At 34.7% G+C, this 142,222-nt stretch overlaps 15 protein-coding genes and 1 long non-coding RNA gene across 24 annotated transcripts in view; 5 read left to right on the top strand and 11 right to left on the bottom strand.

The window, feature by feature from the left end:
- The window catches only part of LOC132057222 (glutathione S-transferase L3-like), an 8,892-nt gene extending 679 nt beyond the window's left edge, over window positions 1–8,213 (bottom strand). Inside the window, exons 1-8 of one of the 2 annotated variants that reach the window (XM_059449713.1) lie at window positions 8,022–8,213; window positions 6,868–6,939; window positions 6,683–6,743; window positions 1,402–1,488; window positions 965–1,063; window positions 776–878; window positions 607–686; window positions 367–474 (exon numbers count right to left, since the gene is read on the bottom strand). In XM_059449713.1, the coding sequence (XP_059305696.1) occupies window positions 367–474; window positions 607–686; window positions 776–878; window positions 965–1,063; window positions 1,402–1,488; window positions 6,683–6,743; window positions 6,868–6,939; window positions 8,022–8,032 (621 nt within the window). In that variant the 5' untranslated portion in view covers window positions 8,033–8,213. Of the gene's footprint in view, window positions 1–366; window positions 475–606; window positions 687–775; window positions 879–964; window positions 1,064–1,401; window positions 1,489–6,682; window positions 6,744–6,867; window positions 6,943–8,021 lie in introns of both variants that reach the window. The other variant, XM_059449712.1, reaches the window with a different exon arrangement.
- A 7,247-nt stretch (window positions 8,214–15,460) lies between these two features.
- Window positions 15,461–18,649, top strand: LOC132057221 (protein MODIFIER OF SNC1 11-like). Its single transcript, XM_059449711.1, has 5 exons — window positions 15,461–15,807; window positions 17,083–17,163; window positions 17,248–17,373; window positions 17,482–17,542; window positions 17,751–18,649. The coding sequence occupies exons 1-5, from the start codon at window positions 15,524–15,526 to the stop codon at window positions 17,787–17,789; spliced, it is 591 nt and encodes a 196-aa protein (XP_059305694.1). The 5' UTR covers window positions 15,461–15,523; the 3' UTR covers window positions 17,790–18,649.
- Window positions 18,650–27,594: 8,945 nt separating this feature from the next.
- LOC132057220 (probable protein phosphatase 2C 38) lies at window positions 27,595–33,050 on the bottom strand. The gene is made up of 5 exons (XM_059449710.1): window positions 32,754–33,050; window positions 32,060–32,635; window positions 29,676–30,043; window positions 28,813–29,049; window positions 27,595–28,130 (listed from the first exon to the last, which is right to left on the bottom strand). Exons 2-5 carry the CDS (start codon window positions 32,364–32,366, stop codon window positions 27,897–27,899), a joined length of 1,146 nt encoding a protein of 381 aa, XP_059305693.1. The 5' UTR covers window positions 32,367–32,635; window positions 32,754–33,050; the 3' UTR covers window positions 27,595–27,896.
- Window positions 33,051–44,780: 11,730 nt separating this feature from the next.
- On the bottom strand, window positions 44,781–46,945 carry LOC132058512 (uncharacterized). The gene is made up of 4 exons (XM_059450991.1): window positions 46,807–46,945; window positions 46,428–46,548; window positions 45,566–45,963; window positions 44,781–45,064 (listed from the first exon to the last, which is right to left on the bottom strand). Exons 1-4 carry the CDS (start codon window positions 46,839–46,841, stop codon window positions 44,851–44,853), a joined length of 768 nt encoding a protein of 255 aa, XP_059306974.1. The 5' UTR covers window positions 46,842–46,945; the 3' UTR covers window positions 44,781–44,850.
- A 14,353-nt stretch (window positions 46,946–61,298) lies between these two features.
- Window positions 61,299–63,567, bottom strand: LOC132057219 (E3 ubiquitin-protein ligase SGR9, amyloplastic-like). Its single transcript, XM_059449709.1, has 3 exons — window positions 63,111–63,567; window positions 62,306–62,448; window positions 61,299–61,756 (listed from the first exon to the last, which is right to left on the bottom strand). The coding sequence occupies exons 1-3, from the start codon at window positions 63,509–63,511 to the stop codon at window positions 61,428–61,430; spliced, it is 873 nt and encodes a 290-aa protein (XP_059305692.1). The 5' UTR covers window positions 63,512–63,567; the 3' UTR covers window positions 61,299–61,427.
- A 2,221-nt stretch (window positions 63,568–65,788) lies between these two features.
- Window positions 65,789–69,176, bottom strand: LOC132057218 (pentatricopeptide repeat-containing protein At2g37310). Of its 2 annotated transcripts, none has more exons than XM_059449707.1 (2): window positions 66,794–69,176; window positions 65,789–66,243 (listed from the first exon to the last, which is right to left on the bottom strand). In XM_059449707.1, exon 1 carries the CDS (start codon window positions 69,149–69,151, stop codon window positions 67,199–67,201), a length of 1,953 nt encoding a protein of 650 aa, XP_059305690.1. In that variant the 5' UTR covers window positions 69,152–69,176; the 3' UTR covers window positions 65,789–66,243; window positions 66,794–67,198. The 2 variants fall into 2 exon arrangements, with proteins under 2 accessions (XP_059305690.1, XP_059305691.1); XM_059449708.1 differs by having other exon boundaries at window positions 66,802–69,176.
- A 1,385-nt stretch (window positions 69,177–70,561) lies between these two features.
- On the top strand, window positions 70,562–73,709 carry LOC132057216 (pentatricopeptide repeat-containing protein At3g53360, mitochondrial). The gene is made up of 2 exons (XM_059449706.1): window positions 70,562–70,606; window positions 71,079–73,709. Exon 2 carries the CDS (start codon window positions 71,197–71,199, stop codon window positions 73,450–73,452), a length of 2,256 nt encoding a protein of 751 aa, XP_059305689.1. The 5' UTR covers window positions 70,562–70,606; window positions 71,079–71,196; the 3' UTR covers window positions 73,453–73,709.
- Window positions 73,710–74,788: 1,079 nt separating this feature from the next.
- Window positions 74,789–81,569, bottom strand: LOC132057215 (kinesin-like protein KIN-5D). Of its 5 annotated transcripts, none has more exons than XM_059449702.1 (23): window positions 81,430–81,569; window positions 81,072–81,267; window positions 80,534–80,663; window positions 80,262–80,420; window positions 79,497–79,973; window positions 79,122–79,219; window positions 78,876–79,032; window positions 78,727–78,796; window positions 78,571–78,647; window positions 78,434–78,487; window positions 78,266–78,346; window positions 78,054–78,165; window positions 77,812–77,898; window positions 77,552–77,727; window positions 77,307–77,468; window positions 77,118–77,225; window positions 76,877–77,035; window positions 76,710–76,793; window positions 76,288–76,493; window positions 76,092–76,193; window positions 75,892–76,001; window positions 75,612–75,787; window positions 74,789–75,198 (listed from the first exon to the last, which is right to left on the bottom strand). In XM_059449702.1, the coding sequence occupies exons 2-23, from the start codon at window positions 81,221–81,223 to the stop codon at window positions 75,058–75,060; spliced, it is 3,078 nt and encodes a 1,025-aa protein (XP_059305685.1). In that variant the 5' UTR covers window positions 81,224–81,267; window positions 81,430–81,569; the 3' UTR covers window positions 74,789–75,057. The 5 variants fall into 5 exon arrangements, 4 of the variants coding, with proteins under 4 accessions (XP_059305685.1, XP_059305686.1, XP_059305687.1 ...); XM_059449703.1 differs by having other exon boundaries at window positions 81,072–81,263; window positions 81,430–81,568; XM_059449704.1 differs by lacking the exon at window positions 81,430–81,569 and having other exon boundaries at window positions 75,636–75,787; window positions 81,072–81,223.
- Window positions 78,291–81,901, top strand: LOC132057217 (uncharacterized). The gene is made up of 3 exons (XR_009415091.1): window positions 78,291–78,422; window positions 78,531–78,594; window positions 81,145–81,901. It is a non-coding gene; the product is annotated as an uncharacterized LOC132057217 (long non-coding RNA).
- Window positions 81,902–94,511: 12,610 nt separating this feature from the next.
- On the bottom strand, window positions 94,512–97,113 carry LOC132058511 (G-type lectin S-receptor-like serine/threonine-protein kinase B120). Its single transcript, XM_059450990.1, has 7 exons — window positions 96,755–97,113; window positions 96,347–96,451; window positions 96,059–96,249; window positions 95,732–95,942; window positions 95,415–95,658; window positions 95,186–95,339; window positions 94,512–94,919 (listed from the first exon to the last, which is right to left on the bottom strand). The coding sequence occupies exons 1-7, from the start codon at window positions 96,906–96,908 to the stop codon at window positions 94,623–94,625; spliced, it is 1,356 nt and encodes a 451-aa protein (XP_059306973.1). The 5' UTR covers window positions 96,909–97,113; the 3' UTR covers window positions 94,512–94,622.
- A 99-nt stretch (window positions 97,114–97,212) lies between these two features.
- LOC132057986 (putative G-type lectin S-receptor-like serine/threonine-protein kinase At1g61610) lies at window positions 97,213–98,291 on the bottom strand. Its single transcript, XM_059450560.1, has one exon. The coding sequence runs from the start codon at window positions 98,077–98,079 to the stop codon at window positions 97,213–97,215; it is 867 nt and encodes a 288-aa protein (XP_059306543.1). The 5' UTR covers window positions 98,080–98,291.
- Window positions 98,292–106,688: 8,397 nt separating this feature from the next.
- On the bottom strand, window positions 106,689–107,359 carry LOC132057224 (pathogenesis-related leaf protein 4-like). Its single transcript, XM_059449714.1, has one exon. The coding sequence runs from the start codon at window positions 107,305–107,307 to the stop codon at window positions 106,828–106,830; it is 480 nt and encodes a 159-aa protein (XP_059305697.1). The 5' UTR covers window positions 107,308–107,359; the 3' UTR covers window positions 106,689–106,827.
- A 3,992-nt stretch (window positions 107,360–111,351) lies between these two features.
- Window positions 111,352–113,742, top strand: LOC132057214 (pentatricopeptide repeat-containing protein At2g37320). Its single transcript, XM_059449701.1, has one exon. The coding sequence runs from the start codon at window positions 111,500–111,502 to the stop codon at window positions 113,006–113,008; it is 1,509 nt and encodes a 502-aa protein (XP_059305684.1). The 5' UTR covers window positions 111,352–111,499; the 3' UTR covers window positions 113,009–113,742.
- Window positions 113,743–116,083: 2,341 nt separating this feature from the next.
- On the bottom strand, window positions 116,084–118,887 carry LOC132057212 (uncharacterized). 2 transcript variants are annotated; one of them, XM_059449698.1, is made up of 5 exons: window positions 118,505–118,887; window positions 117,542–117,620; window positions 117,349–117,436; window positions 117,121–117,229; window positions 116,084–116,347 (listed from the first exon to the last, which is right to left on the bottom strand). In XM_059449698.1, exons 1-4 carry the CDS (start codon window positions 118,787–118,789, stop codon window positions 117,142–117,144), a joined length of 540 nt encoding a protein of 179 aa, XP_059305681.1. In that variant the 5' UTR covers window positions 118,790–118,887; the 3' UTR covers window positions 116,084–116,347; window positions 117,121–117,141. The 2 variants fall into 2 exon arrangements, with proteins under 2 accessions (XP_059305681.1, XP_059305682.1); XM_059449699.1 differs by lacking the exon at window positions 116,084–116,347 and adding an exon at window positions 116,923–117,030.
- Window positions 118,888–122,096: 3,209 nt separating this feature from the next.
- On the bottom strand, window positions 122,097–128,052 carry LOC132057211 (serine/arginine-rich splicing factor RS2Z33-like). Of its 2 annotated transcripts, none has more exons than XM_059449696.1 (7): window positions 127,908–128,052; window positions 124,925–125,058; window positions 123,889–123,928; window positions 123,682–123,777; window positions 123,216–123,412; window positions 123,036–123,122; window positions 122,097–122,699 (listed from the first exon to the last, which is right to left on the bottom strand). In XM_059449696.1, exons 2-7 carry the CDS (start codon window positions 125,032–125,034, stop codon window positions 122,279–122,281), a joined length of 951 nt encoding a protein of 316 aa, XP_059305679.1. In that variant the 5' UTR covers window positions 125,035–125,058; window positions 127,908–128,052; the 3' UTR covers window positions 122,097–122,278. The 2 variants fall into 2 exon arrangements, with proteins under 2 accessions (XP_059305679.1, XP_059305680.1); XM_059449697.1 differs by having other exon boundaries at window positions 123,036–123,119.
- Window positions 128,053–130,715: 2,663 nt separating this feature from the next.
- Window positions 130,716–138,610, top strand: LOC132057985 (histone deacetylase HDT1-like). The gene is made up of 8 exons (XM_059450559.1): window positions 130,716–130,728; window positions 131,795–131,865; window positions 131,948–132,170; window positions 132,300–132,314; window positions 132,395–132,570; window positions 133,252–133,312; window positions 138,229–138,306; window positions 138,558–138,610. Exons 1-8 carry the CDS (start codon window positions 130,716–130,718, stop codon window positions 138,608–138,610), a joined length of 690 nt encoding a protein of 229 aa, XP_059306542.1.
- Window positions 138,611–142,222: the final 3,612 nt, after the last annotated feature.

Genomic DNA, 142,222 nt, shown 5'->3' with positions numbered 1-142,222 from the left:
ATAATTCTATTTATCTAAGGCACCAATCAGCTAGCCTTGAAGTTTAACCTATTACCAAAAGAACAAAAGGTAGCTTTTCTTAACACTTCATCACAGATATTGGGAGTTTTAGTTACATCTTTACACTTGATTATAATATTATCTATCTAATGCACCTACCACTTGTAGCCTTGTAGTTTAACCTATCACCAAAAGAAAGAAAAGCCATTCTTTCTTAACAATTTCTAGCATTTGCCTCTACGCTTTACAAATGAACATTCCATGATACAACTTTTCATACAAGTAAAATTTTGTTTAAGATTAAAACTCTGTACAACACCAACGACATACACAGTATGAAGATTAATACTCTGTATATAATCATACCTCGATCCATTTGGCTAGTTTTGGCCTCCCAGATGTGATGTCGTAGTTAAACACCTCTTTCAAGAAAATTTGGAACCTTTCGATGAACGGAACATATGCTATGTCAACCTAGCGCAATGGAGTTTCCATTTCAGCACACTAATATGAAATTTCAAATTTGGGAAAAGAAAATGCATCCACACTGCTCTGTACTCGTTCTCGAGTATGTTTTTTGGCAAACAAAACAAAAAAAGTAATGACCTGACTGAATTCATGACCAAGGAAGAAAGGACCATCATCAAATTTGTGGAGAGCCTTTTCTAGGTAATCAAATTGTGCTCCTGGTACAAGTGTGAATACCGTTTACATGAGAAATATTTAAAAAAAAAAAACATAATGGAGTTTCAAAGAAGAAAAGCTCAAAACTCACCAGCCAGTGTCTGTGCATCTCTTTTGAATGATCCGTATACTTCTGGGACAAACGTATCACTATAAGCTATCAATTCTTCAGTAAATTTCCGTTTTTCAGGATCCTGCAGCAATTTGCAATAATTTTTATCAATTTACAACTTATGATTTTCCTAGACAGACAGGCAAAGAATGAACTTTTGCAGCTTACATCCGGTAAAAGTGATGGTCCTTCAAAGTTACTATCAATATATTTAATCAGATCCAAACTCTCTCCGATCACTTTGTTGTCGTGCTCTAACGAGGGAACCTGCAAGGGGTAGAATAAATAAATTGCAAGAAGCAAAAGAAAATGCTCTCATGAAAATTTAAACTTTCATTTGCGTCAAAGTCCTACTATAAATGCTTATGTGCCAATTGGAGGATAGATAAAACTAGAGCAATTATGCACTGGCTCAGTCAATAATCACTGAATTCGAAAAGGAACAGCGAACCTTTCCCAAAAATTCATGTACTTTTTCTTCAATAGTTTTCATACAGTTTAACGAGGCCAAATGCTTATGTCAAAATCTTAGCTCAAGATTTCGCTTGGTGTGCTTAAGTGAATTGGGCGAGTGAAAATGAATGTTGTTTGTGTGGAAGAACTACCTTATTTGGGGCGTAAACTTTTTCCTTGTACCAAGCAGGCCTGTTCTGAAGATCAATTGGAACTAACTTGATCTTGTCTTGCAAACCCTGTAAGTCAAAATGTTTGAGAATTTATCTAGGTATCAGGTCAATTGCCATGTATAAGAACACATCAACTGAAATTTTTCAAGATGGATATATATTAGTTCCAATTTGGAATAATAAAAGGCATCAATCAGATCAACATTTCCAAAGAGCACTCCTTTTTTAACCCCATAATTTTTACACCAAACATGGATATGTATGTGAAAATAATTAAAGTTTTAACACGTATTAATATCTAAACCCATAATTTTAAGAGTATAATAAGTTCAATGCTAAGAACCTTAAATGCTGAACCTATCAATTTACCCTTGGATCAAGGAGTCGGGAAAACATAATTTCAATGTAATAGCATGAAGAGTGAGTCTTGACACAAGAGTAAAGTTGTTTCTTTGGTGACCTTTAGGTCACCGGTTTAAATGCGTCCAAGTGCAAGATGCATAAAATATTTGCCATTTTACCCCAAGCCCGGCACTAGCTGGATAACACTTATACTCTGTTTGGAACATTGTTACCCATTGTATTGTATTGTATTGTTACCACAAAAACAATGTTTGTTTTGATTGTTATTTAAAATGTATTGTATCGTATTGTTAAATTCTCGTCGTTACGTAACAATGAAAAGCCCCCATTTTATGTAACAACCGATTTGGTGTTATCCCATTGTTACCTAATTTCTTTTTCTAATTATGTCCTTACTTAATATTTCATAATCCTATTTACCCTTTACCTTATATTATTTAACTCCACCCAAAAATCCTATACCCTACTACTTCTACGTAACTCGTCTCCTTCTAGGTTTGGCTCCCTACGTCTTCTTCCTTCTGTTTATCTGCTCCCTATACGTCTTCTTCCTTCTTTTATCTCCTTCTACTTTTTTTCTTTATTGTGTCCTGCTCCCTGTTTCTTCTTCCTTCTTTTAATTTTATATGTTTGCTTTTTGCTCAGGACTCTGTGCCATAGTTTCAAAGTTACAGGTAAGCTAATTCCATTCTACTTATTCCATTCTGCCATATGTTTGCTTTTTGCTCAGGACTCTGCCATAATTTCATTAATTTGCTTGCTTTCTTGTTTTATTTTTTTGCATAGAATATTTTGTTTATTTGCTGTTCTTTCCCATGCTTCTGTTAAACCATGACTCTAGAATTGTGTAATACACCTATATGTGAATCTTTGGTTTACTTTGTGGAAATTTCTCATATTATTCATGTTGAATTAAATGCCAATCTGAAATTTTACTTGTTGATGCGCTTGTTCATTGTTCATCTATGTGAACAATGTGTTTCTTTTTAAAAACCGAAAAAAATCGAAAAACCCAAATAACTGAAAAAACTGATAAAAACCAAAACGATAAGCTAGAGTACATGATTTCTATGAACATGTTGTTGCCTCCTCGAATAAAGGCATTTTCTGTAACACATGTTTATATTCATATTTATTTTAGCATCTTACGTAGTTTAATTAGTTGATGCATCTCACTTAATTTTATTATAGATGGCTGATCAGAATAATCAAGATAATAGGCAAATATTGGGACAAGTGAGCTCTTTAGCATCATATGCTGCTCTCTTAGCATTTATTTGGTTTTGGAATTATGCACGTGAAATTGAAAATGATCGACATACGATCACACATGCCATACGCCTTGAAAGAGAGCAAGTTAGAGATGAACTATTGAGTCATCTATTTTCTTCAGAACTTTGTCGTAATATTTTAAGAATGACCCCAAGCTTTTACCGGTCTCTGTGAGATGTTAGTTAGAGATGGAGGTCTTAGACCAACACTTCGAGCTACGTTGAAGAACAAAGTTGCGAAAAACACTTTACCTATTAGCACATAATGTGACAAATCGCAAACTATCTTTCATCTTTCGACGATCAGGGAAGTCGGTCAGTCGTCATTTTCATGTTGTCCTACGAGCTATATTGGGGCTATATGAAATATTTATTAAACAACCTGATGGATCCCAAGTTCCTTCTGAAATTGCCAGCAACCAAAGATTCTACCCATATTTTAAGGTGAACAGAGTTATAATTTTACTCAAACTTTAGCAATGTCAAGATTGTTTGCATGTTCATTGATTATTATAATATCAGGATTGTATTGGTGCAATTGATGGAACACACGTACGTGTTAAAGTTTCACAAAGTGAAGCACCAAAATACCGTGGGAGGAAAGATTATCCAACACAGAATGTATTAGTCGTATGCTCATTTGATTTAAAGTTCACATATGTGTGTTTGGGTGGAAGGTACAAGATCGATTCAAGAATTATGAAAGAAGCACTAAATAGACAAGACCCATTAAAAATTCCAGAAGGTAAACGTTATATAAATTTGTCTAGACATAGATATACGTGATGAACAAATAATTGAATCTTTTATTTATTTATGTTTAGGAAAATACTACCTTGTTGATATTGGACTCATGTTAAGAAGTGGGCTTATTACACCTTATCGGGGGAGCGATATCACTTGAAAGAGTATTCAAGAAATCCACCTCGAAATGCTCGTGAATTATTTAATTTGCGACACGCTTCTTTGCGTAATGCTATCGAACGAGCATTTGGAGTTCTTAAAAAGAGATTTCCTATAATTTCTAGTTCAACGGAGTCCTCATATGGTATTGACACCCAAAAGCTTATTATCTTTGCATGTTGTATTTTGCACAACTACTTAAGAGGTGTAGATCCAAATGATGAGTTACTTGCTCAAGTTGATGCAGAGCTTATGAATGATAATGATGTGCATGAAGAACTTCCAAATCATCCTAGGGAGAGCATCGAGGAATATAGAAGAGGGGAATTGATTTGAGATAACATAGCACTGCTATGTGGATTAATTACCAAGATTAATTTTATTAGATAAAAATTCAAATGAACTTTTGTGTCACTATTATTCATTTGATATCATTTGAATGTAATTTTGTGATGCTATTATTTGATTTATAAACATTTTGTGTCGTGCATTTTACTTTATCTTATAACACTTATCAATAACTATGTGTGATGATGTTTTCTTTAATTATGTCTTATGAAAATTTATCTTAATTCCGTAGTTGTCAACATGTCGAAAAAGTCAAAGGCATCCACCTCAAGCGATACAAATGTTTCGAGATAACTCTTTATGTGTTTGGTCAAATGCTATGGATGACACATTAATTGATGCATTCTGTAACGAGCAAACACGTGGGAATAGAATTGGTGGAACTTTCACTACACACGCACTAGACAACATATTGAAGGAGCTACGATCAAAATTTCCTGATAAATTTATTAACAAGGAGAAAATTCACAACCGAATGAGAGTAATTAAAACTAAATTTGCCAAATGCTATGACACATTTCAAATGGGGATGAGCGGGTTTTCATGGGATCCCATAACAAATATGTGGGATGTCGAACCTGAAGTATGGGACAGTTAATTGTGTAAATTCATGCATTACTAGTTTATTAGTTTTGTTCTTATTTTCATATGATAATGTTCATATCATTTTCTTCAGTTGTATTCTATTTTTTATATATAGGCTAAGCCGGCAGCTGCTGAGCTGAGGACCATGTCAATTAGAAATTATGATAAGCTAATAATACTGCATGGAAAGGATCGAGCTACTGGAAAGCATGCTGAGACTGGACCAGATATGTTAAAAAGAGGTGCTCGTAAAAATTTGAAAAGATCAAGTACTAGTTCGTTGACTATTGATGAGGTAGATGAGATGATTTCAGTGAATGCTGCCTCGTTGGAAAACACCGAGGAACATGGGCAGGATAAGCAGAATCAACCAACTAATGGTGAACCTACATCGAATAGCTATCTAGAGACACCGACTCCTACCAGAAATAAAAAGTCTAAACATGATCATCTTGACGGAATGGCTGACATGTTGAGAGGTGGGATGGACAATTTGGCTCATGCAATTAACCGACTTTCAACTATGCCTCCTATTCCTGCGAACGAGATATGGCAAATGGTAAAGGAGATGAATTTGGAACGTCACATGAGCAATAAGGCTTATATAGTTCTTTGTAAAAACGCAGATATGTGTCGCACACTGATGGGATGTCCACAGGAAGACCGCAAGATTCTTTTATTGACCATGATGTCACCCGAAGATTAAGTTTAGAATAATTTTATTTAAATTTTAAGTATTTATGATTTTGTGGACCGCATGAATACTTCGTTATTGACAATTATTTCGTTATGCATTTTAAGCTATGGATTATATGAAAAATATAGGCATCGTGAGAAAATCGTTTGTGGGGTGTCTTCAAACTTTCTATACCAGTGAAATTTTAAAGATTTTGAGTGGTTAATGACGTTTCTTAACTATTTAGGATTGAATTTGAAATCTGAATTTGTTTGTGTCTAAGATTCATGCTTTTAATCATTATTGGTGTTTGATAATCTTCTCCATTGGATCCCCCTGCTGCTTTTGTTGCCTCACCAACAATATTTAAGATCTACCAGTTTGGATATGTCCTAATACCCTGAATTATTAAACTTTGGAAAATGGAATTGAGGTTCTGTTGGTTCAACAATTATAATGGTGAGTTCGTGTCTTCTTCAATTTTAAGTGTTTGTTAATGGTCTGATATTATCCTATTGCACAATTTACATGCACTTAACTTATAGTTTAGGGTATTTTAGTAAACTTACCAATTAAAATACAGTACGATACATTCAATCCAAACAAAAAATATGTTATTACACAAAGAAGAACGATACAGTCTATCCAAACATTGTATCTACAAAACGAAGACAAGATAATACAATACAGTACAATACAAGACATTATGAAACAATGGGTAACAACGTTCCAAACAGAGTGTTAAGCACAGGTCCAATATTAATACTAGACAATATTCATATTAGACAGAATGAAGCAGTACATAGGGAGTTGTTTGGTTTAGAGACAAGTTATGTAGGGATTCTTATGTTAACTTCTATCCCCCCGATAAAATTAGGAATAGATTCTTGCATAACTTATGCATGTATTAGTCAAGCAGGCAACGAAAATGCTTAACTAAACAATATATTATACAACGCTGAAGGTAACCGAGCATTATATTACAAATGTGGAGTTTGGTGCATGTATATAACATCTTAATAGTGCAACCAAATGAGCACTAAATTTAGAAAGGGCAAAATCGAACATAAACCAATACTTAGCCGGATTAAGAACCAGTAGTAAAAAGGCGAACCTTAGCATTCCTGGTAATCCAGGCACGCTGAGCAAAGGGGCACTGATAATTGATGTACAACCTTCAGAGAAGACAATAAACTCAGATCACAATCTTCACCTCAGATAAATAACAACGTAACATCGACAAAGAATACATTTTTCTTAAGCCAGACAATAAAGAAATTAAAAGAAAGGTAATAAAACCTGGTAGTTCCATCGAAGAGAGACGGGGGTTGGGAAGTAGAATCAAGAGCTGCTGGTAGAACTTCTTGTACACTTCTGTAAAATAAAAGAATAACCCCATCAACATCCATATCAATAGCAAGCTGAAAAAATCTAACTCACATACAACATACATATACAACCATCACTGAATCCAAAATATTTGTGCTGTGGGAGATAGTAGATACTCCATGAAACTAATAACATTAGTTAGCTCGGACACGGATTATTGAAAAAAGATAATACTAATGATTAACGAAGGAGATTAAACTGAACCCTTCAGTTGAACTTAGCACCACCTCTAACTAGGCAAAACCTTTACCCCCTCTTTGGATGATTGTTTCCCGTGGTTCATTATTGTATTAGTTTCGTTGTTCTTAAATTATATTATATTTTATGGTGTTGTAAATCTGTTATAATTTCGTGATTATATAATAAAAAAAGTTTAATTTTTATATTCACGAATTTGGTGATTTTGGCGTGATTACTAATTTCATTTAGTAACATTAAACCACAACAAATGATATCTATCCAAATATTGTATTCTTTTTTTTTTTTTAATGACATGGGAACCCGCAGTCTCTATTCTTCGCGGGCGCACAGGATAAACCCAGCTCCTGTGCAATAGCTTGCAAACCACAGAGGAGAGGTAACCACACTAGGCAAGCCTCGTGCGACGAGCTCAACCCAGAAGGTAAATCTCCTGCTGTCGTAGATAAGGGGTTTCGAATTTGAGACATCTATTATGAAAGCCCATGCTCAACCAACTGAGCCACCCTTGCAGGTCTTCCAAATATTATATTCATTAATACATTATAATACAATACGATAAGATATTGTAAGGACCATCCTAACATAGGGTTAGGTAATGTATCGCCAATTACTTTTTGTGACAACTTTTTTTAATCACTACTTAATATATAAATATAAGTCCTTTTAAAACCTTAAGCGTAACTCCCTTAAATCACTCATGCCCTGGGTGGACATCTAAAACGTGATCAATTTAATATTAGGCAATATTTCAAAAAAAAAAAGAACCTTGGACCTAACTCTCCTGATTGTTTTTAATTAACTATTTGGAACAAATTAATTAAACACAGGTGATGATAAAATATAGGAAGGTAATTACGACTTACGTGGCAGCCATTGATGCTAATTTTTCTGCTATGAACGAAATATACTGGAAGTGTAATGTAAATTGATGAGTATTAGAAATTGAGAATTGGAATTTGAGAGCTTTATATAGGATACGAGAATTTGTGGAAAAGAACAATATAGGATATGAGAATACTGTGTGAGCAGAGCAGTGACGAAACAACTTACGAGAATATGGAGGAGTTTTAATGTGTCTAAAGGTCTATGATAAGAGAAATGAGGATGAGCTTCATTGGCGACTGATACGTATGAAGGTTTCTGGTAATTGGAAATGAACGGTGAGGATGAGTGCAACGAAGAGGATCTTTGAGAGTTATCGAATAGGCTTATGTCATTACTCGCGTAACAATGATGACAATTTTTTTGTAGAAACAAGGTACTATTTCTTACTAATTAATATCCCGCTCTTAATTTGTTTGACACTTTTTATTTTTTGAAAGTCAAATGAGTTGTTCTTTGACAGTAATTTTTTTATATGTCTTTTAAATATTTTAAATTATTAATTATGATAATTTATAGCTCTTTTTAAGTAATTACTAAATATGTAAAATTAATTTTAAATTTTTGAAAGATTTTATATTTAAACACACGATTAAAATTAAGAAGTTTGATTTTAAAAACAAAAAGTGTTAAATAAATTAGGACGGACGGAGTATTTGTTAAGAGTTTAAGATTGTGATCACTTTACCATTTAGATTGTCAAATTCTTTGACCATTTGGGATTTATTTACTTGCTACTTTCTCCATTTCAAAATAAATGAATTTTTGAGTTACACACATTTGAAGAAGATTAATTAAAGATATTAATTAAAGAATAATTTTATCAATATTACCCTTTTGCTTCTTCCTAACCTTTTCTTAAAATAAGAGAAAGTCAATGTTGTGATTTTTGAAAGGAAAAAAGTTAATTAATACATTTTTGGTCTTTGAAAAATTCATTCATTTTGAATTATAGAAAAAAAATGTAAGAAATTCATTTATATTGGAGTGGAGAGAGTATTTGATTGAACAATACGTCTAAGTAGGCGTTTATACTCTTACAAACGAACTTTTAGTATTTTTCTCCGTATTTCAAATGTTTGAAGCCAATATTTTGTAAATGTTGATGGCCAAACGAGATTGCAAATAGCCAAATCATTACTAGAAACAGAGATTTTTCCTATCAACATTCAGTAGGAAATTTGTCTTTATAAAATACTGTATGATTTTTTTTCACCTTATTTCTACCGCAAAATTTCCATTTGCTTCAAGATAGGAAACAGATTTCAATTGAACACCATGAAACTTCCTAATATTTCTGTATGAAAACACTATTATTTAAATTCTTTCTACTGATATTCAGTGTGAAATTCCCACTGAACATTTCTTAGTGGTACATTCAACAGGAAAATAGTGTTTTTTAATAGTGAATACTAATAAAATGAGTATATTTTAGAAAGATCATGTGTCTGGCAACCACTGGAACTCTCTTGATCGGTTTGTACTTTGAGCGTTATCTTTTGATAAAAAATGATACAAAATTTATTCGCATCAATTTTTATATCAAATTAATAGATGCATGAAATGTGTTTATATATAGATAATTACTAGTAATTAATCATGGTTAATTAATTTATTTTTTCAATTTATCAAATCTCTCGACCACGATAAATTGTCTTCCCTTTGTCTCAATTTATGTGGTGCTTTTATTTTTTCGAGATTCAAACTATATAAATTTTGGCCAATATTTTGAAATGTATTTTTTCATCACATTGACATAAAAAGAATTACAACTTATAGTATCTGTCATATAATTTTAAAATATTGAGTTAATCTACTCCAATTTAACTTCAAAAATTAGTTAAATTGAGTCTCGGAAAATGAAAAAATACCACATATATTAGAACGAAGGAAGTGCTAATTAATTAGTATAAACAATCGATACCAATAATCTTTACCCTCCTAAACTATGTGAAGGACCTCCTTGTAACTTTGAAGAAAGGGATGTATTCTACTTTTTTTTTAAAAAAAATTCTTTATCTGAGAAATAGTCTTTATATTACTAATTCAAACAGATAAACTAACTGCTGTATTTGACTAAACAAATTAGATTGCGAGTTGGACATGTTTTCTGAATGTTGTCCACGTTTTGGATTCTGAGGAGTCACACGCTTTGAAACAATTATTTATTTCTCACCGCTCTCTCATTTGTATGGTCTTTTAGTCTTCTATCGTAGAGTAGTCAAAAATACATCTGAATGTCACTATTTCTCGACTTTCGCACCCAACTATGAGTTATTTTCTTTTTCTATTTGAACTATCATTATTTATGTATTAAAACACATCTCAATTATTATCAATTATCCCTTTTCAGACATGATAGGGCTTAGGATTTTTAAGTAGAAAAAGGGGAACAACTTATAGTTGATGTGTGCTTTAATACATGAATGGTGATAGTTCAGTTAGGAAAAGAGAACAACTTATCGTTGGAATATGAAACTTGCGAAAAGGCGACAGTTCAGACATATTTTTTACCATTATCTCATTATTGTTCGTATTTCATTTACGTACTCAAAAATTAAGTATTTAGATCCTACCAAATTATAATTACAAAATGTATCAAGTTTTTTATCTAAAGGGGAGCCTTGACGTAACTGGTAAAGTTATTGTCGTGTGACCAAGAGGTCATGTGTTCGAGCTATGAAAACAGCCTCTTGCATAAATGCATGATAAGGTATAGCGAGAGCTTGGTGCATTGGGCTGTCTTTTTATCAAGTTTGATCCGACCAAATCGTAATTTTGAGAAATTTCAAAGGCATGATTCATGAATGTATATGGACGCTTTGTGATTACAATACCTACATTCACAATGTTGTCGTTGGGTGGAGGTTGGGGAGGTGGGACACCTGCCCTCATTATGAAGGTGGCTTCGTTTGACTGTGCAATGAAGTTGTGTATTTGTTGATATGTAGTTCATATATATGGTCAAATAAAAAATTAAAAAAAATAGTAAATCTCGACTTGTGATGAACTTATGGCATCAAATTTAGCAAAATTCATAATTTTAAGCTTCTTGAATATTCTAACTGTGATTAGGCCGCACCAAATGATGATACTCCCTCCGTCTCATATTACTAATCCACTTTTTTTACACGCCTTTTAAAGAATTTATAAATAAAAGTGTATTTTTACTATATTACCCTTATCTCTCTCCAATTAATTGCACCTTAATCAATATTGGTTACTTTAAAAAATAATTAATGTTAAGAGCAAAGTAAAAAAAAATTAATTAACTTTATCTTGATTTTGTAAATGAACATGTATTTTGGGACGGATATTTATAGTAATGTGGACAACGAATATGGGACGGAGGGAGTGTGAACAGTGCTCCCATATTAGTTTTCCACATTACTAAAAATATTCGTACCAAAATACTTGTCCATTACAAAATCAAGATAGAATTAACTACAATTTTTCTATTTTATCCTAGACATTCATTGCTTTTTGAAGTAATCAATATTAATTAGAGTGCATTTAATTGGAGAGAGATAAGTTAATGTATTAAGAATACACTTTTATTTATGATTTTTTAAGGGACATATAAATTGAAAAATGGATAAATAATATGGGACAGAGGGAGCACTTACAATTGTTGTTTCAATTATTCCTATTTTGCAGGTGTGTTAGTAGATGTTTCGCAATTCTATTTTGTGTATTTCTGGTTTCTTGCTCCGTAAGTATCATAGAGAAGAAGATTGTATTTAATCCGGAAATTGAAGTTCAACAAATACAAGTTTTCTAGCTCAAATTTTCTTGCTTCGGCCAATTAAAACAACAATAATAGAGATATCCCACGGGCAATGGGTCTAGGGGTAAGAACAAAGCTCATGATGTGTGGCTTAAGTGTACGTCATGAAGTTTTAATCTTATTAAAAAAAAAACTATTAGTATTTAAGAGGAAAAAAGCAAACTATTATCCACTCATACTTAGGAATATAGTACCTTCTATTTAACTTAAAAGTGACTTTAACTAGAGACGGATCTATATTTTGTAATTTATGGGTTTACGTGACGATCTTAAATTAATACACATTAATAACTGAATTTACAATCAAATATTTAGTATATTTCTTATTACATATATAGAGTCCACAGCTTACAGGATTCCTATAAACTCATAGCTTATACTTTAGATCCGCCATGCTTAGAAATCTATGCTCCAATCACCCAACTTTTCTAATCACCTATTGCTGACAAATTGAACTAGCTGGTCAATTGGAAAAATAAGAAAAAGAGGAAGCTAAAAAACATACAGCGTAATCATTGATTCTAATTTTTCTGCTAAAGCTAAAGATTGATGGAGCATTGGAATGAGAATTGGGGAGTTTTTTTTATAGGAATAGACAAGAAATTGGAGGGAATTTTTTAATGTGAATGCAGATTCACGTGAACCAAAAGAAATCATTGCCCACTCATATGCACTTTTCTTTTTTTATAAGGAGAACATAACTGACAATAATATGATGACAAAAAATTATTTCACGGGAAATAGTTTTTCTCACGTTAGAATTCTTTTTTTATTTTTTTATTTTTTATAAAGAGTGTATATTTAATTTAGGTTATAGATTGTCCATTTTGGATGGTTTGAACTGACCGAGGTGGGATTTCTTGGTCCTGATATTGTGCACGAGGCCTTAGAGAATGTGAAATTGATTTAGGAACGGCCTAAGGCTGCTCAGAGCCGATAAAAATCTTACACAGAAAGACGTCGACGTGATTTAGAGTTCAAGAGTGGAGATAAAGTGTGTTTGAAAGAGTCGTCAATGAAAGGTGACATGTGATTTGGGTAAAAAGGAAACTTAAGTTCTAGATTCATTGGGTCGTAGGCCGTGGGTTCGGCCGAACCCAGTAGCTTTGGTCCGAACAACCATATGAGTTAACGTTAGCCAATATATGAACCTATATTTTTCTCTGATGTGCCCATAATTAACTAGACCTCATAAATTCTTTTTCTTGGTGGGAACAAACCAAACCTGATATTATTTTGATTTACAAATCTAAAAACGTGGCTATAACCGTCTTCTAACATAAAAACGCATAAGATATTCACACAATACTTTCCCTTAAAAGAGTTTTGATTATTGGAATCCGTTAATTATGTCTCAGATTTTTTCCTCGTATATTTAGAAAATTCTTATTCCTATAGGTTTAGGAAACTCATTGTTCTAGTAGATTAGGGAAACAAAAATATATTATCCTTGTAGGATTGGGAAAACCTTTCTCATATATGATTGGGACTACTTGAGATCCATAAATAGGGGATGTAGTCGGAGATTGGTTAATATTGTACACTTCTTCTCTTTCATTGTGGAAAACTCTTGTGTTATTTTTCTTCTCTATTTACTTTGTGGGTGATTGTTTGCTAGTTAACCCACGATCCTTAGACGACTAAATGGCTCAAGTGATCTCCTCATCTCTTGTCGTGATGTCAATAATCATGATACTAGTGCTAATTTCGCCTTCCATCACCGGCCTCTCAGCCGCTAGAAAATTACTACTCATATCACCTATTATTGCTCCTTCAACTCCTTTAACCGAAGACCCGACAAAAGAGGTGCTTACAATGATGCTTTTTGAGAATACTACTGCTCTTTCTAAGACAAGTGAAGATGGGTCTCCTTCAACTACTACTTCAGATTCCCATGAACATGGTGACCGATCAAGCAAATTCAGTTTACCGCTTCTATGTCTTGATATTATTGGTATTGCAGCCTCGGTCTTGCTTCTGTTGCTCATCTGCTTCTGTTGCTCAATTTGTTATTTTGTATGACTAAAAATTGAAATCATGTCAGGTTACGAAATAGTATAGTAGTAGTTATATTTTTAAATTATGGTAAAAGAATGATTTGATTATCCAATAGGTACTACTGTGTATGTATTGGTAGTATCGGGTATTATATTTTATACAAGATTCATGTAAGGTAACAAGAGTTTATTGCTTTAATTGACCTTAGTTTGATTTTAAGTTGTTACTAATACAAATTAGCACATACGGGAACCAACATCTGCTGGAAATTTTACTTATACAAAAGCATGAGAATCATATCCTTGAAAGAAAACCGTAGTCGGATTTTTTTCCCTTTTTCACGTATATGAGGTTGGACATTAGGTGATTGTTACATGAACAACCCAAACCACAAACTGGAAAAGAAATCAAATTAATGAGTCGTAATTGAAATTGAAGAACAAGGGACGATCACAAATCACAATATATCTGGGGTTGATTTCTCGTATAGTCACTCAACTAATAGTTATTATCTCATAAAGTCATCTTTCTTCTCGATTTCAATTTCTTCAACATAAAAATTTACTTTATGAGATTAGATTTAAAAAAATCAACATAATAACTATCTGAATTAATAGACAAGAAATTGGAGGGAATTTTTTTAATGTGAATGCAGATTCACGTGAACCAAAAGAAATCATTGCCCACTCATATACACATTTTTTTTTTAACAAGGGGAACATAACTGATAATAATATGATGACAAAAAAATTATTTCCCGGGAAATAGTGTTTCTCACATTAGAATTCTAAATATTTTTTAAAGTGTATATTTTAGGTTATAAATTGTCCATTTTGGGTGGTTTGAACTGATCGAGGCGGGTGGTTTGAATTGAGAAGAGAATTGATGATGTAACCTACATGCTAGCTTTACCGGCAGCCACGATGTCTTTTGTTCATTTCATTTTTCATGTTTCAATGCTACGAAAGTATGAGGCCGATCCTTCACATATCATCTCTCTGGAAGTTGTGAAAATAAATGATGGCTGACTTAACAATATATGTGATTCATGTATTACTTATGATGGCTAAGTTGATCGCATTTTAATAAAGAAGCAAAATCTAACCCGTCCAAATTTGAACGGTTGGATGAGTCCTATTTTCATGTGCCAATTTTGCACACCCAATTACCTAGCATATAAAGCTCTTTTGATCATTTTTTCGCATGTACTTGGATTAGCATTCAAGTAGTGCCCTTTAATTTCACCTCTTTCAGCCTGTGCTTTATAAATTGCTTTGGCACAAAATAAGAAATGATCTCTTCAACGCATAAATGGAACCTCTAACAGAAAATTTATATAGCTAATCCATATAATGACATATTTCACTATCATAAGTTGCAAAATATTACATAAATCTTATAGCATATTTAAACTCCGCAATGAGTCGATATACATAAAGTTTTTTTTTTTTTTGTCAAAAATAATTTATTTTCTCCTAAAAAAAAAAAAAAAAAAAAACTCAATTATCAATCTACAAAGGAGGGGTATTTGTGGGAATTTAGGAAGAAAGTAGGAAAAAAACCATCTTCCGAGGTTCTTTCTTTCTCCGTAATTTTCCCTCCTCTCAAATCAAAAGGTCCAAACATCACTTTATCATCTGTTTGCTGCCGTATTATATCAGAGATAGAAAGAGAGGTAAATTTTCAGCAGTTTTTACCATGACTACTACGGCGCCGCAGATTCCAGAAAACCCTATCAAAACCCTAGTTCAATCCTCCGATCCAACTCCCACACCTGTTTCCGAACCTCCACCTCATGATTCCTCAACTAACGTCGGCGGCGCCAAGGACCAAGCCGATAAAACGGCTGCGGCTGCGGCTACGGCGGTGGATAGCTGCTGCGGTAAGGATAGCGATATACAGAAGAAGATGAAACGAGCTGAGCGGTTTGGAATGACTGTTCAGCTTTCTGAACAAGAGAAGCGAAACACTCGAGCTGAGAGGTAGTAGCTTCTTTTGTCTTCAAAATTATGTTTGCATGTTTTAGGGTTTTCGTATTTGTAAATTAATTTATTTACTTTTATTGGAATGAGATGTTCCTGAGTAGATATAGTCGATTAGTTCTAGTTTGAGATTGGTAAGTTTGTTGGTTGCGTTAGCTTTTTAGACTTTGTATTTGTCTTAAAAAGATGAAATATCTACTAGTATTTGGAGCAACGGTAAAGTTTTGCATGAAGGTACGCTGTCTATATCACACCCCTTGGGGGTGCAGCCCTCCCTGGACACCGGGCTGCCCTTTTTTGCTGAAATATCTACTAGTATTGGATTGGATGTGATGTGCATCCACAGAGGGTGTGAATATATATAATGGATAGATAGATAGATGATTCATATAGCTGATTCATGCTGGCTCGGGGTTGAGGCGTAGTTGATTGGTTGATAAGTTTAGGGTGTTTGGGTTTTGTTAGTGCTGTGTTTGTTTCCACAATTTGTGAGGGGGTAGTACTTGAATTCCTTGTTTAGGTTCATAGGAGATGGTGTTGGGCATATCTTTTGCTTTGCATTTAAAACCATAGAAACAATCATTGAAATCTTTCTTCTTAACTGTTGGTGGGCTGAATTGGTATCACGGGTCATAATAGAGAAGTGGCGGTCCCTATCTTATCTGAACAGGAGAATAGCTATTTAACCTCGCCATACGGGTCATTCTCCAACAACGCGGGACTCGTGCTGGGAAGGTTGTTGAAATCGCCCTTTGTTTTTTTGGTATAGTGAGGTAGTTATCTCTTAGAATGGGTGGCCTGAGATGGGTGTGCGACAGCCTAGCAGAATGGGTTGTTAAGCTATGTTGCTCGGACTCTTCAAAAATTTCAATGGGTGCGTGTCGGATTCTCCAAAAGTAGTGTATTTTTGAAGAATCCGAAATGGGTGCAGCATCGAAAGTGAAGAGTCCATGCAACTTAGGTTTTAAGCAGCCAACCATGCACTTCCTCCTTTCTTAGTAGGCGTGGTAGTTGAAAGGCTAGACAGTATCTTCTGCATTTCTGGATCTTTTATATACAATATTATTGGAATTTAAAATTTTAACACCACGGGGATCCTCAAATTTTTAATTTTCTTTCCAGCTCCATACAGTTGATCCACAAGCCTTAATAGTCCAACAAGCATATCTTTTTTGTGTTGGGAAATGGGATTCCCATTAGCTGCAGACATAAAACTCATATGAGGAAATATCTTTAAGTTGTTCTTACCTCTTTTTTTTTGGACTGTTGTGTTAGGTTTGGCACTGCATCTGCAGCTCAGGGATCAGATGCTTTAAAGAAAGCTGAGGAGCAGAAGAGGAAAGCTAGGGCTGAGAGGTATGTGTACTATCTATTTGGTCCACTGCCAGCTGGGGTAGTTTACTTGTATATGGGTTTGTTGAGATATTTTGGCTCTGTCAGGTTTGGGCTTAAACAATCTGATAGTGCTGATGAGGAAGCTAAGAAGAAGGCTAGAGTGGCAAGGTTTGCACCTCCTGCGAAGGCTGATCCCGTGGAGGAAGATAAAAGGAAAGCTAGGGCACTCAGGTTACAATGAAACCTTTTCACCTATTTCTTTATGTCAGCTGATGGTCTAAACTATTTCAGTGTCACATTGGTATATGACTTTGGCTGATACTTGATGTTATTTTACAGGTTTTCACAGTCCCAGTCTGGTTCCCAGTCACAAGAGAACGGCAAAGAAAAAATTGAGCAGGTTTCATTTTCTATACACTATTAAGTGAAGTTTGTGATTTGAAATGAACAGGAAAAAAGAAGTAAAAAGTATGTTTTCGCTTGTTTTTTAACGTGTTTTGCAACCCCTTAATCATTGCGCTAACGTGTTCAGATGTGTAGTATCCATGTGCTGCCTAACTTTTTCTAGTACAACTTTCGACTAATGAATGCATATATTCGTAACTCAGGAGACTGCTGTGGTTGAGAAGGCTGGAGGAGGAACATGAACCATTCTCAAATTTCGTTCAACAGCCAGACTTGCTTATGATGTATAGCTTATTGTTGCTGCGCAGTGGTTAGGAGTTTTGTTAAGAGCGACTTTAAATTCCCCAAGGTTTTGTTTCACCCGTTTTTGGAGTTTTTTGCTTTCTTTTTTCAGTTTGGCAGGTTAGAATTCTAACTTTTTGCAAGTTCCCCATTAGTAGGACCATCCTTCAAATTAGGGGAAAATGCTTTTGTTGTTTCTTAGGTTAGCCAGTAGTGCTAGGATACATGAACCACAACCTCCTTGGTGTCAATCTGTCAGAAGTGACCCATAAACAACATTTGAAATCAACTTTTCTTAAAATAAAAAGGGAAAAAAAAAAGGAAAATGAGAAAAGGCAATATCAGAAATGATGAAACTATAACTTAAATATTTCCTACTTGAAACCTTTGATTTGACGACTTTATCATCAGGCTTTCCTTTATCAATTTGCGATTGTTCTTAAACATTCTTGTGGTTTTACTTTTCACCAAAAAGGAAAAAAAGAGAAAATGTTGCATATTTAGGATCAACTGGGAATGTACTGGATCTTAGATGTCCACTCTTGTTGGGGTAGGTATTGCACAATTTGTTTTAGATCCAGATGGTCCTTCATGACTTGTCAGTAGGAAGTATAGCAGATTTTGAAATTTGAGAAGATAAGCTTTCATCCTTCATGATGTACTGTCGGCATCATATGTTATTTCTAGTTTGGCCATATTGTTAGTTTGCTTGGCTGTAAGGAAGGTAAGACTAGTGTTTATGCATAATGTGGTTGGTAGTGCATCTCAGTTTACATCTCATGGGTCTCCTGAATGATATTTAGGGTCTTAGATTTTGTTTTAAGGAAAAAAACCAGTTAATTGTTCTACATCTTTGTAGAGTTTTTGCTTTGAGTGAAATTGGTATTACTGTCACATTACTGCCCATATGGTGATGAAGTCATCAAATCCATATTTCTATAATATTTAAGCTGGTGTGCTTGGGTTTCTTTTATGAAACATTTTAACTGGTTGAGTAGTGAGAGAACTATTTTCAAATTTTCACTTTCAGATTTTGATGTTGTGAGTCATATGCAACAGATTAACACTAAGGAGGTGTGTTCAAATACCTAGTATCACTGGGGTGAATCACGTAGGCTGTAGTCAATAGAAGATGTCCAAGTTAGTATAGAATGACCTTTGAAGGTAACTGCTTGCGTTTTTATGCTTGGTTATTGAAGTTCAGTGGCAAGTGGTAGTACTTTGGTTACTTGAATTGTAAAGACAGTAAATTTGTTGGTAACATTCTGATTCTGCACTCTACTAAATTCTGCACTCTACTAACTTTCAAATCTTTTACATACTTGCATTTGAATGCTCAGGCCCAAATTACTTATAGAAAAATTTGAACGTTCAGCCCAAATTTTGAGGCTTGTCAAACGTGTCAAATTGTTATGGAAAATTGCCTACAGGGAATTTTTTGATGTAAATTCTGGGGGACTTACTGGACAAGACTCAATTGATCTCTGTATGACTCGTGCTGCATTTCAGTTTTAGTGACTGAGCACTTGACAGTTTCTGTTAGTAGGGGATGGTTTGCTTTTAGCAGTTTGAAACACAATGTTGAGGCGGCAAGGGTTAACTTTGGCACATTGGTTATCCTATCTCTTGTTTTGTTTGCTCGAGTATAACACATTGGCGAACGTTATAATTAAAGAGAGTCGTGGCCTATATCTTAGCTGAGGTTAAAGTGAATCGTTGTATTGTTATCCCTGGCAAGTGAAATCTACCTTTTCATGAACCATCAATTTAGTAGTACTAAATTTTCTGATTCAGCCAACTCAATTAATTTAGGTACGTTGAAATTTTGTTTTAGGGAGGAGCGTAGTCCGCCTTTGATGCTAAAAAGTTTGTTGGTTTTGCATTAGTTGTTTGTTGGGGTAATGCATGCTGAGTGTGCAAGTAGAAGACATGTAAACTGGGATAAAGTTGAACCAAAAGATCTCCAGTTCAAGATAAACTAATGAGGAAGTGGTTGCTTGTAGGATCTACTCTAGCGTTTAAAAATTGATTAATCGGTAAAGATAGATGTACCGCCCAAGAGAGAGAACCAATAGAATAGATGACACTTTTTTTACTCAAAAAGTAGTGACAGGAAAGGAAGCAGCACACCAGTACAATTAATTTGGCTTAGAGGTTACAATTGTTGGAACATATGGATTGTTTGACATGCATGAAAAACTTAGTACATTGTAATAAGGGTCAACCGAAAAAATAGATTCCAGATGCATGGTATTTAATACTCCTTCCGTCTCAAAATATTTGCCGTCCTTACTAAAAATACTTGTCGTTTTATTTAACCAAGAAAAATTAAGTAACTTTTCCCATTTTACCCTTGTAGTAATTAGCAACATTTAAGATGTTCTCACCATTAATGGATTAGATATTTATTGAGGAGAGATTACATGAAATACGTTAAGAGGGTAAAATAGTTAAAATGCTACCCTTATAAATACTTCTTAAGGCGCGTAATGCGAGAGGGAGGGAGTAACTCATCTGTATAAATGTTGGTCTTATTTGTCCTACGTTGCTCTCCTTTGTAAATTCGAGGCCTTTGTATGTTTTTCTGTAAATGTTTCTTTAAGTGTGGGCTCGATTAAATTGATGATGCTCGATCAAAGCTTGATAAGTGGGAAAGAGTATGAATTTTTTTCTGTCATTTTTTGAAAAAAATGTACTTGATATTGTCAAATTGTTGCTTGGAAAGATGTATTTGGTCACAAAGCAATTCGTAGCAAAGAGATGAAACACTGAGCATTATCAATTTAATGCAAGATTATTTTGGCAACACATGTAAAAGTCGACGAAAGAGCTGATAAGATAGTTTCTTCGGCGTATAAATCATGTTTATTGCCTGGGAATCAATATGATCTCTCTATCGTCATACCTGTAAAATTTCTGACTTGCTATTTCACTGATAGTGTATCTTTTTTAATAGGCATAATACATAAACATACACTTAAACTTGGCCTACGGCTCTCCTTTGTAAATTCGAGGCCTTTGTATGTTTTTCTGTAAATGTTTCTTTAAGTGTGGGCAAGTATGCCCTCCAACTTTGGGTGTGCACAAGTAGGCACCTCAACTTGTATAAAGTTGAACACGTAAACACAAATGTTGACGTGACACATAAATTTTTGGAAGTGCCTAAATGATCATTTTGTAAGTTGGAATGTTCAACTGACAAAGTAGAGAAAACTTGAAGTGCCTACTTGTGCCGCACCCAAAATTGGAGGACGTACCTGCCAGCTGAGGTCAAGTTTGAAGGCTTGTTAATGTATTATGTCTTTTTTATGAATTTAAGTTATATATTTATAATATCAATGTATATAACTTAAATTCATAAAAAAAAAGAAATTGTTCGTTTGATTTGCCTAAAAAGGTGGAAGTGCAAGGTTTCTCCGGAAGATTTAACCGAAAGAACCCTGTAAGTGTTGAACTAAGGCTATACCATCATTTTTTTTTTTGTGGTAAGTTTGAAATTAAGAAAATGACCTATCGACCAAGGAGGAAGATTATCAATAATTAGGTGATAATCGATCGAGAAGGAGGTTGAAAATGATCTCCATCAACCAAGGAGGAGGTTGATTAGCGACTACGATTGAGAGTCGAGTCCGCAACTTTTTTAACCCAAAAAGTGTCAAAAGGCACCAAAATACCCCATTAAAAAAAAGTGACCGAAGTAACCTTTGCGCACTAATTTAGTGCGCAAAGGCTAGGTTTTTTTTTTCCACCCAATTTTAAAGCTCTCAAATTCACGTTTTTTTCATACTTTAACGCAAGATTAGTCATGTTTCAAAACTCTGAAATATTAATATTTTATATAGAACTTGATATTTTTTTTTGCGGACAATAATGTCGGTTCATTACATCAAGTTTACCTAAACATTTGAATCGTCGTTTTAGGGGTTGTAAAGTGCCCCGAAGTAAGTTTTGTTTGTTTGAATCTTGTTATGTTTAGGTTTAAGTCTTTTATTTTATAAGGTTTTGTTTTATTTGTTTTATTTTTTAGTCAAGGCATTACTTTTTTTCGAATGTACAAATAAAAATATTATATTAAAAAATAATTCATCCAATACGAGATGTTTCAAAATAATTCATTGTAATAACCAAATAATACATCATTATTTACAATAAAAAAATATTTAAAACAATACATCAAGTACGGGAGGCTCTTCTACTACGAGGCGTACTTGCACCACCACGGCCTCGTAGGCTATACAAACGCTTATCATGGCCAAACTCCTTACACGTCAAGCACCTTCGAGAGTAAGTCCTATCTGGAACATCCATTTGATTGGAAATTCGAGTTCGTGCGTTAACCCGAATTTTACGGATATACTCCTTGTTAGCAACTATTGAAAATGGCTCGTCTGGCCAATAAGCTTGATCACCAAGTGGGTAGAAGCGGCCGGCATATGCTTTAGCGTAACTTTTGACCCTGTATTCCGATGCCGCATAACTTGTTACCGTTTTTCCCATTGCCTCGAAACACTTGACGGCATGAGAACAAGCATGTGGTATGTTTTCCACTTACCACAACTGCACGCTCTCGTGCCCTCATAAATGGTATGTATGTTTCCTCCCCTACCTTGGTAATAACCTGTTCTGACTTCATACACACGTTCAGTCAGGCTATACTCGATCATCTTGTGCAATTGACTTTTTTGCCTGTGATGCTCCATCATTTTGAAAGGTTTTGGCATCCATCTCCCACCCTCTGCTAATATGGCTCTGGCTTGCTTGGTTCTTGTCACAAACCGCTCCACAACTTGCATGAAAGTCATTCTTACCATTGCAGTAACGGGTAGTCCCCGAGCAGATTTTAGCAAACCATTGAATGACTCCGAGCTGTTTGTTGTGAGCATCCCCCATCTCCTGCCTTCATCAGCATGTAATGCCCATTTTTCAACTTCGATTTTCTTCAACCAAGTATATGCTTCTGGACTCACTGCCTTGATTGTCTCCATCCTCAGAAGCCATTTTTTTTGTTGATCTCCATCGCAGCCGCCCACATCAATTTGTTGAGTGTGCCGTTTCCAAACTTCGTTTGAAAATTTGCCTTGATGTGCCTTAAACAATAGCGATGGTAAGCAAAGGGAGGCTGCCACCCCTCCAAAGTAGACATGCAGTGCATTATGCCTTGATGTCTATCAGATAGCACACATATGCCCATACGATCCTTAATAATATGCTGCCTCAAATGTGTCAAAAACATCCCCCATGTGTCGTTGCTCTCGTTAGCGGCAATTGCGAAAGCAAGAGGGAATATCGACCCATTGGCATCCATTCCTACTGCAATCAGTAGCTTGATGTCGTATACACCATATACATGTGTGCCATCTATGGATATGACTGGCCGACAGTGACCAAAACCATCAATAGATGGTTTGATTGCCCAAAACACACAGTTGAAAATATAACTGCCCAGAAGCCTCCACTCTACAACAGCTCCTGCATTGAATTTTTGTAGAGCTGCCATATACCTCGGCAACGTCTTGAAAGAGCCCTCCTAATTTCCATAAATCATCTTAAACGCACACCTATGCCCAAGATATCCCTTTCTCTTGCTTATTGTTTTTGAATATACCATCTTAACGTTTCTAATGCAATCTTTGATAGGAATCCTGCACAAGTTTAAACAAACAACACTTAGCAATGACAATTTAATTGATGTAAGAATTATAATGAACTAGATCTAATAGGTTACCTTGGGATTTCGGCAACGTCTTTTAAGTAGCACTTAAGCAATCATATTTATATCTAAATTAAAATGATCTGCTCGATTCTCTCCCATATGACAAATGTGACGTTTGTGGAATTTTGTGATAACCCACATGCCATCGGGCTTTTCAATTCCCGAATCATCCATTGACAACCTTGATACTGTCGTCTACAAACTAGTCTCCATATTTTTTTGGTTGAATCATCAACCCTATACTCCCTAATTTCCTTGTAACAATAAATTTTAACTGCCCTTTGCAATGCCTTTTTTGATCCAAACACCATCCCTTTTTCAAGTTAGCAATCATCTTTTATAAGATCAACCGGTTCTTTCCACACTTTTTGATGACATTGATCATCTTCTCTGGTGAAGACAAAGGCATCAACACGACCTTGAAGATTGTCTAGATATGGAATATTGTCAGAATGCCACTGCATTGGGCTTTCGGGAGGGCGGGAGTTGGGTTTTGCGGCAACGGACTTTGCATCAATGCTACTAAATTTGCTTGCTGCCCACCAGATTGAACATCGACCTTTTCTTCTTCATCATCATCGGTTTCTTCTACATTATTTGGTTCGCTATCACTTGATGATGTCTCACAATAATTTGAACAATCACCACCATCTAAGAAATGCCTCTTCCTACACGAAAAGTAACATATTTTAAATACCATCAAATATATATGGATTATTTAATATCAAGGTGATGAACCTACCGATATTGATCTTTATTGACATGGTTTGGAGAAAGATCATCTCCACCTAACTGAGTGGATTTCCCAAAATCATCATTTGGTGCCACTGGCGAGTTTTGTGAATAATTTTCAACTTCACCGAACTGAGAGTTTTGCCCAATATTACTCATATCAGGTGTGTAACCCCTACAAAGATACCAAAAAGGGATATTTACTAATAAATAAAATAAACACGTGCTACTACACAAAATAATAATTTAAAAATGGATATTTACCAATTTTCAGTGTAAGTTTGATTAAATGGAGAGTTTCCAGCGGGACTTGACCACTCAAAATGCTTAAGAAGAGAGTTTGATTAAATCGAGGGACTCAAGCTTAGAGTTTATATATATTTCAAGAACTTGACCACGATTAAAAATTCTTTAGGCGTAAATAACTAAAGTCCTCATATAGTGTTATCATAAGCCTTGTGAAATGCTTTGTGGACTCGAGGGACTTCTTATGTGGGATCAGTTTCATTTTTTTTCTATATATATTTCAAGAACATAAATGGCGATTAAATCCCTATATTCTTCAGGCGCCCTCAAAATACTCCCTCAAAGAGTCATTATCATTGATATTCCACACATCATAAAGCACTAAGCCTTGTGAAATGCTTTGTGGATATCCAATATTTAAGGGTATCTTGAAGAAACTAACAATTAATTTACATAAATTACTTATAATCCATATAATCCTAAATCAAAGTATATGCTCTTGGACATATTTTTAAGATGAAGCTTAGCACTTTAGCAAAACTACTACTTTGAAAGTTATGTAGGTGAAATATGGATAGTAAAACTTTGAAAAAATAATTTAACAAATGTAGAACTAGATCCAACAATCGCAAGAACAAGAAGCTTATAGAAGAGAAGCTATTTTTTTAACCGTAGCTTTTCTTGTTTCTCATTTGTTTTGGTTTCAAATTTAATTTGAGATATTGGGATTTTGGTAAAGTAATAATTTATTGGTTGATTCTTTTTAGTTCACTTTGATATTATAACTTGTTTTAACGGTCTATTATTGTCATTTTTTTTTTTTTTTTTTTTAAGCATATCTCCATTCCAAAATAGAGAAACTTCTATATTTTACAATATCAAAAAAAGCGGTTGAAGAAGGAGAAGACATTTTTCTTTGAAGTTTGAGTTTTTTCAAGAATTTAAAAGACTTAAACTTATGAAATGGATGAGTTTTTACCTCATCCAACATTCATATTAAATAGGCAAATATGAGTGCAAAAGTGAACATTTAAAAAACATGAGAACCCTATTGCACATGAAAATACTGCATAATACTTTTGCGCATGAAAATGTTGCACAATAGGATAAGATCTTTGAAATAATGCAGCATGGTATTGTCAACTCAAGCATAGTGTGTCATAAAAAGTGGACAAATAATGCAGCATTTTGTTGTCACATCAAGCATAGTGTGCCATAAAATGCGGACAAGCATAGTGTGTCATCTATGGCTCATATATTGCGCATTTAAATGTTGCGCAATACAAGTTAGTGTCATAAAAAGCGGAGAAATAGTGCAGCATTGTGTTGTCACATCAAGCATAGTGTGTCATAAAAAGCGAACAAATAATGCAGGATTGTGTTGTCACATCAAGCATAGTGTGCCATTAAAAGCGGACAAGCATAGTGTGTCATCTATGACTCATATATTGCGCATTTAAATGTTGCGCAATACAAGTTAGTGTCATAAAAAGCGGTCAAATAATGCAACATTGTGCTATCACATCAAGCGGTCAAATAATGTGTCATTTATGGCTGATATATTTTGCATTTAAATGTTGCACAATACAAGTTAGTGTCATAAAGAGTAGTATATAACATGATTGACGAACAACTACGATTCACGTTAAAACGAGTTATCATGTCATTCTATACCCAATTTGGTGATATTAGTTCCATTACATGTTTGACCCCACAAGACATATTCGAAGCAATGGGTAGGACATGGGAACTAAATGATGATTTTAAATACTCAAATAACCCGAACAACAGATTCAATCGACAATACAATAACACAACGAGAGAGGAGTGGGATTGGCGTGTCAGGAAGGCTGCAACACTTCAACAAAACTTGAGGTCATTAGGGCTTAAACGCCCAAAAAAAGGTGCTATGTCAATGCCTCGTGACACTCCACAAGAGTTGAATTTTGCTCTTAATCGTTTTCTCGAAGAGAACAATCGGATGAAAATACGTTGCCTAAGGGTAGAATATGATCAACATGGTTATGTAAGATTAATTTTTTTCTGTCATTTTTTGAAAAAAATGTACTTGATATTGTCAAATTGTTGCTTGGAAAGATATATTTGGTCACAAAGCAATTCGTAGCGAAGAGATGAAACAACGAGCATCCATCAATTTAATGTAAGATTATTTTGGCAACACATGAAAAAGTCGACGAAAAGGCTGATAAGATAGTTTCTTCGGCATATAAATCATGTGTATTGCCTGGGAATCAATATGATCTCTCTATCGTCATACCTGTAAAATTTCTAACTTGCTATACATTGATAGTGTATCTTTTTTAATAATATCAGTGTATAGGTTTCTCCGCAAGATTTAATCAAAAGAACCCCGTAAGTGTTGAACTAAGGCTATACCTTCATTTTTTTTTTCTTTTTCTGGTAAGTTTGAAATTAAGAAAATGACCTATCGATCAAGGAGGAAGATTATCAATAATTAGGTGATAATCGATCAAGGAGGAGGTTGAAAATGATCTCCATCAACCAAGGAGGAGATTGATTAGCGACTATGATTGATAAACAAGCAAAAAATAAGAACAAAAATGCTTGACAATTTTTGCTTTTTTTGTACTTTAGTCTAGTTATATTAAAGGGTCATCCGTCCAATTAAAAATAACCTTAACGTCACTGTCAGACATAAATTAGCAACGAATCTTCACAGATAGATGGGCAATTAGTCAACCCACTGTCAAAATCAACAGACCTTTTAAGCTTTTACTAGCATATATTCAGAATTTTATTGAAATAAAAAGTCAAGGATATGTCTAATTGTCTGTATTTATTCACTTGCCAGCTACATAAACTAACCTAACAAGTCCTTGTCAATCTACGTTTACTATATGAATTCCTGCACAGAATTTGTCTGATCATTTTTTTCAAAAAGGCAATTGGCTGGCGCACACAAGGAATAACAGTGTTTAATCCCAATCGTTGAATTTAGAAACCTAAACAAAATATTCGCGATATGCCAGAGGAACGTGAAATTCAAGTCAAGTTTAGTACTTTGGCAAAACAACAGATTTCATATTTACAAATGACGAAAACTGCAGAAGATATATTCTTGCTACTAAGATTGATCCACATCTTTTCGTGTCTATCGTTGTTCTCACAATATCTCATGCACTTCTTTTTTTTACGTTGCCAGTAACACAAGATTGTTGTGCACATTACATTGCTCATAACGACGAAAGCAAGACATAACAATTAAATTACAAGCCTAAAAAATCATAAAGAAACTGAAGGAGAAAAGATACAAGAAGTTCGAGGCCTCCAAAAGACGAGCTCTCTTTTTTTTTGTTGTTGGATTGATTGGAGTGGAAATTCAGAGTCTTGGGAACTATCGTTTGGGAGAGGCGGGCATACTACCACCTCCTCCTCTAATGGAAAGTATTGGACCGTGAGACGAGCTTCTATTCATGGAATAAGGATCAAGAAACACAACCACAACCGAGATATCATCATGGAAATGCCTCCTCACACCTCGTTCAATCTTCTTCAGGTCTGAATATCGCATTTCTCTTTTCTTAGCTGCTACCCGAAGAGCAGCTTTGATTAGTCTCCTTGCGATCCCCTGGTCGAAGAGTAAGAAAAAGCACACCCCAAGTTAACAATCTCGTATAATATGGAAGTGGAAGAACATACATTACTTAAGTCTGAGCAACAAACAGTTCATTTCCCTCTAAAAAATAGTAGATTCCGCAAAGCACTTATTGTAAGTCATAACAGCGAAATTCCTACGCAAAAACACAACACTAGATGCTTTGATGACAAGCGGCACAGAACTACCTTTAAGTTTTCAGTAGGTTTGTTTTGGTACGGAGTAAAATATTTACTAGAAAATGTTTTCCAATTTTTCTATGTTTGATTGGTCAAAATGTTTTCGAAAATTTCTCTAGGAAAACAAGTTCCACAAGTGACGTTCCAAGTTCATTGCCTCATCTCCACCCAGCCCACCCCCCACAAACTCCCCACCCCATAGCGTTTTGCTAGATTATGTACAAATGCTCTTGGGATATTTTTGTTTCCATACTTACCAAACACTAGAAAATAAGTAAGAAACCCACATTTTCTAGAAAATTATGGAAAACATTTTCCTTCATACCACACACACCCTAAATGTTTTGTGCTAGAAAAAGGCACTTTCAGTAAGTAAATTTGCTTCTGTATCATGGACTCTTTTTAGATTATAATTTAATAGATAAAATCCTAGTGAAGGAGAACATAAAGGTCGTTATCGGAATTCGAATGCTTACATTTCGGGGTTGACTGTGGACTATATCAACTGCTTCCTGGTTGCTAAGATGTTCCCAGAGACCATCTGAACCAAATATGAGGAACTGATCTTTGGAAGTCAATCTGTGTATGAAAATTGATGGCTCCGCACTGAGGATTGGCTTGGAGAAGGATTCGGGCAATCTAAACTTTGCCAACAGCGGCGCCTGATTGAACTCTGCCCTCTTAAGATAGGCATCACCAATAGACCTTGAAACCTGTAAAGAGGATAACAAAGGAACATCAACGCTTGTATCACACACGATTCCACGACATCTCTCGGAGTGGAGCTTCCTTCCAAACCAAGATGCTTAATGCAACATTAGTCGAGTCTTTAAAACTCCAATGACAGTTGTCTCAAATCTCAAACTTTTTACTGGCATCCGAGATAAATAAGCGACTTACATTACATAAACAATCGGTCTATGTGGACAACATAGCTACTTATGGATTGTTTACTTGCAAAGATAGTAACCTAACCATTTATGTTGTACCCATAGGGTGTTTTTGGTATGGAACTTGTTTTCCAAATATTTTGACCAACCAAACACGGGAAAATTAGACAATATTTTCTGGAAAACGTTTTCCTCCATGCCAAGCACACCCACATCTCTACTCATAATAATCACATAAGAACTCTAGCTAGTAATGACTGAAAAAAATTCCTAATTCCTTTCTATTCAAAAGGGTGCTTGGATAAAGCTCTAATATGCTAATCATTTGATTGCAGCAAATAGTTTTCTTTTGTTTTTGCTAGTGTACAACTTCAGAGAAAATTATACCGCATATTTTTGGAAAATCAACACGAGATGGCCTAAAAATTTGATTTTTAACAGATAATCACCTGTATGATACCCTTCACACGCCAAACTTTGTGTTTGAGAAGCACAATCTGTGAATCCTCGGGATGCAACGATCTAAGCTCATCTCTCACAGACTCGTTATTAGCATTGTGCTCCATTGACAATTGAATAGCTGTCACGCCTCTTGCAGCCTTTTCTGCTCGACCTAATACCACACGTGAATCTCCGGCATTGGCAATATATAGTAGTCCATTGCATATTACACCCGCTAAACAGCAAGTTCCCACTGATGCAAGTTGTGGCTTCTCAAACCATTGTTGCTTCACAAGAGACAAAAACTCTTCTTCCGTTGTCAAGAAAGCTTTTTTTATGACATCTGCAGATATTTCTTGATGCTCTGTTGCAATTTCTGTTAATGAAGGGATATGAAGGTTAGTAGAAGAGCTACTATTGTTTATTCTACTCAACACTTTATGACACAGATGAAAATGAATTTTAGGGAAATAATTGTAAATATTTTTGGAGGATAATCTGATTTGGGATAAAAGCACTTTTGGTCCCTCAATTATCGGTAAATTCTGATTTATGATTCGACACATTTAACCTTCAATTAATTAAAATTGGCCCCTTTACATAGGAAATACGTTATATTTAGACTGTCTTATAAGTACACTACCGACTACCCTCAAATATGGAGTAACGGTAACACAATATATGGGTAATTAAATGGTGAATCGATTGACACTTTGGTGAATTTGTGATTAATCAAAAGCAAGGGGATCAAAAGTGCACATTTCAACTAATTGAAGGTTAAATGTGCATAATCAGATATCATAAGGACTAGCATCTGAATTTACCAAGAACTAAGGGACCAAAAGTGATATTAACCCATGTGAGTTTTTCGACAAAGTTTCAGGGTGAATGAATACATGCTAAACATCGATCGATCTGTTCAGTGCTGTAGGACATCTATCACCTAAGACTACTAATTTGACTAGCTTCAGTTGTGCGAGCGGATGATTGAGACTCTCATTTCAGTGGAAGATAAGGTTGACGTTTACTTAGTCAAGTCTCCACAAATTATGAGCATTTCATTACTGCCAACCTAATAGGCCAGTGATCCAAAGTCATACCAATAGAGGTGTTGAATGCACAGAAGTATTGAGAATTCAGATCATGATATTTCAAAAGTATACGGTGTCTAGAGATGGCAGCATGTATATATCTTCCTCGAGTCTGCCTCTACTGGAGTTTTATTGCATGTATCAAAAGCTTAGTCTTTCTAATAAATCTATTCAAAGAAGAAAATAGCATGCTGAGACGTTCAAATCTGATGACAGTTGCGTTGACATAACTAATGAAAATGACCAACCAGAGCTGATATTTCAAAATTTTATTTAACATGCCAAATAGACAACTAAATGCATTCAGAGCACCTCTTTGTTATAAACTATCCAATTAAATTGTAAGATCTTTAGTATTCAAGGTGGTAGTAAAGCAATATCGTGGTTAAATACTATAAATTTGACAAAAGACCCTCACAATTCTGTCTATCAAGTATGATCACTAGGCAAACTTTCAGCAAAAATCTTACAATCACCACATGTAAACACATCAAATATTGTAGAAGGCATAATATCAGATAGCAGGACCATGGCAAGATTGAGATACTAAATTGTATAGAAAGTTGGCTCGATTTTTTCGGAGATTAATGTACATGGATATCCAAACTTTTGTAAAGTTAAAACATTTTTGGTGCATTATCAATGAAACACTTGGCTTACTACAAAAATTGCAAATAGCACAATCTGAAAAGTCTAAAGATCAGATCTACCAACCTGAATCATAGTTTAGGATTTATGTCAAAACTTAACCAACATCGGCATTCAGAGCTTTGTACAAGTCAAATATTGTAAAAAAAACATTGCATTTATTCAATTAGATCAATTTAACAGATACCACAGCATAAAAGACACCGAAACATTCTTGAACTACGACATTAACACAACATCAAGAATCAATACGATAATATGCATTTAAGAAATCGAAAAATCATTGCATTTGTTCAATTAGATGAATCAATTCCACATAACAGATATACCACATCATGAAAAAGACACTGACATTTTTGAGCTACGACATTAACACAATATCAAGAACCAAAATTTATGAACATTTATGCCAACAAAAAATAACATGAATTACTCTTAAGATTGGAGAACAAAGTGTTGTTTTAAAAAAACTTAAACAGCAATGCATTCACAGCCTTGTAGAAGTCAAACTGCATTCATTCAATTAGATCAATCTAACAGATACCACAGCATACAAAAGAAACCAATACACTTTTGAGCTACAACATTAGCACAGTATCAAGAATCTAAACGACAATAAGCATTTACGCGATCGAAAAAATAACATGACTTACTCTTAAGATTGGAGAACAAAGTGTTGTTCACGAAACGGGACGTCTCTGGTCCTCCATGTCCATCATAGACACCAACAAATGTTCCATAAGGACCTGATTCAAGACAACTTAATGGCCCTGATTCAAGCTGGCTCTGATCCTCCATCAAATTATTAGCTTGTATTGTTCCCATAGAAAATTCTCCATTTACATGAACCCCCAAATTCTTATACCACATTAAACCATCAACCTTACCCCTAGGATGTCCACCCCCTTTCCCTACAACACCATCCCCCTCAACAGAAGGTTTCCAACAAGCTTTAACCATTTTTTTTTCTTTTTGCTTACAAATTTCAATAAAATTACATGTATAAAAGAAAGTTCTAATCTTGATGATAAAGTTTGAGTCTTTTTCTTATTTCCCTTTTTGGGGTGTTTACATATTTAACCAAAACAACCAGCAAACAATATATTCATCAAAAATCCTAACCTCAGCTGCAATTTTTGTTTATATTCAAAACCCACAACCTCAATTCTTGATATTATAATAACCCCACAAGTACAACAAGACCAAGACACCATTAATATGTAACAAACCTGCAAAGGGTATGGGCTAAAATTCAAGCACAATTTTTTTTTGTCCCACAAAGACAAGAAAACAATAGTTTTTATGTGAGTTCAGAGAATATGGTGCAGTATGTGTTCTTTAACATACCTTGAACCTGGTTTCTTGAAATTTTTGTGTGGACCTTAAATATAAATATATTGTGTCAATTTTCAACAACAAGCTTAGCTGTTAAAACACATAAAAGATTGATGTGACAGAGTTTGTTCCTAGATCAGAGGGATCAAACAGGGAATGGATAACAAAAAATAAAAATTGGGTTTTTTTTTTTTGATTAGAGGATCTTTTTGGATGGGTGTCAGAAGAGATCTCAGATTATGATGTGCAGAGAGACAAGAAAATTTAGGGTAAGAAAAATCTTTTAATTTTTATGCTGCTATATAGGGTCTGTTTACTGTCATTTTCTTTTTCTTTTGCTATTTTTATTTATAGCAGAAAACCCCTCCTATTTTCTCTCTTTTATTGTCTTTCAAGTAATTGTGATCCTGTTGCTTTCTAGGCCTTATTTGTTACTCCCTCCGTCACAAAAAAATTATCTTATTTTCTTTATTAATTTGTCTCAAAAAAATTAACACATTTTCACATTTGGAAACAATTTAATTTTATGTGATGATTTACCACATAACTATTTAAGGTTTGTTTTGGATCACACCTTTCAAAAGTCTTCCTTTATTCTTAAACTCCGTGTCTAGTCAAAGTAAGAAAATTTTTTTGGGACGGAGGGAGTAAATAATAAATTCAAGAACTCCATCCCAATAATAGGTATAAAACATAATGTGTGTGAGTGTGTGTGTATATATATATTCATCAATCACCATAAATGTTTAGGATTCTAAATTCAATTGTAGTCAAATAATAACAACCTTTTAGTTAAATTTGATATCCTAGATATAAATCTTTTATATTACAATTATATCCAATATTTTAATTGCTTCTTTAAAGATATTTTAGTTCTTAAAGGGTATAAAAGTCGTTCAATATTTGAAGAATATTTTGGTCAATCAATATTTGTATTCATGCTTTTAAAATAAATATAAATAGATATATTCTCTAATCATAGCTTTTTAGAGAAATTTTCCCCATCTTTAATATTCTCAACCCAGTTTTTGTCATGTAAAAGAATGTAACTAATTAAGTAAAAGTATTGGAATAAGAAGTATATACAATTTAGTCAAAATAATGGAGTTTCAATAATATTTTTTTTTTTTAGTTCTTTCTTTAAATGTAATCACTATTTATTTCAACTTTATAGGTCTGTTTGCTGTCAATTTCTTTTGCTATCTTTTAAATGTTTTTTATAGCAGAATCCCCTCCTATTTTATCCTTTTTATTGCCTTTCTCTCATCCTTAATTAGTTTTTCAGTGTTTCAAGTAATTGTGGTCATGTTGCTTTCTAGGCCTTTCTTTTTAATTTCAAGCACTCCATCCTAATAGACCATAATTAATATAAAAGGGATAATAGTACTTTGGTCTTTCAGTTATTTATAAATTCAAGTTTTGATCCTTGTGATATTTGATTGGATACTTTTAAATTTTAATTAATTAAAATATGTATTTCGGTTCCTTTTGTACAAAGCTTTTAAGAATATAATCACACGCAAAAGGGAAGAGGAGAAAGGAGTTGTATTTATATTTAAGAGATATATGAATAGAAAAATTAACTTAAATAGCTCTTCACCTAATCATTTAAATTGAAAATAGCCGGCGAATGTATAGTATATGTATGTATAATATGCGTATGCCACATGTGTAATCCATTCATAATCTATGTATACTGGTTAGAAAAAGTAAACATGAGTGAATTCGACCAGCTATTTATATGAAGATCATTCATATTAAAGAGAGGTAGTTTTGTAATCTGGGGTGATATAAGGTATTTTTTCATTTTTTATGTACATATATGGATTTTGAACACCCTAAAAAACTAGAGAAGAGGTTGGTTCAGTGGTTTAGGGTGTTCAAAATTCATCTTGAGGTTCCAAGTTCAAATTCCAGTCACTACATTTTTATTTTTCAAACCACCTCAATGAAAATCTTAGATCTGCCACTGTTTGTAATGTGAATTTTGATAGGGATAGTCTTGTCGTGAAAAAATAATTTTATCCATCCGCTTTGTTAAAATAAGGCATAAGTTGTACCTTCTCCCTAACAACAGATAATCTGCTTTTATTGGCTCAAAAGCACTTTTTAATTTCGGTCAAACACCTCAAATCTTAAAACAAGTACTTTTACAATACTTTTAACTTCTTAGAAGCTTGGTCAAACGGACGCAGAAACCTTTTACTTTCTCAATCCAATATGTATCTCAGCTACTTCAAGTAAATAAAAGTTTTCACCTATTATTCATGAACTATTGGTCAATTTTTGTGCGAATGAAGATTGTAACATGGATCACCTCACAAGCAAAAAAAAAAAGAAAAGATTATTTAGTTTGACCATAAGTTGCATATGCCTCCAACCAAATAAGGTACGTACGTGTTCCAATATTAGTAGTGTAACGCAAGAATATTCCAACACTAATAATGTTAATGCTAGAGCCTAGTTTTTCTACAACCTATATATTCAAAGAAAATGTATTTTATATATACAAAAAAATTTACTCATAGATATTGTGTCGTCATGAGACAGACAATAGCGACATAGATGTCTAAGAAAGTATTGTGCGCTTTATATAATTACATGGAAGAGTAAACAAATGAATTTGATTGGCACAAAAGTATATGCATTTGCCTAAAGTTTTGTTGAAACCTACAAACAGTTTTGTTGAAACCTACAAACACCATTTAGCAATTTGTTGCTTTGGATGGTTTCCTTACATATCAAGTAGTACATGTTGACTAGCTTCTATAATATACTAGTTTAATTTGTCTGCTTCCATAAATAGCATCTAAAAAAATATAAGAGGAACTACAAATATGCAATATGAACTTATAGTCTTCTGTATCTTGCTACTATATTTGGCTAATTGATCTACCACTTTGTTTTATTCACTATAGTCACTTCCATCTGGTGGTTCCTTTTCACAATTCTCGATTCTGATTGAATTAGGGAAGATTGGTATGTCTGGGGGCCATACCTTAACGCGTATATAGTAGATGATGATACTTTCTTGGTCAGAGGGGGATTATAAATTTAAAGTTTATAGGGTCCTACAACAGTCTCAAATTAATATACAATAAAAATTAGGTTTACTGTTCAATATTTATAGATATTAAGTGAATTTTTTAGTACAAATATGTTGTCGGGACAAACGCTATTACGTAAATTCGTGCTTGTAGCTAGGTCCGCCTCTGTTAATAAATCTAGATATATTAGTGGATCTTCAAATTGGCTGAAAATAGACCCACTCAGAGTAATATAAATTATCAGCTTGAAGGCACTCTATTTTATTGGTTGCTGCACTCAAAGATACAAAAGCCGCTATTTTATTGGTAATAACATTATAAATTTAAAAACAAAGTGCAGAGTTGCAGACAAAAAAGTTTGTGTTTATGGTTAAATTAAGGAGGACATGTGCTAGCTTTTCGTGAATGTGATATGTATCTTACTATATGTACTCCTTTTGTTTCTGATGAAAAGTACTCTTATGGTCCTATTTTGGTGAAAATTACTTTGTTGAGAATCTAGAAAACAAAAATCAAACATGATTGACTAGTTCACAAAGTTATTAGGCAGTGATTAGGACTTATGTTTGAGACAATGTGGAAGTTGTTTAAAAGAATCACCGTTGTTTTGGGGTCAAATATTGTTGGTTAAAGGTACCTTTCAACGCAGTTAGTAGAAAATGGACATATTGGCAAGTTTCACTTTTTGTACCAGGCTTGATATCAATATGAATATACATTCACATATTAGTAGGACATAAAACAAGAAAAATTATTGGTATATGAGTTCAAAATATTTATACAGATATCTATATAAAATGATTTCATCAATTATCAAATAGTATGAATTGAATTGACAATTGTTGGGCTAAAATAACTAAAGATACTCTAACATCGTGTAATATTTTTCGATTTGGCCAAATCTGTACGATTTTCATAAAAGGTCTCACACCATTAAGATTTAAGAGTATTCAATATCTTATAAATAACTTGTTTTTCTTTTCAATTTTCTACGTGAAACTTTGCGCACGCACCCAACACTCTCTCTTTGAATTAAGTTCCAGACCCACATTAGCATTCATGGGCTAATTTGAAAATGAAATAAGTGTCACCCACATCAGTATTTATGGCTACCAAATTTATTGGTTTTTTTTTTTTGGTCTATGCATAGTCAAACCTACGTATAAAGCTAGCACACTAGCCCATAAATGAGCAATGACACTAAGCTGGGCCCCACGATATGATATCACTCTGCAGTCTCTACACTCATCTCGCCGAACCTTTGGCACTGATATGAGTTGTTGGGTTAAAACAATCAAAATATACTCTTAATATAGTGTGATATTGTTCATTTTGGGCCAATCCCACCCAGTTTTCCTCAAAAGACCTCAAACTGTTAATCGTATTCAACACGTGATATAAGTAGCTTCGTTATCTCCTCTACTTTTCATGGGAAATTTGTTCACACACCCAACACAACTCACTATATCTATAGAAATACAAAGATAACTCCACACCACCCAGAGTTTTTTTGTGTATAATATATTTTATATTTTATTGTTTAGAAATATATCTTGAATAAGATTAATTTCTATCCAGGAGGTTCCATTTTGTTCTTTTCTCAAATTTAAGAGGTAAAATAAAATACAATTAAAGAACAGAACTGTCAGCTATGAGATTAAATTATGATTGTGCAAACCAAAAGAAATTTGATTGACAATGTTCTCCAATCTGTTTCCAATTTTTTACACAATTAATTTTCTAACCACAATCCCATTTTGCAGGAAAAAAAAAAAAAAAACAATGTTATCTTTGTCATTGGACGTATGTTGTCCACCAAAACTAATAGAAAACCACACATTGATTTGAATATTTATAAAAGAATATGAGAAAGGAGGGAGAGAAAAGAATTGAAGTGACCTTATTATTGTTGTCACTGTGCATTTCTTCATCTACTTGCTTTTGTTTTTTTTCTTCCTCTTTTCTTTCCTTTAATAAAAATATTCTACTTTAGAGTTCATGTAGGTATAAATTATTTGCTTTCGATCGAAGAGAGATGAGAACTAAAGGATTTGTTATATATGTGCTGACGATAGTGGCGGAGTCAGAATATTTGCCTAAGGGGTTCAAATATATGAAGAAGTAAATACACGAAGAAGCCAAGGTGGTTCAACATCTACTATATATACATAAAAAAATATTTTTAACCTTGTATATACAGCGTAATTTTTTGCCGAGGGGGACCTGGAGCGTAATTGAAAATAATTTTTACACTATCACAATTTGGAACCTTCATCTGATTAAATTGAGACTCGGCTCGACTTGCATCTTTCCAACAATATACATCGGAGTCTTCTTATCTAAGGCCAACTTCAATTTGTCAAATCAAAGTTTATCTCGTGTAGTTATTGTGGACTCATACAAAAATATTAAGTTGATGGTTAATGTATCATACTCATTACTCGGCTTTGCTTTCGGAGCTTGCATTTCCATTTATGTGGCAACTGATTCGGTAAGTTACACATTTAGCGTAAAAAGAACTGCCTTATGTTCGTTAAAAGGAGTGAGGGAAACTCAAATTAAACAAATATTTAAAGAAAAAAAATACTTAGAAGATGGACCTTATTACTTGTAGCTAATCTTGCGGATAGTTTTTATATTATCCTCCAGGGAAAGAAAACGGAGATATTTCAAGTTCTGAAAGTGAAATGCAAATACAATGAGAAAAGAAAAAATATTACTCCCTTTAGATTTATGTGTCTTAATTTGATTGGACACACAATTTAAGAAAGTAGAGAATTTTTAAATCTCGTGATCTTAAATTAAATGTGTATAATTTATTAAAATGTCCTTTGAATCTTGCAGTCTTAAACATGTCATGTGAGATATTAGTATTAAAGAATCACTAAATATAGGATATGACATTATTTACGAATAGATGGAAAAAAAAAAGACACATAAATTAAAATAAATAAAGTATATGTATTGCCTAAATCCTTCCTGTGGGTCCGATAGTGACGGATTTAAGCAATTTGAATTAAAGGAAGGCAAAAAAAAAAAACAATAAGTAGTGTCACCATACATTATTATGATAGAATATCTCAATGCATTTAATGTAGGAATTATTTTGATTGGACTTGCACACAATCTTTGATTTTTGGAACATAGAGTAAGTAATAGCAACTAAAAATAATTAATGGACATGAAAATAAGCCTAACTTAACGAATTCTTATGGGCATTTTTGTTTTGTCACCTTAGCAATAATGTAGACATGTGAGACTTAAAAGAGTCGTGAATGAGAGCAAACTAAAGTAAATAAAGAAAATGAAAAGTCAAACCAACTACTCATATTGAGTGTAAATCTGCTGAGTGATTTTGATTTAAACCAAATGTGTCACTATCCGTTTTCTAGACGAGTCACAACCGACACTTAATGTCTTGACTTAATCGAGAGAACCTTTTTTCCTATTCTATTTTGTTCTAAGTCCAACATGCCAAACAAATCATATACTTCAAAATAGATTATAACTTCTCCACTGAAACTTTGTTCAAGTAATATTTTAAAAATCAAAGCTGTCATTCTTGTAAACATCTTAAATGCTTCGGAAATATAAGGCCCCGTTTGTCCATAGATACCAAAAAAAAAATCATTTTTTTTTTGAAATTTTGGAGCTGGAGTTTTAGTTGTGTTTGGCCATAGTTTTTGAAATTGTAGTTTTTGATAAAATGTAGTTGTAAAAAAGTGAAAAAAGGAAAATTTTTTGAAAAACAAGTTTTTGAAAATTTTGGTATTCCGGAATACAACTTCAAATTGTATTCGGAATTCTTATAGCTAAACGCTGAAAAGTGAAAAAAGTGAAAAAAAATTCGGAATAAAGTGAATAATTCTTATGGCCAAACACCTACTAAATGTAAGGTGAAATTCCATACCCAACTATACTAATGTCTATGAAGCTTCCAATCATGAAAAATTGACGGACTGCACAAGGCACAAATTCCATGGGTGAAGAACAAAGAGTCCATTCCAAGAAAATAGTACCAATCAACTGTTGGAGTGAGGGAATATTCTAGTTTGAATTTTGTTCGTCTGCAAAAACCTACACTCACATTGATATAGGCTGACGCAGGTTCCATAAAGAGAGTGTCAGTATATCAATTATCGGTACACAGTGAGTCTCAATGATCCTCTCACTAAAACTGATATGAGACTTAAGAAAATATGAATGCATATACATTAAATTTTGGATAAAAAACATTTTAATACTCAAGCATGTAAAATTTGGAAACAACTGTCCCATAATTCTTGCAAGTTTCTAAAAGCTTTTTTTGGTCAAAAAGTTTCTAAAAACTTGTTCTTTCTTTTCTTTTATATTTTGGGGAGAACTACTCGACTCTGATTTATTATGATTTTCATAGATTATATCATATGATCAGTATGGCAGACGAGCCAACCTTATTGCTTGGACCCCATTCATGAGGTGCATGCCTCACAGTTCAAGGTTCTACCATACTTTCATTTTGTGCCTCATTAGGTCATCCATTACCGGACTACGGTTACTAATTTCATCACCCTAATGTGGTTAGTAATCTCCTACTGTGGAACGAGTAGTTTCAAGGTAAAACGTAATATGACTATAGCTACGAATACCCATTTCATCAAAAGTTTAAGTTATTTATCTCTCAAAACAGTATCATAAAATTTCATTTTGGCTCCATGGCTTTAACTTTAATTTTAACTTGTCATTTTAAGCTCACCATGACATTCATTCTTCACTTTAAAACAACAAACATGTTTTTGAACACTTCATAAAAAGCATACGAGAAACTTTGAAACTTGCATGATTTCATAACAATTGAAACCATGTAAACATGGCTTAAAGAGATCATATTAATACTTCTCCTTTCATGATACTTTTATAGACGGATCCCAATTAATCTAATACGTGTATGTGTGAAAGTTAATGTGATACCTCTTCAAACGTATAAGAGCATATATATGGTCCTTATTTTTTATCGATAAACCTGAGCGATGCGATACACGATTTGAAATTTGATGGATAGTAAGCTTTTGTTTCCACCCTTTTCCAATTAAATATCAAACTTTTATCAGCTTCCAGACTCGAACCCGTGACATATACCTAACTCATAAATCATGTATTACACTTATACCATTAGATCAAAGTCCGGGAAAAGGTGCCTATGGTCTTCTGTCCTAATTTGCACATTAAATTATCATTTGATAAATGCTTTATTAACTCACCCTAGCTACCAAATAGTCATGTAGTAACAAAAGGGGAATCAAAATCACTTTAAGGAAAATGGTAACTATAATTGGTACCACAAAAAAGAAGGAAAAAAAGAGATCAGTGATTGTGACATGTTTCTGCAGTTGGATAACATTCATTGGATGTGTAAAGTACCCAGTACATATTGTACAAAGAGCAAGAGACATTCTTGTTTATGTCCAAATTCAATTGATGAAAATCCTCCTTATCTCTATGGAAATTCACCACCTGACCAACTTGTTTTTACCTTCTTTTTCAAATAGCTTGTGATCTTCTAGTTGTGTAATTCGTTACTAGACATTGACCGGGAAAGTCATAAAAGAACGTTAAACTTAATTAGAGAGAGATATGATGCAAAAATAGTCGATAAAATCAAATCAGCGATGTGAACTACACAACCTTTTTGCTCGAAGCTTTGCCAGAAAACTTCTACTATATGAATCGAGTCTAATAACTTTAAGTTTTGGATTCGTCTATATCCGGGACCCTCTAACTGTCCACATTTCACAACCATAATGTGAGTTCAGCAATTGGAGATCAAATTGCTTCATCTTAATGACATGGATTGTAGTCTTGTAGACTTGGTGACACAAGTTGTCAACTTTGTTGTGACTAGTCCTTTTTCATATTCCTCTCATCCTATTTTGTCTGACAAACTCGTTATTTTAATTAGTCCTAATTAAAACATATTAATATCTTCTCTTAAATGGTAAAGTCCACAATTTTCAAGAGGTCAAATTAATAGGTATTAAATCCTGCTTATTGGTTTTGCCAAGGGAGAAATTCCTTTTATATATCTTGGTGTAATGGTGTCCCTTTGAGCACCAAGAGAATGTTTGTTGTCCAATGCCAACCAGCCAGCCACTAATTAATAAAATGTTAGGAAGAATAATCCCATGGACTGCGAGATTTCTATCCTATGCTTGTAGAGTATCAATTGCTTAAAAGTCTAATAATGTCCATATTAATTTTCTGTGCACAACTTGTTGTATTACCAAAAAAGTTTGTCCAGACAAGAGGGGATATGTATGAGATCCTTTTGGAAGGAGTCAGCTGAGACTTCTAAAAAGGCTCTAATAGCTTGGGATAAATCGCATTGAATATCAGCTAGTGGCCTGAACTTGACCAATATACTGGTGTGAACAAAGCAGCAATATGCAAATTATTATGGGCATTAGCAGGCATCCTGGATTGTCCCAAAAAAGATTAAAGCAAAGAAACTATTATGAAGAAGCATGGTGTTCAATGCAACAAAATAGCTTCAGTATTAGAAGTATGTATAGGAGACTATAAGGGGACTGGTCTATAGTAAGTAGGAGAAGGCTGGTTTGCAACAACTATGGATTACCTAGGTGAATCTTCATGTTGAGTGTGATTATACACCAGAGATAGATTGCAAGATGGTGTCAACAAGTCTGTAATGTCCAATGTGTGAAACAGAAGTTGAAAACATCATTCCCTTGTTATTCCAGTGTGCTAAGAGGGAGAGCCGAGATTTAAAGCTTGTGCGTTCTGGATTCTGATTCTTTTAAGTTATTGGTTATAATTTAATAATATGTACAAATTGAATGAATTTTTAAGACAAATACAAAGTTTAAACCAAAGTTACTGAGTTCGGCCTAACCCGTAGCCGTCACTCTAGCTCTGCCCTGAATGTGCTATCTCTACTAGGGGTTATAAGGGGAACTTTGGATTGGCTATGGTGATAACCCAAGAAGTGTATTTTAGAGCTTGCTTAAGGCCTAGACTAGCCAGAAAATTGTCTCTGTTGAATGTATATTCAGTATGATTGATCATTGAGTATAGTTACTGATTGGTAAGGATGTTGTTAACGATCCTAGAGGTTGGGAAGCATGTACAAACCTTATGTCCAATAATACTTCCAGTTTGTTAATAAATTATATACCAAAAAAATAATTCATGCTTTATATTTCTTCCATCATGAAAAACAGAGAGAAATGAAGCTTTTTTTGAGTTTTGGAAGGTATCTCTCTACACAAATATAGTAGGAGTAATTCATTTATACCTTTTTTTTCCCCTCAAACTCTTGAAAAGTTCCAAATCACACAACACAAAATTAAGTGATTATAAATTAAGTACCAAGAAAAGACCAACTATTTCTTAAAGCATTGGAAATTAGCCGAGCTCTGGGATGGAAAAATCTTGTGGTAGGAAACTTTATCCCTTTAATTGGCATTACAAGGAAAGAATTCGAATTAATCGGATTTAACTCATTATTAGTAAAATAATTATGTACATTCGACTATGATAAATTATTTCGTAGATTTAAGTGAAGATATTATTAAACTCTTTAATTTTCGAGTAAAGGGAGTTACCCATCTCTTTTGTTTTTTTGTGTTCTTTTATGGTTGATTTGGAACCTCTTAACATTTCTCGCTTTTGATCTCCAAATATGTTAGGTGTCAACGTTCTAAATTAGGTTTCTGTTCTACACACTCACAAGTCAAATTTGGGCTCCTGATAAAATCCACAAATAATCAAATTGGGCCATATTTTCCAGCCCCTACTCGACTTGACTTATGTTGTATATAATTTGACAGATAGGTCACTTTCTTTATTTTTCTTCTTTAACCTAACTGCCTCTTGATTGTTAGCTGACAAACTCGATTCGTTGTCGTGTATGAAGTCTAAATTGTGTACATTCTATCATTGTTTTGGCCAGTGTATTGAATTAGTAATTATGTACTAGCATAGTTTTTCAATGTCTCTGTTTGTACACTGCTAACTTTTACGAAAACTATTATTTTGGCTAGTCAAACTGGAATAGGAAGTTGATCACCTATTTCCTTATTATCACATGGCAGCTGTCAACCTTTATTTACAAGAAAAAACAAGTACACCAAACTCAAGATTTGAAATGAAGCAACAATTCAAATTTGAATTTATTATATTAAGAACAACTAGCAGTCCAACTGAAATGCTTCATTGTCCTATAGAACTTTTTGTACAATAAAACCACATTACCACCCTCAACATTATTGCAGCATACACTTAGCACTATACTATGCCTAACAATCAAGGGGCACAAAATCACCCCTCCCTTATCCTTAATATCAGCGGCGAATCTAGAATTTCAAGTCATTAAATTCTGCTCTTTATATAATCAACTTTTTTTACACACATATATAGTCTGAGCTAGATGCAATGAGTGTTTTAAAACCCGTTGTGTCTAGTCTAAATCTGCCAGTGGTCCTATCCCTGTATTTATGTCCCCAATATTTGCCTACCCAATTTGGTCCATGACCCCATCCCTTAACAAATCAACTCTGCATACTTCAAATGCCAAAAGAACCAAAAAGGAGACTTTGGTGCGGCATGCGCCACATTATGCCATATGACACCTAGAAAGCAAATGACCTAATGGCTATTGAAGCTTAATCAATGTTGCTTGGATTCTCCAAAGTGTTGTTGTATCTTTGTCGAATTCTTCACGAATACATAGGCTTTGGAGAATACAATACACACTCAGTAGTCTTTTGAAAAGTTTGAGTATCAAGGAGCTAGTGAAGGAACTAATGCTTCTTGATTCTAAAAGATTTGTATTAGAAAATTCGTTGAATATCTACAAATTATTACCTTAGAACCAGGGGCGTATTTAAAGGTCGGTGTTCATTAACACTCGCAAAAATTTGTATTAGATAAATTTTCTTTTATATGTTTTGAACACCCTCAATATCTACAAATTATTAACGCCATCGCTAACCCAATTACTCTAAAGAATCAGAATCCCCGACCCATCATAAACTTCAAATTCTGGTTTTGACTCTGCATAGCGCTTAACTAGATTTAATCATTTGGCTTCTCTGCATTTGAGTCTGAATTTTCTCTTTAGCATGCCTCAGTGCATCAAGAACTTCTCTCACTGTAGCATCAAGAACAATTGGATCAATAGTTTGCTTTGTCTTTGGAAGATCCACAGGAACTAATGCCAATGAATTGTCCTCTTGATTTCCTCCATTTTTCTCTTCCTCCTCAACTGAAGATTTCAAACTAGAATCATAATAACAATAATGTTATGAGATTTTGATGGTTTCACATGAACAAAGAAAAAAAGATAACATTAGGTTTTATCTGCAAATTAAGTATGAGTTTAAACTCTAAACACGAATAATCTAATACTATCAACTAATTTTTTTTTGGGAAATTAACTTAAATAGCTGCCCATCCAAAAAAATAGCCCATAATTGTATAATATATGTATAATATATAATGGCTAGAGGATAAAGATATGTTTGGCTGCTCGAATTCAAAAGCAATATTAGTCAGATCCTTCAAAAATGTTGATGGAGCTTGGGTGGGCGGATCTTTCAAAAATTATGCATTTTTTTTGGAATACACGGGTGCGGTGTCATTTTTTAAGGTTTCAAGCAACATGTAGTTTAAAGATAGTTAACTATACCGGTCTATAAAAAGAGAGATTTAAAACTTGAAAAATAAGCTGATACTGTCACTGTAATATAAGTTAAATCATTGAGTATACTGTATACATACCTAGTGGAATCTGACTTTGAGAATTCAAATTCACTTGATTTTGCTGAATGGTCTTTTGCTGAAGAATTCTCATTATTATCTTGGCTAGAAGTACTCATTTGTGAAGCATCTTTCTCTAAATTGACTGAGTTTTCTTCATATTTTGATCTCTTCTCAATGACCTCTAAACAATTGTTGTTTTCAACATTTTCATAGCAAGATTTTGTACTCCCAACAGATTCTTGACACTCAGTGTCTTGTGAATTTTGAACCTTATCTGTAGATGTTACTGATATTTCATCTGAAATATTATAAGATATATTCTTGGATTCAAGCTTCTTTAATAGAAATATAAGCTTCTTCTCAGCTTTGTTTCTTGATTTAGTCTCTTCTCTCAACTTATTCTCCAGTTCAATCAGCTGTAATTTTTCAAAGAATTACACCATGTTACACCATGTTATGTTACTCCAAGTTCTGAATTTGAAAAATTAAACAGTTTCTTTAAGTAGGCGTTTGGACATTAAAAGTTTTTCCTTTTTTGTTGAAAAATAATATTCAAAACACTGTTTGGTAGTAGAATGTAATGAGTTGTTGGGCAGATATTGAAGATGAGTTTTTCGAGTTTGAAAATTTGGACCAAAACTGTTCTTGAGAGAATTTTATTTTTCTACTCACAAAATTTTAATCTTTTCTCAAGTGAAATGCATGTTCATAGTTCACACTGACACAACTTCAACTTCTAAATAGTACTATTTTTCGACTTCAATTTCAAAAATTCTTTTTTCGAATTTCAACTAAATCTATGTCCAAACGCCTATTAAAATTTAAACTAACAGCATTAACAATTTTTCTTAAAAAAACAGAGGAATGGAAAATTAGAAACCTTGTTTCCTATAATATCTGCCTCTTCTTTTGCACTTCTTGAAGCCACTCTTTCAGCAAGCAATCTTCCTCTTAGACATTCCACAGTTCTCAAACTATCATCTTCTTCCATTTTCTTCTCACTGAAAAAAAAAAATAGTTGATGGATGTATAATATATGTATAATTCATGTATAACGTATATATAATCAGTATATGTGTATCATCTATGTATATCAGCTATAGAAAATAAACAGTAAATTCGGCCGACTATTTGTGTGAAAATTCCAAAAAACCCATATCACAAATGTGCCAAGAAACTCAAAGGAATGGGGAAAAAAAATTATTTAGAACTACACACTTGAGCAGTTTCAAGAAAGCATAAAAGAATGAGATAAGTACCTCCATTTTCCATCTGCATTTCCTTCAAAGGTCATCTTCGAAGTATTTTTTTTGTAAATTTGGTAACTTTTGATCAGAGGGAAACATCTAAATCCCAAAGGAGAACTAAGGAAAACACCTTTTGTTTTTACAAAGATAATCACAGGTAGGGCTGTTCACAGTTTTGGTTAAAACCAAAACCAAACTGAAAATTTAACCAAATCGAATAAAAAAACCGACATTTGGTTTGGTTTGGTTTGGTTTGGTTTTAAATTTGAAAAACCGATAATATTTGGTTTGGTTATGGTTATAGTAAAAAATAACCGAATAAATAACCGAACCAAACCGATAGTTATATACATAAAAGTTATAATTATTTATATGTATAATATTAACTTTTCATAAATAATTAAAGATATTTTATACCTTTTAATTATTAATTTAATTTTGGTTTACTTATTTTTAAGGCCCATGTCTTAAAAGAATATGTCCAAGTCAACAATCCATTCCCAACTCTAATAAGTCGTAAGCATAAGGGTAAAAAGTAAAAATCCTACTATCTCTTTTCATTTTACATTCGCCATCAGCATGTCTTTCTCTCAATATGCAAGCAAAGTTCGCCTGTGGTAGTGAGGAAAAAAAGAACTTCATAAGAAATTTGAAGAATGTAGAGAGAGAGAATATTCGAATTGTCGAAACTGATCATAAATTGAAAAACCGAACCAAACCGACAATAACCAAACCGGTGGTTATTATTTTACTTGGTTTGGTTATGGTTTTAGACATTTAAAAACCGACTAAATTGGTTTGGTTATGATTTTAACCAATAACCGACCCAAACCGAACCATGAACACCCCTAATCACAGGGTCACTGAGAAGTGAGAAAAGGTAGGGATTTATTAGAGCTATATTCCTCCAACTCAAGTTATGTAACTTGTTTAAGGGTACAAAATTTTAGAAAAAAATGAAAGAGTTTTAAAATTTGTGATCTAAAATAAATCATAATTATTCACGTAACTATAGATTATTTAAGAAAAAATTAAAAAATTAAATTATTTCTATTAAATATAATAGAGTATTTTTTTAAAAAAATAAAATATTTTACATACATTGAGACACAAGAATAGTAGGAAACACGATTTTTCTTTTTAAATAACTTTTGAGGTGCAAATTTCTGTTTACTCAAAAAAGAAAGAAATATTCAGTTTGAAATCATTACTGTTATAGAAAAAAGAAAACTCCAGAGTCAGTTGCCCCACCATAAATTGTCTCTTTCTGTTAATAACTTCACATTAAAGATGCAGTGCTAGCACACTTTAACTTCTCATTAATGCAACATTAACAAATTCTTTTCCTACTTTTAAAAATTCAAACATTTAAAAAGTAATGTAATTGTAAAATTTGAAACCATATAAGGCTTGACAAGGCCTGATGACAAAGGTGTTTACTTTTTAAATAGAAAATAAAAGGTTGTTTACTTATGGAAATGTCTATTGTTTTAAGTTGAGAATGGTCTTTAATTTTAAAAATAAAATTAAAAGGAAATAATGGTTTTCACCTTAGAAAATTAGGCTCGCACGTCAGCTTCATATTATAAACGTTAACTAATAAATAAATAACTTCTCATCACTTTAAAGATTTCAATAGTTTAAAACGAGACGATTCATATAATTCATAGTACGAGTTAGTTGAATGATATACAAGCAAATGGTCCCTGCACATGTACGTTTGGAATAAAGCTCATCTTCAAAACTTGATATTATGCACTAACTTGATTTCTAGATAATTAGGTAAACTATTAGGTAAGAAAACCATTTTATTTGCTCTAATGTTTAAAGCCTTTTTTTTAATTTAGTCACTTCGTTGTCCCATCTCATGTTTAGATTTTGAGCGGAATTCAAGTATTATATATGTCATTGGTTTGATCTTTTGTAAAAAACTACTCGTAATAACGGGCTTGTAAAATAAATTTGTTTACGGAAAAGGGCCAAATTAAATTCAACTTTCAAAAATAGTTAGATTTATCTGCTTCGTTATCTTTTAATTAATTATCACTTACAGGTTATCTTGTAAATTAATTATCCTTCATCCTAATCGTGGCCACGCATCATCTGTTTCAAAATTATTTTACCCTCAAATAATTTTTTACTCATTAAAATAACTCAATCCGACCCGAATTTTTTTTTTTCAGCAAAAATAATACGGAATTATTTTTATTTTTATTTTGGAAAAATTATCCGTATTATTTTTGCTGGAAAAATTTTTTTGGGTCAGATTGAGTTATTTTAATGAGTAAAAAATTATTTGAGAGTAAAATAATTTTGAAGGGCGGGATGATGCCACGTGGTAAATGCTTAGAAGAAAGTATAATGGCGTAGGACCCCATAAGATAATCAGTAAAGTATAATTGGCCCTAAAGTATAACGAAGGGTATGGATGAACTATTTTTCAAAGTTCAGGGGTAATTTTGGCCCTTTTCCGATTTGTTTATCATAAAGAGATTTGTCGTTCCTGACCTTACTTCATTCTAATTGTTATTGAACAAGTAAAAGTTTTGTTTTCGTCTACGTCCATGTAGAAATAATATTTCTATTCTATATGTACATGGAGTTTATTCAAACAACTCAAAAATAGATGGAGAAATAGGAATTCCTCGAATGAACCGCGCTCTTTCGTATGCATCAGGAGTCCATTGACGAGAAAGAAGAAGGATACTAACTTTTTTTTTTGGTTAATAGTAAAAAGATTCTTAAAATTTTGGTTAGATTTGTCCACATGATTTACGTTGCATTTGTCCCTTTCCTTTTTTGGCTTCACTCTTTGCTCGTGTTAGCCTTCTCTCACTTTAGGTATACAAACTTGCCGACAGAACCAGGACAAATCTTCAATACAGACATAGATATCTAGTGTTAAAACCAGTGAAAGATATATTTGTGATTAAATTTAATTTAAACGGAGGTTAAATTTGTTTTATCATAATTAAGGGGCAAATGTTAGTCGTTTCACTTCACTATAAGTAAGGGCATATTTAGAATCAAATTTCAAACTTAATGCAAATGTATTCTATTTCTCAAAGTTGAGAGCCTTTCTTGGACTTTTACCCTTATTTCTATTTATTGCTCTTTCTTTCATCATTTAATTAGGTGCCCCTCCTTGACACACCAGCATAAACTGCACTCCTGACCCGCATGAGTTTAAATTGTGTACGACCCAAAAGAAAAAAAATCTAATTAGGTGCAATTTTCAGCTACTTCACCTATAGCACGGCGCTTCTATTATTTTTACATAACCCCATTTTTACTGTTTAGATTATTTCCGTTTTGATTGTCGATGCCATCTGGATATTCAGATATTTCAGTTTGCTAGGTTATCGTATTTCTACAAATTCAATAGCAGTTACAAAAGTTCTCATTATGATAAGAATCCGATTATGTTCTTTTTAACTTCCTAAAACAGTCTCGACTTTAGAAACAATTTTTGTTGCTGCACACACAAAAACTGTTAAAAAAAAGAAAAGAAGAAGAAGGTGAAATATAACATAAAAATCAGTTGGAAAGTAAACTTACCTGTTATAATAAAATATTATTATAAAAGAGTATGATTGTATTAGACCACAATTATAATTCCACTATAGTCATGACTTTGGAGGACTGTTCAAATCATTAGAGTGCAAGGTAATTCTTCAAATTTCAGCATCCAACTTTTCAAAATTAAAATGCAAATTTGATCGTGTTTCAAGAAAAATAAATCAAATACGGCCAATTGGTGCACGCTAAGTATATTTTTTACGCTCATGGATTATCAAACAAAATAAGTATATCTCCAATTTAACTTTTTACTACTTTGTATGTTTCTAATTTTCCTCGAGTTTCCTTTCTAGGTTGGAAGTAATTATTGTCTGGAAGTAGTTTAAAATTGCACTCTAAGTAATCACTTTATACAACTCCCTTTGATTGATTTTGTGCGCTAATGTACATGAGTACATGTATCCTTGCATTATGATTATAAAGTACTTTCACTATAGAAAAAGGAAATACTAAGATGAAGCTTAAGGAGGCTTGTTAGCGTTGGATCGAAATAATCAAGGCATCATGCGAAAGCTAATAATTGCAAGTCTTGAACAATGATAAATAAGACAACAAAGAAAACTATACTAAGACGCATAATACTTTGATATTGTTGGTCAATTGACATACATAAAAAACTAATGTAAAAGAAAGCATAAAAACTATTGAGAGAAAACGTAAAATCCAAAATATGATAAGAAAATGCAGCAAAACCCTAACAAATTTCCCCTTTTGCCTTGGATTTTCTTGACAAGTTTGATCTGTCTTCTTCACATAATCTTCATCACTGCTACTAGGGGTGTACAAAGTAAACCGACAAACTGCACCAAACCGATAAACCGAGTCAAACCGAGAAAAAAACCCAACTAGTGGTTTGGTTTAACTTAGTTTGGTGTTAAAAAAAAAAAATCCGACCATAATTGGTTTGGTTTGGTTTTAGCTAAAAAAAGTCAAACCGAATCAAACCAACCCGACATTACATGTATTCAATTTTTAAAATATTTTATACATAAAAATATTTATTTGTAATGTAATTTATAAAAATTTCTTAAATTTTTTCGTAATTTTTTATCTATTATCATATTATTCAAGCTTGAACTTAGAATTTTGAATGTGAATAAGTTTTATATCCTATGGATGTTAGTAACTCATATAAAGTCCAAACCAAAACCAACTCAACACTAATACTAACAAAAGAAATTCAATTTACCACTAAGAATGACAATAATGTTGAATATCCATTCTTTAGTTGTGCATAATTGGTTTTGAGTGTGAAAATACATAACTTAAATTTTTTTTCTTGTCATGTAATTAATACTACTTATTAGCCGTACTCATTTTAGCATGACTTATTATTTTTAGATTATGGCCATTTTCTTTATGGCTTATTAATTAGCAATATTTATTTTAACCGATTTTATTATCTTTTATTGAATATTTTAATACAATGTCACCACTCTTCTCACATTTTGTGTTATTTTCTTATGAAACACCTTAATTACATAGTTGTATCTTGCTAGGACTAAAGAAATATTTGAAGTAAAAGTTATATGTTTTGTATCAAGACTATTTCGAAAAAAAAAAACCCGAATAACCCGAGAAAACTGAATAACCCGAGAAAATCCAAGGTTGAAAAACCCGAATTTTATTGGTTTGGTTTGGTGTATAAATTTAAAAACCCGACGCAATTGGTTTGATTTGGCGTTTAAAAAATCCGAACCAACCCGGTCCATGTACACCCCTAACTGCTACCTGTCATGGTTAAAAATATGTTAAAAATATTATGGGTTAAAAATGGTTTAAAAAATATTTTATTTTTATTTTTAAAAATGCAGCAGCAGGAATGTTGAAATTATGGTTGAAACTTCGTCTCCACATGTAGCACTTCAGACTCTTTTCTTTTTTGTTTTTTGACAAAATTCTTCATTATCGCCAAATTGGCTGCTCTTGATTTAAACCCGCCTTGAACCTGTCTTCAACCTCGTTAAATCATAGGTTTTGATACCACTTGTTGGGATCGAAATAACATCGTAGTTTGTGGAACGAACAAAATAATTACAAACCTTGAACAACGATAAATCAGAGCGCAAAGAAAAATATACTAAGACGCATAATACTTTGATATTATTTGGTCAATTGACCTATATAAAAAACTAATATAAAAGAAAGCATAAAGACAATTGAGAGAAACATCTCCTTTAGAGACTACATTGTGAATGCTAATGTGTTGTGCTGTATGAGAAAATTCTTCAATTTATAAAAGTCCGAAACCTCTCCGAGAAAGTGGTTACCCAAATATGAAATATTAAAATTTTCCTTTTGGGAAAAGTAATACCAAATGTGGTAAACTCTTTACCCTTTCTTCATGAAAATGTAAAATCCAAATATGATAAGAAAATCAGGGCAAAACCCTAACAGTTAGATGGTCTAAAATAATGAGACTTTAATTTTACCCCGTATGCATATTTGGGTCTTGCTAATCTTGTATCCATTTTTTGCTTTTCCTCAAATCATGTCAAAAGTCCTTAGCAATAACCTATGTTGATCGGATTCTTCAAAATATCAATTGAGTGTGCCGAATTCTTCAAATTGGTATGTCTTTTTTTTATGATCAGACGATTGTGGTGCAACCACATTTTTAGAGCGTCCGAGCAAAATAGTCTGCAACGTAAGTGTAAGATTTTCTTGAAGAACTTTTACACCGTATCAAGCTGGGCTTGCATTTTAGCAGAGGCAGAGCTAGAGATCAAGGTTCGGTCAAATCCATTAACTTTGATCTAATCATCGTATTTCTCTTAATATTTCATTTAATATAATTTTTGTTTAATTTAAAACACAATACTTTAAAAAAGTTTAAACTCTGAACCCCTAAGCTTCAAAATCCTGCTCCGCCTCTGTTGATTTCAGTTGAAGAAAAGGTAATTGCCATCTAAGATTGAAATCTTTTGATCATTATGTCATGCAACATAAGTGTTTGTCACACCCTAACTTTTAATAGGGCATGATGGGCACCCGACCCTTACTTAGGGCCGAGCGAACCCGCTAGTTCTCGTTATACTCATGATCTTCTTGGACTCTTAAATCATGAAATGAGTGCGTAATGAAAGCTTTTCAAAAACATGTTTTTCATCTTTCTCAAATCAAGTAAAACGTAATCATATGAAATTTGTAACATAATGCATAATGATATATCGGCTTACGAGCCGCTTACCGACGACATATTATATACGTGACTCGTACGCAAAGTCTCTAACATAAATCAAGATACCATAACATAGATACTCGACTCGACAACACTCCTAGGGAGGAAATGGAGCTCGCCGATCCGGTGGAACATCATCTACTAATATCCTCTGCTCGTTTGTATACACACACGTGGCATGAAACGCGGCGTCCACGGGGACGTCGGTACGAATAATGTGCGAGTATGTAAGGCATGAATAATAACATGATATAGATATGGAAGGTAACATGGAATAAGAGAGATAACTTTGTACATCTAGATGCCACTTGCGTAAGGCGGATGTCATGCGTATCTTAGCCTTTAAAAAAACTTTTTCTTACATACATATATATAATATCATCATCGTAACGTGCCGGCCTTTTCGGGGACTCGGTGTGTAACGTACCCGGCCCTTTCGGGACTCGGTGTGTAACGACCCGGCCACTTTCGGGACTCGGTGTGTAATACCAGTCGATCGGTGGTTGCACTGATAGGTGCCGTACCCGGCCCAAACTATGAGCGCGGCTCGGTGTGAGAAAATACATACATATATGAAAGCATGCATGAGAGCTAAATAAAAGCTATAAATACATCGGAGTGACGTAAGGTCGGTAACCTCCGATTTTCATTATGGAATTATCATCGTCGCTATATCTCGCACTTGAGGGAACAATTATTATAAGGTGAGATCAACAACAATGAATAAAATCGATAAAATCATGAAAAAATCTCAATAATCTCATAATAGTATTAACATCATAAGCTTTGGAATTTCTAGAATTAAAATCATCATCATCATAATCATCATGAAAACATTCTCATCTTTAACATCGTCATTCATATTGTAAAAACATGTCCGTTGTTGTTGTCATAAAAGCTTATAGAATCGTAAATCTTTGACTCGGAAAATAGGAACATTTTGGACAATATTTATGGATTATCAAGAAAAAAGTCATGCCATTGAATCATGAACTCTATGAATCATGAATTTCTAGCTTTTGAGAATGAACATATTCTTGGAAAACATTTATGGATTCACATAAAGGGATCATGGGACATTTAAAAAACATCTATTGGATTCATAAGAAAGGTATCATGCCTTTAGAAGAAAGGAACTAGCCTTAACATACCTTTGGAGCTTACTCTCCGACTTTCCAACTTGCTTCCCGTCGCGCGATTTATTTAGGATCGTTCGTCATCTCATAATCTACATAGGCAACCATTCATATTATCATTAGGCTCATTGTTACACTCTTTATCTTAAGTCTCAAAATAAATTTCTTTTAAGGTGCGAAATTCGGACGACATCTCCCTATTTTATATGCCTAGCCCGAATTCTCAACACCAACAATCAACAACCAATAACAATAACAGAAACAACAACAACCTCATTACTACCAAAATATTCCATCAAATACTCCAAATGATATTTTCTCTAGCTCCTCCACAAACGAATTCGCTACATAATTATTCCATAAATTTATCTCCGTAAATAAGCCTTTAATGATACCAAAAGAGAAAGATTCATACCTTACTTCCGCTAATACCGCGATATCTCCAATACTTGCCTTACTCCCAAGCCACAAATTCACCGCAACACAATATTATAATCATAACTATACGCCGGCGGAACCCGAATCCAGAGATTTTTACTTAACTTGCATTGAAATTCAATGGAGGGAAGGTTGGAGAACTTTCTAGAATTGTTGGGAAATATTTTTTTGCTGGTTTCTTGGCTGAAAATGAGGGGTTAAACCCCCTTATATAGTTGATCCGAAGTCACCTTTAGCGATCTTGTTCATCGATTTTCGTAGCGATTCGTTCATCCGCGGAAATTATTTCGAGACCTAAAACTTTTATACACCGATCTCTTTATTTGCATACTTGGATATGTCCAAAACTCCATACGATCGTATAAGTTATTCAACATCCCAAACTTAGCGAAACTTATTTTATTTTTTTCCGATTCGTTTAACCTCCAACCTTCGCGCACTTACTTATCACTTGTTGAACATAACATAAACACTTATAACTTCAAACATAATCTGTCCTTTGAGCTTATGTGACTAACCCCATGATGCAACTTAACGCGCGAGAATACGGGATGTAACAGTGTTCACGCAAACTTCCACAGGACCAAGCAGCAAATGAATTTATCAATGATGTAGAAGCTCTCAACTCATAAACAACTGGAATAATCAAGCTCCATATTGAAGAGAGCCAAAACAAAATGCCAATCTCTTTTTCCCAGATGACGAGGACCATTTGCCAGTCATTATATTGCTCTAATTATAGCAATTGCGATTCTCGAGATCTTGCTGTTTCTTCAACAATTTTTTATCTATAATGGACGTCTCTGTAGCAGGGGCGAAACTACAGGGGTGCAAGGGGGTTCGTCGGAAAATTCAGAAATTACACAGTATATATAAGGTTAATTTTCTTAGTTATGTATAAATAATAAGTTTTGAATCTCCTTAAGACAATATGAACTTTGTCTTAGCGGCCGAAGGGCATAATCACTACAAAAAAAATGGATAATTTGCGGAGGTCAAAAATTGTAATTAGCGGCAGTTTTAGCCTCCTCAAGCAATTAGCGGAGGCTAAAACCCCACAAATTATAACTTTCAACCTCTACAAATTACCCCTTTTTTTTTGTAGTGAATGTTTAGCCCATTATTGCGGGTTCGAGTCTTGCTAGAGATTTTCTCTTTACCTCTTTGAATCTCCTTGTCAAAATCCTTGCTCCGCTCCTGTTAGTAGAATGAAAAGAAAGAATGGATCTTGCTCTAGCTAATGGTAAATTACAAACATAATTAACACCACACAAATGTTTCTAAATACTGCTATTGAGTTTGTATAAAACATTTGACGTTCAAAGGCCCAATGCTAATCCCAGCAAAAGAGATGATAGAATCAACCCAATTCCAGTTTCAATTTTAAAACAAAGGATTACTAATTCTTAACTTTTTGAAGAATCCTTCGTCAGCGATTGTGAATGACTGATTATTTTCAATCTTTTCGACCTTCTTGAAAGTGAGCGGTTTTCGTACAAAATCTAACCCCCTGTTTGGATGGTGGTTTCCCGTGGTTCATTAATCTATGGTTCTCTATGAAACCATGTTTGTTTTCATTGTTTTTAAAATTATATGGTATGGTGTTGTAAACCCGTGGTTCATCCTATGGTTATATAACCATGAAAAGTCCCAAGTTTTGTAACCACGGATTTGGTGGTTTTTCCTTGGTTACATATTTCATTTCTCCATTATACCCCACCCTCCACCATCCACCCCACCCCACCCCCACGCTATCACTCACCCCAGCCCCACACTCCACCATCCACCTTACCCCATCACTCACCCCCACCACTCACTCCCACCACACCTTCACCCTACCACCCACCCCACCCCCACTCCCAACTACCCCACTCCTCTGCCACCCACCCTCACCACCCCAACCACCACCCACTACCCCTCACTACCCCCTAACCCCACCCCACAACCACTCACCCCCACCTACCACCCACTATCCCTACCCTCATCCCCCAACCACTCACTCCTCCACCACCGCCACCCACTACCCCTCACCACCGCCCCCCACCCCCACCCCCACCCCCACCTTACCACCCACTACCCCACCTTCATCCTACAACCACCCACCTCACACCACCCACCCCCTCCACCACTCCCACTCACTACCTACTTATTTTTTAAAGTTCTGTTTTGTTCTTTTACCGAGTTTTATTAATATATATATAAACTAATTTCTAATTAAGAGTTAAGGATGTTTTAGTAAACTTACAAGTTATTATACGGTACCATACGATCAAAACAAACAATACAAATGTTATTAAACCACAACAAACGATACGGATCATCAAACATTGTGTTCATTAATACGGACAATACAATACAACACCATACTGTACCATACCATAATGTACATTAATGAACCACGTGAAACAACCTTCCAAACAGAGGGTAAGAGGAGGAGTCTCTTGTTCACGGAGAATCAAAACTTAACGATGACAATCCATCTGGATCAAGGCCTTTGAGCTGATCAAGTCGTTTCTTAGCAAGAAGATGTAAGTACCCAATAAAAATAAAATTCATACGGTCAACTTGCTTTGAATTTCGCGGAACTCCTTTGGATACAACTGACTCAATTTGCCTCCTTTCTTCAGCAGGCTTGGAACAAGTCTCGTTGCTTTCTTCAGGATGAGCAGAGGCGGATCCAGAATTTAAAATTTATATGTATTGACAGTGATCTCAAGTTAATACTATAATAACTGAGTTTACAGTCAGATAGATATAGAGATTTAGTAGATTTCTATATATATATATAAGGTCTGGCAAAAGCTGTTGAGTTCACGTGAAACGCAACCACCCTAATCTCCGGCCCTGAGGGTGAGACTCTTCATATTAGTTTCAATTGCACCTAAGAAAGGAAGGTTGCCACTAATTTGGCACTCTACTATGGACTGAAGGAACAGAGATTGTACAATCAATTATAGCTTATTCAAAGAACAACAAAAGAATACCGCGATTTGATTAACTAGTCCTTAGAATCTGAACATAATTATAACCTACCAAGTTCGGAAGGTGCCTGGCCTCGTTCCTACTTGATGAAATAGTGTGACACCGTTGTTGAAGCTCTACCCTCCTTTGCATATCAGGAAGGGGAGGTTGTTCTAATTCCAGAACTAGGACCTCGTGTGCAATGGGCGCAACCTTGGGCTTGAAAACGTGCGGTTCTGAATCTCTCACAGGGGAGAAATCAAGAGCGCCATATGGGGAAATTAACTTTTTCTTTAACATTGAAAAACATCAAATTTTGTTTTCCTGTTTCTTTCACTTCATCAGCATAAATTGTCTTATTTCCTCCCTTTCTTATATTAAAAAAACTGACATTTGATTGTACTGATATATTCCAGGAAATTATTCATTTTATAGAATTCTTTATGATACTGCTGAACTACTAAGGGCATGTTTAATTACAAAAAGTATAATTGTGAAGTTAGTTCTTTTTGTAATTTGGCCTAACAGGTTTTATTTACTTTGTTGTTTCCTTATGAGAAGGGTGGAATAGTTTTTTCCACTTTGGTTTCGTAATGTTCCTTGGTAATTAATAAGTTGCTTTTAATTGCCAAAAAAAAAAAAAAGTATAATCGCGAAGATAGAATCAATTTATTAACACGGTAATTATTTTGAATACATGGTAGGCGTATCCTTTTTCCGGCTGTACGCAACCTAAGTTGCTTGAACTTGGCACTTTTGCTGCCATAGCCAAGGGCGGAGCTAGCATATACATGACATGGGGTTCGTCTGAAGATAATTTTGATCTAAATCATGTATTTGTCTTGAAAAATTCATTGAATATGTATAGATTGATAATTTATAACTCAGTAACTTAATCGAATTAGAATCCCGAACCCACAAGTTTCGAATCCTGGCTCCGCCCCTGTTAAGCCGGGTCCATGTTACACTGACATCATAATAGGTAGATTTAGAATTTAAAATTTATAAATTCCTTCATAAATCTCAAGTAAATAAATAATAATAATTGGTTCATATTTATGAATATTTTGTGCATTTTTTAATATATATACCACGTCTTAGCAAAAACTATGGATTACATGAACCTGTATGTCATAAGGTAGCTCCACCTCTGGAACCGGATCCACTCAACCAACATTTGCCATAAACTATGGGGAGATTTTAGGCAAGATTTGGCATTTTGATTTCTCAAGATAAGAGCTAGTTCCAGATTTGAAACATGGGAAAATGGAATGCCTTGTATATTCGGCTGCTGTTGAGGTTGAAATTTCTATACTAGTCTTTTGTCTCCTTCTCGGCTTCTCAATATTTCATTTAAGCCGAACAGAAGGAAACCAGAGTGTTTGAGGCGTTGAATTCAGCTACCAGGGATCTCTAATATTGGCTGGTGAACGCGGTCAGGAAGACCTTGAATTATTGGAGTTTATGGGCGTGTTTGGTATGAAATATATTTTTTAGTATTTGGTAAGTATGCAGAAATCGTTATCCTAAAACATTTTGAATATAATCTAGGCTAAATATACCCTTGTACTGTCGGAAAAAGTTTAAAAATATCATTTGTTTCACGATCCGTTTAATTAAGACCCTATCGTTGTACTATAGCACAATTTTACCTCTAACTTAAAGGGAGAGACACGTAACAACTCATGAATAAAAAGAGCCTCCCCAAGTTTTAAACCCAGAACCCACCCCTTAATAACCTGGCCATTCAAGAATAAAACACTCACAAACACTGTAGAAATTCATTTAAGTATATCAGCCTAAAAAGATCATATGTATTACTTTAACAGTTTTGAGCTCTGTAGGTAGAACATTTAGTGCTTAAGCCTTAACCAAGGAGCTAAGAACAACTAGAGAACTATTTGCCAACAAAAGATGGTTGACAAAAAGAATCAGAGTGATGCAAAAAAACAACAACAATATATGACATAAAGTCAAGATCTCTAAATCTTTAATGCTATTCACAAATGAATAAAATTGGGCGTACTTTTCTTAATGAAAATGACTGAAATGTCCGGAAGATATTTTTTTTGAAAAAGTAGTAGTATCAGACCTTTCTATAACAATATCCTTATATATATTCATATCTTTATAACAATCAAGTTTTTTCAGCATCGATTTTTTATGTTACATTTTACCTTTCTATAACAATTTTTTACTTATAATGGCAATAACTATCTTTATAACAGTACATTCTTTCCTTATAACAGTACGTTCTTTGTAAAATTTCCCCCTCCCCCCATAACAACTATCTTCTTTTTTAGGTAAAACAATAATTAACCAACTTTATAAAATAGAATATCTATGATTACCAATAATAGGTGTAAAGATTTTGACCAAATATTTTGATACTTTAATACATTATTTATAGCAAAAAAATATTATAGGCATATATATTTCCTCCACTAAAAGATTTTTTTTTCGTTATACAAAGTGAGATTAAGCATAGGATTTGACAATTAAAATAATAATAATTAGATTCTATGCATCTTTTTTACCTATAACAGCGAAATATTATTTAAATATCAATGTTGTTGTAGGTATATAACGACCATTCACTATAACAGCCAAAAAACTTCGGACCCGATGATGTTATTTTTTTTTTTGATTAAGCACCGGGTGTCCGAGTCTCTTTGAGCCCCGACTAATCCCGGGGGTGCACAGGCCCTCGGCAAGGAGTTTCCCGCAAGTGCGCACGGTAATTCGGGGTTCCACGTCCGTGGCCTCGAAATTGTTTACCTGGCGGGTTTCGAACTGAGACCAGAAAGGAGCACCCTTTTGCAAGGCTCAAGTCAATTGCCACCAGGCCATAGAGAGGTTTGACTGTAGTTTTTACAAACAAAGGACGAATGATGGAAATATATATAAAAGTTATATTATAGGAAGAGTATTTTGGAAATTACAAAAGATATTAGGAATAAGATGGTAAAATCTTTTATCAAGCCAAAAAGTACTTACAAGCGGTAAAAATTTAAGTTAGAAGTGATCAACTAATGAGTTTTGGTTGATTTAGACTTATAAGTACTTCACTTAAAAGTAATTTTGATGTTTATCAAACGCATAGATAAATAAAAAAAAATCCTTATAAGCTAGTTTAACCAGATTATAGGCTTAGCCAAACACTTTTTCATCACTAAAATAAATTCTCAATCAATTTGGAACTTGAGGTATACCTGTAATATATATTGATTAACAAATGATAAACGTAGAGTGCAATATAATTTGAAGAAAAAAAACCATAAGTAACTATATTGCGCTAATTCTATAAGACTTCTTTACTCTTGGCTATTGATTAGAAACTAAATAATTCCCACACACTTTGCACTATCACTCATCTTGGCCACAACCTCCCACAACCGTCGGATCTCGGCGAAAATATCATTGGACGGCAGCTGAAACCGGCAACATGGACACGTGTTCCTCTTCTTCAACCATGGCAATATACATATCCAATGAAACATATGATGACATGGCAATTTAAAAACATCTCTTCCTTCATTCATCTCTTCTTTACATATAACACATTCCCTCCCTCCGTCGTCGCCGCTCACTTCCACTGACGGCAACGCCACCACTACCGCCACCGACGTTGCGACCTCCTTCCTATCTTTCCCTCCGGCACCATGACCTGCATTAGCAAAAGCGAATTCAAGATTTAATCTTTATGGATTCATTATTTATAATAATTTTCAAGATTTGCACACATATATATGGATAGTTAATTAAATAAAATAGAGCTTCTAGATCATCTTTTCCAGCCAGATAGCGAGCAATCACTCATCAATTAATACTAACTTAAAGCTGCCGAGAATGAAATCGTATCCCTTTTGAGAATTGAGCCCGTGTCTTCCCCATGAAAAGACGATATTTTAACCACGGGACGAAAGGGACCATAAAGCCTTACTTCATATACCTCAGCTTCGAGAATAGAAGTGGTTTGTTTTGTTTCTATATGCAATTCGATCAAGATTATCTTTTTACACATCATGTCACCCGAAAAATATCTACAAGCAAGCCTCCTTATTTGTAATGTTGAAAGTAAGACAGATTACCTATTACAATAGGTAAAGATGATCTAATAATATAAAAAAAATTGGCGATGTATATAATTTAAACTGAATAAAATATTATGAATTAAATTGAATCTTATTTTTAACATCTATATGCCACTATATACCTGCGTGAGTCATGGCATTGACAAAGTTCTTGCACTTTGCTAGCAGCTCAATAAACTTCATTATGACTTCTCTGTTGGAACCCCTAATGCTAGAGAATTTTAGTGCATCTTTGGCTATGTATTGACAAAGAACAAGGCGCCACCTGTGTTAAGAACAAAAATATAATCAATAAAGATATTGAAGCGTGAAAAAATCATTGTCCTTAAAGAGATATTATTGCTTGTTTACTATTTGAAAGATATATATGGACGATTGAGTTCGTGCACTGCAAAATTAACTTAACCATTTCCTCAAAGAAGGCATGAATTCACAGCGTTGAAAGAAAACTATTCAGAATAGTCTATCTTATTTCATTATTAATGTAAATAAAATGTACATTTACATTTGAATTGATCAAGTTTCAAATAAAGCCTTCAAACTTATTCTGGTCTTAGATATAGGATGATTTCACTTCATATCACTCTAAAAAAAAACAAAAAAAAACAAAAAAAACATGAATTAACTACCAAATTCGTCGTTAATTATCTGTCTCTGAATAGTCTATACAGCTAACAATATCTATTTACAATTCATGACTGGCTAATCCATCTTAAATAGGATTAGGGTGATTTTTTGTTGTTTAGCTATAGGATTTATCTGTCGCTAATTTATGTTATATTTTTAATAGTTGTATTACAAACTATCTAACACGTACCTTGATGGAGGGAGATTGAGTGCTTCCGGATCATGTTAGCGATAGGAGTTGTCTGTCACTAATTCCTGTTATTTTATTTGTTTATGTATTACAAACTATCTAACGCGTACCTTGATGGAGGGAGATTGAGTGCTTCTGGATCATGTTGGCGGAGTTCACAGAGCAGGAGGAGGAGGAGAACGGCGTCTAATTCCCGGAGTTTCATGGAGGTGGTTGATGGTGGTGGCAAGATTGTATTATTATGCATGAAATGAGTGAATATTGCTAGTTTAGACAATAAGTGCTTGGCTATAAGGAGTGATTTTTGTTGTAGAGAGAGAGAGTGAAGGTGGTGTAAGGTGAGAGAAAATAGGGTGGGAGAAGAGAGGAGAGAGAAAATACGGCTGTGATGGCGGTGGTGGAGGGCGGAGATGTAAAGGGTTAGATCTGAAAGTTGATGAGAAGTGAAGGTGGAAAGTGTAGACATGATTATGGTTATTTCTGAGGGACTTTGATGATCTAATTTTTCCATTATGGGAGATCATGTGCTTTGGTGGGAAAATTGAGAGGTTTTGGAACGTGTGGCTTTATAGGGATCTACTAAAGCAACCATAACATTCTTTATAGATAAAAAAAATTAGATAATAGTAAAAAACGCATCCGAACTATCGCTTTGACGCGAGTTTCACACTCAATTATCAGTTGTTTTTTTTTTCTACCTGAACTATCACATCTATGTATCAAAGCACATATAGATAATGAAAATTTAGGTAGAAAAAAGGAACAACTGATATTTGGTGTGTGGAACTCGCAAAAAGTGACAGTTCACGTGCATTTTTTATCATTAGCTCATAAAACATTATCCGCATCAAGTATTATACCAAACCAATGAATAAAAGATATATGTCTTTTTTTTAATTTGTAAATCGCTCCTATTGCAATAGCCCACAAATGTATCGTGCGATGTTCTCAACCGAGAAGTTGTTGGGCAAGTGGAAATTGATCTCAGGTCTCTCATGTGGAAAACCACTTGCTGAACCACCTCAGCCACCCTTGCGGTTAATATATCTTTATGTACATATTTATCATTAAATCATGGTTAAGATATTATACTTTAACATTATTTTTTAACTTTTAAAATTAACTTTATTAATTTGATGTAAACACCATTGCAAATAAATATTTACTCTATTTACCTATTGATTAATATCCTAGATCTAACTGAAATTAATATAATCTAATATTATCAATGTATTTAAGGTGTTTTCATGATATGGTAACTTAGCATGTGTAAATTTCGAAAAATATAATCAGCCTTCTAGTTTAGATAGAGGATAAGTGGCGATAAGTATAATAATAATAATTATTATTATAATAATAATATAATTATGATAATTCTTTCCGTGTATTAGCAAAAATATATAAGCGATGCTAGGTAGTTTGGAATTAAGATAATATTGATTAATATATCATCATCATCATGTGAAAAATATCAGTACACTAGAATGAATACAAAATATACTCCTATAGTATAAGGGATCCTAATTATTTTGAGATATAATTTCAGATATTATTCTTGCAACGTTAATTCACTTAATAATACTGCTTATGAAGTTCTTCAATATATAAATATTAGTCTAAAATAACTAAAGAATAAGTGTTTATTGTCACTCCAGAAATTAAAAGATTTCGGACCTCTTCCTCTAAAGCAATCATTCTCTTTTTTGGGAGGGAGTAAATTTCTTGATAATTTGTGGCAACCAGCACAAAAGAAAGAATAATAATAAGTGTCACACAAATTTGCAATGATGGAAATCAATTAACAAAAGTTGTTCTAGGGTTCTTGTAAACTTTTAACTAAAGCAACAGAAAGACAAGGCAAAGAGTTCTATAGAAAAGGAAAAAGTAAAGGCAAAAGAGAAAAGAGGAGCATGGATTGGTATCTATAGTGGTGCAATCACCTTTAGACTAAAATAGAGCAAACACAGCCAGTGGGCTTCACACAATCAATTGAAAATCCCTAGTAGTAGTACTAATTTTCTGAAGAAATAAAAAAGTAGTAGCTTTCAACTTTTCTTTTTTGTTGAGGAAGTAGTACTAGTAATTCATTTTTACCCTTTTTTTTTTTTTTTTTTTTTTAATATGTCGGTGAAATCTGCCTGGAGCTAACCTTATGGGTCAACCATAGCCTCCGAAACTCGAGAATGATGGGAACCGCACGTCTATCCCTCTCTACTTAAATACCAGAATTAGTTTGCTTTACACCAATATTGTCATTTTCACAAGAAATATGTAATCTATCCATCAACCAATTATGCCTCGATAAATAACTGATCGAGATCAGCTATATAGACCTCTATGTTCATTCTGATCTATTCAGGCGCAGTGAAAATATAAATGGTATCGTAATGGTATTTTCGTAGTACAACAAGGGCTTGACGTTTCCAGTCATATTATGGGACAGGAGGCAGAAAGCTAAAAAAAAAGGTTAGAAATGAAAGATGCATTATTAAATTGATAAGACCAAAAATTCCACTTGATTAGCCAAAAAGCCGAGAAAATTATATTCTTGGTGGACATAGTTACTATCGTACCTGTGCTGGTGGGACCTAGCAAATCTTTCCGCGAAATTAGTCGAGGTGCACACAGACTGGATCGGACACCACAATTATAAAACAAATGAAAGATGCATTATTAAGTGAATGTATGGGGGACAAAGGTGTGGTTTTGGAAAGCCTAGGGAGATGAGTTAGGTAGAGTAGAATGGAAGGGAATGGCTAGAGTATTGGCCTTTGTCCAGAAGCATGTGTCCAGTTTAAACAATTTCAATTATTCCTTTCTTTTCATTATCTCTGTTTAACAACATGGTGAAAAAGAACAAGCAGAAGAGCAAAAATATCATTTGACCCATTCATGGAAAATATGTACACCCTTTGGCCCTACAAACAAAGCCATAATAATTTAGTTTGGTGCAAGTTATTCCCCACTGTAGCCTGCACTTATCAAGGGCTCTTGTCACTTCCCTTTTCATCTCTCACAGCTGCTTTTTTGGACTTTGTGCACCTTCTTGTGATAAACAATGGTAAATAGAACTTGACAACTTGTGAAACATTCTCTGCATCAAAAACTGAGATCTTTATACTTGCTAGGTTGCAAGAAGACAGCGGCTTTGGATCACGAACTATGTGATGCATCAGGTATGAAAGCATCATCTACTTGGATGAATGATTATAATTGTTGTGAATGGGCGCGGCGGTGCAGCAACTGCAATGAAGAATTTCCCTATGTGAGATTCTTGAAGGATAATAAGTTCACATACTCGAGTAGTATAAACAAAAGTCAAGCAAGTTGTGTAATTTAAGCTGTCCAAGATCAGTGAATTATGAGCATACTGATTATATTTTGAACATGACAACGACTGAAGAAACATAGATTGTAACAACCTCCCCACCCCTCAAAGAAGAAAAAAAGGAAAAAATATTGCACATGCATTATAATGAAATCTCTGATAATGGTGAACTAACATTACTTGTGATCATACTAACGGAATCATGGACTAACTCACACAAATGCAGTAGATGAAGCTCTTGCTTCAAAAATGTCCCCTATTTACCTAACAATAGTAGGATCACATATTTCTTGGGGACATAGAAAAATCAGCACAGAAATTGGAGTTCATACTACTTCATACTTGTTTCTGTCTGTGATACTTCGTTAAAAAAGAAATCAGGGGACAAGTATGTACAAGATGGAAGTGTCAAAGCCCATTAAGAAAGGTAGTTATTATTCAATGTGTATAGTATGTCACTGTTACCAAGATACCAGAAGATCTGGTGCTAGACCTCCAAAAGGACTTCCAGAAGCTGATGATCCTCTCTCCAAAGTATTTCATCAACTGAACGACGAATATTGTTCCAGGGGAAGCATAAATGTGTTTACATCAAAATACCCTCTGACTTAACATGTCTGACTTAACATGTCTCTTCGCTTTCTAGTTCCACCATATTTGAATTCTTTCTTGAGCACTTTTACCACTTGAAATGTTGTGTCTTCAGTTCCCACAGAATGGCATCATGCTATCACCACAGGAAGAGTACTAATGCTTGCTAAACGACTTTCTACTTCCTCACGATAAGACAAGGAACCCAATTCTTCTGAATAATGAAGCCCACAAAACTGCTTCTTCAGTGCAACCTCCTACCCATAGCAGCAGATTTTGTCACACGGTTTCCTCGTTAAATTCATCCATCATCACGTAACCATCATCCCTCATCAAACCAAGCAATCTTTCCAATACCCCATAAACCTCTCCAGCCTCTTCATTTGATTCATCTGATGCTATAAAGCTTTTTACGCCTTGACATGTTTCCATCCAACTACTACCAGTAATCTTCTTCAATCCAAATTTTTTCATGTTCTTCCTAAGATCTTGAGCTTCTTCCCACCTCCCAGCTTTTGAGTATAAATTTGCCATGATGGTATAGTTTCCAGTATTTTCAGGCTCTATTTCAAACAAACGACTACATGCAAATCTACCAACTTCAACGTCACCATAAATTGAAGCCCCGTTAAGGAGTGCACCCCACACCCTAGCACTGGGTTCAATTGGCATCTTTCCTATTAAATCAACTGCTTCAGATAGCTTACCTGCCCTACTTAGAACTCCCACCATGCAAGCATAATGCTCATCCAAAGGCTCAATTCCATACTTTGCCAACAACTCGAAAATTCTCCTACCGTCCTCAACCAGTCCAGAATGAGCACAAGCTGCCAGTACAGCAGTAAATGTGATAGAATCTGGCTTTATGCAATGACTCAGCATCACATTAAATAGATCAAGTGCAACCTTGGCATCTCCATGGTTAGCATACGCTGAGATAATTGCCGTCCAAATAATGACACTCCGATCTTTTGTGTGATCAAAAACTCGAAATGATAATTGTATAAAACCCAGTTTTGCATAGGTATCAATAAGTCCAGTCGCGACAAAGATATTTTGATTACACTCACTCTTAATGGCATAGCAATGCACTTCTTTCCCTCCTTTTGCAAATGCTATATCAGAAATTCCTGGAAGAATACTTGAGAGGGTCACGGCATTAGGTTGCACACCTGATAACTGCATCTCACGAACTAACTCTAAAGCTCGATTGTACAGATTATTCTGAACTAGACCTGACACCAGAGCATTCCAAGCACTCAAGCTTGGTTTCTCCAACTCTTGAAAAAGACTAACAGCTTTATCAACAAATCCATAAGTCATGTAGCCTGAAATCATTGCACCATAAGTTATCTCATCCCGCTCACTCATCTCTTCGAAAAGTTCTCTTGCGTAGTCCAAGCTACCACATTTAGAATACAGAGCAATAATCGAGTTAAAAACTGAAATGTCAACTTCAATCTTGTTTTCAATAATATAATGATGAATTTCCATTCCCAAAATAAGATCATTCGACTGTGCACAAGCTTGTAAAACACTCACTACCGTGACCCCATCAGGTCTAAACCCTTCTAACTTCACCATTTCTCTATACAACCCTTTGCATTCGTCGTAAAACCCACATTGAGAATAACCCGATGTCATCGAATTCCAAGACACAACATCCCTTTCAAGAATTTCATCAAACACACTTTTTGCCAATACCATATCACCCGTCTTCGAGTAAGAACTGATCAAACCATTCAATACGAACACATCCGAATCAAACCCATTTTTAACAACATAACAATGAATCATTTTAACCAAAATAGAGTCCCCCAACACCCCAGAAACAGCTTTCAACACACAAGTAACCGTAAAATTATCGGGTTTCACATCAAAATTGTTCAACAAAAATGAAGAAAACAACTTGAGTGTTTCTACATGGTAATTCTGTGAAGAGTAACCAATTAAAAGGGCATTCCAAGAAAATGTATTTCTCTCAGGTATTTCGTCGAACACCTGGTGTGCTTCTTTTAAGTGTTTGGTTTTTGAGTAAAAATTGATAAGCTTTGAAGCAAGGTAGTTGTTGGGGATGGTTGAGGATAGAACAAGACGAGCATGGAGTTGTTTGCCTTGGCGAATAAGGTGATGTTCTTTGCATAGTTGTAAGAGATGGCCATATAATGAGTAGTCAATATTAATATAGTTTTTGAGTCTGTGAAGGGTGTTAGCCACTTTGATGAACCTCATTTGCTTGAATCACGGGGATCTCCATTATCAGAGTTTACTGTTTTTAACTGAATTTGGCGCTGTAGTGTGAGATTTGAAATAGCCCATTTCTTTGCTCCTTAGATACTAATAATGTAAATCAAATATCAGATGGCTCACAAAATAAAATACTAGCATTTTTAAATTTAATAAAAAATTTAACCAACATATCAACGTGATTTCAAAGTTTTTAAAGAAATAAGAGAAAATAAAATATATATCTATTTTTTAAATTGTGACACGCAAGTCATAATAGACTAGTATGACTTCGTGTGATATTCAACGTACACCTTCGTTATGATTTTAAAACTATAAAAAAGAATAAGAAAAAAAAATACTAAGCTTCATAAAGGTGAGATGCAAATCATCACAAATCGATATAACCTTCATGTTATATTTAACATATCTATCATTTTAGATTATTCACAAATCATACTGGATCGTCATGATCTCAAAGCTATAATATAAAGAAATTTGTGGCATGCAAGTCATGACAAATATATACTGACGCAATATTATATGCAACCTAGTTATCCTGTTGGAGTAGTCACAAATCATATCATATTGTCACAAGTTCTTTATTTACTTGGGCCTATAACTTTGTTTTGACCTCGTTTGTAATCAGTACGAATGACTTTATTTTCATTTTAAGATTTCAATAAAGATGGGTTCACCGTTGCTTTTATGATAAGATATATAATTTTATAGTGACATCAACTTGGCGAGCAAAGCATTAAAGGTTGTTTAGAATTTTTTTTTTACGAAAAAGACGCAAAAGTGCATTTAGTAGGGTTCAGTCCTGCGAACTTATGAGATTAAACCCAACACTTAACCAGTACTCCACTCAGTCTCGTTTGACCATGTGTTCTTTTAGTAAATATTATAAATATTTTAAAAATTACATACTTAATATGAAAAAAAGTTTAGTCGGGTGTGATGGTAATGTTACTTTTTTCTACATAAATTATTTTGTTTGCAATATGCCGACTTCAATTGCTTCAATTGCAAGGGGCATATCGTTGACAAATACTTATAAATAAACAGGAACAAGAAACAAATATTAATCCCGTGAAGGCACTCTACGAGCAATTTTGGAGGGCTGATTCACAAAAAACGGGGGAGGGGTGGGGTGGGGTCGGAAGGGGTTGGGCGAGTGGGTTAACAGTATTGAACTTTTAAATTTTATCGCCCCACGAGCGACACTTCAAGTTAGGGCAAAACCTTTATGCGTGTGTTGTGGGGAGGGGGCGGGCCGGGGCGGGGGGGGGGGGGGGCGGTGTTGTGACAAAGTAGTGGGCTCATACAGAATGGGCCAGTTTTCCAAATTCAAATTACCAGCCCAAATGCCTTATAACCCATTACAATTCGGGGGATGGGACCTAACAGACATTTGGCCCGCCAGTTTCCGTCAAATCTCTTTATCCGGCGAATCTCATTGTAAGCTTCCTCACTCTCTCAACAAAATCTCTGCTCATAAAATTAACTTTTATCCTTCTAAAAAATAAAAATAAAAAATACTATCAGTTAATGCCAAAATGGTAGAATACAAACTATGAATTGAGTTTAGTTCATATAATCTTAAGAGTCACACGTGAGTTCAGAGTTGTGACACATTAGACCTTAGAATTAAACTACTCAAATAAATAAAGTTCCTGACAATAATAACATAACTATCAGATGTAAAACTACACTCTAAACAATAAGTACGAAAAAAATGATACTACTAACTTTTTGTATATATTTGTATTAAAAAATTTAAGGCTTTTTATAAAATTTCATTTTGCGCCACTAATTTTTTATTGAGTCAAATTAGTCCCCCTGTCTAATACCATTTTAAAGCAGATTCACGTAAAACATGCAAATTGTCTTGTGTGATTGATATATTTTCATTTGGTATTTACTTTTGCAGATATGAAAATATTGACATGAAGAACCAAATAAAGCGGAGTGGATATAGATGACTTCGACTAGTTCGTGATTGATTTATAGTTGAATGATTGATTGATGTATGTGGAAGTTCTTTCACAATGATGAAAAGGTTAGGATCAATCCGGAACTATGTTAATCATAGCATACAGCCTTTTTTGAAGAATGAACAGTCAAGTAATGATCATATAATTTTCTTGTGTAAGCAAAAGTTATTTAAACAAGCTTTAGAGGCATTTGAGTTGTTAGAAAGGAACACATCTTATAATTTGTATCCAAGCACGTATGCACAGCTAGTATCCGCATGTTCGTCCCTTAGATCCCTGAAGTATGCTAGGAAAGTTCATAGTCATGTATTAGCATCGAATTATCAGCCAGACATGATTTTTCATAACCATTTGTTGAATATGTATGGTAAGTGTGGGTCGTTGAAGGATGCTCGAAAGGTGTTTGACGAAATGCTTGAACGGAATTTGGTAACTTGGACTTCTATAATTGCTGGGTACTCACAAAATGGTGAGGAGAATGAAGCTGTGAGTCTTTACTTTCAAATGCGACAGTTTGGTCTTATACCGGACCAGTTTACATTTGGAAGCGTAATCAAAGCGTGCTCGAATATGAATCAAGTGGAGTTAGGGAAGCAGTTGCATGGCCATGTGATGAAATCAGAACATGGTTCCCACCTTATTGCTCAGAATGCACTGATCGCGATGTATACGAAGTTTAGTCAAGTTAACGAGGCATTGACAGTGTTCTCGCGTATTAAATCGAAGGATTTGATTTCGTGGAGCTCAATGATTGCTGGATATTCACAGCTTGGTTATGAATTAGAAGCTCTGTCCTGCTTGAAAGAGATGCTTAGTCAGGGAATTTACAAACTGAATGAATTTGTTTTTGGAAGCGTTTTTAATGCCTGTAGAAGTCTTGCACGGGCTGAATATGGAAGACAAATACATGGTTTAAGTATAAAATTCGGGCTTAGCTTTGATGCTTTTGCTGGTTGTGCTGTTACTGACATGTATGCCAGATGTGGATGGTTGTGTTCTGCAAGAACTGCATTCTACCAGATAGGAAATCCCGATCTCGTATCCTGGAATGCTCTGATTGCGGGGTTTGCATATGGAGGTAATCCTGATGAAGCTATATGTCTATTTTCTCAGATGAGAACTTTGAGTTTGACACCAGATGATGTCACAGTTCGTTCTTTACTTTGTGCCTTTGTAAGTCCATCTGCTCTCTTTCTAGGAAAGCAAGTGCACTGCTATGTTATTAAGAGTGGCTTTGATATAGAGATTTCCATCTCTAATACGTTACTTTCAATGTATGCCAACTGTTCAGATCTTCCGGATGCACATAAAATATTCACTGAGATAAAACACAAGGCAGATTTAGTCTCGTGGAATGCCATTCTTACAGCTTATCTACAACAGAGAGATTCTGGAGAAGTCTTCTCATTATTTAAAATGATGCTTCTTTCTTCTGATAAGCCTGATCATATTACATTAGTTAATATGCTTGGGGCTTCAGGCAAAGTAGCCTCTTTGGAAATAGGAGACCAGATTTGTTGCTATGCCATGAAAAATGGGCTAAGTGAAGATAGCTGTGTGATGAACGCCTTAATTGACATGTATGTGAAATGTGGACATATGACAAGTGCTAAGAAGCTCTTTGATAATATGAAGAACCCTGATGCGGTCTCATGGAGTAGTTTAATAGTGGGGTATGCTCTGTTTGGATACGGAGAAAAAGCTCTAGATCTCTTCCAGAAGATGAGATATTTAGCTGTCAAGCCAAACCAAGTTACCTTTGTCGGTGTTTTGACTGCTTGTAGTCATGTTGGACGAGTAAAAGAAGGGTGGCAGTTGTTCAGAGACATGCAAATGGAGTTTGGTATTGTACCAACTAGAGAGCATTGTTGCTGTGTGGTTGACTTGCTTGCCCGAGCAGGTTGCATAGAAGAAGCAGAAGCTTTTATCAATCAAATGGAACTTGATCCTGATATTGTGGTGTGGAAAACTTTGTTAGCTGCTTGTAAGACACGTAACAATCTTGATGTTGGCAAACGAGCCGCAGAGAAAATCTTGGAGATTGATCCCTCGAATTCTGCTGCACATGTGTTACTCTGTAACATTTTTGCTTCTACTGGCAGTTGGAAAGACGTTGCATCACTGAGGGGTCTGATGAGACAAAAAGGTGTCAAAAAGGTTCCAGGTCAAAGCTGGATTGAAGTCAAAGACCGGATCCATGTCTTCTTGGCTGAGGACTGTGTGCACCCAGAGAGGGACAGAATATATTGCATGCTAGATGAACTATGGCTACAGATGCTGGATGATGATTATTTGCCCATTCAGATTTAAGTTTTAGGGGTAAAACATTCTGGACTAGATGAGTAATGGATACACACTTCTCGCACTGTCCACATTGTCTTGACTAGAGAGACAATGAAGCAGCAAATAGCTGTCAGTACAATGTGCCGTTGTTTCATATAGAGATGTATTTCGAGTTCCTGATTGCAGATTAACTGAAGATACCATGGAAGATTGCTGCCAAGTGCCAATTTGGAATAGAGAAAGAGATGAATATGAAAGATGGCTCTACTGCTTTTAAGGAGTGAATGAATTCATGAAGCCAAGGAGTATTCATGGGTAGTCCACTCCTTTCTCAGTAAATGGTCACCATGTTGTGGAAGAAGCACTGCCTGAGGCAGCCTTCATGCAAAAGTCTTGTGAAATTTGTTGATTTCTCTGTTTACTGGCTGAAGAAAAGGCCAAGAGATACTTCGATAAAACTTGTAATCTTCTTAGACCTAAGGAATTGATGCAGCGTACCAACTAAGGTGCAAGTTTAAAAGAGTCACAAGTTGTAACTCTCAGATCCATTAGCTCCCTTGTAGTGAAGAAGGAAGCTTATATATGCAGAAAAGCAGCTCTGAGGTACTCGATGCCTGATAGAGATTTCCCATGTGCAGCCCTGGTGGTTGGAAATCTGCTATTTGTGCGTAGTGGAGAAACATCACAGGGAGGCCTGTGATAACCATATTCTCAAGCCCAAATTACCGACAAATTACTATGTTTGGTAAGAGATGCAGCATCTAGATTGCCTGGAGGCATAGGAATCAAAATTGATCTCTTTGGTTAGACTCACAGTTAATTGTTGTGGTACAGGAGTTCACTAAACTGTAAGTGAAGCTTTGGACTGCTCGCTCTAAGAAAGTGATTACTGCATAACATTTCAGAAGAAATGGGTCTTTGGGCCTATTTTAATGGTCATCCACAAAAAACAGATTTCCACTATGAAACTACATGGTCAGTAAAGAGTAGGAAGAGGACTAAGAAAAAGGAACTCTTCAATTTCAGCACTGCAGATTAGACTTCTGAAAATTCATTGCAGCTAGAAGGCATTTGGTGTACACTGCAGTCGGCTATGTTAGAAGGAGTTGCTTAAAGTGTTCCAAGAGGAGATTGCTACATAGGCCTTAGACTGAACCTATCTAAGGTGACTATATGGGTTAATGCATTTGCACCTCTATGACTTTTGTGAGTTTTTGCCATTATGTTCTTGTTTGTAGTTATGGTCCATCAACCTGTGTAGGGATGTTATTCAGGATATAATACATCAGTTCTAGATTTCCGAGACCCTTGTTTATCCTAAATCAAAGTGGGAATTTCAAATATAATGGGCTGAATACTGATATATTGAATTTTCGTGGTGCATATGAGTATGATGTTTCTAATGGTACATATCCTAATATGACTAGAAAAATTAAAAAATAAAGAAATATTGATTTTCTGGGGTTCCAATTCACAAGATGACATGTCTTTTCTCTTTTACTAAAACAGTACATCTGGTTACCAGTAATAGATCTCGATTGATCAATCTCTAAATTAGTTATCCTACTTCGAAAGAACATCTGGAGTCCAACTGAACTTCCTCAGGCACCTCAGGTTGCATTTACATTTCTGTTAGCTTGTTTTGCTATTCCATTGCCTTGAAATGACTTTGAGTGACTCCTTGAGTAAAGGAGTTCTTAGGGTTTCGATAGATTCTCTACTTGGCACGTTAACTCTTTTCCTCCTCGGAGTTGAGCCTGATGGTTCATCAACCTAATTATTGGGAACAAAACGATGCATGTTAGTATCACATTCGAATGTCTATAAAATTTCTAGGAAGACGAAAAAAGGTGTTAGTTGAAGATAGCATGTGAAAAGTGGTAAAACAATAAGATTGAGAAAACTAAAAATTCTTATTAACAGATGACAATTAATTGGTAAACTTTTTCTGGTGGAGAATTCTAATTACTGTCAGAAAGGCGAAGAAAATAAACTTCATCCAGCTAAACTCGAGTCAAGAACTTGAAATGAACTAATGTCCTATTCAGGTATCTTGAGGAAATTCCCATAAATGATAATAGTGGCCCTTGATACTGGAGAAAGAGATGGCACTAAATTTTCTAAGTGGGAATATGTTTTTGAATGATGAAGAGAAAAGTTTAACTATCCAAAGATGTCATTTATACTTGCAGAGTTTTCTGAACTTTTACTTTGTACTCATCTGTCAATACTTTTCCTGCATTTTCCGCTATTTCTGATACTTCGGAGGAATGAGAGTCTTTCATTTGTTTCATATCCTCAACACAAGGATGAATAATTGAATAAATCTTCTCACATTCATTATGATCAAGTTTCTGCAAACCTGCAGCAATTTTAACTGTATGAGTCTGTGGCAATAAGACTCGATCATGTTTTCTTGCGATATCAGAGGAAGAAAAAACTGCTATCTGTTCACAGGCAACATACTTTCCATAGCAGAAATAAGATTCCTCTTGGAAATAGCTGTTTCTTCTAGTATGGAAGTCACTGTGGAGGAAAACTGAGTGCTGATCTTTCCATTTGATTCCATTGCGCTCCTGAAGATATTGAGGTAAATATTTAAAAAAAAAAAAAAAAAAAAAAAAATCCCTCAGCTAATAATTGATTCAGCTGAAATGATATCTCACTTCATAATGCAATCAATTGAGTTGATATTTCTTGTTTGTTGGCAGAGAAGAGATTCTTGGGCATTTCTCCATCCATCTTCGACCCCATTTGATTTTTCCAAGCTGAAATTTAAGATGAAAAAGCTGTCTTAAAGGTATACAATCCAAAAAAGCAATACAATCTTTATTAATTTATATCATTGGAAACCAACTCAACCAGCAATCGATGTGTCCTGCTAGGAGACTCTTCCAAAATTCCAGTCTAGTTGAATCCTCAATATGGTGGGCTTCCATGCTTTCGATGTAGCTTGTCCATTCATGATAGGCAGAATTAGCGCAACCTTGTATATTTGAGAACTCAGCATTTAAATCATTGGTTTTGATATTACAGCACTCTCTAAGGCCATTAACTGCTGTTTGAACCTAAAGAAAAGGAAAAATTGAAGTCTTCAATAATATTCTGCCTGAAATAGATAGTCCTGTAGTAATTTAGCTTTTATGAAAAGTCTTTGATATTTGTGTGGGTTTCATTCACAATATAAACCCTTATAGGATAGCTTTATCAAGCTATGATTATTTAGTTTAAATTCTAAAACCATAGAAGGTACTATGTAAAAGTTGCAATGAAGAAGCACATACCAACTTTTTCTTCCTAGTATTAGAAGCTGATATAAGCTCTGCAACTTTTTCTATCAGCTGCCGTTCTTCACTTGCAGCCAGCTCCTACAAAAGTAACTCAACGGATGAAAACATACCAAGATCAATATCCTAATTTCTTAGGAGCGTCCAGAATTTCAAATAAATACCTCAAACTTCTCTTCAAGGGTGCAGAGTTGCTGATCATTAATTGTTTGCGACTTTTCATCCGTTAGTCTCAGTTTTGAGATATATAAATTTAAAGTCTTGAAAAAGTTGAGGAGAACTTCTGAGGTTATTTGAACTTCTTGATATCTTCTTGTTTGATACTGATGATGGGGAAAAATAAACAAATTTAGATGCAGAAAAAGTAAGAGCATCTGAAAGAAATTTGGTAGCATGCTTATGTACCTGTTGTTCTTGTCGCACAAAAGCATTTATCTTCACCTCAAGTTCCCTAATATTACCTTGCAGACCGTTGAGTATAGCATTAACATCAGCGGAAAATTTTCCAACAAGCTGCACTAGTTTGCAGGCAAAATTGAGCGATGGAAGGTTGGAAAGAAAGAAATACTGACTAAAAGAAGGATCTTTACTTACATTTATGAAGGACAAAGAATGTTTTGATACTTCTGAATTCACTTTGCTAAAAGCTAACTGAGAATTTTCATGAAGTTCTTGGGCTGGAACAGCTAAATTCTGGATATCGGAGCCATACTTGTCCTTCAGCTTCTGGAGCTGAGCCTTCAACTCATCTGTAGCCTGTCCTTAAATTCAAGAGAGATTAGATTCGTTTTCAGGTCGCGTATAACCAGAGTACCATATGTCAGATATTTTTACAGTACCCTTCTTTTAGTAGCCAAGAATGATTGTGTATCTTCTAATATTACATTCAATTGCTGCTCTTCTTTGGTTACAGAAACTGCTGTGTTTCTCTTTAAAATTTCAAGCTGCTGAGTTAATTTGTTGCGGAAGCTTTGCACAAGGATTCTGTTTCTCTCCTCTCTACTGTTGCTTTTATCTGTTTTATAAGAAACATATGTTAGAAGAGGAAACTGATGTTAACCAGATAAAGACTAATGACTAGAAGAAAAGTAATGCAAACCAATTTTGCCGAACAAGCTGGATATCTCTGATTCTGCATTCTCTACTTCAGCTCGAAGCTCAAGTGCTTTATCAGTCATTGCTTTTTCTAAGTAACGAGTGGTAAAATATGCAGATTTCAGTACATTGAAGAATATACTTCTTTGATATACCAATGTGTCTTTAACGCATACATATTTATTCGAACATGAGGTAGGATTTTGTATCTCAATTGATGATCGGGACACACTTTAGATAACTTACCAGAGTTAATGAGATTGCTTACTAGATAATCCTTCTCTTGAATCGTTTCTTTTGCTCCGGTATATTTAGTTTCAAGATCATTGATAGCTTGTTCAGCATTCTTGAGTTCCCGCTGCCATAAAATAGAGGCTGGAAAGTTTAGTTGTCTTCCATGATCTGGCTATCTTGGTAAAATGAGACATGGGAAGTAACTTGTTCAAGTAACATTCTACCCGAGTTCTCTCAAGTTGTTCGGTTAAATCTGCTGTCAGTTGTCGCTGATAGTCATAAAGATCCTGACGCTCTTTCAGTTTCTGTTCAGAATGTGTAACTTCTCAACGATCTTGGAATGAATTAGGACTTGCATAAGCTGCCTACAGCATAGATCAGGTGATCCTTACCTTGTTTTTGGACTCTAAATCAAGTTCTACGAACTTCAGTCTCTCAATTATCTCCTAAAAAAACATTTGAGCAATAAACTATGTTACTACTTTACAGATCAAGAGTAGCACTCCGGATATATTGATGGTAATAGCACCTTCTGAGCTGCCTCTTCCCTCAGGTACCGATCTTGTGGTATGTAAATTCCATTCTTCTCCCTTGTTGCATGTAATTCTACATAGCAAAGAAGAATGCTTACTGTTATAACACCACATAAATTAATCAATTCTCAAAATACGGATCTCATTATAACCTTGCTTTAGGCGGTCCATCTCCACATACAAATCTTTGATTAGGGCAGATTTTGTCACCTTCTGATTGACCTGGAAAAAGTACTTGAGGATGAATCTAATGGCGGATAAAATTATTCAATAACAATTTCCAAAGAATAAAATTAACTACCTCTGGCCTGTTTTTAATTTGCTTGGCACGATTAGCATATTCAAGAGTACTGAGAGTCTCTTCCAAGCACTGGATAGATGGTGAAACCGTTGCGATTATGCATGTCTTTGTTTTCCCTCCTAATGAATCCCTCAGAAACCTTGTCAACTTGCTATCCCTGATATTCCGAGACTTATTTTCGAATGGTTGCTTCTGTATTATAACATATATTGGATTGTTCATTTAATGATTAAACGGGTTTTATACCTGTATGGAACATGTCCAGAGTGATCAACCAAAGCATTGATGACCCTACCCAAGGTAAGCAAGCTCTTATTTATCTCACCAGCCTCTCTTGCTCTTCCCTGGATTTTAGAGAAGTAAATGACGTTACAACCCTCAAATCTCACTGTAATAAACTGAAGGGTTTATCTTATATACATTGACATGGTAAAGAATCTTTATACTATCAGTGCCATTTAACTTGTTATAGCAGGTTGCCTGCTTTAAGAGCACCCGCAAATATCTTTCAAGTGACCTGATAGTCATTTTATAGAAGCTAAACTCGAAAGTGAAATGGTAGAATAACTTCTTTTGATTAAACTGAGGGGATTGTTGACCGGAGAAGTTCCATTAGTGTACCTCTTTTGCACCGGAGCGTAAAATGTTCTCAGATCCAGCTAGGTCAACGAGATTAAGTTTTCCACACTTTATCAGTTCTAGTCCCTCGTGAGTACATTCCTTAACATGTAAGGTGATGGAAAATATCGAATGAGACCTATTGCTTTGTTTATTAAGAAGCGTCTCAGCTGTATGCTTATTAGCAGAGCCTTTCTCCAAAATTTTGTATATTTCATCCGCAGTTGATACTGTCACCTCTTCTAGACCTCTGATGAAAACTGCACCTTTTCCATCTTCCATAAGGGCTAATGGTTTTCTCGGCTTTTCATCTATCGATTTTGATTCCTCATCCAGGGAAAGAAGATCTGTTATGTCCTCATTGTAAATCTCTATATATGCAACTTTCATGGTGTACTCAGCCTTTTGAGACTCCAAAACGTCAAAAATCTCCTGGACTGCTCTAGGGATTACTCCGGCATTCTTGTGAAATTCCCCATTCTACAAGCATCAACATTGAAAACGGATATAAAATATAATAAGCCAACAAAGTCAGGGGCAGAGGTACAATATTAGGTACGGTTTCAGACAAACCCAACAACTTTTGTTTAGACCCTATATTTGTATTAGGAAATTCATTAAATATGTAAAAATACTTAATTGCGGACCTAATAACTAAATGAACTACAAGTTCGGTGGCAGGTTCAAAACCCATAAACTTCAAATCTTAGCTCCGCCATTACATTCGAGGAAAAAACAAAAAAGAATGAAGAGAGAATCGGAGAAAACCTTTTCTTTAATTGCTTCCCCTTCCATTGTGTAAGTTTTTCCTGTTCCAGTTTGGCCATAAGCAAAAATAGTACAAGTATATCCCTCAAGAGCCTCACTAACAAGAGGAGCCACAGACTGATCATAGAAGTCCTTTTGTTGAGATGATGGACCACAAACCTAACAAATATTGTGGCATCATATGGGTCCAAATGTACATTAGTACACGAATTTTCGTTATAATGAAAAAGGTAGAGAACAGATTAAACTTAGAGACATTATAAGAAGAAAACCTTATCGAAGAGAAAGGTTTTATTTATTTGCTTAGTAGCTGTGTTCAAAGTTGCAGTGACTTCTTGTTTCAGCTCGTCGCATGAGATCACCGAAGGACCTTTCACCTTCATTTCATCCTCATTTGGAGGCCTGAAACACAGCTATGTCACTTGCTAATAAGTCTCAGTGGTAACTTGATAAGTCGATCCACCTACACGTCTTGTTTTTAGTGTTATATACTTCTAATCTCTCGGTAACATATGATCGTGTGAGACAAAATTCATTTAGTTCGAATTTTTGTGGTAAAAGAAGAAGAGAGATCCTTGATTATGCAGACCTGACTTGACTACATTTTTTCTTTTAAGTGTTAAGAACATGTACAACTCCACATATGTGAGCTTGCCCACATTGCCGGTACCCAACTTAGAGAAAGGTGGAGGGTTGATGTAGGCTGATAGCCAGCATAAAGCTAGTCAACTCGTAATGAATCCTCACACAAAATATGCTTAAATGGATCGACCTGTAGAATAAGAGATGGCAAATTTAACTGGTTCATACCTGCAGCGCAATACAACTTTCACATTTACCCCTTTTTCATCATTTGATCTCAATCCTTTCCATGGTTTTTCAGTTGATGACCAGAGTGTTTGAGACATCAACAAAGGAGACGGAGTCCCTCTTCTTTGATGATTTGATTTCGGAGTATCCATCAAGAAGGCCCTGTAAAAATGATGCCCTGTAAAAATCTCCCTTTCTTTTAGAGAAGGGGTTGGAAAATAAGGCTAAAACTTCTTAATATATGATATCAGAATCCCAAATATGGAACTTATTGTTCCTGAAACTTGAGGATATAGTTCAGGCTCATCAACTACAATTCAAGGGCAAACTCATTTTCCAGTCACTGGGCTGAGCGAACCTTTGGTACTTCAGTAGGGTGAGCTGTTTGATAGTGACTTCTTTCGTTTGTTGAGGCGACGAAAGGCTACTTCAATCTAGGAAACAGCCGGAACCTCAAGAGGATTCGCCTTTGGAGAAGCGTTTGCCGATAACCAAAGTCTCGCTCTGATTATTTTCGTGAGGCTGATTGTGGAACTAACACTCAGGGCTGCAAATTCACAGAACAAAACATGAGAAAAGAACAGTGTCCAAGTTTCAACATAAGAGAACAAACTAGAAAGTTTAAAGTTCCTGTTTCTTTCCCCTTTCTTTTTGGTTGTTATAATATAATATAGGTTCTTGATTATTATTACCTTATGCAGATGGAAGCTTGCTGGTAGCCGGTGGCCGGCTGGCCGGTTAGATATTACAAAGGTTTTGGATATCTAACACTGGTGATTAAAGAAAACAATAAGATTTAGTTTGAATAAAAACAAGAAAAGAAACAGAAATCTAATCTAATGCGTTACACTTTTTCTTGCATAATAAAGAACTCTTTAACTACTTTATTGACGTTTTGGGTCATTAGTCAATGGGGCGTTAGGAAAAAGAGACATTAACTTCTGTAATAGAAAAAGATTACAATCTGAACATTTGTCATTTTGCTACTTTATTGGTAGCATATCGTAGCCAACTACTCGTAAGGAGCTTAACTTTTATGCATTAGTAGTACAATCAAACTTCTCTATAATGGCAGCATTTGTCCGAAAGTTCCTATAGTGAGAATTGACATTTAATATTTAAATCTCATTTAACTGTTATAAATAAAAGTACTCAAATAACTATTTTTCTGATATGTTATAAACGAAAACAATATATTTGTTGATTTTAAAATTGTAATTGTTTTCATATCTCATTAATTAAAAATTAAAAAGACTAATTAATTACTTATAAATCTATAACTAGTTGTACCATACCAATAAAGAATTAAAATCCAAGGAACGTATGCATTTAAAATTAATTGAGAATTTAAATATTGTTTGACGTAAGAATTCTACAATTGTAGGTTGTTTTGCAAACTGCAGTCTCTTAGTGATTATATAATGCTTGAATTGATGAAGAATTTTGTCAAAACTTTCAGCAAAAGGGAATTCAATAGCTGTCTAAGAACTTAACAGTTGACTCTTCGTACTTGAAATTTACTATGTGCATGACGTTAATGATGATTACCATAAATATTTTAATATTTTATTTTTATAATAGTATATTTCTTACAAAATTTATTAATATTTCTTACAAAATTTATTACACAATAATTTAGTATGGCTGTTATAGAGAGGTAAGTTATAAAGAGTGTACCGCTATAATGAATGTCATTGCTGTTATAGGTAAAATGTTGTTATATAGAGAAGTAAAATATAACATGAAAAATTGGTTCCGGAGAAAATTAAGCCGCTATAGTGAAATGTTGTTATAACGAATGTCAATTATGAAGAGGTTTGACTGTATGTAGTTTTTTTTACACCAACATGTTAAAGGAACCCGCAAATATAGAAAAAATAATAATTATCTTGGAGTCTAGAGGTGTAGTGATCGGTGAGAGCAATAACAAAAAAAAAAAAAAAAAAAACAGAGAAAAAACTTGCGGTAGCATATTCGGTTGTTTGTGGTGGAATATATTCAAGTGCACTAGTAAATCCACAACAAATAGGTGTTGACTTAGTTGCTTTTGCAGTTTATTTAATCTCGATGTCAATCCGACGCAACTTACCGACAATAGTCGCAGCACCGTGAGCTCTAGTTTAAACAATAGGGAAAAACTGTTTAAAAATCCTAATTTGGTTACCCAAAAAATACAGTAAACAATCAAGCTACTATAATCGATTAAAATACACTGATAATATAAAAATTATTTAAACTGCAGTGTAGTTAAATTAAATCTATACGTATATATTGGTCTCAACTCTTAAGCTTGCAATTAAAGCTGCCTCCAAACTCCACAGGGTTCAACATCTTAATTAGTAGTATTGCTTACTAGCCAATCTATATATAATATAAAACTAGACATGTATGCGATTGATGTGACACGGCCTCTCTATGACTAGTATTCATATTTATCTTTTTTCTCTTTTTTTTGACATTTTTTCCTTTCTATTTATTTATTATATATCCTTTCATTTTGTGAATTTATTTGTCCATTAAATTAAATTCTGATTGTTAAAAACTTTACATCAATTCGCCTTTCATATTTATTTCATTTATGAAGATTAGAACGTGATGGAAGTCAGAGAAACTTTCCATTTCTTCTTTATTATATTATTTATTGCATATTTATATTGAGTTATATATTGTTTTTGTAGGTTACGACTTTCCATTCTCTTCTTTATGTTATTTTTGTTGCGACTGTTAAATAGTTATTGCATTTTATCATACTAATTCTGATTGGATGTAATTTAATTTATCCACCTTCTTAATATTCTATATTAAAATGAATAATGAATGTAATTTAATCAAGGGAAAAGGGTCAAAGATACCCCTCTACTTTAGTTTATTAGCAAAGCATTTTAACATATTTTCTAGTCACCCCTCATTTCTAACATTCCACATAAACAAGTCTAGTCATTGGAATTGGTGACATACGCCAATGATATTTCAATATATAAAACCTCCTAAAAACGTTAAAAAGATTTTTGGGGCCTTAAAAAAAAATCTGGAAAATTGGATTTTTTTTATAAAATGATTTTTTTAAACATCAATTTTCAAATTTTTTAAAATTACCGATTTTTTTTAGACACTTTAAAAAAAAAAAAGTTTCAAAATATACCCTTCATTTCTAAAAACATATTTCCACATAAACAAGCACCACATAGAATAAGTTAAATATCTGACATCCATGTCACCCAATTCCAATGACTAGACTTACTTATGTGGGAATATGTTAGAAATGAGGGATATTTTTAAAACTTTGCTAACATAACGGGAGGGGTATATTTAAATGACAAAGTTAGCCAATAAACTAAAGTTACATTTTACCTTTTATTCTATGTCTCTTCATGTCATTGTGTGTGTCTTTATACACTATATATAGAGCAAATTGATTTGTGAGACTAGGGGTGTTCATGGTCCGGTTTGACTCGGTTTTTGGTTAAAACCAAACCAAACCAAGCCAATTAAGGCGGATTTTTTTAATATTCAAACCAAACCAAACCATTATAGCCACGGGTTGTAATAATATATTTAACTTATTTACAAACTTGCATGTAGGTTCTACATTATCTAATATGTAATACTCACGACAATAACAATTTTTGTAAAACCAATTACCCATGTCGCTCCATCCAGGAAAATTGATTTTTCTAAAAACAAATCACAAACCCACAAAATTAAAAATGGATTTTATTAAACATCTGAATTTTTTTGATTTTATAGAACCAGCTTCTTAAAAAAAAAAATCTGGAAAATTGGATTTTTTTTATTAAAAAATCTGGAAAATGATTTTTTTAAACATCAATTTTTCAATTTTTTTAAAATTAATCCAGATTTTTTTAAAAAAAATAGGACACTTTAAAAAAAAAAAAAATACTAAAAAAAAAGAAATAGGAATAAAAACATCTCTTGCCATCCTAGAAACTTTTCTAGCCGAAGAAACTTTCCACCAAACCAAAATATCTAACTCTTTGGTCTTTTCCAAATCATCTAACGTATTTAAAAAAAATCATTTTCTAGATTTTTTAACTAAAATATCCAATTTTTGAGAATATATTTTAAAAAAGGGGTTTTATTAAAACGAAAAAGTTTCAGATTTTTAATGAAAGTCATTTTTTTCAAATTTGTTTTACAAAAATCAATTTTCTAGATTGTTTTTAAAAAAATTACCACTTGTGCATCATCATACACATGCCTTTTCAGAATAAGTTAAATCATCATGTGACATCCAATATCTAAAGTCACCCAATTTCAATGACTCGAGGACTTAACATATTTGATAGCATTTCTTACCGAGAAATAGACTCATTTTTGAATATATTTAAATGAGATATTTTTGAAACTTTGCTATTTCTTCTCGGTAGGGATATATTTAAGGTCACCGTGAATAACTTCTCAATTTCCCAATCAAATAAGCACGCCTATCCCTTAGAAATTGTCTCACCCTTATGGATGTTTGGAAAAAGTTGAGAATTTATATTTGATTACTCATCATCGATCCAATGGGCGGTGACAACCATATAAGTTAATGGATGATAAAGTTAACCAATAAATTTTCTAAAGTAGGTGAAAATTGCCATTAATCTCCTAAAACCTTCTCCTTCAACAACTTTAAAAGGTTGTTCGTCAATAATGACATTTTTACCCTTTAATCAATATGCCTCTTCATATTCATTGGTGTGTGTGTCTTTATACACTATATATATAGAGCAAATTGATTTGTGAGACATTTGGTATGCGGTTGCAACTGAAGCTTACCAGGAGCAGTTTCAAGGGCCAGATTTTTACCTTGCGATTATGTAAAAAATTGTGTTTTTCCAGCTTCCATTTTTGGTGTCATTGTTGCAGAACTACCACTGTACAGTTGAATACTGTGTATTTGGTTTCTTGAAATAAGATCTACACGACAGGGTAATTACACGATAGATAATATATATATATATATATATATATATATATATATATATATATATATATATATATATATATATTTTGGTTAAAATCGAACTTTACCGACCTATTTTATTTTCTTGATCTGAAATCGGCTTTTATCTTCCTCAATTTCTGTAATGTTACTGTTTGACTTTTCTTGTTGCCTTAATAATTTTATAAATTTGTTATGTTGGTGACAGTATTGTTTGAAAAATATACTAGTATTTTAAAAGACCGAATAATTTATTCTGAACGCCAAACATCACCTCGTATTGCTGGAAGTTCTTTATCCGGGAGAGTAAACTACATAAGTAGATATTTTTAGCATGTTATTTACTTCTGTCTGTAATATAAACATACTAGGGTATCAGCTCGCGCTTCGCGCGCGCGGTCATAAAAGACAATAATATTTTTTTATAACTTTTGTGAATACTTTTATTAGATAGAGCTCAGATAGGAAAAAAAAAAATTCATTAGCAAATTTTATTTAAAAAAGAAAGAAAAAAAATTAAAAGGAAAACATTATCACTTTTATATTTATAGAGGCGTGTGTTGGGGTTTTAATATACTAGTCTTAAGCGTACGTGTGTTGCACGTATGTATTGCGTGAGTCAATAAAGAATTTATATAAAAATGTACATTTTCTTTTAAAATAAATGCAACTATTTAGATGATGAAAATGAATATTATTAGTAGCAATAGTAGTTGAATTCGGTATTTTACTGGACATGCAAGCAATGTGAATTTAATTTAATTAAATTAATTATATAGTTTTTAAAAAAAAAAAAAATTAGTTGATTTAGAATGCTTGAACATATAGGAATTATTAAATGACTATTCCTAATTAGAAGGAAATTAATCCTAATAGGGATTCTGTACACATAATTTAGTTGATTTCGGAATCCTAAAATATTAGAAAAATAATTAAACGGGAATATTTTTAATAGTAAGGAATAATTAAATGACTATATTGTTTAATGTGAATTCTATCTTTGAAGGGCGTAAAACATTTCGCTAAAGCTCTTCTAACTTCTATTTTGCGCACTCGCATGTGAATCCTAGTGATTTATTATAAAGCACATACTTCTTTTGACAACGAATACCACCGGAAAATAATTAGACTTTATTAGAATTCAAAGATAACACGAAAGGTATCATAATTTCAAGGAATGTTTTGTGAATATGTTTTTGCTAAATTTGCAATTGGCCGGTCTCATCGTCCACAAGAAAGAGGAGTTCTTCTATTGTAATTAATAATTTTTGGAGAAAAGCTGACAATTTGAACCATTTCCGATTATTTTTTTAGTTTTAGCTATTCTAAATTACAATCTTTCCTTATAGTTAAATTCAAATCTTTAAAAAATATTTGTTTACGTATTTAAATCTTTTTCTTTATTAATCCTTCCATTCTAGAACTTTTACATTTAATTCTAGGATTTTCATATCTTTTTAAAATTAAATTTAGTTGATTTAGAATGCTTAAACTAATAAGAAAATAATTAAATGAGTATTCCTAACTATAAGGAAATTAATCCTAATAGGGATTTTGTACACATAATTTAGTTGACTTCGTAGTTCTGAATATTGGAAAAATAATTAAATTAATTTTTTTTTAATTAGTAGAGAAATAATTAAATGATTATATTGTCTAATGTGAATTCTATGTAAAAAAAAAAAAAAGACGAAGAAGATTTCGCTAAAGCTCTTCTGATTTTTATTTTAGGTGCTCGCACGTGAACCCCGTGACTTATTATAAAATTTATATCTTAAACTTTTAACATAGTACATGATTTGAAAATAATTATTTAACTTATAAGTAAAAGTCAAAAGCATATATACTCGTACTTCACCTAGATATCACAATAAAAAATTTTTTAAAACGTTAACATGTCGTCTTCATCGAGCTTCTGCATCTCACAAGTCACATACACTTTTTTTTTTTCCAATTCCATCATCAGCTTTTCACATAATTGTTCCCCAACTATATAGGAGAAACTTGTTGCTCTTTTCATCTCTGTAATTAATTTTAAAGAGTATAAAGGTTGATCTAATGTAACACTTAACTTATAACATAATATCAGGGAAATATAATATATATTTAAAAAAGGGACAGATAATAAATAAAATATTAATGCATCTAGAAAGAAAAAAAAAACAAAACAAGCAGGTCGAAAGTACCTTCTCAATAATCAAATTTACTCTTTTCTGCTTGGAAGTTCAATTAATTCTGCAAAACAGCATATCTGTTGGAAAGACCTCTAAAATTCACATATCTAGCTTGCAAGATTCAATTACGTTAATGATTATTGTTATGTTGACTTTATATATCCACATGTGATGGAACCAAAATTGCCCCAAGAACTATGGTGTTGTTTTTGGTGCTATACCCATCAGTGCCTCAGGCAAAACGACGGTAAATACTAACTCATATTACTGAGTATTTAAACCAAATTAATTCAACTTACTATAATTAAGGTTATATTAGGTAACCCTGGTTAAGTGATGGAACTTAGAAGTTGCATGTGCAACAGTACAAACACACATGTATATCATATATTTATTGGTTTGGTGTAAACACTTCATTGGGGTAAGTTTTTACCCAAAAGAACTTCCCTCTAATCTATATAAGCACCAAACCACCCCTGTACTGTTGATGCTTCTATAACCAAACATTCTTAGTCGTCAAAATAGTACTAACAACCTAGCTATGGATGACAGCACAGGAATAGTTAGAATGCAAGACATGCAGTTCATTGGCAACAAACTCAAACATGAAGTTATTCAATGGATCCACTATCTGCAAGGCAAACTTATTATTATATGAGGCAAGAGACATGGGCGAGAAGCTATAAATCATAAATTGAATCACGACTTTAAAAATCAATTAAGCACTTTACAAAATCAAAAAGCACTACAAAGAGGGAAAAGAAACAATAATCAAAATCCTTAAAAGTTAAAAAGTGCATGTTATATGCAGTTGAGCAGATTGTACCTCATGTTCTTGAAGCCGTCAAATCGATTTGCATATTCTACGAACCAGCCTACAATCCTGGAATAAAAACAAAACAATAATTATACGAAACTTATAGAAAGGATTAATTAACGTGTTCAGACACCAATGGTAAGAATGCGATGTATGCTAATGAAATTCTTATATGTAGAGAGGAAATAGGCCATCAAAAGTATTTTTTTTCCATATGAAATTTATATAGCTTTACAACTTCAAGAATATGAAATATTCCGAATTACTGTAATAGCTAAAACTAAAAAGGTTGAACTTGGCTCTATTTCAATAAGGTAAGGATTCACGTTCCATTGCAACATATATGACTTTAAAGAAAGGACTCGGCAGTTACAACCAAAAAAGGACTCAGATTGCTGTTTTATTTTGTTAAAAGTAAAGGCAGTTCTTTATTTTCACCAAAAAGATATATTATTAGTGTTAGAACAAATTTTGGACTCCTATGGCAGTTTTTATTCTGCCAAAAATAATCTTACTTGGACTAAAACACATGAAATTAATATTATAAAAATAATAAAATAATAATTTGACAAAAATAGTAAATGACAATTTTGTCTATTATGGAGTCTTTTAATGAAGGGCAAAAAATTCAATCAACATTTCTAAGGTCCTTCGCTCTTTTAATATAATATAGATAGATGATTCTCTTAGGAGCCATTTGGCCATGAGAATTATTCACCATTTTCCCGGAATAATTTTTCGCTTTTACTTCAAAACCTGTGTTTGGTAATGAAATTTTCAAATCCAAGTTGGAGTTGGATTCCAAATTTGAAAATGTGCTTGAAACCTGTTTTCCAACTTCATCTTCATAAATTCCAAAAAAAGTGAGAAATAATTGTTTAATCGATAGCAAACTCCTACTCACTCTGCTATGTATTAAATAAAAATACATAGGTATTTACTTTTTTTCTTTCAATAGATAGTAAAAAAATTAGTGTTTAAATTGTCTTCTATTAATAAAAGAAGAAGTAAAATGAAAAAGTAAAAGCGGACAAGAAAAATAATAATAAAAAGAGTGGCAAAATTGTTAAAACTTGTTGGATAAAATGAGAGGAAAAGGACATTAAAAAACAAGAAGAAGATTTTAAAGAAAAAAAAAGAGGTTGGACTTCTATTAGTAAAACAGAATTATATATAGATTCACCAATAAATATAAATTATCCGTTGAAGTGCCCAGTTCAAGTACTAATTTAAGTAGTAGTACGTTACTTGCACCTGTTCATTGTGCTGCAAAATAAACAATATCATAAGAGATGCCAAAAAGAATTGATAAGTCGAACCAAAATCCGATAGTGCACTAAAACTTATTAGCTTAATCAATGGACTTCAACTTAAATGCTCAATCAAATTGGAAATCTAAAAGAGTGATTAGATATGAGTGGCAAACACATTAAAATGAACATACCGTTGGACCAGGATAAATATAGTCGTGAAATAGCCAAAAAAAAATAAATAAATAAATAAATAAATAAATAAAAAATTCTACCATATCCTAGTGTAGTTCTTTTTTCCATTCCGATCCATAGCCTTTGTGATAGATACATAGCCCAAACCTTAGTAATTAAGCAGAATAAAATCGTTACAAGAGTAAGTATTTCCAATGCCTTAATAGTCTATCATGATATCTACAGCTCTTGCTAATAAGTAGTCAATTTTTAACTGTTATAAAGAGAGATTGCAGGCGTGTGATTCTGATTTTTACCGTATTTAAATTTATAGCACATGAATAATAGGAGTATAAAAAAAAAGGATATTTCAGAGAATAGAACCTTGAATGAGAAGGGAGCTGCAGGTTATAGTGATGGATCCGGATCCATCCATTATCAGATTTTCCTCTGTGTATCTGCCTTCTTCTTAGGAGTATTAATTATATTTTTTTAATCATGTGTTACAACTCTCTCCCTAAAAAGAAGGAAGAGAAACATGAAACTTATAATTAGCAAAACTTTAACGTTACAATCATGAGTTAGAGACCAGCGTCCGCTCACCTTCCATCTTCCTAAACGTTCTTTCTCAAATAATTAACGCATTTAATTAAGTAACGTATTTAACCACTTTCAAATTCTTAAAAATAATTTAAACATGAGAATTAGGAGGAAAAAAGGCAAAAAATCCACAAAAAAGATAAATATATATATAGATGCTGGCCATAGAGAGGTGCCACATCACCTTGTCTATGCCTATCTTTATATCATATATGGATTTATTCCAATGTTAACTTATGATGATAACCTGTAATTTTTTTACAAAAACAAAAGGAAAACACTGTCAAATAGTAGTGTTACTATTCTTTTTAACAATGTGTAATGTACTTTGAACAATACCATCCTTGAAACCGTCTTCCATTGTTTCATTTTTGTTTTATTTCATGAGCCGAATGATGATTCAAGAAGGTGTTTATACTACCTATTGATTGAATTGTGTTTTCGCCAAGACTTGCTAAAAAGTCTCTATTCTCATTGATTTGAGTATGTGTTAATGTGTCCATCAGGACAAGTTCTAAGGTGGAAATTGTGCACCTTAATTTTTGCTTATTATGGAGTTCTATCTTCGACTTTTATGGAGGACTTGAGTCATCACACAAACTAAAAAGTTTTTATATTTTAGTTCATGATCGACTCCAAAATCAACTAAATATTTAGCTTTGGAACCGATGTTTTTTACCGATATTTTTTATGAGGGACCTGTTAAAATGTTTTATTCATGGCTCTCTATTATTTGGTACTTCCTCCGTCCCAAAAAGATTGTCTTACTTTCCTTATTAGTTCGTCCCAAAAAGATTAGCACATTTTTATATTTAGAAACAATTTAACTTTATTAAATGATTTACAGCTAGCCACACAAATATCTAAGGCTTGTTTTGAACCACACAAAAATCTTTCTTTATTTTTTAAATTTCGTGTCAAGTCAAACTAATACAATCTTTTTGAGACGGAGGGAGTAATTGTTAATAATAATGAGCCTTTTTCTTTTTAGCACAGCAGATCACATTACAATTTTGGGACTGGTCTTCTGAAATCAACGTCTTAGTCCAATTAGTGCTAGGGTCTGGAGAATTGGTTTGCTTGATAGTTGAAAGGTTATTTTTGGGCTCAAATTTAGTATTATGAGCCCCTTTGGCTTAGCTTATAAGTTGCTGTAAACAGTTTTTTTGAGTGTTTGGCTGACCAGTTTATAAGCCATTTTGTGCTTAAAATAAGCCCAAAAACATAAGTTGGCCCGTTTGGCTTAGCTTGAAAAAAACAGTTTATAAGCCGAAAACAGTTTATAAGCCAAAAAAAAAAAAAAAATTGAATTACCCCAACTTTTTTTTTTTTTTGGCTTATAAGCTGGTTTTTTTTAAGCCCATCCAAACACTTCTATATCTATTAGAGTATTTGGACTGAATTAATTTATAAAAAAGTATTTTGAAGTTAGAAGCAAAAATTTGAGAAGTTAGTTTTGAATTTTATATGAATATACATGATTTTTTTTTTATCAATTATATTCATCTCGATTAAATTTATATAAAAAATTATTTGTTTGATCGCACATTCGCTAGTCTCTCTCTCTCTCTCTATATATATATATAAAGCTGGGTAAAAGATGAGTGATGTGGCGCCAAGGATTTCATTTATCTTTTTTTTTTTTTTTAACCTTTTTTCTAATTATAAAATGTCAAAGCTCTAAATTTTTGGTTTTTTTCCCTCTTCCCTTATTTAAGTCTTGATGGAAAGTAGCTAACTAATTAGCTCTATTTAGAGCACTAGGAAAGAAACTGACAGAAGCTTTTAATTATAATAAAAAATCATTAATCATTTGGTAGTGGTTATAGAAATGAAGAGTTAGTGATTTGTGAGTTATCAAGGTGGACTATATCATGCTTATAGGAAAAGGAGAGAAAGCAAGCATAGGGAGGACAGAAATTTCTTGGATGCTAAACTTGCCAATGAATTTAAAAATGATCATCAAATAATTAACAAGCTATTTATGGTAATATTACCTTCTCAGTCTATTTATCTTTTCCCTCCTCCTTTTGTGAGTTTTCTTTAATTGTTACTCAAAGGTTATCACCAGATAATTAACAACCTTTTTGCTGTAATGTTATCTTCAATCTATTTATCTTTTTCCTCCTCCTTTTGTCATTTTCCTTTCATTGTTACTCAAGCTCTCCCCTTCCCCTATAATATTTATTTGTTAAACTAAATTCAAGTATTTCAGTATCTATTTATGTAGACTAAATAAGCCTTTCATATATAAAAATATCAAATTTGAAGGAGTGTGTCACATTATAATACCTCTTAATTTTCTCTAAAGAATTATCTTAGCTTCAAATTTACACACATGTGAGAGCAAAACCTGAAGAAATGTGTCTCACTATAATCATTTGGCGCTTCAACAACAAAAGAAAGAAGAAGAAGAAGAAGAAGAAGAAGAAGAAGAAGAAGAAAAGAACAATTATTTCCACAATAGTTGTTTAAGAGCAAAGGTACCAAAAAAAATTGAAGGAATCTTTGATATTACTATAAATTGAAGCTAAATGGTGTAGGGCTTTTGCAGAAATTGTCAACTAAAAAAGATCTAAGTCATGGTGAAACTGATCTCATTTGGAGTTTAAGTTACATTGCATCATCAATATATATATATATTTTTTTTGTACATTATCAAGTCACTCAATTAATATTCACAGATAAATCTTCTTATAATGTTAGATTTTATACTCTTTAAAGACAGAAATAGAATTACATTCATAATCGTGGAAAGCACGAGAAGATTCACTAGTATTTTAATTAAAAGGGGTTCTTTCTAAAAGCATTATAGTGTTGACTAAAAGTTATGGCGTAATTGAAATGAACTTACGGTGCTTCAAGGTAGTATAACTTTATGAGCTAGGAGAAAACTTGGCAAGAACGTTGTGGATTTAATTATTTAAAATATGTTTCTTTGTGTTTTGAGATTTTAAAAGTTACTAACACAATGTTCTTGCTTTATTTCTTTAGACACGGCTAATAATACCGCTTGGCCAAACTTTCAAAATTAGGTTATTATAAAGAGTGTTTTTAAAAAAAAGTAATTTTAGGGAATAATAGTTTGTGTTTAGCTAATTAATTAAAGAAGACTTTTATCACTACTAGTAGAGTAACAATTTGTGTTTGACCAAACTTTCACAAGTGCTCTTAGGGAGAGACTGGTTATTTCACAACTCAAAAGCATCCCCCCCCCCCCCCCCCCCCCCACCACACACACACACACACAAATCCCTCCCAAGTTTTTTTGTGTCACCGGCTATTTGGTGACTTGTCTCTAAGTGGTATCAGGTAAAAACTTATCGGCACCGGCATCAGGTTACACCAAATCAATTACCGTATAAACAACCAATCAACTCCAGTAAATATCAGTTGGAAGCAGCAAACGACATACATACATCTTGATTGTTCTATCCCTGTGATTCTTGAATGTAAGTATATGAAACTGACATCAAGTGCATTTTTCCCACAAACACAAATGACTAAATTCTAAAGAAATTAGGATGCAAACTTGGACAAGGACAAGAACAGTTATTACATGGAGAGTCCCAAACAGATAGATTAAAGTTAACGTCCTTCAACATTTGAAATAGTAAAAGAGTTTCTGGAGCAAGGTGAAGAACTTGAATCATCAGGGCTTCTGTCTTTGCTGCTATATGCAGGTCGCTTAGGCGAAGGAAGAACTGTGTCACTGCAGAGCATGGAAACAACTGTAGCTGTGTTTGGCCTATAATTTGCTTGTTCTTGCACACAAAGCAAGCCCACAAGGATGCATCTAACAACCTGTGTTGGCGTATCAAGTGAACCAGCCACCTTCGGATCCGGAAACTCCAGTATCTTCCCTTCATTCCATAGTTGCCATGCCTAAATACATTTATGTTTCACTTTAATTAGTTATGTCATGTGAAAATAGTAGGAGATTGTCAGACCTCTCTATGACAACGTCATTTGTCCTGATATTTTTTGGCTGTTATAGTGAAATGCTTTTATAAAGAACATATAATATAACATGAAAGATGGTTTCCAAAGAGAACTTGGCCGTTATAAGTGAAATGTTGTGATAGAGGACGGTTGTTATAGAGAGGTCTGACTGTATATGAAAAAATGAGAGAGTTTTTCATTTTTTTTACATGGTCCAGAAGGTTGAGAGGGTCGTCTTTGGAGTGAGAATAGCTGTTGTTTTTTTTACTGCTGATAATCTCTAACAATATGACACCAAAACTGAAGACATCCGACTTTTCGGAGAAAATTCCTTGTATTGCATATTCAGGGGACATGTAACCACTGCATTGGAGTGCACATAAATTGACAATTTAGTTCAGATGAATTTCAATGCTATGACCAATTAATAATACTTACTAGGTACCGGCAATCCTGTTGGTATTTGCTATCGTTTGATTCCCTCCGAAAATCCTAGCCATTCCAAAATCAGAGATTTTGGGATTCATATCTTCGTCTAAGAGAATATTGCTCGTCTTCAGATCTCTGTGAATGATTTTTAGTCGCGAATCACGATGAAGATAAAGAAGCCCTCTAGCTAAACCTTCAATGATGCTATATCGTTGATTCCAACTTAACGCCACCTTATCATTAGATCTTGATCCTGCCAAGCACACAAATTAATTAGAGTACCATCATCCATCAAGAAAACCGTTAAATCTTCTTAATTAGCTCACCGAATATGAAAATGTCTAAGCTTCTGTTGGACATGTATTCATAGATCAGCAACTTTTCCTCCTCATGAATGCAAAATCCTATCAATTTGACTAAGTTTCTGTGTTGAAGTCTGGAAATTAGTGTAACCTCATTCTTGAACTCTTCTATGCCTTGTCCTGAGCTCCTCGAAAGTCTTTTGATAGCAACCTCTTGTCCGTTTGCTAATACCCCCTATTTATGAATCACACATGACTATTCAACTTAATTATAAGCAAATGAGTATAGACTACGTGATATTTGCTGTTTTTTTCTGCTGAAGTTCGATAATTAAAACATACACGTGATACCTTGTAAACAGGTCCAAATCCCCCCTCTCCAAGTTTATTTCGAGTGCAAAAGTTTTTAGTAGCATTTTCTATGCACTTGAAGCTGAAAACGGGTAATTCTGAACTGCTACCTTGAGTAAAGCTGTTAAGAAGCAAATTTGCTGCTGAAGATTGTTTCGAAGCTATGCAAAAAGGGATTAAACTCCCAATGCCTGATAAAGTTTAGTAAAAATTAGAGTCTCTCCAAAAGGTAGCAAAAAGTTGTGGCTCTGAATCGATTAACAACCGAAATGATTGAATGGCTTGTACCTCTTTTTCTGATCTTCAACAAATAAATAGTGCAAACAATAAGAATTAGGCCAACTGTTGCTGAAACGATAATTGCAATACGGGCTCCGATTTGCCTCCTCTTATCTGCATGACAAAAGACAACTCAATTAGTAAAAAAAACTAAAATATGAAGCGTAAATGTGAATCCAACAAAACATGAGGTCTCAAGTTCAGATTCCAGCGGAGGCAAAAAACACTAGGTGATTTTTTCACATCTACGCAGACTTGGTGAGCAAAATTACTCAGTACCTATGCTGGTGAGAGGTAGGAAGTACCCGTTGGAATATAGGCAGGCTACTAACATTAATGTTCATGGAAAAAAAGAAGATAAACCGAATCCAAAATGAATCAAAGTTTCGTTCAAGTAGTAAAGATTGGTGTGTCTACCAAGTTGGGAATGTGCAAGGCGAACGTATAGTTGCTCTCCACCATGGGAGAACTCTTGAAGGTCAATAAGATTTTCCCCCAAATCATGCAGCCTATTCCATCCACATAAGCATATGCCAAACAAGAACAGTTCTTCAAGCAAGAATTTTCGCATTCCATTTTATCCCAAGTAAGTAGGTAATGTGAGAAATCTGGTAGTTTCATCCCTGAAACTGGTAAAAATACATCCCTCTTTCTCTCATCATCATCAGATTTTGGACCAGTGGCCATCTCCTCACACTGGAATTGTGCTCTCCGAATACAACCATTAGTCCAATTCCCCTCGTTCCATTCATCGATAGACTTTGGTTCATAACCATTCAAACATTTGCATACTGGTGAATCATTATTTTTGCAGCTTCCGAAAGTACCGCATGTGTTATACAAGTCACATTGACCTTTAGGTACTACCTGCAACCTTAACCATTTTTTTCTCTTCTGCGTCCCAATCCATCTGAATTATCGCTCCCTGAGGAATCTAAGTATATCAATGTTGGAGCAGAGTAATTGAGTATAGCATAAGAAAAATAAAGTTCCTCCCCTTTATTGTCCGTAAGTAGTTGAAAGCCATTGTGGTAGTCTTTAGTCATGCTAGGCACTCCAATGAAGCTTCTCCGATTCCACTGCCCCGATCTAAAATGCTTCTTTGACGAGCCATTCAAAATAAGTACTTGTACAAGTTCCTGAGGATCCACCAGAGCGGTACTAAAACTTCCCAACGACGGATTTTTATCATCTTTCCAAGATGTGAGAACTATTTGCTCCCCTGTTATAGTATTCATCCCTATCTTCATACGAGGCAAGAGTGTGTCAGATGGATGATTGAAGCTCTCCCATAACGGTACTGATTCGTTCAGCTTGTTCTGATCCAGAAGAACAAGATTCCCCTGAGCAGTAAGCACAGCAATGGTGTTGTTGGATGACGTCGAACTAACTTGTGTAGACCAGACTGGCACATTTTTATCATCCACAAGGACCAAATTGCCATCACTAGCATTAATCATAAGAACTCCATGTGATCCAATTAATGGTCTTTCACGGTTTGCAACCCATGCAACTTTTTCAACTGGTAATCCCTTGTACCATATCCCGACATATCGCCCTTGGGATCCATCAGGACTAAAGAAGCCAAGCTCAAATATACCTCCTGCTGAAACTACAGTTTCACCATCTACAACTTGTTGATTCATTGATATAGTATCTATTGCTAAGCAAATCGGATTTATGATTAAGGGAATTAAAAGGACTATGGTCAACTTTATAGTAGTGCTAGCCATGTAATTCATGATGCTAATGTTCAAAAAACAATACGACGAATTTGTACTACTTTACTTCATTTATCCTCTGTAGCATACACCTGACGTGAATCTGGATTAATCGGTTCAGCGGATTGCAAAGGATGGTTAAACAAAAAAAAAAAAAAAAAACATTCTTTGAAGGATTTGAAGCAAATTACGAAAAGTCAACAGAATTTGAGGCTTGTCTCTTCTATCTTGGATGGGTCATACACCTACTAAAGTATGTGGATACAATATGAATTTATGTCATTCTCAAGAAGTCAGTTTCTTACATCAACAGAAGACTCGAAAATAAAGAAATGTGAAATATTTCCTTGTGAAGTTTCTGATATATTACTAGGTCCAAGGATGTTAGTTACTAAACAGACCAATGTTAATAAATTACTTCTTGTGGGTTTCAGAGGACATGTAAACATCCAGGTGGAAAAGGACATGCTAAATAGTTAATCACAATGATGTTATGTATGGGACTATTTTATGCTTGAAACATGATCATAACTTCACAAGTCTTAACACCAGAAAGTCAAACTCTTCAATGAGTATGTGATGTTTTGACGATGATAAATAAAATGTCTAATTTGAAAGACCACTTAGTTCCCTTACGAGGTCGTTTGGTAGCTAGCTGGTCTGGAGGTGAGCTATGCAGGTATTAAATCCTACATAAGTAATATTATGCTTGGTAGCTGGTTAGGATGTGAGTTATTAATTTATAAAAGCAATACGGTGTTTTATAACTCGCATAACAAAAACATGTACAAGTTATGAGGGAGTTAGCCTACGTATTATTTTATGCAAAATAGAAAGCGGGAGAAGATCTTTGTATTTGTGTATGCCTTTCATATAAACAGCCATGTAATTTGTCTGCCTCAGAAATCCTCATAGAAGGAACCCCCAAACTAACATGAACTCTTCAAAGACTATGAGAATTATTCACTTTTTTCATAATTCTTTTTATTTTATTTCAAAATCAATACTGTTTGGTTATAAAATTTTGAAATCCAATTTCTCCAAACTTGTTTTCTCTCCATCTTCATAAATTCCAAGTAAAATGCTCCCTTCTCTCCTTTGCAAAAAGTATAACGAGATATAACTCCATCTTTAATTTCAAGAAAGGGTTAAATGACAGAATATCTTCATGATGATTTTTATTTATTGATTGATAATTTATGAAATTTGTCAAGTAAACTTAGGTCCCGTTTGGACATGATTTGAGATCAGATTAATTTGAAGTTAAATCTTTGTCTGGAAGTGTAAATTGAATCTCAAAAAGTTATATTTTTTTCTCATAAACATGAAAACCTTAATTTGTGAAAATTATCTAAACTTTCCCAATTCTTACAATCTTACCAAATGAAAGCTACTCATAGTTCACAAACAAGGTATCGAATATCCCAAGTCACCAAATCACGTATTCTGAGGGTCCTTTTATAATAAGTGTTTGTGATTACATGCTATTATAAAATATAAATTGTCAAATACACATAAATTTACAAAGATTCACTGATCCAATAAATCAACAATAGTAGTAATTAGCTATTCTTTATTATAATCCTCTCATATGAATAATCTCTTCACGTCGAGCATGAGTCTTTCTTTGCAAAATTTAAAATGATGGGTTTTTTTTTGTCAAACATAAAATTACGGATCAAGCTTTACATTTAAAAAATTGAAATCACAACTTGAAATTTGATATCCTACCCTTTTGGAGAATTTGGGATTTGAAATAATAATTTGAACACGAAGTTTTAAAGTTTTGTTCACATTTCATAAAGAAACGCTTATTTCAAATCAAAACTTCAAATTTGAGCCCCAAATCCCACGGCAAACGCCTACTTAGTACCAACTTGTTTGATTTTGGAGCATAAACAATAATTCCCAACGAAAATGCTAAGATCTGTGTAGAAATCATTAAAACTATAATGGTTGAGTGTGATTGACTCTTTCATTCATCAACTGACCCTTATCTAACCTTTTAAGTCAAAATTTTAATTTCTTTCTCCGAAGCATTTGGAGAGGGAAAAAAAAGTTGTACTTCGTTCAATGATGTAAAGATATTCGCGGATTTTTGTCAATTTCACGATCGATTATGTTACTATTTGGACAGTCAAAGGATTTTTTTTTTTTACCATAATTTTTTCAAATACTTTCATAAATATGTTCAATTGTTAACTTCTGTGACTTATAGTACTTCTTATGTAGTTTTTAAATATCTAATTTTTATTTCAAAAAAAATTAAAGATTCTATGTTCGAATTCACACTAATAAGCTTGACCCTTGTAATCCCAATCAAAACAATCTTTTTGGGATGAAGGGAGTAATAATTAAGTGTAAAGCTTAAAAGATACTTGTACTTTTGTGAAGCAAAGATAAGAACTTTGACTCAATTCACTTTAGTTGTTCCACTCCTTCATTTTGTTTTGAAAAAATTTGGGTAAGAAAAGAAATTTCTGAAGGAAAAAGCATAATTGCACTGTTTCCAATTCCGTTAAATAGAAAGAAACATTTACGTATAGATTTACCCAATTCACAATTTTATGCAAACGTGAAAGCTAATTAATCTTTTCAGAGATGAGAGGTACAAGGGGTAGGCCTCATTTGTTTTCATTAAATAAGACGTCTGAATCTGAATATGCATCTGAATGATTAAGACTAAATTGTTAATTGTTTGTTTTTTAATATCTGAATGCGCATACTTTATTTATTTCAGAATATAATAAATATACAATTCAAATAAAAAAGTAATTATATATTAAAAAATATTTAAAATTTACTAAAATTAAATTATTATTTGATAAAGAAACTAAAACATTTATGTTTGATAGTGATGGTGAAGATGATGTGGAGCGGTGGTGGTGATGATGGTTGGTGTTAGTGCCTAGTAATGGTGGTAATGATAGTTGTGATAGTCGAGGTGGTTGGTGGTTGGCGACAGTAGTGGTGGTTGACAACGGTAGTGGTGGTTGTGATGGCAAATGTGATTAGTGGTGGTGGCTGGTGATTGTGGATGGAGAGGTGGTGAAAATTATCCAACACTAAAATACCTCTTAATAATATTAAAACTTTGTTCAAGATCTTAATATTTAAGACCTATACAAACCAAATAAGTACTTAAATCTTAATATAAATAAATACACTTAATAAATTGATGTCTGAACCATTAAGATTCAGGCATTGAGGGCAAACAACTGAGGCCTGTACAGTTAAAAGTCCACACTGATGCACACATTTCCACCAACACAAGCAAATTGTAAACATATCCCTAAAAATTAAAGCAAAATCACATCCTATTTTGCTTCCCAAGAGAACAATGGCCATAGATTACTGACGGTGTGGACCTTCTCCAAAAATAAAAAAAGGATTACTGAAGTTGTGGAGTTATCTACAGCTCCTACATTTGTTAACCACGTGAGTTGCTTAAATCTGCTCAAGCTATGGCCATTTTTCCTAGTGTTGATATAGTGCAGCATGAAAAGAGCCCAAGAATTACAAGGGATTTAGCAAATATTTTGGAGGCTATGGATAATGATTTCACTGTTGTACAAAGAAGTAGAACTAATTTTAAGTCCTTACTGGGAATAAAATTAATTCTCTTCCCATAGTGATTCCATGTAAAAATAGTTTTGAAGCCTTGGCTGATTCACAATACTTTAATATAGGGAAAGAATGAAGCATCTGGGAGTGGTAAGTTAGTAATGCAACTACTGGGAACGATCCGAATGGTAGTTCAACTGTAAACAGAACTATACAGTTGGTTACTTCCAATGAGTCAGTTCAAGAAATTCCATCTCAAACTAGTGAAAAAATCATTTACAGAAACCTGGAAGGCGTTACGACTTCACTATTGATGGGAAAAGCTGTAGTTGTTCCAACTCAAGATCTTTCAACTAACATGGTGGAATCAAATAAAGGGCAGCAATGTGAAAGCAAGTGAACTCGACGGGGTAATATGGTGAGGAGCATGATGATACAAATGTTGCAAGTGACAGTGAAGCATCAAACAACAATAGAAATAACCACCTAGAGGAGGTCGACACTGGAAATAATGAGCATAGTTTGTGAGGGGGGTCCAATCTCCAGGTGGAAAAGTACATGTCCAAACTAGTGAAAATTAACTTAAATCCAATTTTTTAGGAGCGCAGTACACTTAATCTGCACGCTGATGAATTCGTACCTGGTTGATGCAAGCCAATTACTTCTAATTCACCTGTTTAAGTTACAGTTAATGCTGGTATAGAAAGTGTTCAACAGATTGAAGATGTCTCAACTCTCAAGTGCACAAAAGAACAAGGTTCAGATTTTGGTTCCAGAAATTCAACAAGACTTTGAAGAAGCTATGGTTCAAAACTATATTTCCTCCGTCCCAATTTATGTGACACCATTTGACTAGGCACGGAGTGTAAGAAAAAAAGGAAGACTTCTGAAATTTGTGATCCAAAAATGCCTTATATACTTGTGTGGTTGTAAATCATCTCATAAAGTAAAATTGTTTCTAAATATAGAAAGGTGACATTCTTTTTGGGACAGACTACAAAAAAAAGTGTGTCACATAAATTGGGACAGACTAAAAGGAAAGTGTACCACAAATTGGGACAGACTAAAAAGAAAAGTGTGCCACATAAATTGGGACAGAGGGAGAACAAAGAAGCATAGTCAGCAACATCAGGTACAAAGAATAATGTTCCTATTGTGGGTTCATTGTTAAGAGAATCTGATAATAATGGTCTGTTCTTTATTAACACTAGTAAGCAAATACAAGATACTTGATGTAGCAATTTACCTCAAGGTAACATCAGTAATACAAACAGAGAAAATAGAAGCTATTGGCTATGTAGAACTGTAACCAAGTAGTTAAGAAGTGTAGCAACAAACAGATGAAGCTTAGTTGCCAATTGTGGGAACTTTTCGCTCAAAATTGAACTCAAACCAGTTCAATAATTCTCACAGCAATCATACTATTCCCAGTCCAAGACTTAACAACTGGACAAAAATGAAGTAACCTTGCAGATTTAAGTTAAAACGGGATAGAACTATTGCTTTAAACTGCGCAAACACAACCGGAAACAACACCAAATAAGAATCACTTCAGATTTTCACTCCAAAATAAAATCTGATTCATCAAACCTCAACAGCAGTTTAATCCAATTGCAAGACATTTCAGAAAAACCAAAACAAGTTCTTTATCATAAGCAATTGCACAGGAACTGGTAACAAAGTAATGACCTTTTAGTGCAGAAATGAAGCTTTCCAAATTGTTCAAACTGATGCAATAACCTCCAAAATTTAAACAAGACTAAGTTTCCAGTTACTGTTCGGTTGTGCCTTCAATTCACAATGAATTCGATCCCAAAATTATTAGTGGTCAGCTTCTAACAATTTAGCAACTCAGCAACACAACCCAACTTCAAATGCAGCAATTACTGTCACAGGATTTCAGCACTCAAACTACTCAATTCCAATCAATTACAATTTCAGGTTCAAGTTAACCTTTTAAGAATCAAACACAAGGTCAGGAAATTACAGCAGCAAGTTGAACCAACTTAGTAATTGAGGATTCAAGTTTCAGCTTTACACAACTTTCAGTTCTTGTTCAATGGTTCTCAGTCACTAGCAAGCCAAAGACTATAGAATTTCAACTTAACCAAAAAAAAAAAAAAAAAAAAAAGTCCCTTAATATGGATTGCCCAAAACGGGCAACCTTTATCAAAGAGTAACTTCAGTCCTGAATTTTTACCTATTAGAAAATACCAACATTTACAAACATCAAAGTTAGCCTTCTCTTCATGTTTATACATTTCTCATTACATACCATAGAACTTCAACCTTACCATGATGTGCCTCCAGTCTTAGGATACTTAACATGGAGCGAAGGGAGCATCAACCATTCATATTGTAGTGTAGTCGAGGCTGAGGTAAGCACAATTATAAGCTGATTTAGCTAAAGGACATCCTGCGCTAATATACAAGCGCAAAATAAGCTGTAGGAGGCAAAGAAGGATTTAAAAGTGGACCAAAATGCTCAGGCTATTTAAGTGTTTTGCTACATATAAACCTCATCTGCTATATATTTGATAAGTAAACATATTTCAGGAACAAAAAGATAAACAGGTCGACAAGATCACCATACAAAGTTACATACAAGGTACCGAATCCTCAGTGAGGAGGGTAAAATACAACAACAATAACATTCCCAGCATAATCCCACAAGTGGGGTCTGGGGAGGGTAAGATGTCCGCAGACCTTACCCCTCAGCTAAAGAAGGGTAAAATACATGGTACAGAATGTTCCTTATACAACAAAACATATACTAGTACTAGATAAACAAATGATTTAGTTTTTAACATGGCCTGAACCATCCTCCTCAACAGCCACATTAACCATCTTTTCATACCTGAAATCTCTCTTTGGTAGGATTACAACCTCTGTATTATTAATACTAAATATGACCCATAAAAACAACCCAACTAAGGAAGCCAGTGCTAAACATCCTGTCACAAAATCAAGCAAGACGGAAAAAGACGAAATCTTTTTTTCGGTTCGCCATCTTATTTGGATCCACAGGTTGAGAATGTAACCACTTTGGAACACTCCTCACACTAAACTTCCATGAATAAACACTAGTACCTTCTAATGAACTTCCATTAGATGTTAATCCCACCAAGACTTGTTGTCCTTTCCACATATTACCCAAATCAACATTATAAACTAACAATGGACCATATGGCCTAGTACCACCTAATTCACTTACCCTTACCTCTAATCTCTTTGAAGTACAATCATAATCAACCCAAGATTGCAACTTTTTGCCACTACTATTCAACCCCAAGTTCTTGTTTCTTGAAACAAGACTTCCCACATTCACAACAACATGATTGGTAAAAGTATCAAGATCAACATCAAGAAAACCCCATTTTCTTGGAACAATTACCAAGGATAGATCATCACCATTGGAGAATGAGAAGTCAGTGGAAAAAGAAGTGGAATCAAGAAAAGTGAAGGGTATTTTCTGGAAGAGAAATCCAGTACTAGGAGAAGACTTTGATGGATCAGTGAGCTGCACAAATGAACCATTTTTAGTAATCTTGGCATCACCAATAAGGCCAAGATTTGGATCAAAGTGGGAAAAACTGAGTTCAATGGAAAATGGGAGCAAAGTTAAGAGGAGAAGAAGAGCAAGATTATGCAGCATTGTGCCAAATTTGAGAGTATTTGGTTAGTCTAGGGTTTGATGGTGAAAGGTAAAGTATCAATTGCAGTGTTGTGATTTGTTAGAGAAAATGACAGTAATGGTCCTATATGTTTGTGGGTAAGTTCAAAATAGTTTCTTATGTATGTACTTAAGAATTTTGGTTCTTTAAGGATGTGTTTAGTATGGAGATTATTGGAAAACATGTGATCTCTCACTTATTTTCTAGTGTTTAGTAAGTAAGAAGAAAATATTATTCTAAGAACATTTATATGTAATCTAACAAGACATTATGAGGCATGTGATCGGGATCACGGGTTCGAGTCATAAAACGAAACTTAGCCTTTCTTGCGAAAATATAGCTGTAAGATTGCGTATAATAGATCCTTGTGATCCGATTCTTTTTTGGACCCAACGCATAGTAAAAGCTTAATGCACCGGACTGCCTAGCAAAATACCATGAGGGTAGGATGGGGCAGGAAGTGGGTGTTCAATGGTTTGGGGGGTTTGGATAGTCAAAAGGAGGGGTGGCGCGTTAGGTGGGCGGGGAGGAGACATTGAACTTGAATGTCGCTTATGAAACTTATTTTTTTTATTTTCATTAGCGAAGTCATTTTTTTCATTTTTAAGAAACTTATTTTTCTAAAAAAAAAAAAAAAAAATCAAAATATTTTGACCAATCAAACATGAAAAATTTGATGTTTTTCTCCATACCAAACACCCCTAAGTTTGGACAAAAGTTTCATAGCTCCTGTGGGGCCTAACTCTGGACTCATAAGCCAGGCTATACGCCCACTTAGTTCTTTTATCAAAATTGTCCCATTTGGAGTGCGAAATTTTCTTTGGAGTTAATAAATCTGTTGATTAAAATCTTCACAATTGACTCATGGGACCGCCCTTAGGTATCTAATTTAAACTGATGTACTGTATATGCTTTACTTCCTATGTTCTAATTTTTGTGTCAGCAATATCATTTGAGGAATCAAAGTGATTTTTCTTTGACCACACTTATCTTAAATAATTTTTCAATATTTCGAATTTTATTAATTATTACATGATTCATAATAATGTTATTTCATTTTTTAAAACTAAAGAATCTATATCTGACTTCACAAGAAAATTTATGTACTTTGAGTAGCATACTTCAAATCTCGCCACGTAAAGTTGAGTGGAGGGAATAATTAGTTCACTGACATTTATTACGTACAATTTTACCCAACCAGTCCTTCTTGAGTCATGTAACACGAATATCATATTTTGATCTTGTTGAGAAAAGAGAAAAATTTTGAAAGTAAAATAGGGAAAACTTTAGTATTCATGTTTTATGGGAACAAGAAGCTACGGTTCTTAATTATAAACTTAAGCGTACTATACCATGAAAATATGATTCATGGAATTATTCATACGAGCAATATCAAAGGGAAATAGTACTAATCATAGGCGCCCATTTAATCCCTTAAACATCTAAGATAGGAGTCTATCTAACCCCTTGACATCTAAGATGGGAATTTTATTAGGTACTAATAGCAACATGTAATAAGTAAAACACACTTTTAGTAAGGACGTTCTCCGACATAGTTGCCTACAGGATCATAGTTGCAAGAAATGAACCACCACCCATTGTTGCAACGAGCCCGCCCACAACCTAGTCTGACTGATTTGCGCCAGACTACTTGAGTATAATGTCCACACTGTTTCCCGGCAGCACATGTGTTGGTCCCATAGTTGTAGTCAGCCTTCTCTGCCACCCACAACTCCACGGCCTTCCTCCCCGTGAAGTCGCCGCCGCCCTTGGCAAGGTTCTCCCCTGCACCAGAATGAATCAAGTTGCAATCCCCCCTTCTTGAGTTAGCGTAGTTTTGTGCTTTGGATGCCAAGCCGGCATCCCAAGTCATTGGCCCGACCCCAACTTGGGAACGGGCGTTGTTGTGAACCGCAAGATAGTCTTGGGGTGAATTTTGAGCGTCACAAGAGTGAAATATGGCTAATACCGTGACATAAACGAGTAACAATGGGATGTTGAATGACCACATTGTGTTTTAGGTCTAGTGGAGAGAAAAGAAATCAAGTTATTGTAATTATGAATGTGAGATTAGTAGTGTATATATAAGTAAACTTTGTGGAATTTTGTTTTGCGTGTGTGAAGAAAATTCAAAGGTGATTAGTATAGAGAAAATGTAAAAAATGCTCCCTTATTTTTCTTAGTAGGTTCAAAATAGTCCCTTAAGTATCACCTAAGCAGTTTTTTGGTTCTTTAACTAATTCAGAAATGAGCATTTTTGGTCCTCTAAATTTGTTAAAAGTGAGCACTTTTTGGTCTTGATCAGATATCTATCTTATTCTGGTTGTTAAATTTAATCGAAACTCTAAAAATTGTTAAATTTAAACATTGTGGAATTTTGTTTCGCATGTATGAAGAACATTCAAAAGTGATTAGTATATTGCATGGCGTGTGATTCAGGGAAGTATTATCTATGCTTTAAAGAATAGTCATACTTTAAGTTAGGAAGTTCATTTTCTTCAAAATCATGTTATCAAGATTAGGTTAAACAACACTAATTGAGGAGATAAGTATTTGGACTTCAAATTTAATGGTCCAAAGTTTTTTAGTCTTAGGATAGGTGTGGGGGAGCTAAATGACTTACTGGTTCAAACCCGTGCTGCCATAAAATTTACTCACTTTTTTCTGGAATAATTTTTCACTTTATTTGAAAATATGTATTTGGCCATAAAATTTCCAAATCCAATTTGAAGTTGTATTTCAATTTTGGAAAACAGTTTATAATGTGTTTTCCAAAGCTCACTTTTCACTTTTGAAGTTGTATTTCAAATTTGGAAAGTACATTCAAGCATGAACAATATTCCAAACATATTTTGCAAAAGGTATAACCAAACACAACCCTATCTTAACTTCAACTCTAACTCCATAAATTCCAAATAAAGTTAGAAAAATATTTGGAATCCATGGCCAAACGCCTACTAAGTCATAGGATAGGTGTGATGGATCTAGCTGATAATTCTTTGCTTAGTAATAGTGACTACCATCGCAGCAATTCTAGTCATCGCTTTCTTTTTAACGGGTCACAGACGCAAATTAATTTTTAATAGTCGGGACAATAAGTTCCAAATATAAATGATTAGAGAAAAGAAATTTTTTTATTCACCCACTATTCGGATAGAATAGAATTATTCCATGAGCGAGAGAAGACTTTAACTATTTGTTAGTCACTGAAAGCAATGGCAAAATGAAAACAAACTGATGGACACTTAAACCAGATCAAATAGTTGGTCCTTGCGTAGAAATTAATTGCCTCACATCCAGGCAACTTCGAATGAGAATTAAAGACACAGCGGGAATAGTATACATTTTTGGATTAGCTGAAATTTAAGTAGTTTTTGAGCGTCAAGTGATGTAAAGTGCTTTTTAAGTGTTGAAATTGAATTTATGAATAACTACTTACATGTTTTAGATTAAAAAAATGTTGAAATACAAATAAACAGTTAATGTATTTAGTAAAACATATAATAATAAACATTTTGTTTGTTAAAATAACTTAAATGCCATTAAGTTGTTAACACTAAAATGAGCTTATTATTGCAACATTTTTTATTTAAAATTATCTCATATACAAATTAATACATTACCTTAACTTATAACTTATATAATAATATAAGATTATTTTTAAGACGGATAGTTGGATAGTGATGCACTGCACAAGGAAGATCAGATGTATACTTGCACAATAGCGTACACAGGGTTTTCAGTAAGCGGTGTCAATGTTGATAGAAGAGAGAACAAAATTTTAATTATCACATACTATGTAATATAAGATATGTTCTTGACCCATTGGTTTAGTTTAGTTTTAAGTTAGAAGTGGTCTTGGGTTTAATATTACTTAATGACTTAACCACAATTTTAAGCAAAATATGTTATTTTTTCAAAAGCATGCTTAGGTTGAGGTGTCCGGAGCCTAAAGGGTATAAAAATACACGGTTTTTACCAAAAAGGGGGGTAAAAACTTAATATAAAACATATATCTGGATCGACCCACTATACCCCAAAAATTTTTATATATATAACTAAAAAAAAAAAAAAAAAATTATTGTATAACGTGGATACCCACGTTATACAATTATAACTTGTACAAAAACGTGATCCGAATGAACTCACTCATTCTACCCTAATATTATACAATTAATGCATGTTTGTTTTTTAATAATTAATGAAATCGATGGTACATAAATTCTTTGATTTCCTTTGCTTTTTTTCCTTGTCATAACGTGGATAAAGTACGAAGACGTTGCCTAGAATAAATACGGTTATGTTTTTAATAAAAAAAATTATTGATTTTTTTAATTTTTAAAGCATGATTAACTCAAATAAACATTTTAACACATGAAATAATTAAATGTGTTATATACATGACTAGATAATAAAAATTAAATATAAGTTAAATAAACGTCATTATGTAGTAAATGTTAAATTACATACTAATATTAAAACTAAAGACATGTTATATATTAAAATTATTGTCAACGGTGTTAGATAAAAAACATAAAACCAACAAGCATTAGTATTGATTTGATTCTTGTTGAGTTTATTTGCACGTAGGTACTAATATAGTGTTTGTTTGCACGTACTACACTACACTATATTACCTACGTGCAAACATTCTAATTCCATAACGAAAAATAATATGTTTTTATGTTTTTTTCTTAACTTGTACGACAAAAAACTCTTCCAAGAATATATAAAGAAACATTTATAATTAGTATGTAATTTAACATTTACTATGTAATGACGTTTATTTAACTTATATTTAAAATTTTATATATAACACATTTAATTATTTGCATGTGTTAAAATGTTTATTTGAGTTAAATGCTTTAAAATTAAAAAAATCAATAATTTTTTTTATTAAAAACAAACCAAAAATGATTTAAATCTAGGCAACGTCAAACCAGTATGAAAAAAATATCCACGTTATACGAAGGAGAAAAAAAAGCAAAGGAAATCAAAGAATATTATGTACCATCGTTTGTTTCTCCCACTTCACCCATCCGATATTAAAAAACAAACATGCATTAATTGTATATATAGGGTAGAATTGAGTTCATTCCTTTGGTTTAATTTAGTTGTATAAGTTGGAACGTTATACAATAATTATTATTTTTTTTGTTTTTCGTTGAATATTACTTAAAAAAATGGGGTATATCTCGATCCACGATATACCCGTTTTGGTATATTAATTTTTATTTCTTTGATAAAGACCGTGTATTTTTATACCCTTTAGGCTCCGGACTCTTCGATCAATCCTCCTACCTCGAGGACCAAAATTCAGAGCTAAACCATCTCAGCAAGCAACATCCTTTGTATAGGGGTGTCATTTCGTGTAATATATATTCATGGTTTTAAAATATATATAGCAAAATAATCGAAGACCTTCGCTCAACGACGGTCTACCCGCAGTTTGCTCACACGCAACATTAGCTTAGATAGACCCTGGATCTATCTTTTCGTACGTGTCTTCATTCTTTGCTACGTGCTAAGTTTTACAGGACTTAAATTTCTAGTTGAGCCTTTTGTGGTTTTTACTCAAGTAGGAGAGTTTATTATGGTAGATCAAGTATATCAAGACTGTATGATTTCGGTACACAGTAAACTAACCTGGTCGATCTCATTAAGTTACAGAAGGTTGACTTTGACGTCATAAAGTCCGGACAAGTGCAAAAGGCTAAAGTTATATTTTGTTTTTGGTACAATGGAAAAATAAATTATTCAGAGATCTTAAATCCGTTCCTAAGCAACACTCCTTGAGACCTCTGGGAGAAGAAACTCCATATCCTTAAATACATAACTCTAGAGTATCAAAACCTCTTTATGATTATGACCTTCATTTGTTAGAAAATCGACACACTGATTTGCCTACTCTAAATCTGTCTAACACGGCGTTGTTCGCCTGCAATAAATATCTACCATTTGCATGATATTGTACGTGATAAGTTTGACAATCAATTTATGAGGCACTCCTTCCTACTATGTAAAGTTATATAGTACTATTATATAGTACAAGTATTAATTAAGCATGATAGAAGGATATTTATTTTTTCAACATTATTTTCTAAGGCAATGTTCACTCCTAACGAATAGCGCTTAATTTGATCTTTACATGAATTTACCACAAATCCGTAAAAATTGGCATCATCCTAAAACTTGGTGGAGAAATGAGCAATCTAGTTTTTCGTTATGGTATGAGAAGAAATTTATCACTTCCCTTCCAAATTGTCACCAAGACAAAGAGGACATTTAAAGAGCATAGATTCATTGATATCTTAGCTTCAAAGCCAAATGTTACCAAGAAACACCAAAATTGTCTTCAACTCATTGAGGACTTTATTCAAACAGATTGTAAACAAAATTATAAACACCCATTGGACAAAAAACTATCTTTTTCTGAACAAAATTATAGACACCCATTGAATAAAAAACTGTCATTTTTGAATTCAAATGAAGATTCAATTTCATTGCTTTTTAGGCTTCATACAGAAGGATCTAAAATTGGGGTTAGTTTAGTATCAAATGCTATGAGTTTATGTGCATCAAGAAAAGATTTTAGTATAGGGATTCAAGTTCATTGCTTAGTGATTGTTAATGGGTTTTTATCCAATGTTTATGTTGGTAGTTCTTTGATATCTTTGTATAGTAGTTTTGGAGAAGTGGTGGATGCTTACCAAGTGTTTGATGAAATGTCTGTGAGAAATGTTGTGTCTTGGAGTGCTATGTTAAATGGTTTTGCACAAGAGAATGAGTTGGATATGTGTTTGAAACTGTATAAGGGTATGAAGGGATTGGGGTTGAAACCTAACGAATTCACGTTTTCGAGCTTGTTGAGCGCGTGTATGGGTAACGGGTGTTTTGGTCATGGTAGGAGTATTCACTGCCAAATAATTTGTACGGGTTTTGATTCGTATTTACACGTTCTGAATGCCGTTTTGTCGATGTATTGTAAATGTGGGGAAGTAAAGGATGCTCTTCGCGTTTTTGAAAATGCGAAGAGTAAAGATTTGGTGTCGTGGAACTCGATGATTTGCGGATATGGACAGCAAGGACATGCAATTCAAGCTATTGAACTTTTCGAGGAAATGAAGAAGCAAAAAGTGAGACCTGATTCGATCACTTTCCTTGGAGTGTTATCTTCTTGCCGCCATGCAGGTTTTGTTAAAGAAGGCATGTATTACTTTAATTCAATGGTGGATTATGGTGTGAAGCCAGAGCTAGATCATTATTCATGTATCGTGGATCTTCTTGGACGAGCACGTTTGTTAGAAGAGGCTCGGGAGTTTATCAAGAAGATGCCAATTCAACCAAATGGTGTTATATGGGGTTCCTTGCTTATGTCGTGCAGGCTTCAGGGGAATTTTCGGTTGGGGATTGAGGCTGCAGAGAATAGGCTTGCACTGGAACCGGGTTCCACGTCTACTCACTTGCAGCTGGTAAATTTATACGTGGGGTTAGGATACTGGGATCAGGCAGCTAGAGTGCAGAAGCTGATGAAAGAGAAAGGAATTAAAAGGGATCCTGGTTATAGTTGGATCGAGATAAGTAATCAAGTTTTTCGGTTTACTGCTGAAGACTTATCGATGGGACGTAATAAATCAATTGCTAATTTGGTGGATATTCTGGTGGATCACATGAGAAGCTTTGGTGTAGAAGAAATTGATTTCAGTGAATAGTAATGTAGAGTAGATGTGCAATTTTGCTTTGATATGAGCCAAGATTCTTCTTGACATATATCAGGGATAACCATTTTGACTTTGGACAACAGCACGAGTGCAAATAGATTGTTGAGAAAATGGACCTTGAGCTTAATTCAACTCCAAAAGTTAGCTCATTAGGCGAAGATTGTGGAACAAGGTGACTGGCCCTGGTGGTATTCAAAGTTGGAGGAATGTCTCCGTGTGACCTATAGGTCAGGGTTTGAGCCATGAAAGCAGTCACTAATGGTTGCATTAGGGTAGGTTGTCTACTTCACACCCCTAGGGTGCAGCCCTTCCCCGGACCTTGCTAACGCGGGACGCTTTGTGCACTAGACTGCCTTATTTTTTTTTGGGAGGAATGTGTGAACAGAAATGCAAATCGGCGAGCACTATGTTGTGGGTTTGGCAAATCTGATTGGCGGGCAATGCACTTCTAGTGTTGTTTATCCTTGTAAGGGGACTGCTACAAATGGATGATAAGAATCATGTTCAACGAGCAGTGGCATTTAACATTTTTCTAATCTAGAAAGTTATCAAGTGAGTATTTTGCTGAGACTATTAGGGGATTTCTGAGTAATCTATAAGGATTTGGATTGCTGCTAGATAGCTTGGGCGTAAATCATGAAGCTTTGGCAATTGAACATTAGTCACCATACTAAGAGAAAAGAGTAACAATGGTCTTCATCAAAAAAAAAAAAAAAAAAGAAAGAGAGAGTAACAATGGTTCTAGTGAGATTAACCCAAAAAACTCAGTTCAGAATGAGCATTGTCCAATTGTGTGCTTCGCTTGTTCGTTCGAGCTTTAGTTTTTCTAGAATGTGCCACCGTCGTTCTATGAATTGCGTCATTCATAGCCAACAGGTGGTAAGAAATATGAAACTACTTTGGATGCTGCTTGGATGACTAGTCCATCTACTCAAAACCCCTAACACGATGATATGTGCCTGGATTAAGCATGAAGGTACTATTTATCCCTACAATTCTGTGACTTCTGCAGTCTAAATAGTTTATTGGGAAGTGATAAACAATACTAGCAACTGCAGGCGTTTGTTTTCTCTTCTTGATGGAGAGCCTCTTGTTCTACAGTCAAGAAAAAATCAGCCAGTGGAATAAGAGCTCCCTAAGTACCAGAAGGATCATTATGTTCTTGATGCTACCTTGATATATTTAGTTGGTGGTTTTAGAAGGTTAGCAGGATTCATTGATGAAACTAGTATTACTGCACTAGCTTTGCCTTGAATAAAACAACCTCTTAGATTGTGTGTTACAGTGTGAAATGGAGAAGATTTTGTGATGCTGAATCTGTGGATTGAAAAACAGGAAGGAGAGTACAACTATTTCTTGGCAAAGATGAAGATGATACAATCAAGCTACTGCAGGCTCAGTTTGATCTTCCAGGTCTAGCTTTAATAAAGGCCAGTCACCAAATATGCTCTCCACAAGTCCCATTTCATCCCAGCTATCAGCAGTTGCAGCTTCAGACACTTGCCTCGCATGGTAAATATTATAGTCGTCATCCTTGTGTCCAGCATCCAATTGCCGTAACCACTGATTGCTTATGTAAACAGCCTGTGAATCATCTGCATTATGGCTGCCATACTGAATTACTTCACCTGCAAACAGGTCATCTGATTTCTCAGAGCCGTTTACGTAGCCATCCAATTGCCGTAACCACTGATTGCTTATGTAAACAGCCTGTGAATCATCTGCATTATGGCTGCCATGCTGAATTACTTCACCTGCAAACAGGTCATCTGATTTCTCAGAGCCGTTTACGTAGCCAGGTACAGCATCATCTCCCCAGCCGCCAGCAAAGTAGGATACAAACTCCGCTAGCTAGTTGGACGGAAGTGGCTCTCCATAAGGACCACCATCGCCATAGCTTCTATCATACCAAGTGAGGTAATAAGACTCAAAGGGAAGATCAGACATGAGAATATCACAGAACTCAAGACTGACTGCCACACAATGAAGGGTTTTTGCTTCTGCTCGGAGAAGTGGTGCTATAAAAAAATAAAAAAAAAAACGGCAGTTAGGTGCACAAAGCATCCCGCGTTAGCTGGGTCCAGGGACGGGCCGTCCCCCAAGTTGTGCCATGAATTACCTGAAAAGGAGTAAAAAGAAGGAAGATAATCTGCTGGTGCAGAGAGTATGGTCTTTGGGTCCGATGCTCACCTATCAATTATTTAATATGAAAGTAAAACATGTTTAAATAATGTTGTATGTCAACTACGCCTTAATTCCAAAGTAGTTGGGTCAACTGTATAACATTCTGCTCCTTTCAGGCTATCTTGCCATAGTATTAAGAGAATTCGTTATAATAAGGCTATCTTGCCATAGTATTAAGAGAATTCAGACTATTTTTAGTCATTTGCTGACAAACTCTTAAAACACGTATATTTGGCTTGGTTAATTTTACTCTTTTTGGATGGAATCTGTTTTAAGAAAAAGAGGCAAACCGCCATGTCAAAGAGAAAGAGGAAAAAGTTGTGGAAAAGCATCTTATTTTATCACAAACGAATCCTTTACATGAAGAAGGGAGCAATACTTGGGAAGTGGCCTCTGCCAATTTCCCCTTTTGCACCAGAAAGAAGATAAAGAAAACCAGAACCAAAACAGTCATCAGGCCTTGATCGATATCCAGATGGCCCGGTTTGAACCACCAAAAATGCACTATAAATGTAATTGTCACCGTAATTCTCACTACCACTTAATCGAAGTATCTATACAAGCTTAAGACTTGAGGATAACCATCAATGCAGTTCCAACTATATTGAGTATCATACACGTAACACAAGTTATCTGGTAAATCAAAAGGTAATCTGTCGTACCTAGCTAAAATATATATGGATGTTAAGTTGCATTAACACAGTTAAGATGGTACATAAACCTTAAGTGATGAGAAGAGCAGTTGATATAGGCAATACAGTGACCAACACAGCTTCCTCCCATAAATTCTGGGAACAATTGGCCATACAATAAAATCTGACATTAGAAAAAACATAGGTGTCTACTCATGGAAGCTACTGTTATCCCTGTATTCTAGTTCTTTCGATAAGATGATCCCGTGCTAATTCACTAACATCTATAGTCGATATTTGTTTCACTTTACAATAGGTTACAGATTTGTGCTTTCCCATCAGATTTCGAGTGTTCCAGATTCAATTGCAGCGCATCTGTTTGTTCTGCATGCATAGAACTGATCGCGATAGAACATCATATTAACCGACAACTACGATGATTCATCGATCTGCCTAGCCACTGCAACAAGCAGGAAAAAACTGATTGACAGGTAAAACCACCAAAATGATTCACCTGAAACTCAAGAGTACAAACCTGATTAAAAAAGCCTAAAGTTTTTTCATGTCAATCCCAATAGCTTGAGAAACTAGAGATACTAGTAAGTTAGAAAAGCTCGCAAAAGAGACTAGCAATTTAACAATTTGGGTGGGTATGTAAACATTTGTTATCAGAGGCGGAGCCAGTGACAATATACGGGTTCACGGGTGAGGTCTGCATACATCCTACCCTCCCCAAACCCCACTTGTGGGAATACACTGGGTATGTTGTTGTTGCTGATTGTGAACCCAGTTATTGCTATAAATTAACTTGAGAATGTCGCAGAAACCCACCAACTTCAAATCTTGGATGCGCTTCTGTCTGTTATGTTCTATGACTGGGAATCATATTGTCAAAACATCTAACATAAATTAAGATTTTACAGAAGTGATTATAGCAGATATTAAAAACGTTTCCGACTTGAGTATATCAATATGCTGATGGAAATATAAGGACCTATCTAGGCAACAGCAAAACAGAATGTATTAATGAGCACACATACAGTTGTGAATAGCACCAACTATAAACCGGAAAAAAAAAGGAACCTATTAGGTACAAACTAAAGAGCAAACTGAACAGATGCTATGTTTTACCTGATGAGACACCTTTAGCAACCACATCCAACAAGAGGAAAAAGAATTATACTCGAAATTCGGAATCTGCCAAGACAGTAAAAGCAACCTGGTGACTTAAGCACCTTGACCTAAAATCTAATGCACCAAAAAAAAAAAAAAAAAAAAAAAAACTACCTCAGAAAAACGAAGGCAGAACTAAGTCGAACTCCATATTGCAGCATTGAAATTCTCCAACTCTTTTGAGCTTGATCCATATACCGCCTTAATTGTGTCTATGCAGCAACTACAATCGAATCAATTTTTTAATCAAAACATCAGTAACAGATAGAATTTCACCGTTTAAGGCTCGAGCTTTAACAAAGTTTGCAGCTAATGAGTAAATGAGCAACATCTATAGATTACCTGCAAGCTTCCTTGTTGAACTTTTTCTTTTCAATCCCATACAGTGTCTCAAAGATGTCCGGTTCCACCCGACAAAAGTATGGACGATCTAAAGCAACGAGAAAAATAATAATTCAAGAAATTGACCAATACTGTATAACAAAAGCAAAAAACAAAATCATCGGAGATAAAAAAAAAAAAAAAAACGTTTCACCTGCATAAATGGAGCATTTTCTTGTGCTCTTATCGAAATGTATGCACCATCCATCAGAACCCACCAAGCTGTTGAATAACTGAGAAGAAAATTCCGCATAAAAAGCCTCAAACTTAGAATAATATTCTTTTCATTTTAGATATCCCAAAATGTTGACACAAATCTACTGTTAATAACAATCTGTTCATTTTGGAGATCTAAAATATTTTACACAAAATCTAGTACTTATATCACAACTTTTAAGAACTCAAATTTATTTAATCATTCCACTCTTAAAAGTTAAAAGTCAAATATAACTTTTTTGTCTTACTAAATGCAATCATATCTTGACACTTTACTACAACAAATATAACAACAATAACTACGGCTTAGTCACAAACAAGTTGGGGTCGACTATATGAATCTATACTTCTTAATTTAACCTCATTTCATATCTATGAGGATGCATCATTAATTGACAAATTTTACATTGGCTGCTAGCGCCTACACAGAGGGGAGTTAGAATTTTGAGTTTATGGATTATGGATTCTAACAGGCATCCTCTATGACAAGATTCCACTAAAACGGCCAAGTTTCCTTTACGACCGATTTTTCATGTTATGTTATATTGTATGTTCATAGTGCAACAGGCTGTCCTCTTTTTATATTATATGTTCTCTATAACAACAATTCGCTATAGTAGCCAAAAAATATCAGGACAAACGAGCTACTATTTTTTTGGTAAACATGGTGTCCGGCCCAGCTTGCGCGCACCACAGCTAATTCCAGGAAAAGTTGCTACCTCCCACTAGCAACAGGTACCGGACGACTCTGTCCAATTAGCTAATACTATAATTTATTTTTCTCTACTACTAGAAATATAATACATAAATTGAATTGACATAAAAAGATTCATATCCATTCAAATACTGTATAAAGCATGACAAATGTAGTATAATCTATCATATTAATGAAGAAAAGAACCTCAACATCAGAAGGGTCATCAAAAATCTCTTCAGCAGAAGGAAAATTTGGCCCTTTTTCAAGTTTACAACATGCACCACAATTCTTGACACACTGCCACGTAGGTTCTTTATTTCTACTGTTAAACCCTGAAGTTATTTTCTTTACGGTAGGTACACTGGTGGTTGCATTTGGTTTAGCATTTTGGGTTTTTGGGTTTGGTCTCTGACGTGGCTGCTTCGCCTTCGCCGCCGTGGGAACGGTGGCGACACGTGGCAGAGCCACCATAGCTAGGGAAAGAGACATTGGATTTTCTTATGGATTGGTTAAGCCATTGGCGCCAGATAAAATGCGGTAAAGGGTCAAACATACCCCTGTACTACTATCAAAAATAGTTTAATTATACCCATCTGTTATACTTTCGTTCGAAATATGCCCCTTCTATTATAATTTGGCACATTATTGCCATTAATATTAGAGAAACACGTGCCAGGCTCAGAATTAGATGACTCACTTTTCTTCCCAATATTAGACGGGTGAGTTTTCAAAGAAATTGGGTATTTAAAATTGTGGGAGGGAGAGGAAGGGGAGGGTGAGTCATTTTATTCTGAACTTGACACGTGTCTCTCCGTTTAAATTACCGGCAAAATTATGCCAATTATAATGGATGAGGTATAGTTGGACCGAAAATATAATGTAAAGGATATATTTAAACCGGAAGTATAACGAGGATTATATCTGAAAATATAGGGTATATTCGACTCTTTCCCCTATAAAATGGGTCATTTGCACTTTTTCCCTATTTATGCTGGTCTGTCCCTTATAACAAGCAACTTTGAAGAAATTGCACGATTCTCCCTTCAAATAGGCCAGTCTTTAATTTTTTTTTTTCTTCAAAATTGAACTTTAGAGTGCATAGTTGTTTAAGGGCGGGGGATATAACTTATGAAATATTATGATACGAAATATAAACTTATGCCCCTAAAAAAATTGTTTGCCTTGAGTGGCAAAATTAAAGACTGGCACAAAATAGGAGAAAAAGGCGCAAATGACCCAACAATTTTTTTGCAGGGCATAAGTTAATATCTTCGCATTTTAATATCTTACAAGTTATGGTTTTCGTCCTTAAAAAATTTATATTCCTCTAGGCATAAATTTGGCTACTTAACGACAAAAATCAAAGACCAGCCCTTTTGAAGGATACACCGTGCAATTTCATCTATAAAATCTTTAGGCGAAGTGTAGAAATAGCCTCTTTAGAGACGTTTATAATTTGTCCTTTATTTTTTTAAAATTTTGCAAATATGACCATACACTACACAAGCGAAAGAACAGCGAATTTGAGCTATCACTTCCGAATAACTTTAGATCAAGTGGTGTGAAATTTGATCATGAAGTTTTTTTTTTTTTTTAAACGTAAAACTTTAGTATACTAATCTAAAGTTTTCAGTAAAGTTCAATTTCTAGTCCATTGGTCTAAAAGCTTCCAATCTTTCCTCTGCTCCTGTGTTAATATTAAAGACATGCAATTTTGCAACTTGAATGTCGATTACTTCCCTTCGTATTTCAACGTCATAAATCTCTTGATGTGACAGCAGTGTGCCAAATGGTCATGAAAAGCAATTCTATAGCTCTAGAATTAACCAAAGTAAAAGACACATCGGTCTATGGGATAATGATAGTACAATAATACTTCTACTAATAAGGGTACGAATAGGTATTCCAGACTGGAATCCTGCTCTACCAATGCGGAGAGAAAAAAAACACTTAACTATGTACTAACTTTCTACCATAATCCTCGACTTCTACGCTCTCCTGTCTAGGGTTTGATGGACGTTTCGTATAAAGAGGAGGATCACGACCAAAGAGATGACTCAAATTACTCGCCAATGGTTCTTATAGACCATTGGAACAATGCCTTCAACTTGTAATAGATTCAAAGTTGTGCGGTTATAGTCAGTTGTGAGTGAAAGTGGCGGTTTTAGGTTGAAGTGAAGGGCACATATCCATTAAAGAAAGGTGGTCTTGGCGGATCAGACATTTGACATTTTCGGCATAAGGAAGTGTGGAAGAAAGAGTGTTGTTGAGGAGTTGCTGGTTGGAATTTGAAGACGCCATTGGAGAAAATAGCTAGCAACAATCCTATTTATAACAGTACAAACCTACTTTAACTCAAAACAGGAAAATTTACTCTTATATATATTTGACTATAAATCCTACTAATACATGAATTATTTTTCCAACCAAAAAGGAAATCGTGTGAGAAAATTTAAGAGAGAAGAAGGAAAACGGTTGCTTAAGGTTTTTGAGGCCACAGGTAAGTTCTCAATTATTTTCAGCTTTTAATATTTAAAGTAATAAATTAAGGAAATAGAAGTACTATATAAGGCAACTTGGACTCTAAACAAAGTTATTCTACCAATTCTACCATTGAAATGTTGAGAAACATCTTAATTTTTCCGTGTAAAAACACTACTATTAAAAATTTTCCCACCAACATTCATCGAGCAATAACCACTAAATATTTTTCGTGAAAAATCAGTGAGAAAATAGAGATTTTTTAGTAGTGATCATCGACCAAGTTGACTAGTAGAAGACACGATAATGCACTATAGAGATTTTGTCATGTGTGCATTTGTTCAAAGTAAGTTTCTTTCTGTTCGAGTATCACGTGACAGAGTTATGGGCATGAAATTTAAAAGAACACAACTAGAGGAAGACAAAAATAATGTCTGCTTCGTTTATAGCACATTTTTCACTTTCAGCCAAATATCTTACAAGTAGTTACCTCAGTTGCCCCAAATAAAGTTGACAAACAAGCACCTCTAATTGAATTACTTATTGAATCTGACGAATGTTGATAACAACAATAATTGCTGCGTCTTAGTATCATATAAGTTGATATTTGGCTATATGAATTCTTATAGACCATGTTACGAAAAAAGAAATATTTATCGTCAAACTGTGAACTGAGGAAAACATGCAAACTGTTATCTCATCTAAACGTACTAAGACGCCAGCAACTTGCCATTGAGAATCGAAAATCACCAAAAAGGCTTTGCAGATTAATTGTTTGAATACGATTTGAACCGGTTTTATATGTAAATGGATGGTTCAAATATTGTCCAATCCATACGTCCTAAAAAGAATGAAAATTTTGAAACGAGCACCTATACCATTGATGAGGGAAAATAAGTACTCTGCAGCCTTAGTTTTACCAATTTTTAGCTAAAACATCGAAGCATCAATTCTTACGTAAAATGAAATTTTTCATAACAATTTCTCAACTTTTTGAAGAAAGATTTCCATACTTACAAACTTTTAAGTAAAAGGTACTACAGGCATGAATATGATCTCTTTTCTTTTGTCATAATTCCTATAAATAATTAAAGGATACAATGCTTCAGTTAAGGAAAAATAATTCACTCAGGCAGGCGGTAATAACAAGCGATCCAAAGTATCCATTGTCAAACCATGACTCATTTGGTTGAAACCGTTTAAACATGCAAACCGTTTATATTTGATTGAAAGAAATTTTCTGGAAGAAAATGAAAGAAAATCTCGTGCAAAATTTGAAATATTTTTTGAAAAAAGAAAAAAAAAAAAAAAGCCATTAAAGTAACAAGAAATCATCAATATACCGAGTATAGTACTAACTTGCAATCCAAATATAGATATAAGTCAACTCTTTCAAGTATATCTCATTAGGCCTTCACAAGGTCCAGTGCTCAAAATTCATTCAGAAACATCCCACCAAGTTTCTTCCATACAGTAGATTCCATAAACGAGTGCCTTTCAAGGCGATTCGCTCCCTCTACCAGAGGGTTCATTACGAAACTCACCCTCATCCTCGTCATCATCTACATGGCTCCTCTGGTTGGGACTTGGGCTTCCACTTCCACCATTAGCTTCAGCGGGGCTGTCATCATACCTTCGAGGAGGAGCAGGGCTATCATCCCTTCTAGGACTTAAAGGACTTGCACTTCTCTCTCTCGGGCTTTGGCTATAGGCACCTTCTTCTCTAGTTGGTGAGAGAGGGCTCTTTGCTTCCATAGGGCTTCCCTCTTCGGGCGTTGGGCTGCGCTTCCTCGTCTTGGGTGGAGGACTAGGGCTAGGACTTGGACTTGCTTTTCTTGGCTCGGGGCTCCTACTGTAGCTTCTTGATCGCTTCACCTGGTCGGCTCGTTCCCTCTTTGGTGGGGGGGATCTTGATAGACTGAAAGAACAAAGGAATGAGCTCAGAAACATTTCTACCCATTGAACAAAAATATTTAATTGAAGTTGAAGAAAAGAGTTTCTGAAGTTGAAGTCGAAAAATATTATTCGGAAGTAAAAAAAGTTGCATCTGCACCAGAATTTTAGTTAGAAAAGAGTTTAAAGCTTCGTGAATGAAATTAGTTAAAGCACAGTATTTGCAAATACTGTGATGGCCAAATTTAACTTGCAAATAATGACTTTAGTATTTGCAAGTGAAGTCAATGGGCAAACACCCGAGGAAATAGCAAATTCCAGAGAACAAATGAATGCCACCTGAACGCGTGTCAAAACTCACCTATAGCTGCGGCTTCTGCTGTAACTTCGACGAGGAGAGCGTGACCGTGATCGAGACCTAACAGGTGACCGTGAGTAACTGCGCCTACTGCATGAATATCACAAAGTCAACAAGCTCATAGAGGAAAATGATTAGGAAAGGGAAATAGAGAAGCACTACTCCCTTCAGAGTTTCAAGTACCTGAGTTTTTTAGGACTATTTGGGCATTTTCTTTCTATATGACCTCTCTCTCCACATCGATAACACTTGTTCTTCCAATCCCCAGCTTTGCAATCTCGAGCCCAGTGGCCTTCAAGGCCACAGTTGAAGCAGCGGCCTGACCCAGGAGCGGGTCCTTTGCCAAGATACTCACGCGAACCACCAGGTCCACGTGGAACCTAGAGAGAAAAAAAAAAAAAAACATTATCCGAAATCTTAATCAACATAGATGTACCACAGGGAACCAAGTTCAGCAATTTTTTAATTAATTTTTTGAATAAGGATCAGGCAATGATCAACAGTTACTACTACAATTAGCTCACATTGGTTAATCCAGGATAGCAATTTGATGGTGTGTCGAAACAAGAATAGCCTACCTTCATTTCTTTTGGGTTTTTTTTTTTTTTTTGGTTTGTTTTTTTTTTGGTGTTGGTATTAGAATACTTACTCCCTTGGCAAATTCCACAATTATGCGGCGTCCATCAACGTCACGGCCGTCACAATAGTATCTTGCATCATCAGCATCTCGAGGATCACTAAATTCCTGTTGAAACACGTTGTGTAGCAAACAAAAGATTTTTTTGGCAGGGATGGTTGAGGGGGTCAAAAATGGAAACTAATGAAACATTAAAAAGGGAAAACAGAGAATACATACTACGAAGGCATAGTCGTGCTTCATGTCCACATCACGTACTCTGCGGAAATGGTTTGCCAGAAACAGTAAGGCCATCATTACTTACTTAAGCAAGGAAGTTTCATGAACACTTGCCCCTCAAGACGAACTAAACACCAGTTTGAGATTGTTGGGAATTTCCATAAAAATACGCAAAGACATTATAGAAAGGACCACCAAAGTCTCCTAAAACCGGGCAAGACTCCACCAAGGCCATTATAGAAAGAATCACCGAAGTCTCCTAAAACCCGGCAAGACTTTCCATCAATTCCACCAAGGCCACCCTCTCAAGATTGACCTTCAGGCCAGGCAAATGCCTATAAACCGTCAACAAGATCATTCAAGTTAAACTGACAAGCATCTGGAACACATTTTTCCTTTATATATAATAATTGATAAGATACCCGAGCAATACATATGCTTCGAACGAAATTCCCACACACAGATGGGAGACTTAAAAATGTAAGCCTCCACTGACTTTCTGCGGGTGTACTAAACCAATTGTGCATTTCTAAGAAGTTCCGCACAGTAAGAATATGAGTTATTCACCAAGATCAGAACAGAAATAAGAACTTCAGCTTTATGACCAACAAACATAGGAACACATAGAGCAGGCAACTATGATCTAGTACATCACATAAATTGATTAAATAGAGCGCAGAAATATTTCTGCCAGTACCCTCTTTCCAATTTTACAAGCATAGGTGATCCATCGATTTGAGATCTGAAATAAGGAAGCAACAATCTCTAACAACAAAAGGAAACTTATCCATCCATTCTAGTTATATGAAGAACATTCACAGAAGAAGCAACATGGGTAGGCATGCATTGAACTTAAGGTAGATGGACAAAGTCCCCATTAAAGATACATGGTTGTAATAATAATTCCCGCCATTTGCGCAATTTCAGTTGCTCAATGACAAATTGCCAACATCAAAAGCAGTAAAAAAGCAAATGACAGTGTGATGGCCTATACAAAGGCCTGCATGATGCATCAAGAATCTGGAAAAGAATTTACCTCCCATATTTACTGAATACACGCTCCAGATCACGTGAACGGGTCCGTGAAGACAAGTGGCCCACATAGAGACGGGTGCTATCTCCCCTCCGATCATCATAACGAGGCATCTTTACAACTGCACAATATTCAAACTGAAAACACGCACAGAAAATGTAATGTTATAACTCATCTGTTCACAAACATTTTAATCACACAACACAAAAGTAATCTAGAGCAGAAATAATCTCGAGGTAACACAACACACAAGAAATGAAAACTAGAACATTGAGATATTCTTTGAAAAACTATTACATATTGAGAACTTGTGCGGACACAAAATTAATATAAGTCGAAATGCAAACTTATTTTAAGCGATTAAAGGACTTGAATTCACCGAGAGGCTTTTGGAAGGGTAAAGGTCCGGTCCAACAGAGAAAAATAAGAATTCACAAAATAATCAATCCATAAACAAGAATGTGACTAAAGCCTAAGCTCATTAAAATTTCAAAAAGAGAAAAAATTAAAAAAAAAAAATCAATTATGTCCAAGCTGACATTTTCCAATTGACGTAATCCAACCCAGATAACTTCCCATCAAGACAAGCAGGAGCTGACCAAACTAGTTTGATTTTAGCTACAGTATTGAATTAACTCAAATTATGGATCCCAAGTGACACCTCCCACCTCAAAAAGATGAGTTATAGTATGCTTCTTTCTTTTTTTTTTTTTGATGACATGGGAACCCGCAGCCGCTACCCTTTTGGGTGCTCATAGGGTAAGCCCAGCTCCTGTGCAATAGCTCGCAAACCACACAGGAGAGGTAACCGCACTAGGCAAGGCCGGTGCGACGTGCTCGACCCAGAAGGCAAATCCCCTGCTGTCGTAGGCAGGGGGTTTCGAACTTGAGTTATAGTATGCTTCTTATCAACCAATTTTACATTAGCTTTCAGCAAGAAAAACTACCGTAACCATTCCATACAATAATATCCTAACATTTTCCTGGTAGCAAATTTCTCCTCCCAATAATTGAAATCATCAGCTTACAGTATGTAGACAGAAAAGACTAAACCATAAATAATTTTAAGAAAAAGAAAAAAAGCTTGAACCTTCAACCCAAAAAGTTAATTGGTGTGTCATGCCGAATGAAGAAAGGCATGGAGACCTCATGTCAAAAGAAATTCCGCGAATTTCCACCCAAAATAAGAACTATCAAGCAAACACACAAAATAACCAGAACCAACTACCAAAATTCACATTTCTAGAAACCATGAGCCCTTTACACTCATTTTTCTAGCCAAAAAGAAAACACAAAAAGCAATCAGAACCAGCCACCACAAATTCACATTTCTAGAAACCATGAGCCCCTATTCAATCCAGCCCCAATCAAAAGACATATTAAAAAATTATAAGGGCACATTGCCAAAAAAAGCTTCTACCTTTTTTATTCGGGTAACACAAGAAATCAAGACCATTCAGGAAAACCCAAACAGAAATTCAAAAAAGCTGATAGAAACATGAAGTTCCTTTCAACCAAGTTTAACCCCGCAACAAAAAAATAAAAATTTCTGGACAAAAGATTAAACCATAACTTCTTTCCGGAATTAAGAAAGCTTGAAACTTCAAAAGGTACTATAACGCCAAAAAGTTATTGGTGTGCCATGACGAATGAAGCAAAGCATGCAGACCTCACATTATAAGAAACTCGGCAAAATCTCCCCACAAAATAACCAGAACCAACTACCACATATTCACATTTCTAGAAAGAACAAGCCCTTTACACTCATTTTTTCCACCCGAAGGAAAAAAAACAAGAAAACACAAAAAGCAATCAGAACCAACCACCAAAAATTCGCATTGCTCGGAACATGAGCCCCTATTCAATCCAGCCCAATCAAAACAACAAATTCAACAATTTCCAGGTCAAAAGCTTCAGTTTTTTTAAATAGTTGATACAAGAAACCCAAGACCACCCAGGAAAAACCCAACAGAAATTCCAAAAAAACTGCTAGAAAATCATGATATCCTCCTTTCAGCCCAACCCAACCCCACAACAACAACAAAAAAAGGGCACAAAATCCTAAAACTTTCAGCTTTTTTAACAGGCCCGCCGTGATGAAAGAACCAAGGATATCTGGACCTGACAACAACAACAACAACATACCCAGTGTAATCCCACAAGTGGGGTTTAGGGAGAGTAAGATGTACTCAGACCTTGCCTCTACCTTTTGAGGGGTAGAGAGGCTGTTTCCGATAGACTCTCGGCGATACCTGGACCTGACAATAACCAGAATTCAACAAATAATAAAAAAAAATCCAACCCCACAACAAATTTTAAAAACATTGAGACAAAATGCTAAAAATTTCATCTTTTAATGGGTCCTCCATGAAAAAGGAAACAAGGATACCTAGACCTAACATTAACCAAAATTCAACAAAAATATTCACAAGGAAAAAAAAGAAAAGGAATCAGACCTACAGCCAAAAAAAACCACACAAAAGTATTTCTCCAAACAATTTATTTGAAGAACAAAATCAACAATTTAGGGCATACAACATAAGATATACTCCCACTGTTTCAATTTATGTGAACCTATTTCCTTGTTAGTCCGTGTCAAAAGGGATGATCTTTTTCTATATTTAAAAACAATTTGCCTTTATGCAATGATTTACAGCCACACAAAATATATGCGACTCATTTAACACCACAAGTTTAAAAGTCTTTCTCTACTTTCTTAAATTCCGTGCTAAGTCAAATGAGTTCACATACATTAAAACAGGAGTAAAAAAGAACAAATTTTTTTCCCAACAATCTTTAAACCATGGTACAATAAAAGGAAAAATTACCTCAATTTCTCGCTAATAAAATAAGAAACCCTCTCTACACAATTTATTTGAAGAGCAAAATCAAAAAAATTAGGTCATACAACATAAGGAATTTATTAAAAAAAAAATCTTTAAGACAATAATAATTAATAAAAAGAATTAAAGAGAAAAAAAAATACCTCAAGGGCGAAATTTTCTTTGTAAACCGTGTTGGCTGCTTGTTGAAACCCTGTAAAAGAGGAAACTTTTGAAGTTAACTACACTTATCTTTGCTTGAACCGACAGAAACTGAAGGGTCCAGATTTACTCTTGTATATCGGAAGGTTAAAAATGATCGTGGCCCAATATAAGGTGGGGTTCAGAAGCCCATTTTATTGAGCCCAAAGTAAAAATGTCGAAATATTTTTAAATTTAAAAGAAAAATAGAAAAAGTAGAAATTGCACGGTCTGTCCTTCAAATGGATTGGTCTATAATTTTTGCCGTTTAAAATCGAATTTATGCCTAGTGGGGACATAAGGATATAACTTGTATGATATTATGATGCAGATGTACAACCTTATGTTTTGTGAAAAAATTAGGGATAACAACACAAAATACCCCAAAAATGTAAAACGTTTATCCGCTCATGCCACCTCCTAAGTTAATTTCTCTTCTTAACTAACCGGCGGAAAATATCTACCCCAGTACCCCTTGCCGGAAACCCTTCCTCTATGATGTCGTCGCAGTATATTTATATATCATGATTGTATCATGGAAGACTAAGAGGAACTGAATCAGTGCTCCGTGATACTATCTCAATATATTTATGTACCGCGATGGTATCGTGGATGCCTGAGTCATTTCATTAAAGGATTGACATTCTTCACATTCTATACCATCACATTATGTGTATGTAAGGTGATGATATTATAGAGGTCTTTTTTAGAGAAGAATGTCTTTTGAATAAATGAATATAATACCATCTCATATATTTATATACAATATTAGTATGGCTGGGTAATTATTTTGATTACGGGGGCAGCGATGTTCTTTTCTCAAAAAGTTGTTTGTTATGCGAGACAAAAATGAAAGACCAGCACAAAATAGGGTCAAAAGTGCAAATGACCCATTGAGAAAGGAATGACTTGGGAAGCTACTCTTATAGCGTGGCCCAAAATTTGGGGTTTATAGGCCTATTTTGTTGAGCCCAAAATGAAGGTCGAAATATGTTTAGGAGAAATTAGGAAAAAAGTATGCCTTAGGGAAGCAAGTCATATCAGAGCCTGGTTTCTGGCCTGGGACCTGTGGGTTATGGGCCCACCACGCTTCCGCTGCGCCACTCTGATTATTGGAAAGGATTATGTAAAACAACTATATATTCGGTTTTCTATGTCAATTTATGTAGCACCTCATTTTAGTGTATCTCAAATAAAATGTCACTTTTCTATAATTAGAAACAACTTAACTTAAAATTTCTCCTTTACCCATGATTTATAGCCACATTAATATCTAAGGACCCGTTTGGCAATGAGAATTATTCACTTTTTTCCGGATTTTTTTTTTCACTTTATTTGAAAATCAACACGTTGGCCATGAAAATTCAAAATACAACCTCAAGTTGTATTTGGAATGTGGAGAAGACCTAAAACTCTGTTTTCACCTTTTTCACTTTCAATACATTCAGATAGGGGTGTCAAATGGGCGGGTTGGGCTGAAATTGGCCCAATCAAAATGGGCTGAGGTAATAAATGAGTTGGGCTAAAATTGACCCAAAAGTTACTTGGGCTGAAACAGGTTGGGTTGAATTGGGCTAAAAATGGGCTGGGTCATGACCCGTCCAACTTGACCCAGTTTTTTTGAAGGGTCTATTTTCTAGAAAAACATTTTCACAGAAAAATATTTTTCTTGAAAATTATTTTCGCGGATTTTTTGTGAAAAATTGTTTTGAGGAAAATATTTTCCGTGGTAAATATTTTTGAGAAAAACATATTTTCATGAAAAATATTTCCCTTCATATTAAACATACCACAAACTTATAAGATACATGATACAAGAAAAGTGTATCCATAAAAAATAAAAAAAAAAGGGAAATCTCAAGCAATAAACCCAAATTTAAGTAAATCTTAAAAATGGGCTAGTATTGGGCTAAGTTGGAGATCACTTTAAAATGGGCTATGTTGGGTTGGGCTAAAATCAGCCCAGTATGAAATTATTTTGAGCCTAACCCATAAAATTTTGGGCGGGCCATCACCTTTTGGGCCAACTTTGACAACCCTACTATTCAGACAACCAAATATTTATTTGCAAAAACCATAACCAAACACAACTCTAACTTCAAAATTTCCAAACAGAGTGAAAATATTTGATTTTTGTGGCCAAACGCCTTCTAAGTATTGTTTTAGACCACAAATCTTACTATAAATATTATTTTTATATGTATTCTGAAGATGTTTGAAAAAAAAAATGTAATTAATTGTAAAAAGTATATATTCTACTTTTTCTAATATTAAAATGTTATGCGAAATATCAGATATTAATATCTTATATAATTTAGAACAAAATAGTTAAGTTTGACATGAAAACGTTATTACAATGCAGATTTCATAAAATGGTTCATTAAATTTAGAAAATGAAAAAGAAAGCTTAAAGTAAGAACAATTTAATTTCATTGACTTTTCAGTAAAAAAATTTGCGTGGTTTAATTTGAAAGAACGTTTACAAAAGTATCTTATAATTATACAAAGACTTTTAATTATTTATATTTATTTATAAGTTAACTTTCTTGCTTTCATCATATAACAATATTTTTAAAAGTATCAAGCTGATGTTACAAAAATAGAGAAGCAAGAGCAGATTTTTTTTTAAAACTTATTTACAAATTCAATTTTTAACCTCGATTTAGGCCCGAGCTAATGACACTAATAATAAGTAATAGATAGAGATAAGATATAGTACATCCTAAATTACAAATCCTAGACTTCTCTTTCTACCTTTTATCAAATCAGCAATGGAATTTTGGGGTAGAGACTCTTACTCAATCTTTTTCTCTGTTTATTTTGATAATCTTTATTGCTTTATATTTTGTTTTTTGTCCTTAATGTTACTCCCATGTTATTGATTGATAATTTCGTTTCGCCATGTTTATGGTATATGATGACTGACCCATGTCCTTGTTTGAATTTTCTAAAAGTATATATACATTGAGCAAATTTTAGTTTTTTCAAAATATATATAGCCCAACATAAAATATTATGCCGCGTAGCCCAATATACAACGTTATACCTTGGGGAAAGCATTATACATTATGTATGATAGTATAAAAAATGTGTTTATACACAAGTATGGGGTAATAAACTCGAGATATGGCGAAATATCTTCTCCCAGTAGACATAGAGCGTAATTTCCCTTACATGTTTTTTGTTATTTACTACTATTTTGTATAGCTTCCGGGACTATGTATCTTCTTCCAGTTCAGTATTATTTTTCATTATCGATATGGTAGAGAATGACGATCAAGTAGCTAGAAAATGCTTGTGCTGTAGTGCAATGCTGACTATATATATATAATGGTGGGTAGGTACAAGATATTCCTGAAATATGCTTCTTTAGTGTTAACAATAAAAAAAAAAAGATGGTTCTTTAGTGTTTCAAATTGGCCATAGATTCTGTCATCACTCTGTCCTTTGGGTTCATTTTCCATGCCTCTATATAGGAGGGTAGAGTAGGGTATTTGATTTAGCTCTTTCGGATATCAGGGGTTTGCTTGGAACCCCGGAAATGATTTCTCAAGTGTTTGATGCAAAGAAGCCTCATTTTTTGTACTTTATATTTGGTGTTCCTTCATATGCTTTACTCTGATGACCATGTGTCTTCTTGATATCATCACAGCTTAAGAACCCCAGTACATTAGAAGTTCTATTGGATCTCATATACAATTTAAATGTACTTTTGTTTAATAACTGTATTGTAAAAACATATCTTTCTTTTATGTGTGCTCTGCTGTTGATACTTCATCCATAGTGTGTTTCTTTCCCACTTTATATTGGAATTATACAGGGCAGCTGTTCTAAATTTACTTACATTTAGGCGCGGAGGTGAAAAGTGGACAAACTTTATCTGTACAGCCTGGAGATGACATGATTTTGCATCTTTCACAGGTACCACGCGATAGGCAAATTCACTTGCAGTACCTGTAGGCATCTGTTTTTAGTATTCTATCAATGTATTCTTTTTTTCTAGGCATCTCTCGGTGAGTCGAAAATGGATAAAGCATCAGAACCTGTATCCTTGTTTGTGACTATTGATAGAAAGAAGCTTGTTCTTGGAACACTCAGCTCAGACAAGCTGCCTCAACAACGATTTGACCTGGTGTTTGATAAAGACTTTGAACTATCACACAACTGGAAAAATGGCAGTGTCTACTTCTTTGGATACAAGGCTGCCAACCTATTCAAGCAATATCTTTTTTCATTGTCTGTTAGCTTCTATAATTTGTTGATATGAGCTTCACTACCTTTCTACAATTCCCTTCTTTTCCATTAAAAGGAATATATTTTTCAAATTCTTTTTGTTTCCTTGACTGCATTTCCGTGTGACACTGACGATTGTAAGTAAAGATCTTCTTTGTTTGAGCATAGTTATGTTTCGATGGATTAGGCGATGACTTAATTGATATTTAATTGTGAGCAGATGAGGAAATACCCCTTACAATTGCAATCAGTTGTGATGAAGGTTTAATTGCAAAAGCTAAGCAGAAGGTGAAGGCAGCGGAACCTAGTAAAGGTGCAAAGGCGGATGATGGAGATGAGAGCAGTGATGAAGATGATTTGTCTGAGGATGAAGGTGATTCTGAGATGAGGGAGGTATGATTGTCTAATATATGCTCAATGCTTTATAGTATTGTCATAACATATGTTATCATTAAAGGTTCGTACATATCTGGGGTAAACACAAAAACCAGTTCGTACTTGTTCAACAATTTCCTGTCAAATTGTTTTAATATGTTTTCAAACATTGGTACTTGAGTGATCTTCAAGATGTAAGCTTTTTAAGATTTTGAGCTTCGGTATTCAGAATAGTGTGTGTGGATTTGGTTTTAAAAGAATTGGTCTTGGAAAACAATCTTTCAACAAGATTTTTCTTTTGATAAGGGTGCTGGAAAACAATTGTTTGACAAAGGTTGACTCTTAGTAGTTTAGGGGCTTTCATCCCCGTAAAAATTTATGGATGAAACCGTTTTATTATCTTTCTTTGCTACTAAGCATATATTTGAGTAGCCAAAAACAGATACTGTTTGGTTCTAGAAACAGAGGCCGAAATGGAATTGTCAGATTTGGGCATTGTTTTTGCAGCCATCAAACTGATTATCAGATTGTTTTGCATGTTGAAAGGCAGAACCCTGCCTCTGATTTGAGCTAGTTCATCTTCTGGTGCTTGCAATTAATCTACCTTGTTCTTTAGGAGTCTGAAGCATTAATCGCAATGCAAAATAAGTTATCTTCTGCATAATATAGCTTGTGTATTACTGATTATTCTCTGTTCAGGACGAAGATGATAGTGATGAAGATCAGTCTGATGAGGAGGAGACACCAAAGAAGGTAGCTCGTAGTTATTGATCTTCTCTTGTCTCCTGGTTTTCTTGAGCAGGAAAGCGGGTTAACACTACCTGGTTTTTTAGGCTGAATCTGTTAGAATATGTAAAAATATATTCGATTAGTAAGATATATTTTGTAATATTTTGTAATCTTCTATTTTAGGATAGCATATGTTAGTATTATTTAGTGAAATTAGTTCCTAATTGGTAGCCTACAATTATGGTGTAAATCATGTATATCAACCCATTCATGGGAACAGATTATTCAAGGAAAACATTCTCTTACATGGTATCAGACTAGGTTCTCCTAAAAACCCTAGCATCCTAAAACCCTACCCCTCAGCCGCCAACCCCCCCTTGGCCGCCGACCCCCTCCCTCCCACCCTCTCTCTTCGTTTTCCTCCTCTTCTCCATGGCTGACACCTCCAAGTTGCATCCTGCGACTACCGTCACCAATATCAAATCATGCATTCCTATTGTGCTTGACTACGAAGGAAGCCAATACAACAATCGGGCTACCTCTTCAAGCTCCATTGTCGTGCCAACTGGTGATCGACCATATCCTACCTCCTCGCCTCTCCCACCGTGCTACCACGGCCATCGGCACCGAGAAACTTGCTGCTAAGGCACTATGGGAACGGCCGGATGACATTGTTCGGCAATGGATTTATGGCACCATATCCAATGATCTTCTTAACACGATCATTCATCCGGCAGGACACCGCCGCCGAGGCTTGGGACCGCCTTGTTCATCTTTTCGGGACAATAAATCGGCTAGGCTCTCGCTCTTGATGAGAAGTTCACCAACACCAAATTGGTGGATTTTCCGAATGTGAAAGCCACCGCACCAAAGCCGAAAGTTCTTGCACAACCTTGCCAACGTCGGTCCACAAAGTTTCCGACGAACGAGACTTGTGCTTCTCGCCTCGCGAGGGTTGTCGGACGAATATAAGACTTTTCGCACAACGGTGCAGCACCGTACTCCTCTCCCGTCTTTGATGTTGTCCGTCGATGCTTGAGCTTGAGGAAGATAGCCATGCCGAGGACGCCATTCACGACGCTACCAACCGGCCGCTCTTGTTTCCCACAACGTTACTCCTCAAAGATTTCTAACGGTAATGGAGTGACCCCATAATTCGAAAAATAACGCCCACAATCGTGGCACTTCGCAATCGTGGGCAGAAAACAACCGCGGTAGCGGTGGCCGGGCAACCGCAACAACCGGTGGCTACAAATCGGGGCAACGGACAGCAATGGGCGCGGGGGGCCGCATCACCGCACAGCCGCGCAAAGAAGAAGCAAGGCCTCGGCCCCGTCGTGGTATTATCCACCACGGGCTTTGGGGGCCGGGACCTGTGGCCACCCCACCTTGTCCCTACCCCACGGCGGGGATGGCGGCGCCCCGCGTGGCGGGCAAGAACCGCGCCGTCCCCCCTCGCAGGGAGTTCTTGGTCCTCGTCCTCCACAAATGTTTTACTCGTCGGCTCGTCATCACATGGCGGGTACGCGCCCACGTATATTGATCAAGCTACGCACACAATGTCGTTGACTCCGCCCGATGACAGAATTGGTACATGGACACCGAGCCACATCTCATATGACCAACTCCCAAGGTACTCTCTCGTCTTATTATCAATCGAGCAAAAATAATGGCATTATTGTTGGTAATGGTAGCATGATTCCAATTCGTGGTTATGGTCAAGCTTCCCTTCAAGTAAATCCTCTTTAAAACTGAAAAATGTCCTACATGCACCTAAACTCATCAAAAACCTTATTTCTGTTCGTAAATTTACTATAGACAATATGGTTTCTGTTGAATTTGATCCCTTTGGTTTTAATGTGAAGGATTTACAGACGGGGAGCAAACTCACGAGATGTGAGAGTTCGGTGATCTTTATCCATTCTTCCCAAATTTTCGAGCCATCTCGCCATTCGCACCATCCGCTTTTAGTGTCATCTCTCCTCATATCCGGCACTCCCGTTTAGGTCATCCAGGGGATGTTATTCTTAGTTCTTTACGTAGTAGTAATTTGATTGAATGTAATAAGGCTCGAAACAATGTTTGTCATTTCCCTTCCGGGGAAATTAATTAAATTGCCTTTTACGACTCTCTTCAACTACTACTATGCCCTTTGATATTGTTCACAAATGATGTATGGATCGCACTGTTCTTACCTCATCCAAATACAAGTATATTATGTTTTATTTCTTGACAATTACACAAATTTTCTTTGGACTTTTCCAATCAAAACAAAGTCCCTGTGTTTATGATGTTTTCTTGTCGTTCCTAATTTCATTCGCACTCGCTTTGAAAAGAAATCAAAACTTTTCAATGTGACAACGGGCGTGAATTTGATAATGGTCCTTTTCATAAATTTTGTGAACAAAACGGATGTGTTTCCGCTTTTTCTTGTCCCCACACTTCCCCCCAAAATGGTAAGGCGGAACGGAAAATAAAATCGATCAATAATGTTGTTCGTACACTCCTTGCCCATGCATCTATGCCCCCCTCCTATTGGCATCACGCTTTGGCCATGGCCACGTACCTACACAATATTCTCCCTTCCAAACTCTTAGCATATAAGACACCCACTCACATTCTTTATCAAAAGAATCCATCCTACTCTCATCTCCGAGTTTTTGGTTGTCTATGCTTTCCTCTCTTCCCTTCCACACAAATTCATAAGCTACAATCTAGGTCCACTCCTATGTGTCTTCCTAGATACCCTTCCAACCATCGGGGGTACAAATGCTACGACTTATCGAGCCAAAAAATAATCATAGCTCGCATGTGTGGTTTGATGAAAATTCCTTTCCTTTTTCACAAATGCCTACTCTATCTCCTACCTCATATGATTTTTTGGATGATGATAATTCCCCCATCGAGAATCCACTTGTTGCATGACCAGCCGCCGCTTCCCCAATACAGCCTCTCCCTCTCGTGCAACCCACCACCCGATCTCCCCCTACCTCTTCTCCTTCATCGCCGACCGCCAGGCGTCCGCCCTCCACCGCCCCCACGGCAGCTTCCCCGCCGCCGCCCTTCCTCTCCCACACTGCCCCACCACGGCAGCAGCCCCCTCCCTGCCAGCCACCCACCCATGCATCGCATGACTACACGTAGTCAACATGGGATTTTTAAGCCCAACTCCAAGTACCATAATCAAGCCCCTTGTTGTCACCACCAATTCCATCTCCCCCATTCCTCGAACCGTTGGTGCCCTTAATGATCCGAATTGGAAGAATGCTATGCAAGATGAATATAATGCTCTTATCGATAGTAAGACTTGGGAGTTGGTCCCTCGTCCTCCAAATGCTAATATTATTCGGTTGGCCTTTATGGATTTTTCGGCATAAAAAGAAATCTCGATGGTTCTTTTCGAGAGGCATAAAGCCCGTCTTGTAGGTGATGGCAGTCTCAACGGGAGGGTGTTGATTGTGACGAGACGTTTAGTCCCGTGGTCAAGCCGGCAACTATCCGTGTGGTTCTTACTATTGCTTTATCTCGCCTCGGCCCATTCACCGCCTTGATGTAAAGAATGCTTTTCGTACGGCAATTTGAACGAGATTGTCTATATGTATCAACCTTTGGGGTTTCGGATCCACTCGTCCCGATCATGTTTGTCTCTTGCGTAAATCTCTTTATGGTTTCCGTTGCACCACGGCTTGGTATCGCGCTTTGCCGAATATGCGGCAACCATTGGTTTCTCCCATAGTACATCCGACAACTCCTCTTCATCTTTTGTCGTGGGAAAGATATTGCTTATATTTTGTTATATGTGGATGATATTATTCTAACCGCATCTTCGTACTCTCTCGTACTTAAGATCATGTCCAAATTAGCTACGGAATTTGCAATGAAAGACTCGGGGTCCGTCGAGCTATTTTTTGGGATCATAGCTTCTGTGGACAACAATAGCCTCTTTATGTCTCGCAGTTCTTATGCAGAGGATATTTGACAGAAAGTGCAGCATGTCACAAAGGTAAGCCCCCGCCCCACCTGCTTGGACTCAAAGTGGCAAACTCGCCGCTTCTGCCGCCCCCCGTATGAGGATCCTACGAAGTATCGCTGCCCGCCGGTGCCTTGCAATACTTGACATTCACTCGGCCGACATATCATACGTCGTCCAACAAGTTTGCTTGTTTATGCATGACCCCAAGGTCCAAAGATAGGAAGCATTAAAACGCATTTTGCGTTACATTCGAGGTACGATCGACTTTGGCACACATTTATACAAATCCCCTACCACTCCTATCATATACGTATGCCGATTGGGAGGATGTCCGTACACTCGACGCTCCACATCGGGTTATTGTGTCTATCTCTGGGATAACTTGATTTCTTGGTCTTCCAAGCGCCAACCTACTTATCTAAGTCAAGTGCCGGCAGCATGTGCAGGGTGCTAATGTCGTCTCGAGTCTTGTCTGGATTCGTAATCCGTCGCTTGAACTCCATTGTCCTATTCGTCAAGCAACGTTGGTCTATCGTGATAATGTAAGTGCCATTTACTTGTCCGGAAATCCGAGACAACATCAACGTACCAAGCATATCGAAACGGACATTCACTTTGTTCGCGAAAAGGTTAGACGTGGCTTAAGTTCGTGTCCCGCACGTTCCGTCCCGTTATCGATTGCCGACATTTTCACCAAAGGTCTTCCGCGCGTACTATTTGATGATTTCGCATGGCGCTCCAACCGTTCGTAGACCTCCCGCTTCGACCAAGGCGGTGTGTTAGAATATGTAAAAATATATTCTGATTAGTAAGATATATTTTGTAATATTTTGTAATCTTCTATTTTAGGATAGCATATGTTAGTATTATTTAGTGAAATTAGTTCCTAATTGGTAGCCTACAATTATGGTGTAAATCATGTATATCAACCCATTCATGGGAACAGATTATTCAAGGAAAACATTCTCTTACAGAATCAAGCAAAAAGAGACCAGCTACAAAATCACCTTCGCCCCATAAAAAGACAAAATTTGTAACTCGTCAAAAGACTGGTTAGTTTTTGTCCTTGCTTTTCACTTAATATTAATGTTGGATATGGATTGTCCAATTTTGGACGGTCTGGTATTTTCCTTTTGATTTGCATGAGAAATTAGACCAAAAACTTAATCTTAGTGTTGATTCCTTGGGAATGAGAATCTTGTTCTAATCTTAAAAATAATTCAAAAACAAGTGGCTCATTTGTTGCATCTTTACTCAAGTTAATATGGTATTAAGTTATTTTCTTTTGGGCGGCGGTTTATAGATGGTAAGAAAGGTGCTGGTGGATCTCTTCCCTGCATGACATGCGGCAGGTAACTTAAAATGCAGCTTTAATTATGTTAGAAGCATTAGGTTGTTCCCTCGATTCATGTATTACTCCTTGCAGGCCTTTTGCATATGATAATTGTTACATCCCGTATTTTTGTGCGTTAAGTTGCATCATAGATTAGTCATGTAAGCTCAAAGGATGTGATTATGTTTGAAGTTATGTTGTTTATGTTATGTTCAACAAGTGATAAGTAAGTGCCGCGAAGGTGAGGTTAAACGAATCGGAAAAAAAAAAAAAGTTTTGCTAAGTTTGGGATGTTGAATAAGTTATATGACCGTATGGAGTTTTGGACATATCCAAGTATGCAAATAAGTTATACAGACATCGCATGGAGTTTTGACATATCCAAGTATGCAAACAAAGAGATCGGTGTAATCGCTTACAAGTAGTCATGAACAAGAATCGCTACAGCGTTGACTTCGACCAACATATAAAGGGGTTTAACCCCTCATTTTCAGCCAAGAAACCAGCCAAAAAAAATATTTCCAACAATTCTAGAAAGTTCTCCAACCTTCCCTCCATTAAATTTCAACGCGAGTTAAGTAAAAATATCCTGATTCGGTTCCACTTGTACGTATAGTTACGTTTATAATATTGTGTCGCGGTGAATTTGTGGCTCGGGAGTAAGGCAAGTATTGGAGATATCGCGGTATTAGCGGAAGTAAGGTATGAATCTTTCTCTTTTGGAATCATTTAAGGCTTATTTACTGAGATAAATTTATGGAATAATTATGTAGCGAACCAGCTAGGAGGAGTGGAGAAAATATCATATGTGTATTTGATGGAATATTTTGATAGTAATGAGATTGTTGTTGTTTCGTTGTTGTTATTGGTTGTTGATTGTCGTGGGTATCGAGAATTCGGGCCAGACATATAAATGGGAGACGCCGCCCGATTTTACAGAGTATAGAGTAGTTTGACTTGAAAGTTTAGTATAAGTATATATTATGATGAGTCTAATGATAGTGTGAATCCTCTTAAATGTAGACTCACGAATTCGAACGAATGTTGTGATAACCGGAGGTTGAAACAGTATGTTAAGGCTAGCCCTTTCTTCTAAAGGCATGATTCCTTTCTTATGAATCCAATAGGTGTTTTTCAAATGTCCCATGATCCCTTTATGTGAATCCATAAATGTTTTCCAAGAATATTCTTATTCTCAAAAGCTAGAAATTCATGATTCATAGAGTTCATGATTCAAAGGCATGACTTTTTTCTTGATAATCCATAAATATTTTCCAAAACGTTCCTATTTTTCGAGTCAAAGATTTATGATTCTATAAGCTTTTATGACAACAACAACGGACATGTTTTTACAATATGAATGACGATGTTAAAGATGAGAATGTTTCTATGATGATGATGATTTTAATTCTAGAAATTCCAAAGCTTATGACGTTAATACTATTATGAGATTATCGAGCTTATTTCATGATTTTATTCATTTGTTGATCTCACCTTATAATAATCGTTCCTTCAAGGTGGGATAAACGATAATGATTGATCCATAATATAATCCTGAGGCTACCGACCTTACGTCACTCCAATATAGTGTGGCTTTGATCGGGCTCATGCATGCTTTATATATATGTATGTATTTTCTCACACCGAGCCGCGCTATAGTCGGCCGGCACGAGACCTATCAGGCAACCACCGATCGCCTGGTATTACACACCGAGTCCCGAAAGGGCCGGCACGTTACACACCGAGTCCCTAAAGCGGCCGGCACGTTACACACCGAGTCCCGAAAGTGGCCGGCACGTTACACACCGAGTCCCGAAAAGTGCCGGCACGTTATGATGTTGATATTATATATATGTATGTAAGAATTTTTTTTTAAAAAAAGCCGAGTACGCATGACATCCGCCTTACGAGGCATCCGTATGTGTGTTATCTCTCTTATTCCATGTTACCTTCCATATCCGTATTATGTTGTTATTCATGCCTTACATACTCAAGACATTATTCGTACTAATGTCCCTTCGGACGCCGCGTTTCATGCCACGCAGTGTATACAGATGAGTAGGATATTAGCAGAAGATGTTCCGAAATGATTGGCGAGCTCCATTTCCTTCCGGAGTGTTGCCGAGTCGAGTATCTATGTTATGGTATCCGGATTTATGTTGCAGACTTTTGCAGATGAAGTCACGTATATAACATGTCGGCCTTGTAAGCGGATCCGTGCCGATGTATCATTATGCATTATGTTACAAATTTCATATGATTACAAACATTTTACTTGATTTGAGAAAGACGAAAAACATGTTTTTTTGAAAGCTTTCATTACGCACTCATTTCATAATTTAAGAGTCCAGGGAGATTATGCGAGTATAACGAGAACCGCCGGTTCGCTTCTACTTCTATGGCAAGGGTCGGTGCCCGTCATGCCCTATCAAAAGTTGGGGTGTGGCAACAATGCTTCGGTATCTCCTTCGAAACCCGCATCCGCAAAGTAAGTAGGAATAGAAACGCGTGGCTTGAGATGTGGTTTGGTTTTGTCGACGTTGGTGGCAATGATAATCGTGTGAGTGTGTTGGCTTTAGAATATCTGATGAAAATCAAGAAGCTATATTGGGCTTTTGTTATTTAGAGCGTCAATAATAAGCTCTTGTGAATCCAAGAATTGGTATGTGGACTTGTCTTCAAATTCAAGAAGACCAAGGATGATTTCAAGCGCAAGAAGCCAAGTTAAAAGTATTTCCTTCTTAAATTAGGATTAGTTGTTTTCCTTTTTCTAATAGGTTTTACTTTCCCCTTTCCTAGTAGAATAGGGATTTTACTTTCCTTATTTTTAGCTATTTCCTTTCTAGAGAGTAGAATAAGGATTGTAGTCATCAAAGAAGAGACCCTAGGCCTATATAAAGGGTTCTTATTCTTTGTTAAACACTATTCACGTTTTTAGCATAAATCTAAATTTTGCAATAGATTTATTTTCTCTATTTGGTGTTCTTTATCCCTGTTTTTAGTTCCAAGCAAGGTGGTGATAGTCTTTACTTTGTTTTCAGTTGCGTGTGGTGTTTCTTTATCACGTTAATTGATTTCAAGTGGTGACTTAGGAACTTTATTGGTTCTTGATCATTTAAGAACGCGTTTCTTGATTAAAATTCGTTCTAGTTCATACCTTTAACCCTAATATTCTTTCCGTCATTCCGCCTTCAATACTTACTTGATTTAAACGATTCAATAGTTATTTTTATAGTTCAAATCGTCATCTTTCACATAGTTTTTGAATCACTTTAATCCGACGCCTACAACTTCGAGATACATCCGTTTTTGAACCGCCCATCAAACCGCTTCAAGAATAAGATCCTCGGTCGATCGTTCTTTGTTAACTCAAAGAATCACATCAATTTGGTATCAAAGCTCGCTTTCTGAGGAGGAGTACCATGGCTAATAATATACAAGCAAGAAGAGGACGTCGGGGTTCAAGAAGATGACGAAAGAACAACGGATCGTGATACGAGACGGAAGAGATTTGCATAAGGACCATACAACAACTACAAACACAACTTCAACGTTACCAAAGGCAAGAATGGCGAAGGATTCCTAAGGATGATGACGAAGGGTTTGAAATTAATCCCTTTCATGATGTTGATGAA

Source organism: Lycium ferocissimum, chromosome 5 (genome assembly GCF_029784015.1).
Source record: "Lycium ferocissimum isolate CSIRO_LF1 chromosome 5, AGI_CSIRO_Lferr_CH_V1, whole genome shotgun sequence".
NCBI classification, from domain to species: Eukaryota; Viridiplantae; Streptophyta; class Magnoliopsida; order Solanales; family Solanaceae; genus Lycium; species Lycium ferocissimum.
This window is presented reverse-complemented; position numbering and strand designations above follow the sequence as displayed.

Bases quoted from the DNA above. Each gene is read 5' to 3' on its own strand.
- LOC132057220 (XM_059449710.1), bottom strand. From the start codon at position 32,366: ATGGTTAAAGCTTGTTGGAAACCTTCTGTTGAGGGGGATGGTGTTGTA. The intron at 29,050-29,675 runs GTGATTATCTGT...TCCTCTTTACAG, and splicing joins GTGTGAAGGGTATCATACAG to GTTTCAAGGTCTATTGGTGA. The intron at 28,131-28,812 runs GTAAGCATTCGA...CTCTTCGACCAG, and splicing joins TCCACAGTCAACCCCGAAAT to GGGATCGCAAGGAGACTAAT.
- LOC132057986 (XM_059450560.1), bottom strand. From the start codon at position 98,079: ATGAATTACATGGCTAGCACTACTATAAAGTTGACCATAGTCCTTTTA.
- LOC132057221 (XM_059449711.1), top strand. From the start codon at position 15,524: ATGACTACTACGGCGCCGCAGATTCCAGAAAACCCTATCAAAACCCTA. The intron at 15,808-17,082 runs GTAGTAGCTTCT...CTGTTGTGTTAG, and splicing joins CGAAACACTCGAGCTGAGAG to GTTTGGCACTGCATCTGCAG. The intron at 17,374-17,481 runs GTTACAATGAAA...GTTATTTTACAG, and splicing joins AGGAAAGCTAGGGCACTCAG to GTTTTCACAGTCCCAGTCTG.
- LOC132057215 (XM_059449702.1), bottom strand. From the start codon at position 81,223: ATGGATACTCCGAAATCAAATCATCAAAGAAGAGGGACTCCGTCTCCT. The intron at 80,664-81,071 runs GTATGAACCAGT...GCTGTGTTTCAG, and splicing joins AAAGTTGTATTGCGCTGCAG to GCCTCCAAATGAGGATGAAA. The intron at 76,794-76,876 runs GTATTTATTTGA...TTACTTTTGTAG, and splicing joins CCCTTGAAGAGAAGTTTGAG to GAGCTGGCTGCAAGTGAAGA.
- LOC132057212 (XM_059449698.1), bottom strand. From the start codon at position 118,789: ATGTCTCTTTCCCTAGCTATGGTGGCTCTGCCACGTGTCGCCACCGTT. The intron at 117,437-117,541 runs GTGAAACGTTTT...TCGTTGCTTTAG, and splicing joins AAAATGCTCCATTTATGCAG to ATCGTCCATACTTTTGTCGG. The intron at 117,230-117,348 runs GTAATCTATAGA...ATTCGATTGTAG, and splicing joins TTCAACAAGGAAGCTTGCAG to TTGCTGCATAGACACAATTA.
- LOC132057218 (XM_059449707.1), bottom strand. From the start codon at position 69,151: ATGAGGTTCATCAAAGTGGCTAACACCCTTCACAGACTCAAAAACTAT.
- LOC132057216 (XM_059449706.1), top strand. From the start codon at position 71,197: ATGATGAAAAGGTTAGGATCAATCCGGAACTATGTTAATCATAGCATA.
- LOC132057211 (XM_059449696.1), bottom strand. From the start codon at position 125,034: ATGCCTCGTTATGATGATCGGAGGGGAGATAGCACCCGTCTCTATGTG. The intron at 123,123-123,215 runs GTACTTGAAACT...ATATTCATGCAG, and splicing joins AATAGTCCTAAAAAACTCAG to TAGGCGCAGTTACTCACGGT. The intron at 122,700-123,035 runs GTGAGTTTTGAC...TTGTTCTTTCAG, and splicing joins AGCAGAAGCCGCAGCTATAG to TCTATCAAGATCCCCCCCAC.
- LOC132057224 (XM_059449714.1), bottom strand. From the start codon at position 107,307: ATGTGGTCATTCAACATCCCATTGTTACTCGTTTATGTCACGGTATTA.
- LOC132057214 (XM_059449701.1), top strand. From the start codon at position 111,500: ATGAGCAATCTAGTTTTTCGTTATGGTATGAGAAGAAATTTATCACTT.
- LOC132058512 (XM_059450991.1), bottom strand. From the start codon at position 46,841: ATGACCTTTGAAGGAAATGCAGATGGAAAATGGAG. The intron at 46,549-46,806 runs GTACTTATCTCA...TTTTTTTTTCAG, and splicing joins AATGCAGATGGAAAATGGAG to TGAGAAGAAAATGGAAGAAG. The intron at 45,065-45,565 runs GTATGTATACAG...TTATGATTCTAG, and splicing joins TCAAAGTCAGATTCCACTAG to TTTGAAATCTTCAGTTGAGG.
- LOC132058511 (XM_059450990.1), bottom strand. From the start codon at position 96,908: ATGCGAAAATTCTTGCTTGAAGAACTGTTCTTGTTTGGCATATGCTTA. The intron at 96,452-96,754 runs GTAGACACACCA...TTTGTCATGCAG, and splicing joins CCTTGCACATTCCCAACTTG to ATAAGAGGAGGCAAATCGGA. The intron at 95,340-95,414 runs GTAAGTATTATT...ACTCCAATGCAG, and splicing joins AACAGGATTGCCGGTACCTA to TGGTTACATGTCCCCTGAAT.
- LOC132057219 (XM_059449709.1), bottom strand. From the start codon at position 63,511: ATGGAAAAATTAGATCATCAAAGTCCCTCAGAAATAACCATAATCATG. The intron at 62,449-63,110 runs GTACGCGTTAGA...TTCTTAACACAG, and splicing joins CTCAATCTCCCTCCATCAAG to GTGGCGCCTTGTTCTTTGTC. The intron at 61,757-62,305 runs GTATATAGTGGC...TTGCTAATGCAG, and splicing joins CAATGCCATGACTCACGCAG to GTCATGGTGCCGGAGGGAAA.
- LOC132057985 (XM_059450559.1), top strand. The intron at 131,866-131,947 runs GTACCACGCGAT...CTTTTTTTCTAG, and splicing joins TGATTTTGCATCTTTCACAG to GCATCTCTCGGTGAGTCGAA. The intron at 138,307-138,557 runs GTTAGTTTTTGT...GGCGGTTTATAG, and splicing joins TGTAACTCGTCAAAAGACTG to ATGGTAAGAAAGGTGCTGGT.